The 143,873-nt window shown below is 48.7% G+C and overlaps 1 protein-coding gene across 6 annotated transcripts; it reads right to left on the bottom strand.

Annotated features, from left to right (window-relative positions):
* Positions 1-3,178: 3,178 nt before the first annotated feature.
* Positions 3,179-71,102, bottom strand: NFASC (neurofascin). 6 transcript variants are annotated; one of them, XM_063115331.1, is made up of 30 exons: positions 71,012-71,102; positions 65,023-65,040; positions 64,106-64,211; positions 62,263-62,459; positions 61,725-61,847; positions 58,798-58,968; positions 48,263-48,374; positions 47,642-47,826; positions 46,213-46,344; positions 43,560-43,703; positions 42,764-42,875; positions 42,229-42,395; positions 41,613-41,760; positions 40,275-40,399; positions 39,344-39,388; positions 37,957-38,058; positions 37,461-37,658; positions 36,535-36,605; positions 34,734-34,956; positions 32,725-32,840; positions 30,757-30,961; positions 29,458-29,580; positions 28,213-28,386; positions 25,835-25,849; positions 20,100-20,330; positions 16,436-16,552; positions 14,995-15,147; positions 9,029-9,160; positions 6,732-6,801; positions 3,179-3,410 (listed from the first exon to the last, which is right to left on the bottom strand). In XM_063115331.1, exons 1-30 carry the CDS (start codon positions 71,100-71,102, stop codon positions 3,179-3,181), a joined length of 4,038 nt encoding a protein of 1,345 aa, XP_062971401.1. The 6 variants fall into 6 exon arrangements, with proteins under 6 accessions (XP_062971401.1, XP_062971402.1, XP_062971403.1 ...); XM_063115332.1 differs by lacking the exons at positions 30,757-30,961; positions 32,725-32,840; XM_063115333.1 differs by lacking the exons at positions 14,995-15,147; positions 16,436-16,552; positions 20,100-20,330; positions 65,023-65,040 and adding an exon at positions 54,398-54,448.
* Between the last annotated feature and the right edge of the window lie 72,771 nt (positions 71,103-143,873).

Genomic DNA, 143,873 nt, shown 5'->3' on the forward strand with positions numbered 1-143,873 from the left:
AGATGGACCAAGTTCTCCCTTGGAATCCTCTCCCTTCGAGCTTGGAGCCATCAGCGGCTTAAGCAATGGAGGACAGAATGCTCCCAACTCAATAGCCATTGTGTCCCAAGACTCAGTTCCAGAACTGTCGGCCCCAGGAGGGGAAGGGACCACACTGACTCACCACAGTATCCAGGGCTCAGGCCTTAACTCAGACTACATGTTCAAAAAGTATCTGAGGAATGAACGAATGCATGGACCAATAAGAACATGGGAAGCCACAGCTGTCACGGCTGAGCACACAGGTGGGAATGGAGCCCAGTGAATGAAACATCCAGAGTGAGTCACTGCTAGAGGACCTGCATCTCTTCTCTCCCAGCCGGACAGGCTGAAGCACCAAGGTAGTCCCCACTCCTGGCATCATTGTTGGTATGTTCTGGGGTGGCTGCTTGAGAGACCCAGCTGCAGGGAGTGCTGGGCAATATGCTTTCCTGCTGAGCTAGGGTGAACTCTGGCATGGAGCCCATGGAAAACGGACTCTCCTCTTCCTGGAAAGGACTGCCTCCTTGACCCTGCAATCCACACACGTCAGAGTTTGATCTCTCTGAGCACCTGCTTTCTTTGCTTGCGGAAAACTTGGTTCTTCAGCCCTAGATTTGCTCCTGCCTGGAGGGCTGTGATCACGTGGTGGTGGCAGACGGCCCTCGGCACCCACAGAACGACAGTCCGAGAGAGGGGGCTAACTGCGTTCACTTCACATACAAGGAAGGATGGTACAGAACCTGGCAGAACACTGGACTATGGTGCAAAGACAGGCTGAGGACTCACCTCTTCCCAAGACGCTTAAGAAAGAAGCCCTTCTCAGTTTGTGTGGCAGACTTTCCAGAGGCAGGGAGATGGTACATCTAACCTTCCTGCCCTAAGAGCTTCTCTTCAGTGCAATGGGTTTGCTAACATAGACAGTGCCTGAGAACTGACAGCTCTGCTCAGATCCAAAGTGTTTTTTGGAAAGGCTGGTCCTTCACTTCAGCTCAGAGGCACGCTCTCTGACACTCCCTTCAGGGGCAGCGGGTCTAGGCTGCAGGAATGCCCAGCTGTCTCCAAGCGGATGTTGGAGGAAAGCCAGGGGAGGAGACCCCTGAGCTCACTGCCCAGCCTTCTATTTACCCTGTCCCCTTTCATCATGAGAGAACTGCCCCCCAGGCTTCTAGGCAGCACACCTGGCAGCAGCTTGAGCCAAAGGACCATTACACACTATCAGGTTCAAACAACATTATTGGCTCAGCTCTGGGCCACGATTTCTTACCTGCAGACAATGTGTATATGTCTACGGGTTTGACCTTCAGCTGAATGATTATTAAGTGATGCAAGCATTGCTAATACCTGTGTGGCTTAAACATGTGGCAAATGATGCTTTAATAAAGTCTCTGAAGGACACTGGTCCTGCCCAGGCTCCCTGACCAGCAGCTGGAGGCTCAGATCAGAGGGAGTTCCTGGGGCAGGTGATCCATTCCTGACAGCCGGCTTCACCCTCTTCACACTGACGCATGCTGCAGAAAAAGCTAAGGGGTTACTCCCAGGCTCAAGATTTCTCTCTCTCTCTGTCTCTGAGGCTAGGTACCTTTGGTTTCAAAAATGGATTAGGTGGGGAGGGTGAAGGCAGCACCTTCGGCCTGAGAACTGCATGACTGTGAGTGTCTCCATTTGGGGCAACAGGGTGAGGGCACATGTTGAGTGGCTGCTTCTGGTCCCGACAGGACACTTGCATAGGCCACTCTGTTTTTCTCGAGACAGATGTCGCTGGAGGCTTCACGGCTTGCAGGGTGGGGGTGGAGGGGGTGGGGAACTTGAGGGACAGATCAGAGCTGCATAAGGCATATGAAGAGCATTGAGTCCCTCCAACCACCAAGCAGGGGCATCACAGCACTGTCAGTACGATACCACCTCAGGGTCCCCTGATATGTATATATCCTAATGAAAGGACAGACCAGCTCAGTCTTGGGGCAGAAGGTCCCCATCCACACACCACGTCAAACACGAGTCTCAACGTCATACAGAAATGACTTGAGGAGATGGTATCTGCTAGAGATAAAAGGGGAGCAGTGCTTTACACCCCCAAACACACCAGCAAAGCTTCTGCAGCACAGGGCTCCTTCTCCTCGAGGGTAGCAGCATAGACTCCAACCAGGTGGGCAGGTGCCCTCTAGCCTGGACATAGTGGGTATGGTCCTCTCTCCTACATCCTGGGTTTCACTGATGGGAAGAAGTCCAAACCCAGCCTTTTTCTTCTCTCTAGAGGTGAGCACAGTTCCCCAGGGAGCAGACACTTGATTTTCTTCTGCTTGAGGTACACGGTCACTGGAGTTGAAGTCCTTTCCACCAGTGCCCACTCCTGTTCCTCAGACTTCTGAGTCAGTGCAGCTCATGTCTTGGAGACTCCGGAGGAAGGGGCTGGGTAAGAACGAGGAGCAAGAGGTAAACTTGCCTCCCAACTAAACCAGAGAGAAGCAAGGAGGTCTTCTCACCCTCTTCCTGCCAAAAATACTGTCATTTTCCAGAAAGCCAAGTCCAGTTCAGCAACTGACAAGGCCCAGGTGGACGGGTCGGGAGCAAGGGGAGACATATGGCGAGAAAGGCATCCTTCAGAAATACCGGCCCAGCGGCGGCTCAAATCCTGCAACTTTTCTACATGTTCTGTTACAGGGCAATCCTTTTTGCCTATGTTTGCATTTCCTGGGGGAGAATCCACCTATTCTTTCTTTTCCAGGGACATTTCTTCAAAAGGAAAAGAAAATGGAGACATTGGGTCTGGAGGGGGAAATGTACAAAATAAAAATAAAGACAATAATAAGTACCATAACCAACAGAAATGGGGGAGCATGTGTGCCAAGGTCAAGGGTGTGGTGTGGCGGAAAGCTCAGGGTGGCTGGGAGTCGGGGCAAGTCACTGGGTCCCCTCCAGTGAACTTAGCTGTGGCTCTAGCTGTCTCACACTGGTGGTGCCCAGAGGTGTAGGGGGTCATCGGGAGGGGGCTTGTGGGTGGCTGGGTGGTCACTGGTCCTCACAGCCTGGCAGACCGCCATATTGTACCCTTGTCCCTGAAGGTGGCGGTGGCTTTGTGGTAGGTCTGCAGTGGCTTTGTCTCCCCCTTTCCCCTCCTCCCACTTGCAAAGTAGTGGCTGTGCCCGGGTGGGCTCCGTTAGGCCAGAGAATAGATGGCATTGACGGGTGATGTGGCCTCCGAGCTTTCGTTGCCCTCTGTTTCCTCCTTGTCCTTTTTGACTGTGTACTGGCCGATGAAGGAGCCGTCTTCATTGAACTGCCCCTCGCCTCCCTCGCCATAGTCCACCAGGCTGTCGTCGCTCTCCTGCTGCTTGATGGTGCCGTCCAGAGATGTCTGGCTGCCCTGCAGGGGCTTGTTGTCCTCATCACTGGCCAGAGAGAGAAAGAGAATCAGGGCCTGGCATGGCCCAGTGCAGCCCAAACAAACCCAGGCGGGGCAGATGGGGCAGCCAGCCCCTTGCCAAGCACATGCCTGCACCTCTCAGAGAGGTCAGAGATCCCCCAGGCTGGCCCCTATCCCCCTGCCATCCAGCCAGTTCTGCAGAAGGGAAACTGAGGCCTAGAGAAGACAAGCGTCTTCTCCAAGGTGAGATGGCAACTCAGTGCAGAGCAGGGACTGGAGCCCACACATCTGAAGTCCTGGTGCAGGGTCCTTCCCGTGAGAGCAGGCCACTGTCTGTGGTGGGAGCAGACAGAGGACGGCCACCCCACGGAGAGGTGGAGCACTGCTTGTGAGACCACACAGGGTGGGGAGTTCTTGTCCTGAGTGTGTCACTGTGTGATTTTGTGATGCAGGTCTTAGTCTGTCCATCAAGAGGGATTGGATCAGCTTTGACCTTCTGTGATCTGTGGATCTGCAGGAAAAGGCCCCACCCTTCACAAAAAGCAAAGGAACAAACCTCTTCCCTGCCTTAGTGTTGTTTCTCTTAGCTATCTGGTTTATCTGCAAACAGATACTGTCACGTTGGGCCCAGTAGTAAGAGAGGAGTAAGAGAGCGTGCTGCGCTGCGGGCAGCAGGAGGGAGTGGCATATTGATAAGCGCATGAGGCCAGCAAGGCTCAGAGGAACCTTCCCAGCTCTTCAGAGTCCCTCAGGCCCTGGCCTTAAGCCCCTCCTGTGCAGGGACAGCAAGAGGCAGGTGGGTAAAGTGGACTCTGCCCACTGGGAACAGACACCCAGTCAGGATGTCTGCTTGCTCCTGAGGAAGCAAGGGACGGCTGGCTGAGCCGGCGTCTGCTTAGACACTGCGTCCTTCCCCACCTGCAAAACCCTCTCTGCCCTTTAGGCTCAGAGGGGGGACCAGGTGCTGCTGGCTGCACTTCTGAGGTGAGATGAGCCCCCAGGCAGGAAATAGCCGGGGACCAGCAGTGGGAGCCTGGGTCCCAGCAGGTGGAGCCACAGCAGTGCCAGGTGGTCTGAGCACACACACACCGCACCTCCCCCGCTCCCAGCCCACACTCAGTCCTTTCTGGGCGTGGGGAAAACAGCCGGCTGCGTGGCCATTACAGCGGGCAGCATTCTTGCTTCTAATAGCAGTGTCAGGCAAAGACAGCCATCAGGGGAAGGTGGTGGGCCAGAGCCGGAGCTAAGTGATACGAGATGGAAAGCTATTAGCCCACTCCCCGCCATGCGCTGAGTGAATGCAGCCCCATTAACACTGCCTAACTGTGTTTGCTGATGGCAGTGCTGTGGGAGAGACAGGCTGGAGCGAGGAAGTAGGTCTCCAGGGCTGCGTTGAGTTTGTGCAGGAAGTGGAACTCGCTCTTTATGAATTGGCAGATTCTAACCATCAGGCTCCTCACCCCACTCGACAGTCTTTTTCAGGTGCACCCCTTCCCCAGGGCCCTCTACTCCACCCTCATGCAGAAGCATGAGAATTGTGCTCTGGGATTTGTGAGAATTCCTGCCCTGGTTCCAGGCAGGTAAGCTGAATGCAACCACTGGACAGAGGCGGTCCAGCCAGGGTGAGAGGCAGGGGATAGGTCTTTAGGGTGTCAGGGTCTTGAAGGGAAATGGATCTAGGTCTGGAAAGAACAGACCTCTTCTAAGTGCTGCTTGAAAGAAAGAAGAATGAGTAGGGATGGCCCTGGTCTAGCTACTTGTTGGCCTAGTTCCAAGAAAACTTCAAGGTCCAGGTGGACAGACATAAGACAGAAAAGCAGAGAGAGCCCCCATCGGAAAAGAGGCCCAGCAACTCAGCCCCAGAATGGAATAAGGTTAACAGAACTCCTCCTTGCCCCCAGGCCACAGAAACTTAGTATTAATTTCAGCCTTTTCCCAGTTTAGGGCTCTTGGACGCATCCAAGTGGGGGCTCTAGAATGAATGCTGCAGAGATGTGTGTGGGGGGGGTGTGAGGGTGTGTGAGTGTGCGGCCCCCTGTGTGTCGGAGCATGTTCCCGTACATATATATACCCAGCCTCAGTGTCTGGAGGGTGGGGGGAGGCAAGCTTTGGTGTATGGGCAGGAGAGGTGCACAAAACAGCAGCTTCTCCCAGCGTAGGCTGCCTGGCCCTGTGTTGGAGCAGGGCCTCACCTCTCTTCTCCGGCTGCACTGAGGGTCTCAGGGAGAGAAAGCCCCATGGCTTTTGGAACTAAAAACCAGGAAATGGCTCTCAGCCCATGGGGAAGCTGGGCCCTGCCAGGGGAGCTGAGGACAGGGAGGTAAGAAGGGGAGGGGCCACTTGTGCTCGCCCTTCTGGGAGACTCATGGGGGATGTTGGGACTGGATGGACAGTCATGGTCCCTAAGCTGCCAGACAGGCTCCTGTGTGGGTAGTGGCTCCACCATCCATTGATCTGATCCTGTTTGCGAGGCTGCTGACGGGCAGAGTGGCAGAGGCCCAGACAGGATAATGAGAGGTTGCAGGAGATCAGGGGTGACCTGGGTTCAGACAGTAACTGGGTGGGGGTAGGGAAGGAAGGCTCTGATCAGACATTTCCTCCCACCCCACTTGATTTGGGAGTGAGACTCCACGATCCACCCTGCATCACTCCTGAGCTCAAGATATACTTGACATCAAAATGGACAGGTAACAGTTTTGCAAAGCCCAGAGACAAAGCCCCATGCAGACCTGAGAGGGAGCATGGGTGTAAAACAGCAGCACTAGCTGGAAGTCCGGCCCCTGGTCCTTCCTGCTCTGCCACTAGCTCACTGGGTGGAGAGTGCACTCTTGGGCAAGCCACTTCCCAGTCTGGACCTTACTTCTCCCATCTGGGACACAGAGTGCTGGACCAGACACCTCTCCAAGTCCTATTCCAATCTAGAGCCCAGAGATATGCCAGGTTCATGGGGAAAAGGCCTAGAATCAATCTTCCCCCTGGGTCATTCTCTTCAGGGTTAGGGGTGGGGTGCAGGCAGAGAGGAATCCTGAGTGCTCACCTCATTTCACAGCAAGAGGGGCCCAGGGCTCATTTTCAGAGTAAAAGGTGGAAAGATACAAACAAGGAACTCAATACACTTGAGTTGTGCAGCTGAATGAATGAAATGCTATTCGTGGGATGAATGTGAGTGTTGGGCAGTGCCTCTCAGGGGTGCAGCCTCCTCTGGCACTGTCAGAACAAGCAGCCTCTCCGAGCAAACCCGACAGCAAGGACATCCAGGCAGTGGCCTCACAGTCATGCTGAGCTGCTCCGAGGTGAGGGGGCTGCCTCCCTGGGGTACCCGACAGGGGAAAAGGAGATCACGCACCTATAGTCAAATGAGCCATCCTCTTCTTTGGGGTCTTCGGGGCCAAGGGGAACATCCTTCTTTTCTCGTACTTGGTCAATAAGAGAAGCAAAGACACAGACACGAGGTTAAGAAGTATGCCCCCACTCCCTAGCTCTCTTGAGTGCAGAGCCAGAGGACAGCGCCCGGGACTTGAAGACAGTCTCCCTCTTAATAAGGTGCCTTCGCTGCCTCCCTTGTTCTTGCAGCCTGCGCTCAATCAGGTGCCAAGTGATTCTGCCGCCTCCTCCCCTCAGGAGTCTTTTTACATCTCCTCTGACAACTGAAATCTTCTCCCACCCAGCCCCCTGATCTCTGCATGAAGTCTTCCCCGAACACATGTGCTCCTTTCCTTTGCCAAAGCCAATCCCCCATCGTTTGTCCCTTTCTTATTCTGCTCTGTATTGTAATTATTTGTGCCAGTGTCTTATGCCCGTAACAGAATGCTGGTTGTTTCCTCCAGGGTGGGGGGCTGGCGTTTCTTCAAAGCTCCCAGCAGAGTGCCCAGGGCAGAGGGGACACTCCACACAAACAACTATGGGATGGAAAGCGTGCTCACATCTGCGACCTCCCTTCTTAGTGTGCCTCTTCTCCCACGCCTCCTCTGTGATGTGTGAACATCCAGCCAAGGCCCTGTCTTGTTGTGCAGTGGTTGTGTCTTCTGTCCAGCTGCAGTGTCCTTCAGGAGAGGTTATCTTTCCCTCTGGTATCCCTAGCAGCCAGCACAGAGGCTGGCATACAGCAGGTACTTCCATGAAGGACTCTATGTATCCTTTTTCTGATACAAGGCAGGATAATCACTGCCTCTTTAGGTGAGGGAAACTGAGGACTTGAGAGGTGGAGAATGTGTCACACAACTAGTTAGTAACTGAATAAAGCCTAGAGCCAGGCCTCACGGCTCCTGGTTCACTCATCTTTTAATGTACCAGGGGCTTACTGTGTAGCTGCGGGGAAAGAATTTAGCTTTGAAGAACTTTCTGGAATGGGACGCTTTCTGCATGGGCAAAGGAAGGCTCAGAGTTTATCTGATGAGTTCCTCAGGTATTCCAGTTCCACCTGGGATGCGGGATGACTTGGTGAGGCCACCCAAGTCATGATGTAACACAGAACACCAGCCTTCTCCCTAACTCTTTCTCTCTTACAGAAGAAAAACCATCCCCACACAGCAAAACAAAGTGCAAGAAAACATCACTCACTAGTAAAAAATTATAATTGCTGCCCTCACTTAAGTAGGGGCATAACTCTTCAGAATCCTAGGGTCTGCAGGTACTTAGGCAGGATACAATACAAAACAAATAGAATAGAATCTCCTCCCCCTTTTATTTCCTTTGTGTTGAGTTTTAGGGGGGTCCTGGAGAGGACCTCTTCATAGAGATGGGGAGAAGGAAGCATTTGGGGAACATGGGGTGTGTCTGGTGATGGGGCTTTGGGGGGCAGGGTGCAATTTCATTCTGCAGTCCAGCAGGATTTGCACTCTCAGGGTCATCAATTATCCTGTCTCCTGTTACCCTACCCATCCCATCACAGACAGATGGCTCTCTTGGCCCCGCCATTTGAAAAACAATCAATATTTCCAGAAGCAAGAACGTCAGAGGTCCTTGTCCTTGACCTTGGTCTGTCTGGGCTGGAGGATCTTGAGGCCTCCAGAAAAAAAAATGCCCCTTTGGGACTCTGGGTAATCTGTGGGGGTCCCTATCAGTGCAACCCATCCCTCGGCCTCCCACCCCTCCCCCTCACATAGGGGCTGACCCTCTGATAGAGGCATCTGCGACTGCACCCTCGTCCTAGAGGCATCTGCGACTGCACCCTCGTCCTAGAGGCATCTGCAACTGCACCCTCGTCCGGCTGAGTGCTGGTCCCGGTAGCCTCTCCCAGGGTGTGTGCCTCTGCCCAGACTCCTCCCCTCCCCATGGTTAGAGAAAATGCTTCTCTTCCTGCCTCCTTTCCTGGGACACAGGAACCTAATGAGATTCAGGCTGAAAAAAACCAATTTACTGAGCAGATGGATGGTGAGTCAAAGGGAGGGAAGGCCATTCTTAATAGGAGCCGCGGTTCCTTCCAGCCCTCTCTGGAGCTGCCTGGACCCTGCCATCCGCCCACCTCGGGCGAACTTAATTAACTTGAGCATGTGCTGGCAGGTCCCGGATACACAGAACAGGCAAGAGGGCTGCATTTCCAAGCTCGGCCGGGCCTGGGTGCACTGAGAGGACAGAGCTCCCAAACCTCATGGGAAAACTCGCCTGCCCTGCTGCCAAGCCCACCCCTCTGTCACTGCTCACCTGGGTACTTGCCACCACGACTCCTCTTGATGAAACAGACAATGAGCAGGATCAGCACCAGGAGGGCGATGGCGCACATGAGCCCGATAAACCAGCCCTGGGTGGCGATGTCCGCTTGGTTGTTGGTGTAAGCTGGCAGGGAGGGTCGGAAGCAAACCCGTGAATGATTTCATGGGGAGGGGTAAGGAGGCAGATGGGAGGGGAGGGCTTGACCTACATCACCTGGATGTTTCTCCTGATACCTAGCGCTAACACCTAACTACCCTCTGGCCCGAACTGTCCCGCAGAAGGGACAAAAAGAATGTAATTAAAGAGCCAAGGTCAAAAGAAAAGAGGCAAAGGAAATGGAACAGGAAGCATATAAGAAGCAGATGGCTGAACAGGTCCTTTAGGAAGGAGAAAGTTTCCTAAGGATGAGGCATGACATGCTTGTACACCAGAGAGCTGGCCACAGCCTAGAGGATGGCCAGGGATTGGCCATGGAAGTACGATTCCCCACGAATGGGCCCAGGGTGAAGAAAGAGGACTGTGCATGCCACCCATCAGGGAGTGGATGGAACACCCTCACAGGCCTACACAGGTGCAGGGTGCATCCTGGCCCACTGGAGTGGCTCCGAAGCCAGCCCTGGCAGTGGGTCCTGGGCCGGGGGAGGTCCAGGAGGCCCCGTGCCTCTTCATGTCTTCCCAGATGGATTGTGTACTCCCGACAGCAAAGACAATCTGATGTTGGTACCCCCAGATGAGCCAGCAGCAATATTAGGATGGGGGCCGTGCCTTCTATTCACTCTGTGCCACTTCCGGATGACTTTTGCACAGGGAGACCACCCTGGTGGTCTGTGACAAGCTGGCTTGCCTCCCCGTGACAGCGAGTCTCTCTTTGTCCCTGCCTGGTGTGTGTGGAGACCTGTCTCAACATGGGCAGATCCCTCCCTGATGTGAGGGGCACACAGGTGGGCCTAAAGAACGGGAGCTCAGGGGTCAGCTGACGGTGTCCTTGACGCTCCAATCGGGTTTGGGAGGGGGTGTGGTCAGCAGCCACTTGCCCTTCTCTTTCCTATGGATTGGACAACAAAAGCGACACCTCCTGTTGTGGAAAATGAGACTCAGAGGGGAAGTATCAGAGGAATGGAACACACCCAAAGCAACCCTGGAGCCAGCCCAGGCCAAGGAAGCCTTGGGAGAACCAGACAACCACAGGAGGCCAAGAGCCTCTAGAGCCCAAGCCAGGAACTGAGCCTTCTCCCAGGGGGAGCACAAGGAAGGGCGCGGGAGACCCCACAGCCCTTGTGCTCCAGCATCTTCATCACGTGCCATTTCATGGGGCAGGTATCTGGGTGCATCTTACTCATTGCTCTCCTTGGGGGCAGAAACTGTTTTTATAGTCTTCCTGGTGCCCAGCTGAGGGCACTGCACCAAGAAAGTTCTCAAAAAATGGTGAAGAGTAGCAAACGAATGCTTCAGTGCTCTCTGTGCTCCTGCTGCCCAGGCAGCTGTTGGCTGAAAAGCAGTTAGTCCCAGTTAGCACACAGCTTGTGATTACCCTGGTCTATGTATGCTGCAGGGGGATGTCCCATCCCTGCCTCCACTCCTCCTTCTGGCGGGCCATTCTCTACCATGTCAGAGTGATCTTTCCAAAACCTCAAGTAGAATCAAAGCACTTCCTTGCTTCAACCCCTCCAAAGCTTCTCATTGCTACTGGAGAAAACTCTACATTCCTTATCCTGACCTGTTGGGCTCCATCAGAGCTGGCCCTGGCACCTCTTTAGTCCTACTGCCCACCACTGTCTCCTTACCCTCTAGGCTCCAGCCATGCTGGCCAGTCTCATTCCTGCCTCAGGGCCTTTGCACCTGCTGCTTTTTTTCCAGATGGCTGCCTAGGCAAATATCACCTCTTCAGCAAGGCCTTCTCAGACCTTCCCAACTAAAGCAAAAGCCCCCTCCCCTCCCCTCCCACTCTCTATCGGAGGGCTCTAATTTATCTTTTTCATAACACTTGTAACCATTTGATAAATTACTACTACTAATAATTTACACTAATAAGCACTTTCTATGGGCCAGGCGCTACATTAAGTACTTCCTCACACATTATCTAATTTGATCCTCACCATGACCCCATAAAATAGGTTTTCATTTTTATCACTATTTTACGGGGTGCTCCACAGTCTTTCCCTCCACATGTCTTTCCCTTCCTCCCCAATAGAGCCTGGACTGCCACTCTGGCTTGCCACCTTTCCACATTCTACCCCTCCTGCCCAAACCTCTCATTGCTCTAACTCACACCATCTCTGAACTCTGATTCACTCCCATCTACTCCAAGCAACATGACACTTAGTTCTTCCATTTCCTGGGTCCTGGTTTCCAATTATACTATTAAAGTCTTGAGAAGAGGGGATCTTTCTGAGTCCCCTCATACTTAGCACAGTGCTGGTCCCATAACAAGTAGTCAGTGACTACTTTTCGATTAATGGATCAATTTAATCCTAATATAATAGGTTTAACCTGGGATTCAGTTTATCGACTGGATATCAGTGAGGGGTGACGTGGCCCTCGGTTGGCCCATGGCCCACACCTGGGCAGTGGGATAAAAATTGCTTCCACTTGTGTTTGGACAGCAGCACCACCTTTTGCAAAGAAGTTGGTTTGCACGTCTGCAGTAACCAAATTGCACCACTGTCTTCCTGGTGCTTGTCATGATACAGTGTGACAGCTATCTCTGCAGACTCCCTTTCTCTTGGTAAAAAAGTCATGATTCCAGGGAAGAGCCGGCACATTGGCAATTCAGAAAGTAAATGTAGCTTTCCCTTCCTGACAGCACCAGGTGAAGTTCAAATGTTACTTTCTGTCCATTCAGAAAAGGTCAAAGAATTTCCTGTGGCTTTTGGACAGAAGGCTGTTTAAAACCAAGCAGGATCTTGGGTAAGGTAGGCTCAATCACACCCCACCAAAATAATTTAGTTTCTCAAGAACCAAAAGAAATTTAGGACACATGATCTCACTTATAATGTGTCCCCACGGCTTGGACTCTGAGAGGAAAGCATTTCAGCAAGGCTCCAGGAGTTACACTTAGCTGCCAACGACATACTCAGTCGATCTGTTAAACTTGTTTCAAGATTCCTGATGGACCCAGGAATATCAGCATTCAAAGACTGGGTGCATTTACACTCACTGCCTTCGGCTGGAACCAGCAGGGAGCTCATTGGGCCCACAGGCCTGGCCAACACAGGCCCAGCCACCTCTTACTCTGGACTAGAAGCCATGTGTGTGCCTTCCACACCAGACCCTACAACCCCGCTCAGGAACAGGCAAGTCACCTGTAAAGCAGGCACTTCCAATGACTCCTAATCCTAATTGGGAGGCACTTGGTTTGGCCATGGAAGAGAGGCCAGTCACTCAAAGTCTGCAGAAGAATTATATTCTAGGAATAGGAACAGATGAACAAAAATAACAGGGATGGATTTTCTTCAAAAACAGTCTGGCTGGGCTGCTCTCACGTAAGCACCATTTCACACCTCTCCATACCCACCTCGTCCCGTCCTGGGTTGACCGAAGAGATGTTTCTCCCAAACACAGCAGAAGCTGACTACAGTTAGGTCCCTGAATGTCTCGCCTCCCCACTTTCCTGAGGTCTGTGCAGGGTCACTTGTCAGCATCCACCACACTGCTGCCTTCCCCATCCTTCCGCCTTCTCCATCCTGCCCACCCGTATGGAAGGGCCAATGGGCCTCTTGGAGTCCAGTGTTATGAGCTGGTAGCCCCTCAGGTCTCTTTGGCTTCAATAGCTTCAAGGAGGTGATTAACTATCCATTGGGATCTTTCTGGTGAGGGTCAGAGAGCCTGTTAGCATTCCCAGTGGTTTCCTTCCATTTCCTTCCTGAACCACTGTAGCATATTTGAGTCTGTGGACTAAAGTGATGGCCTGTGGTTGCCTAAATGACCAGTGGTTGGGGCCCAGAGATGTTCACAAATTCTTGCTTTCGTGAAACACAGTGATCTGGGGGGATCATGTGGATTTGGCTCTGGAGTTCACTTACAGGAAAGAGTGTGTATCTTCCAAAGATATGGATGTACACTCACAGACTTCAGAAAGTGAAAATATTTTCTTTCCCTGTGTGATTTGCACTTAGTAATTTGCAGCTGGCCTGGGAGGGAAGTGAACGATATGTAGTCAGAGCTAGGGTCATAAGCTGGCCCACTCCAGCATGCACTGCGAGGAGTCTGGTAAGACTGGTCCCTTGAATTGCTCTGAAAACAAGTTATCAGGATGAGCCTCTCCAGACCAAGCACAAAAAAAGAAATGAGTATTTAAGTCAGCGTGCAAAAGCATATGTCAATTGTTGTTTTCTACAGGGTGAGTAGAATACCTTGGAGCAGTTAGGACATCCCTGAGGACAGGGACTGATTCATCTTTTTCTCTCTGGCTCTCTCTCCTCAGCCCTTACCTGCAGCCCCGGGGCTTAGCACCCAGAGAAGTCAAACTCTGAAAGTGGCTATGCTGGCTTCTGCGGCATTCTCTAGGATGGGACTCTATCCTCAAATATCATCTTTGCTTCTTGCACCTGTGCTGGACTCAAGTTTGTAATGAGGCAAGATCAAATGCACATACTGGTGAGTGACAGCTTGGGACTCCTACTGGGTGAGACAGGGTCCAGCCACCTGCTCTGTGCAGTCGGCTGTCCAGTTCCCTTGCCTGGCTCCCCTCCTAACAGGACATCCTGCCTGAGTTGGCCTGGCTAGCCTCAAGCGGGCGACCAGACTCTCAGACTCCCTAAGCCTGGATGGCATGGAAATGTCAGGACAGGAGGAGACACAGGGAGGAGGACAGGACACCAGACCAGGAGGGACCAGACTAGAAGGGGTGGTGGGTGAGACACTGATACAGATGGGCAGTGACTCCCAAGATGCATGCTGCCGGGACCAGCCTCACCAGGCCAGGCACAGAAAGAGTAACGAGTATTTAAGTCAACATTCAGAAGTTCATATAAATCATGGTGGCTTCCCCCCTTATCCTGTGTGTCTAATAACCTGCATCTGATTAGGACATCCGTAGGGGCAGGGATTGACCCTTTTCTCTCTGAATCTCTTACCCCACCCTTACCCTCAGCTCCAGGGCTTAGCATACAGGCCACTTGGCTGCCCACCTGTCTGATTTTAAAGCTATACACAAACACTCAGACAAGCAGGTGCCCTCACAGTCTCGATGGCCAGCCACCCCTACCAGCAGAGAGACTTCTGAACCTCATAACCTTTACTGAGCCCCAGCTGGCCTGTTCGTTTGGCACAATGAAGATGATTCTCCATCCAGACCTGGAGCCCCTGTAGAGCCAGAACTACTCCAGTACCGGACAGCATCTTCCCGTCTCCCAGCATGACAAAAAGTCACCTACTGTTAGGCCAAGACAAACTTGGGACAAAAATTAATCAAAACAAAGTCCCAAACAAGCTGTATCACCTACTTTGGAATTTTTAATAACAGATGACGGTGGCAAGGCAGTAACATATGCACCGATCCTTGGTTTGGTTCCTGGGGAGATTTATGGGTCAGAACTCTGGGATGGCCCTGTCCCTAATCCCACATGGACGAAACAAGCCCCTGTGTACTCTACAGCAGCCCCCAGACCCACACAGAGCAACCAAGTCTGCACATACACTGAGCCCCTTTGTTTCCGGCATAGCCAGGGGCCGAGCACTCTCTGTCCTCATTACACATCCTTTGTATCCTTCTGATCCCCACTCAGCCCTACAGGGTCAGGATCGCGGTTTCCTCTGCACTGTGCATGCACGTTTGCTCCTCTTGGCTTCCTGGGAGCCTTAGTCAGACGTCTAATAAGAGCTGAGACACGCCATGCAAGGTGGGGAATGGGTGGGGATGAGTCTTCTATCCAAGGAGAAGAGACAAGCAGGAAGCTGAGAATGAGAAAGAAATGCCCCATGCTTGTAGGGGATGGCAAGGCCAGATCCCCTCTCACCTGTACTGGTCATAAAGGTGATGACGGTACTGCTGATGCCCTCGTTGTCCCGGGAATAAACCCGCAACGTGTATGTCATCCCGGGATAGAGGTCTGTCAGCTGTATGGGCTGGGCCTGGGCCTTAACGGGGACAGTTTTTTTCGTATGGTTGCCTGGGGAACAGAAACCTCAGTCAGCCTAGAGCCAGGCACCAGGAGCAGGAGAGACAGTGCTTAGGTTCCTGGTCACCTGTCGAAGGTAGAAAGGGTGGGGGATGGGGCCAGGGGACCGCGGGTCCAGTCCAGCACGCAGACCAGGAGGTTACCAGGCAGCTCCCCCATGCCCGTCCATGCAGTGCTAATTCCCTTAAACAATGACTTTCCAACTGAGGACACCACCCCCTCTCCTAAAGTTCTCTTTCCTCACCATGGTCTTAGCGCTGAACATATTATGACCTACTTAAACTCTCAGCATGTCAGCTGCCTCTCGGTTGCCCTGGAAGTGGTTAACTTCCCATGTGGGATCTTTCTGGTGAGGGTCAGAAAGCTAGTTAGCATCCCTCATGGGGACTGGAGATGAGGCCTCTCGTTTCTTGCCATGTGGTGAATCACACATCAGGAAAAGTGTGTGCCTGTGTCTGGGCTGTAGGGGAAGGGGGTGGAAGGAAGCTGAAAAAGTGTGGACCAAACTGGGGATTCCAGATTCTGTGGATGTGAACCCCTCCTCCAACCACAGAGAACTAAGAGTTTGCTTTGCTTTTGGCTAAGAGACCTACGGGTAGGCTAGCCCAGGTGGATTTTCTGGCTGGGTTGGTTGGCTTAATTGTTTACAGCACATGCTAAAAAGGCCAGGATTGTGAATTTGACCCTGCAGGAACAGGGGCCTTCACTCAGAGGAGAAGGTAGATATCGTGACTACACCCTGCAGACTAACCAATCTGTAACCTTGGTCCCAAGATCTGGTAAACAGTGAACAGCTCAGCTCAAGCCACCAGCTCTCTGAAACAAATGCATCTGTTCTGTGTCTCTGACTGTGGCCCAGTGGCATTCCTCTGTGAGCAAAGCACAGTTGAAGCCCAAGACTGTGAACTGACCCAGCTTGTCTAGTGGAGACATCAGCAAATAGGGAGTCTGAATTAAGGAGATTAATGCAGAGGTGAGAGTTGGCTCTGCTGGGGCCATTCAGAACCCAGCGTGAGCAGGAAATGGGTTAAGGGCCCAGGTCATCTGCAGCACATGCAACCCTCAACCTTCTCTAATAGCTTCAGAAGCCCCCTTCCTTCTTCCAGAGCCTGCTCCTCCCACCTTGCCGCCGCCACTGAGCACGTATCGATTTCATTAAGCCATAATTAAGCCAGGCTAAAAGGTCTCTCTGAGCCTGGGGGAGTTCACAGGATTTCTTTAATGGCATCTAACACTGCCCACTGCTGCCGCCACCACCACCCCACATAGCAATGCTTACTGTCGATGTACTCAACCACAAAGTCAGTTCCTGGCCCGAAATTGTGCTTCCAGGTGATGTTGGCCCATTTACTGTTGGGGAGCACTGTGACGTTCCATATGGACTGTTCGTCAGGGGCTGGTGGACGGGTTAGAAGAGGAGTTAGTGATGAGGAGGGAGGCAGCACCAGAGACACGGACAGACAGACGCGCGCACACACACACGTGCATGCACACGCACACACACGGTCAGCTAGGAAAGGGTAGAGTCAGAACGGTTGTGCACAGGGTCCAACAGAGCTCCAAGCTGCAGACTTGGTGGCCAGGCCAGAGGTCGCCGTCCAGGGACGAGCAGGTGTAGTCGGGAGAACTTGTATGTAAGAGGGCGCTGAGGGTGTCTGTGTGTCCACACAGGTGGAGTTAGCAATGGAAGAGTAGGTTTTGATCCATGCCATTTGAGGTTCTAACCTGGGCTTATTCCCTTTTTAGATCCCTTGTCATAAATTTGAATAGCACAGGGAAAGGGGCCAGGAAAAAGTCCCTGTGGCCAGGATACAGATGGGGGCGGGAGGGGAGGAGAATGTGCCAGCCTCTTTTCCTTTAACCACGGAAGTTCTACAGGAAGGAGAGAGGTTATCTTTAAAAGCCGAATGAGTCTGGCTGCTTAGGTCAGTTGGTTAGCACATGGTGTTATAACACCAAGGTCAAGGGTTCGGATCCCCACACTGGCCAGCTGCACCCCCCACAGCACCCCGCAAAAAAAAAAAAAGAAAAAAAAGACCAAGCAAGAGTCATGTTGAGATTTGCAGGAAGAGCAGGACCAAAATGGGAAAACCTTAATGGGCTCCTGGAGCTGGAGGAGAATGGTAATCCTGGTCTGAAGAGCTCCTGGCATTGCTCTTGGTCAGCGAAAGCCTGGATGACGTGTAAAACAGCCTCAGAGTGTCTAAGGTGACTTGGGGCCTAGAATCCCAGGGTCCCAAGTAGAGACAGTATAAACTCTTCCTCTCCCTCTCATGAGCTAGGTGGGACCAAGAGAAGATAACTCCTTGACAACCAACCCACCCTCTGGTCCAGACATCAGAAGAATCCTGTTCTGTTTGGCCTCTCAGCACCACAGAGTTTGTGAGGCTTGATCCCCACACAACACAGAGGACATTAATTATCTAATTCCTACGAGCTGGGAGATACTCTATCAAAGCCGTGGTGCTGTCTGAAACCATGGCCTGTATACAGGGGAATGGCACTAATCTTCAAATGTAATCATTTTTCAAGAGTCCCAGTAGTCTGATTACCCCATTTCCCAGCAAAGATTTAATAGTGGAGTAGTAGCATGAAGCACTGTATTTCAAAGACTTTACAAGTGTAGCTCCTGTATATTTTATTAGCATGCAAGGGGGTACTGTCACCAACTCACTTGTCAAAAATAAATGAATAGACTACACTGGTGGTGCATTTATTATCTATTTGACAAGTGACTGAGTCTGCAGGGCTGGGGGAGTGATAAAAGATCTCCTGGTTTTCACTTCAAAGAAGTGCCTACTCCACTACAGTCTTGTCAGGTGCTGATTGCCCCAGGTGAATAGGCTTCATGTTAGGAGGGGCCAGGACAGACATTCCACATGGGGTGGGCGCTCTCTAGGGGGCGGGCAGAAAGTAGGCTTCTTTACTCATCTGTCAGATGCTTCAATTGTACTTTCTGTTTTAAGTGACCCCAAATCCCAGCTCCTTGGAATTTCATGGCTCTTGCCAATGGGAAAGAATTATGATTAGCCATGATTTGAGTTTCAAATCATGATTTGGGGACTCGAGTTTCTTCTTCCTAGCTCTGGGCCCTGTAAATAGCTAGAGAATTTGTTTAAACAATTTGGCCATCCACACAAGATTGATTCAAATTTGGCTGTCTTAAAGGGAATGGATATTGGGCACTTTTAGAAAAAGTCAAGTGATGGGAAACCAAAATGACTTAGATTTGGGTGCTGGAGGAAGACATTGCCATAGAGGTCAAGATGACAACCAGTGATGAACTGGAAAGTTCAAAAAGAAGGACCAAGAAGATGAGCTGTCAGTGACTATAAAAATAAAAAGGGTAAGTGAGGGAAGCACGGATTGTTCCACTGACTCCTGGAATGCAAGGACTAAGGAGTATCCTTGAAATCTGAGAAAAAGACAAGTAGAGGGCAAATAAAAAGGCCTATTTCAATCTGAAAAAAGTAAACTTATCAAACATTTGGTCCTAAGATGTAAGACATAACAAAGATGAAAATTCATTAAAAAAATCGTGCATGGCAGCGCCATTCTGCTGCGTTAAGAGAAATGAGGATGTTTGAGGGGTGTCCCCAAGCTCTAGATAAGATCAGGGACATGGCTGAGGACTCCGGACTGTTTCAGAGACAGATGAAACTTGGAGTGTGAGAGTCCATGGGGCCAGTCCCTTGTGGCAGCAAGGCCAGTCTTTGCAGAAGGCCGGTAACTCTGCTCTGCTGGGGAGCGAGATCCCCTCCCTTTCTTCATTCTTTGTGCATCTTTTCTGTGAAGTCAAAGCACTCTTAGGACACAAAGCCCCACTTTAAGGAAAAACATGCCTCACTGTGGCCCAGAGAATGCCAATCACCAAACCACTGGGGGCAGCTTCTAATAGCCTAGTAGGTTTCTCCTCAGCCCACTTTTTTCCTAAAGTGCATGTTATTTAAATTCTAGATACTGCACCTACAGTTCTAGGGCTGCTGGAGGAGAGTTCTGTGTGCTTCCTGCCAGCCTTGCCAGCCGCCTCACACTTATTTTACAGGTGGTCTGTGGGCTCAGGAAGCTAGAGACCCTTCCCTCGATGGTAATAAGACTGTTTGATGCTCAATGCTTAGAAGTATCTCTGCATTCCCCAGGGGTCTCCTCATGTGGAAGGATGGAGCTTTCTGGCCTGGCTGCATGAAGTAGGAGCAGCACATTCTCCCAGCTAAGCAGGTCAGCCCTGGACCAATTCTTACCAGGGGCGCTGAGAATGGCTGTGATTCCCTCTCCACGCATGCATATGGGGACATGGGCAACATGAGTGGGAAGAGCCACAGAGCATCTTTGGGCATTACGGGACTCCTTGGCAATACTGTTTCCTGGAAGCTCTGACTTTTTAAAAGTCTGGTAAGTGTTCCTTGGGTGACGAGGGGCAAGGATGGAGCGGGGGTCTGGGAACAGAGTTGCCTGGCATGGCCAGCCACTCCCCACTCCTCAGCCTCTGTCCTGCAAGGCTGGATACAGACACGGCTGGAGCAGGAAGCTCTCTTAGGCCGGTTGTAGAGTTCAGGTCCTTTTCTCCTCAGACGCCCTCCCTTCCAGAGTGCTCAGCCCTGAGCTGACTGCTCAGTACGGATTTGGAGGCAGCCCTACCACGTGGGACCTGGGGGTCCTGCCTGAGAAGCTTGGCCCTCTGTTAAAGAACAAGCAAGTATGTGACGCTAGGATGAGGAGGACCACCCAAGGAGCATGTGTGCGTGGGGGGCGGGGGGGCTCGGGGCCTCTAGGCTACCAGACTGAGAGTCCAGTCATGGGTGTTTCCAAAGCAGAAACAAAGGGAGTTGTTGGTTAACACCACTGCAGACCCCACCACTATCTGGGGAACCTGTGGGATCGTCTCTTGAGACTGGGGGGAGGTGGGCCAGGAGGGGATGGGGAGCACGGGCAATGCGCAGTACCAGATTCGTATATCTTAGTCCTGGAGGTGGTGGTGGGAGGACTCTCCGTGGTGGTGGTGGCGGCAGTGGTTGTAGTAGTTGTGGCGACGGTGGTGGTGGCGATGGTGGTAGGTGCGACAGTTGGGATGATTGGGACTGTTGTGGCTTCGGTGGTGGCTGCAATGGCAGTAGCATCAGTACTGCTCACAGCGCCCGTCGCACCCACGGTAGTCGGGGGCAGTGTGGGAGGAGCTGAGAGGGAAATGTAAAACAGCCGAGTCTGCTTGGTTTGGCTGTGCCCAGCCCGGACACACGGCCCCCGCGTGCACGGCAGGCAGCCCGGTGAGGAGGTCAAGCCCAGTAATCAGAAGCCTCTCCAAGGATAATGGACTGGATCAGATGGATCACAGGAAAGTAAACACAACCATGGGAAAGGAAGAGAATGAAGCCCGTGTGTGTTTCATTTTCTTCTCATGGTCTGTGTGGCTCAAAGCACCCGCATGCACCCAGCCACGGGCGAGGATGAGGATGAAGAGGGAACGCACACTGAATCGCTCAGACCCAGGGACTGCATGGAATCCTGGGCCAAGCACCACCCAGACAAGCCCAAGTGGCACCAGCTGGGTCCAGCCCTGGAGCCCCAGCCTCAGGGGTGGGCAGGTGGCTAGGCCCTGTCCTGCAGCGCCACAGGGCAGCCTACCATTCCCAACTATTCTCTCCAAAATCAGCCTTTGTCACACCTGTCTGAGTTCAAATAGCCACCCAGAACCAATGACAGAGAGATAACAACCCCCACTCTGTGACGTGGCCTTGCAAGTCTGTGGCTCGCCCTGCCTGCTCCGAGTCTTACTTTTCTTGTTTCTTCCCCGTGCCTCTCATCCCTCTCCTTTTTCTGCCCAATCATGGCCCTTCCTGCAATTACCCCAATCCATCCTGAATTCTAAAACTGCCTTCTAAGAAATTTGGGGTCCAGGCACCCCAAGTCCTTTCTGTTCATATTAGAACATGGGAAGGGCACTAATGGAACCAGTGTGGCCTGTGCTCGGTAGCACTGTCTTCTCAGCACAGAAATCCCAGCTGTGAATGAAACACATGCTGGGCTTCTTTCTTGCTTAAATTTTCATCTGGGGCACAGGGTGGTTCATATCTGGGCTACCCCTCTCACGTCCCCCATCTCCCATACAAAGCTACCCTTTGACATCAGTCAGCCCTGGGAGGGCTAAGACTACATATGTGACAACTTTTGCACAGGTCCTCTTTCCTTCTGTAGAAGGGTCATGGAAGCTAACAAAGGGCTACCCTACCCTTGCCCCGCAGTTCCAGTATTTGCTAAAGCTCAGAGTGTGAGAATGATGGGGAAAATTGGAGAGACACAGAGCTACCTCTCCTCCTTGCAATTCACTTCCAATGATCTGACCACAGTTTGCTTTCTAGTGTTGATGCTAATGGGACAGTAGGCAGGGACCTTAAGACATAAGCAGGTAACTCTGTAACTCCCAAGGAACAGTGACATCCAACCGTGATTCAAATCTACAGAAGTTCAGGAAAATTATATCCCCAGCCTGCCAAGCCCTGCCCCTCACCCACTGCCTCCAGAAGGAGGCTAGGAAAGCCAGAGACAGAATTGCCTTCTTGACCAGAGTCCAACCAACAAAAGCCCTTTCATTCCTCTGGGCTGCCAATATTACAAGTCCCCTGTGGAAAAGGAGGGAATGTTCCTGGGGTTCCAGCCGCTTCCCTACTTGTAAGATCAGAGGTATACTGGGCCCTGAGGGTGCTGACCAAGAAGTCACACTGGGCAGCTGACTATGCCCCATACATTCCAGAGATTCCTGGACAAGTTCAAAGCTGACAGTGCTATATTCTCCAAACCCCAGTAAACTTAAAGACATCAGGAAGGCATGGGGGGTGGGGGTGGGGAGGACAGATATCCCTCTCATATTCTTTATTTAGGGATGTATTCAGTCCAAGGTAGCCCAAGGCCTGGAATGTAATTTCAGTACTATAAATACTCAGCATGAGGGAACTTACACATCCCATCCACTAAGACAGACAGACAGACAGACGCACATACACATGGAAAAGCCCAAGAGACCCACGAGGCAAAGGTCAGCTTTCTCCTAGGCCTGATCTCTGTAGCTCCCGTGGCCACGGACACACATGGGTACTTCCTGCTGCTCTGTGCTGCTGGAACCTGGAGAGGCTATTCTGTCAAATCTGGACAGGATTGCTCTGATTGAGTTCCCTATCAATAGTATATTTTCTAATAATTTCTGGCAAATGAAATGTTCACAGTGCCCCCTTTCCCATGACTACTTAAAAGCCATCAGTAGAAAACACTCTCTTTCAACTTGAATCACTCCATGCAGTGCAGTGCAGGGACCCAGGCTTCCCTTCCTACAGGTAGTGGTTACATTCCCCAGCCTCCAAATCCAAGTCACCTTCCGCAAAGCTATACAGTTCTCACGGGGCCCGTGGCCCTTAGCCCTTGCACAAGCAGAGACACACACACTCACACCCACAGCCAGGCCCCCATCTTCCCAGGGCATTCCGGTGAGCATCCCTAGGGACAGAGATGCTGAGAGAGGCCAGTTAGAGTGTGTTTCTCACCCAGCCCCACTGGTCGGAGACAAGCATAGGAAATGACTCTGAGGACCCTTCCACACCATCACGTCCCTTCCTCTGATGGTCACTTCTGCCAAGTGTGGCAGGAAGAAAGTGTTTCTCTCTGATGATGGCTACCTAGATGCTTTCTCTCTGAGACAATAGTCTCAGGATATTAGGGCGAGGGAGCAGGAGGTGAGAGGAGTCACTTCCCAGGTGGGCTCCCCAGGCACCCGCCATCAGAGTTACATGGAGGATACCACCTCAGCTGGCAAATCAATGCTCTGACCCACTCATTAGCTGTGTCTATTGTCCTAAGGCTGGACATGACCAACAATGAGATGGGGGTGGGCAGAGGCAAGAAGAAAAGGCTCTGAGGGAAAGCACAGAGCAGTCAGGTGAGTGAGTCGTCAGAGGGCGAGTACAGGTGGGGAAGAGAAGATTTTCACAGGGAAAACCATCCACTACTCGGGTCAAAGGAGATTCAGATGATGTCAACCCCTGGGGCTGAGTTGGGGGAGAGTAGAGAAGGGCAGTAAAGCCCAGGAGTGAGGCTTGTAAACAGAGTGGACCTCAGGCTAGGCAGACACACTCCTGGGCTAGGATGTCATGTCTAGCCACAACAGGAATTATGGGTTTGGGAACAATCCTGGTCCGTGGTCGGTGAAGACCACCAGCCTGGCAGCTGAGAGGAGGGGGCAGGGACCCTCCATTACCTAAGGGTGATCTAGGGTGGGCTCGGGCTGGAAGCACATGGCCCCTACCAGAAGGCAGTGTCGACCTCACGGGCTGCCTGATGTACACTTGGAAGGGCACCCCAGCCACAGCCGAGGGTTTGCCACCAGAGATTCAGGGAGCACCATGTAGGAGGATGAGAAAACTGAAGAGATAACACACCACATTCACCTTTCTGTCCCCACAACCTGCCATGGAGCTGGGCACCTATCAGGAGATCTGAGCTGAGGGGTCAAAGATGAGGACAGCAGTCTCCAGACATTCCAAGGTGGAAGGTTCAGTCCAAAAATGTCCACATGGTGCATTTCTATCCTGGCCAAATCACAGATTGTCAGACAGATGGGTAGCAATCCTAAGAGATGGCTGGTACAGGTGGACGAGAGGGATTATCTTCACTAGGTGAGACACGGACAGCTCAGTTTGGGGAAAAAGTGCCCAGGTTTGGAGAGGATGAGAGGGGAAGAGAGCAGGAGCTGGATGCTGGGCCCATGTTAAAAATGTGGAACCTGAGCCCCGTAGCTTGGCACCTGCAGGTTGTGCAGAAGGCTCTGACGCCTTTAAAGCTGAGGACAGCTGACACTATCAGCATATCTCATTTGCAAAAAAGCACAGTCTGCCTCTGCTGCCATGTCACACGGAAGCTGGAGCCTAGGAAACGATTGACTGATGGACAGAGAGCCTGAGTGCATTCTGCGTTACATTGTGAGTTTGGATATGTTCTAAATGGGAAGTAGGCAGTGGGGTGTTTGGAACGAAGCCTCTCATCCCCCTCACAATTGCCACTCACAAGAGGGGCAGCACAGACCGGCACAGATGCCCACTGTACAAGGCAGACTCCCCACTGCCAGACCCACCTGGCTTGGGTCTCAGGGTGCCAGAATGGGGGAGGTGGATGGGGAGCTGCTTTAGCAATGAGCTTCTAGCTGATTCGCCTGGTGCTCTCCCTGAGACCCTCTTCTGTCTTCACTAGGCCCGCACAGACCACCCTGAGTACTTGCTACAACAGTCACAGGAGGGACTCATGTAAATGTGGGTCAGGAAGTCAGGAAAAACCCCAGTGTGGCAAGGATGGTTCTCTCCCTGGTCCCCAGGCCCAGAACAACCTCTCTGCCTCACATCCCAGCAGAGGGGGGTTCAGACCCTGGGGAGGCACTGGGCCTGGCTGGCCTGGGTTGTCTGGGGCAGGGGTGGTGGAGAGGCCTGTGGGAGGGAAGGAGGATGGCAGCTTGCCACTGCAGACCTGCTGGCAAAACACACGCACACTGAAGGAGGCAGGGCGCGCAACAGAAACAGAATTAACCTAGAGTGGGGGTGGGAGACAAATGAGCGAAGATGGGAGCAAAGCAGATTGGGTAAGGTGGCAGCCTCGTCGCGATGCCTTGCCTGGATCTCTATTCTCACCCAGCTGCCCAGAGTGGAAGGAGGCTCTGGTGGACCCTCGCTCATGGCCTTTGCTCTGCAGGGTTAGCCCTGTTCTTATGTCCCACCTGATGCCATTCAGACTCAGAGGAAGGCTGGAAAAGATACCCTGGGCACCCCTTGCGTGGGGTCCCCCACCTAGTTTCTCCAGCTTGGGGGCAAACCCTCTGTGGTGAAGAGTCCTTTGACGGCCCTCAAATGCATGACATGAGGACTAGAGAGGAGAAACTTAGATATCAGGTCATTTCCTAAGCCAGGACCTTGCCTGCCCAGCTCCCTGCTTCTGCTACAGATCTACCTCCAAGACCCCCACAGTGGAGACTGTCCTTAACCCTAACAACTTTGAGAAGCTGAAATTCTGAGGAGTGAGGGGATAATCATCCCATGGCACCCAACTGAGACTCCAGGTCCTGGAGCACCTGGTCCTACCCAAGGACATGCTGGCTCGTTCTCACTGAGCAGAAGCCACAGTCGCTGGCAGAGCTGGTGTCGGGCCCCCATGCAGCATGCAAGGCCAGCATGCACAGTGCGGTCACCCTTTCAGGGGGTGGTAGCCTGACCCGGAGCCAAGAGCCGGCTGCTCCACTCCCACTACAGCATCCTTTTAGGGCCACAGCTGGCCGCCCAAAGGCTGTGGACACGCTCTTTGGGCTCTGAGATGTCAAGCCTAGCAAGGGCTCAGTGGTTCATGGGAAGTAATCACTCAGCGCAAGCAAAAACTGCAGCTCCAGCGAGCGGGGCTGGCGCCTGTGTGTGGGGCCTCTTCTAAGCCACCCTCCTTCTCAGCAGGGGCCGAGAACAAGTGAAGGGGGAGAATGTGCTGGAACTCCTCTGGTCCCATGCTCCACACACATCCTGACAATCTGGCTTCCCAACCACTGAAAGGGTGAGTTGGAGCATGCTTCAGCCGGGACTCTCCCTCCGTCTCCGCCCTGGTGGGTGAGCTCCACCTGCACTGCCCCACACCATGCCCATTACCTCCGCAGCTGGTACAGTACCTGCGGTTGGAGTAGCTTCAGAACACAGCGCCCAAGATGGCCAGAGAGAGGGAGAAAGGACAAGAGAGGGAAGAGAAAACAGAGCATAGGTGAAACCACAGGACAAGCAGGCATAGAAGGTTCCAGCTCAAACCTGACTCAGACGGTGTGGCCAGGTGCTGGCTGCTGCCCTGAGGATGCCAACTGGCATTCAGGGGTCACAGTCAACTCTACTGGGGTCAGGGGTGTTCCTACAGAAATCTTTCTACCTGGGTCTTGGAGACCTTTCTGTACATTGTTTCTACCTCTACTCAAGGACTGGTCATCTAACAGGAGGCAGCACGAACAGTCCACTCAGAGCCCTACATTCCCAGTTCTTTCCTCAAGGGCATGTCCTGCCCTGGCTGGGTTGGGATGATCTTTATGAAGTTGGCTGGGTGACCCTCCAAGATGCCAGGAATTGAGGGCATAAGGTATAGATGTAGGTGGTATAGGAGGAGGACTCCAACCCTAGTCAAAAGGATGGTTCCTGTGTCTTAGGGGGAAGATGCCATATACTGCTGGGATAGTTCAGGAGAGGGGGCGCATGTTTGGCTGAAACTTCCCCCATGCTGTCTCAGCCTTGGAAGGCACAGGACTTTTGAAGGACTGGAGCCCTGAAGTCCGTCATGGCATTTGGCAGCCCCAATTCTTTCGCACCAGCGGTACTTTATGAAATTAGAAACCCAAGCGTGGATTGAGAGCCCTCAAAGGAATTCCTGAATTTTTTGCAAATCCCTAGGTTGAGAAGAAAGTCTCTCTTTGACCTCTTGTCCCCTGGGGCTGTAGAATGTTCTCTGTGGTGGTCACTGGGGTTGGACAATGGGGCTTTATCTGTTCTGTATTGGGAGGGAGAAGAGGTTCTCCTCATATATCTCCTTTCAGAACTGAGTAATCAGAAAAGTGCATGATGGCCTGGCCCGGCCTTTGATAACAGGCACACATCCGCCATTTACCCAAAGTCCCCTGACCCTAATAACTTCCCGAGTGCTGAGGGGGTTGGGAACACCAGGAGCGGGGGGTTGGGAACACCAGGAGCGGGAGCTTGTGGTGTGACTTGCTCCTGTTTTACAAGACCAGAGAGGGACGTGGATAAGACTGCCAGCCTTTCCCAGCTTCTGCCGGCCCCTCTCCCCAGCCTCAGTGCTGGCCAGGGAGGGTGGGCTGTGGGGCGGTGCGGGGCAGCTTACGAAGCTGCATTGGGCGCCTGGGTGAGGCAGCAGGGTCTGGCAGCCCCAGCAAAGGGAACATTGCATCCCTCCTGGGATGGGGGTGGGGGAGGTGCTCAGGAGACCCCACTGGGGCCACGATCAGGCCACAGGACCTGAGCCTCCTGCGGAAAGCACTAGAAAACTCATCAGCCTCAAGGACGCCTACTCACATCACATCTTGGAGTCTTCCCCTGCAGAACTAATCCCCCTCCTCTGCCCGGCCACTGCACTCCCTTCACTTAGACATATGATTAGATATTCTTGGGGTGTCTCCTGCTGGACAGTGCGAGCTTATTAGCTTTGTATCTCATTTTTAGCACAGTGCTCGGCATTCACATTGCGGGTACTCAAGAAACGGCTGTCGAGTGGACCACTGTACCTCTGGAGAGTCTCGAGCAGTTCCCGCTGAAGCCAGCGCGTGTGCGGGTGAGCCTGGAGCCCCCTCTAGTGGAGAGCTCAGGCAGGGGCAGTGCCAGTGAGGGACGCCAGGCTGCTGCAAGGTGCCAGGACCCAGGGGATGAATTTGCTCATTCTCTGTGAAGCTGGCTCGGCAAAGGGTGTTTCCCAATTCCCCCTCCTCTCCATAGCCTGCCACCCCATCCAATTCAGGCTGTCAGGAGGGACCACATTCCCTGCTCTCCTCGTGATCCTGGCAAGCAGCTTCAATCATAGCTGTTTCCTCTACAGCCTTAGCCCCACATGACCTTGGGAAAAGAAGGGTTGTCCCCAGAGCTCTCACGGGGCACTCTCAATAATATTCCTGCCTGCCTCAATAGGCCGACACTTCCACTGTTCTTTGGAGCTCGTTAGCATATTTACTTCCAACATGATTTCCCTGATCTTCTCCCAACTTGTGCTCTTGTCCTTGTTCCTCTACAGAAAGGAAAGGTGACAGATGTTAAGTAGCTGAGCGAGTCAAGCAGGGACCCAGGCCTGCCTGCGACAGCCTTGGGAGACCTGAGTCTCCCGGATGTAACAGCAGCACCTACCTCTCCGCACGTAAGATGGCTCTCTCCCGCTGAGGGCTTGAGGGCTGGCAGCCTCACTCCCTCTCCATCCCAGGAGGCCAGGTCCAGCTCTCTGTGTGTTTCTCTGGGCATCTGAATTAGCTGGGCCCTTTCACCCCAGGGGCTGCCACCAGTTACCTACCTTCATTGGGGGGTGCCGGTGACTCCTCTGTGACTGCTTCCCCAGAGCCCACCTGTGTCCTGGCGCTGAGGGTAAAGCGGTAGCGTGACACAGGGTCTGCTCTCTGCATCGTGAACTTGGTCTGATTGGGAGAGAAGTTCTCCACTATCTGCTTTCCTACTTTGGTTCCATTAACTGGGGAGAGACAGGTAAGTGGAATTGAACTTCAGCAGTGTTTACCGCAATGGGTTATATAATCTGCAGCTGGAAAGAGAACGCCTTCTTGACTTTGTCGGAAAGGGAAACGGTGGCACCTGCCTGGTGATCTTCAAGGCTTGGTTCACAGCCAGAGCGCTAGGCAAGGACTCCCTCTCAGCTCTGTGATTATACCGCAGGGCTAATACTTCTCCACTGATCCCATTGTTTCTAGCTCACAGCAAAGATTCAGTTTATAATTCCCAAGCCCTTTCAACAAGGACAAAACTCTTGAATTTCTTTTTTCCTTTCAAACAGAACTAGGGCAAAACCTAGGGTTTTTCATTATTACTGCCTCCTTCATAAAGGGTCTATTCAGTATACCTCAAAGAGCGAAGGGTCAGGTCAAGAGATGATTCAGAACAGCATACAAGCACCGGGTTGGCAATTAAAATTGTTAACAACACAAAAACTGACCTTTTCAGCTTCCCAGTGAGGTACCGCACGCACCTACTTTAGAAGGCTTAAAGCTTTTCAAATGTAATGACACTCCTGTCCCTGCATGGTGATGCTGAGGTCTTGAGGTGAGATCTTCCTAAGCTAGGCTCCTGACCTGAGTCACACCACAGTTACTTGGCAACTCTACATACAGCTGCCTTATCATAAATGACACCTTGTTAAGGTGTCTCCTGACTGTCTATGGACTCCCGTGTTTATACTGTCTGCCCCATCAGATGGAACTGCCACTGGGTGAGGAACTGTCTCTCCTAGACTTGTAGGTATTGAAAACTATAAGATCCCTAAAGGCCGGGGTTGTCTCCCTCATGGAGGAGTTCCCTTGGTCCCGCCCGTCAGACTACAAGCTCCCTGCAGGCGGCAGTGTGTCAGGAGAGAAGGGATCGGGTCTCACCTGCCTCCCCTAACCCTATGGGGAACTTTTCCCTTAGCCTCTCCATCCCTCCACAATGCCCTCCGCACCCATCAGCTTTCCACCTCGACTCCTTAGGAAAAGTGGTAAGAACGGGGTTTTGACTCCCAGATTATCTAAGAGAAAGAGAAGGCAGAACGTACAGGCCACGTATTTGAGAGTGTATCCGATCAGGATCCCATTGGGGTGTTCCGGGTGATCCCACTCCAGGTTGACTGTCTCCAGGTTGGGCTGCCGGACTCGGAGACGCCTGGGGGCACTGGGTACTTGGGGAAGGAGGAGAGAGCAGGGGTGATGAGAGGGAGAGGTGGGGGCCGGGGAGGATGAGGAAAACACAAAAAACAAAGCACAAGTATGAAGGCATTGACCTCTGGGCAAACCCCGTGCTGGATGCTGCTGAACCAGAACCTGGGAGAACGTGAGGGGCAAGAGCTCACTGCCCGTCCAGGACGTCATTTTCCCCAGCATTGAGGACAAGCCTGGCTCAGACTGTGCTGTTTAAACGGGGAAGAAGTAAATCCCGTTGTCCTTTAGAAATTACCCTGGATTCAGCACACATTAGGCTCTGATCCTGCAAAGATACCTCCAAACTGGGCAGAGCCATTCCTAGGCAGGGACCACTTCTAGCTGTTTTGTACAGAGGCTGCAGTTCCCCGTCCTCAGACAAGGATCTTCACCACTGGGTCTGGGCAGCAGCCCAGGCTTCTGAGCTGAGAATGCTGGGTTCAGGGGTGAGAGGAAAGAAACCAGGATGGTTGACCTGGAAAGGCTGGGCAGGGCAGGAGTGATGGGGAGGGACTGACGATGGAAACCAAACCCAGGAGGAGGGAGAGACAGGAATAAAGAAAACAAGAGGGAAGAACAAAGGAGAGAAGAAAGGAGGAAGGGAAGAAGAGAAATGGGGAAAATAACATTAAGAAGGGAGGGAGGAGAAGCAGAAGAGGGTAAAGCAGATCAAAGAGGATGGGCAAGACCACAGAGATGAACCGGGAACTCTGCAGGCATCTGCACCCCCAGGACTGGATCGACCACACACCTGCAGAAGGCAGGGGCCACACCTGGGCATCCTCTGCAGAGCCACCCCTCCCCCCACGCACACATCGACTATCTCAGTGAACTCTGCTGGGTAACGCAGGACAAGAACCGTGACGGTCTTAGGTGCAGGTAAACAAATCAGATGGCTCCAGGTGGTCAGGATGAGATTATGTCAGCCGACTGCATAGGTCTTCTCTTGAGATACAACCTCCTGTCCGGCCAGGTCACGGTGGTGATGGAGCCTCTGCAGGAATTGCGGGAGCCACTTGGCTTGCAGGTCATCTGCTCCTTGAGGCCTCGAGGTCGCCTTGTGCCGTCCATGCTGAGCCATGCCGGAGCTGCTCCAGGCCCTCTGGTGTGTGCCACCCTTGTCCTGCCCACCCTGCAGAGCTGCGGGCCAGACCTACCTCCTTCCGGGGTGGTGAACTCCTTGGTTTCACTGCGAGGCCCATCGCCTCTCCCATTGACCACAACCATCTCCAGCTTGTAGTTGCTGTAGGGGAAGAGGCGGGACACCACGCCACGGAGGCGGTCACCAGGGAAGCTGGCTTGCTGTCTCTTCTGAGACACCCACAGGTTCTTCAGCAAGCTGCTCTCCCTCCAGTAGTAGGCCTTCGGGACAGAGGCAGGCTGGTGAGTGGTCAGGCAGGCAGAGCTGGGTTAGTTGTTAGTGGTGGCAGTAGTGACTGGTCTTCCCTGTGCTTGCTTCAGGCTCCAAGTACCAAATGACATCATCAGTCCCACACAGGGCTGGGGGAGCAGCCTTAGAGTCCCCATTCATTAGCCTCTGGTGAATATGAATTTATGTCAAACAAGAAATAGGGATTTTGGTTTCATCATTTTCTGAGCCATGCCACCTCTGGGGACATGCAAGTTGGCTAAACTTACATCTAAGCTGTTCCATCATGAGACTTATATCCAAGGTGGGTAACAGGTTGCTCAGGGAGTCCGTGCCATGACCACAAATACAAGCCAAGGGTCCCAGCCTGGAAAGCTCCACTCTGTGCTCAAAGACCACATCCCATTGAGTTAGATTAGTATGGTTTAGATTGGCAGCTGACAGGAGTTGGAAAGTAGCAGGTTACCCCCAGAAGTCTGAATATGAGAAAGGGTTGATTTAATCCTTTGAAGTCAAATGGTTTCTTTTCTGTTTGAAGACCTTTAGGAATGAGATAGACACATGTCCAAGTGACAGTCACATGTCCAGTCAGTGAGACGCCAGGCTGTGTGGTGGCAGAGCTGGGATGGGACAGGATGGCTATGGAAGGTGGTGGTGTCACAGGGCACAGTGCATGAGTTTGCAACGTGAGGTCTGATTAGCAGTGGGTAAGAAGCCACAGGTCAGGCTGTGACACCAGCGTCACCCAGGCCACCCATGGCAAGGTAAGGAAGAGTCCAGACTTGGAGGGGACCTGATGGGAGCTTTAGCCAGAAAAATCTTCAAGCAAGTAGGTTAAGGGTGCAAGTCAACTGCTGGGGAACAGCTCATTCAAGTGTACACCTCATCTTGCCTCCCTTTCCCCACTGGCCAAATTCATTTCCCAAGAAGAGACTGGCCCCCTCATTCTGCCCCCAACTGTCCTTCAGCCAACTATCGATGACTTCTTACAACACACAACTTGCATTAACCACAGTGACAGCCTCCCTCACTTCTCAGCCAACTTTTAACAGAGCTACTCATAAAAGGGAGAGTCCTGGATGTCCTGGTGTTCTCTCCCTTCTTTCCATCGCAGCTCACCCTTTCAACAGGGGAGAGGACTGAGCAGAAACTGCTCATGGGCAGGGAGGGCCAGGAGAAGCCACGGGCCTTGATAATCCTGGGCTGGGTAATCTGAAGTTGGCTGCGACAACAGGGAGGGCGTCTGCACCCTTTCAGTGGCTTTGCCTGTTAGTTGTAGCTTTATGAACCAGACCAGGTGAGGCAAGCAGCCCAGCAGGGACCATCGGGAGAGGTGGGGGAGCAGTTCAGTGGCGCTGCAACACGTGCTGCCACGCACTCGTATCACAAACACCGTGAACTGTGCGATGCCAACCCAGCCCCCCCCCCTTTCCCATGATTTTTTGAGCAGAATCTCTCAGCATATCTGTTGCAGGACATGTCAGGGAATATACGAGGGGTCTTCCTAAAGTTCATGGAATGATTCATAGTATCTTTTAATTCCATTTGTCCATGAACTTTTTGAAGTACCCTTACATATTTTTTTCTGGGAATATTTTTGAACAGCTAACCCTAGGCATCATCTTCTTGAATCAACTCTGGATCCAATAAATATCTCTAGGACCCCTTCCAAATATCTCATTCCCCGCATCTGCTACTCTCTTGCCCTGGTTAGTGAGCTGGGTGGTTAGGCAGAGTCAAGAGCAGGCTGGCTCACTCGGTACTCTCTGAGCTGGCCCTGGACCGTGTCGGGGTAGACGCGGTTCCACTGAAGGCTGATGGCTGTGCTGTTCGTGACTCGGACTTTAACTTCAGTGGGTGCAGTCCTGGGATCTGCAACGTGTTGGGACAGAGAACTGGTTATGCAGGCAGGGCTGGCCCCTGGACTCTAGGGTCCCCTCTGACTTGTTCTCTGCTGGCCTGTACCTCCACTCCACTCTGGACACTGGGTACTCCATGCGGGCAGGGGCTATATCTCCTCCATCAGACAATCTGGAGGAGTGGGGGAAGGCTTGGGACAAAAGGGCGGGAGGGACTCCATTTAGAGGGCAGTTATTTGCTACCATCTTGTGCTGGGTAGTTCCTACCTGCCCCTCCATTCCATTCTCTACCCTTCCCCACTCTGCTCCGTGTCCTGGGAGGCTGCCCCCTCTGCACTATATCTGCTGGCCTCCGGATGGTTTTGGCCAATGAGAGGTGCCAACAGATCCCAGGGCTTCCTCTTTGCTGGGCTGCAGGTTGACAGTGCTACACTCTTCTCTCTGAGGCCACGGCTCCTGAGGGTGGCCCCAGAGGGTTGTGATGACTCACCGGGGCTCTGCCCCATCGAGGCTCAGAGTGGGGTAGTTGCTTCTGGCTGTTGCTAGCCCTCAGGAGGTCACCACGTCTTGCTGTTTTCTCACTAACCCTGTTCACACATCATAAACATCTGTGTCCTGCTAAGACCTGGCAGAAACAGTACCCACAGGTTGAAGATGTGCTAACTTAGTTCAGGAAGGGATTCTGACCCTGCAACTACCTGGAAAGGGAAGGCCACTCCCTCCCCATCGCTGATTCTTGCCCCCTTTTCTCGACTCTGCTGTAAAAGCAGTTCTGCCCCATCCCCTCTAATCCATCAGAGCACACGCTGCAGGGGCAGACGGAAACCATGGGCGGTCCATGAAGTCCATGACCAGAGGCTCCCCTTCCACACTTACCACCCAGAAGTCACCACTGGGCTCCTGTCCAGAAATGTCTGCCACCATGGAGTTAAGGAGTGGGATGGACAGTGGGCCTGCTGACCCCTCTGCTTATCTCCCACACAGGTCCAGTCCACAGTCATCTCCAGGAACACGGGCCCAGGCTCAGCCCTTGCTTCTTACCATCTCACCATTATGAGCACCACTGGCCCCGCCCTTGACCCTAGCACTGCCCCTTCTGAGTCCACCCCTCCCTTCCTTCTGCTCACCCCCTCCACCTACATGATCTCCTCTTAGACCAGACCCACAGCCAATATGGCCTGGCTCGCCAGGAGGGCACTCCACCGACCCTCCTGCTTTGCTTAGCAGACGGTGGGGTGGATGTGCCAGGGACGGAGAAGCCACCAGCATCTGGGAAGCCAGGCACATACTTCCACATATATGTCCTGATTCTTGTTGATTCACCCAGTGCCAGATTCCAAAGAACTTCTCTTTTTATGCTCAATTCCAAGAGCTTGGAGCAGCACCAGGAATGCTGGCAGGTGGCTGGTCTGGGACATTCCGGTCTGGTGCCCTGCAGACCTTCTACACCCCTCAAGGTTTCCCCTGGGGAGACCGTGGGAGGAGTCTGGCCTGTGACCCTGCCTCCTGTGGAGCTGCGTTCTAATTATAGCTCTTTGGGATGGGTAGTCTTGAAGTCTTTCTTGGCACCAGCATGGCTTAGCAGTAGGTTGTCTGCCTGGGGGATCCAAAGACCTGGGCTCTATGTTCAAGCCTGATGTTTACTATTACGCAGTACTGGCAAGGGTTTTCCTTTCGGGGCCTCAGTTTTCACATCCGTGAAGTGAGAGTACTGGACTTGGTGATGACATGCAGTGATTCTAACTAGTGTTCTGATGATAATATGTCCACTCCTGACGTTGTCAGGTACCAGTCTGCTCTCAGTCACCGTAGGGGATTTCTCTTTCCTGGGGACTTATTGTCCTCCCACAACACACCCAAGGTTCCTAGCCATGAGAGTCCTGGGACGATGGGGGAGGGTACTCACAATCTTCTCCGGAGTAACCAATGACAGTGTCTGGCTCAGGGCCCTTCCCAAAGTCGTTTTCAGCCTGGACTCGGATCTCATAGGGCACATAGACAGGGGTCTGAGTCACCACATAGCGAGAGCCCCACACCGTGACGTTGTTCCAGGCCTCCCGAGTCTCTCTCCGCCGCCACTTGACAATGTAGCGCAGGTTGGGGCCAAAGGCAGAGGTGGCATTCATGGGCTGGGCAGGGACAGACAGGGTGGAGAGGGTGCAGATGAGCAGCTGGACCTGCCCACGGCTCACCCACACTCTCTGTGGCAGGCACCCCTCCCAGATCTGCCCAGCACCGGCCAGCCGCCACGCAGGGTCGGGGACAGCACATCTCCCCCTCCCCTGCTGAGTCCCCCCAAAGCCCAGAGTTATATGGGCTCAAAGAGCATGTAGATTTTCTGTGATAAAGGCTTCAACCAATGCCTAGTTACTTTGACTCTGAGAGCCATCACGTTTGCAGGTGCAAAGGGAGGGAGAGTTTTATTTTCAACAGAACTCCTTCCTATGACAGCAGTAACAATAAAACAAAATACAGACAATAATATGATCTTCTCCAAAGTCAGAAAGGGATCAGTTCTGGTTTAACCACAACCTGCCTCCTGCAGATGAACTCAAAATTCCAGAACTGACTTAAGTTCTACAGGCTCCCTGTGTGTCTGTCCTGACCTTCCCAGCAGATCAGGGTTCTTTCAAGGTGGGTATAATGCTGTTCTTTATTCTCTAAGGATCTGCTCCAGGAATCAGTCCTCTGGGTGCCTGCCAGGCAGATCCATAGACCAAAACCCAACTCGCAAGATCCTGAAGATACGGCCCCAGTGTCTTGAATCTGGGCTCAGCCCAGTTGCGGTTGCTCTGCGTTGACCAAGGCTGCCACGAGACCAGGCCCTCAGAAAAACAGGCAGAGTCATGATTCCAAACACGGGGTCTCTCCATTTCCATTACTTGTGGCAGCAGCTTGCAAATACTAGTATTTCAGTGGCTGTATCTGCATCTCTCAGACTTGTAAGCGGTTTGGGGAAAAAAAGTCATTTGAGATCACATATCCCAATTATGGTTTGGAAAATGTACTCAGTGAGCCAAGAAGAAAATGGAACTTTAAAATCCTGGCCTGGAGGGGTCTCTTGAGTCACCTAGTTCGATCCTTGACTGGACTGAACTTGCATGAACTTCTCTCAGATGCTGGTCTCTCTCCCACTCCCAACATTCTCCAGTGAAAGGACCCTGCACACACCAAAGCTCGGTACTAGCCAAGGTCTTTCCTAAAATCTAACCTAAATCTCTCCTTCTTCAAAAGAAGTCTGTTTCACTTTGTTGGCATTCTCTATGATTTTGGCTAGACTGGCATTCTATGGAACTTGGTCACCTCTGCTTCTGTCTCCTCTCTTAAACCTTGCTCTTAAGGGCCAGCCCGTGGCTCACTTGGGAGAGTGTGGTGCTGATAACACCAAGGCCATGGGTTCGGATCCCTATATAGGGATGGCCGGTTAGCTCATTGGCTGAGCGTGGTGCTGACAAGCGTTTAAGATCCCCTTACCGGTCATCTTTAAAAAAACAAACCAAAAAACCCCTTGCTCTTAGACATTTGCCCTGTTTGGTTTCTGGAGGCCCAACTCAGAACAAAGCCTGGTTTCTCAGAGAAGAAAACCTGCCTGTTAGTCTAACCACATTGTAGCCTCAGGGTCTCAGAGTTGCAAAGGGAAAGGGCTCCCAGGTGCATGCTGCCAGGTAAGCAGGCCCATCAGGGCTGGGACTGGGAGGGGCTCTTACCGTCCATGTGATCTCCATGTTATTCTTTCTGGTCCCCTCTCCTTTAACGTCACTGGGATTGGACTCAGGGCCTGCAACCCAAATGGATGCAATGTTCAAGTCCAGTGTGTGCCTTCCTAGGGCACTGCATGCAACCCACCTCCCTCCCACCCGACTAGTTACTCTGTGTGTGGTCTCTTTTCAGTGTTGGTCTTCTCAGCATCTGTATATATACTCCAGCTCGTATGCCACTGAATTCACTCTGCCTTTTCCTCATGTGTATGATGTGCCTTCCTAGCTAAGATTTAAACCCCCAAAGCAAGGATAATTTCTTTTTCATTTTAATCCCTTACCAGACAGTATTTATCATGAGGCTTTACACACTGTGGGTGATCAATAAGCCAACTCAATGTGGACTATCTCCTCAGGGATTATCTACTAAAAGTGTTTCACCAGACTGGCTTATCCCTGGCATTTAGCATTTTTTGGGAGCATGTCCATCCTCTATGACCTGGTGTGATTTCAGAAATCTAAACATTACCCAAATATGTTAGGCAAAGAAATTTAATATAACACCAGGTTCTATATTTTCTGCTGCACATCTTTGCCATAGCTCTCCCCTTTAAAGCAATAGTGAAGAATTATTAATAATATCAGTAATAATAAAAATGGCAGTTAACATTTACTGTGTGCTTACTACATGCCAGGCATCATCGTAAGTACCTGACATATGTTTTCAAATGCAGTCCTAACAACAGCCCCACAAGGTGGGACTTATTATTATTAAAAGGTGCAATTATTATTATTCTGTTTCACAGATGAGGAAGCCGAGCCTTGGAGAAGTTAAGTAACTTGCCCAAGTTCACATGGCTGGGAACGGGGGGAACTCCGTTTGAATTCAGGGCGCCTGGTTCCAGAGCCTTCTCTGGCAGCCGTCGAGTACTCACGTGATCCACTCGTTCGGTAGCGCTCAGACGGGAGGCTGGGGTGGCTGCTCCCAACTTCGTTGACAGCAATGACCCGGAACTGGTAGTTGACATAGGGGGACAGCTGGAGGACAGCTGAGTTGACACTGCCTGGGAACTTAGAGTGGTCATGCCAGACCCCTGGTTGAAACTGGTCCTCTTCAAACTGGACGACGAAGTCTGAGAAGGCAAGGAAGACAGAGCTGTCTCAGGAGCCGAGTCACAGCATTCCCCGTTAAAGAGCATGCTGTGACTCGTTGGCCCCTGTCCATCTCCATATCTCCCCTGGATAGACAGAAGCACAGGGGAAATTCTTCCCAAAACACAGAAAGGGAAACCAAGGCCTCTGTGCATTCTGAGAATAGCCCAGACACACACCACGTGAGCCAGAGCGGGGAGCAGAAACCAGGTGGGACCTCAGTTCGAGGCCGATACTGTCCCTCTTCAGTGGCTTGGGAGCGCAAGGCCCTGTGCTGACCTGTGATGGGGCTGTTGTTATCGTCTCCTGGGATCCAGGTCAGCCTCACGCTCCTCTCGGCCAGGTCGGTGAGCTCCAGGTCCCGGGGTCGGTCTGGCCGTCCTGGCAGCACAGAGAGGACACCATGCAGGACTCCTGACTTAGAGCTGGCCTGTCATTGTACTGGCCACACAACTAGACAGGCCCCTGATGAGCTGAGGGCTTCACTACCAGCAGGATCCAACCCCAGCCTGCCCTGGAGGGTCAGCACAGGAACCACCCCCTTCCCTCAGTGGGCTGAGGAAGAACAAAGACCCCAAATTCCACCACCCCCAAAAGATTGTCAAAGGGTGTGAAGCAAAGAAATAAAGAGGATCATGCAGGGCACAGAGAGAATTGGGGCCAACCCACTGCATTTCTGCAGGTGTTCTTAGAATGCAAGCCTTTGGAAAATGCTACCCTTCTCATTAGACCCATGATCACGGCATTTAGAAAAGCTGATGAGGAAGATGGGATTTTGCCACATTTTCTCATCATAACTATCTTCTCAGTGTGCCAAGGCTCTGAGGGGACAGGAGCTCAAGAAGGGGTTTGGAGTGCTGAGCAGGACAGACAGGTTAAGAGAACTGGGAGGGGACAAAGAAAGTATACCAGGCCAAGTGAGAAGATAGAGACTTAGTCTAGAAATTTCAGTAATGAAGAGCAGGACAGAGGACCCCTGACAGGCTTCCAAACAGCGGGAGGGCAGCATCTTTCAAGGGGTCCAATCTCACTGGGATTTCTTTAGTGGTTTTAAGTGCCATCCTGGCCTGGGAATAAAGAAAGCCATCTGGCCACTGACTGACAGGGGTAGGCAAGATTTTTCCCTGTCCTGGCTCCCTGAACCAGTTAATTCCATATCTCAGCTGGTTTCTGGAAGGACCTAGAAGGGGAGTCACAGGAGCCCACATAGCTGCATGTGCACACATGTGCGTGTAGACTGTAAACAGACACACAGAAGCAGATGTGGAGAGGCTGGGATACAGTGTGCCTACAGATCGCTTGAAGGGAGTGGGCTTCCCTGATGAGACCTTGGCCACTTCTGAGGCCAAGCTGTGGAAGGAGAACCAGCCACTGCAAGGGAGTACTGAGTGTGGCCAGGGTAAGGGACAGAGTGAAACAGCAGCCAAGGACTTCCGAGCTCAACCTGCAAAAGGAGCAGGAAGCCCAGAGCAGGGTTGTGACATCGGCCCAGGGAGGTGGGCATGGGCACCTGGAAGGTCACATGAGGCAGGGAGTGGCAACGGTAGTCCATGGGCCTAGCCTACACACCATACGCCCTTCCTGAAGCAACTTCCTTCTCCTGGACTACACCACCTAGCTGCTTAGAGAAGATGCTGGTGAGGGCCCTATGATTAGTATAAATTACCTTTGGGCAGGGCAGCCAAATGGTTAGTCGGAGTGATCTGATCAGCTGCAAAGGTAAGACAGGTTATCAAGGTTAGCAGGTTATCCAGGGTTAAAGGTGTTCTGGAAGGATGGGAACAACTTGAACAGCTGTCCCCAGCCTGAGGGGTTCCAGGCACAGCTTCACTGTCCCTTCCATGGAGAACCCACTACCCCTGAAGAGGCCGTCTTATGTTTTCTCCATGGCTGGGGAAGAACCTGTTTCCTTCCCGTTCCAGTACAACCACTGTGCCTGGGCAACTGTGCCTCTCCACTGCAGAAGGGAGAGTACACCAATACTGATGGCAGTAGGGCACCCAGGGAGAGGACAGAGGTGATGAGTGGACCATAGGGGATCTGCTTCTCGGGGAGGGAGAGGCCACCTTCCCTTTGGTTTGGGATGGCTTAGTATTTACAGTTTGGCCTTGATGCAAGGACAGGAACAGACGGCACCATCCTGCTCAGTGCAGAGAACACTGTGAAATGCCACCAAAAACCAGGAACAGGGTGGGACAGGGAGGAAGGTGAAGCTTGCTGGAAGCACAAACACAGAACTCAGTCTTGCTTTAATGATGGGCTGTTTTAAATCAACTTAGTGGTATAGAGTTAGCTGTAAAGGAGGTAAAAATGATCACAACAAGAAATCCCTCTCCACTTTCCCTGTATCATTCAGGCTCCCTTCAGTTGAGATGTGGGGGCCTTAATGATTGCACTCAGGAGGTAAGCTGTCCAGCACAGCTTGTTCTGAAAGTGGCAGCTTCCTAACCCCGAGATCAAAAGGCAACAGATCCCCATGCCTGGCTGACCGCTGACTGCAGGCACTGCCCTTGGAACCGACTGTGGCCCGCTGCTTCTCTGGCTGCCGGGGAGGCAGGGCAGGGGAGGTCAGGGCCAGCGTGAGCAGTGGCAGTTACCTAACACGGTGAGGTAGGCCTTGGCCAAGTCTTGGTCCAGCTCGGTGCTGGCGACGCACGTGTAACTGCCCTGGTCCCGCTCTGCCACTCCAAAGATGGTCAGGGAGTCCTCTTCCTTCTTCATCCTACAAAGATGCCGCAGAGGGATTGGGAGGGGGCTGGGTAGAGTGCTGGGCACTGCCCGCTGCTCTTTCCCTGGAGGGGGGTCATGATCAGGAGGAAGAGGGAAGCAGCAGCAGCTGAGCTGGGAAGCCACGGCTCCCCCAGGAGATAGGAGGCTCCATCTCAATGCTTTGAGACAGATGAGACTTCGTGGTCACCTGGGGCGCTTATGGTACTTGATGGAGGGGAAAAAGAAATTGGGCAGAGCTCATATGGTCCCTAACTATGGTCACTTCCTTCAAGTTGCATACTTGCGTCTGTCTCTGTGCCTTTACTGGGCTGTGTCCCCCTCCCAAATTAGGGCGCCGTTAGGCCCACTACCAAAAGCAAGATAGGTATCCCTGCTCCTCCCGTACTTGTAGCTGTGTTTATCTTCAGCTCAGGCTTGGCTCCTCTGCACCTGGGCTCAGGCCGGCCTGCTCCCGGCCTCCTCTGAACTGTCTCCCACAGAGGAAGGACACCAGAGCAGGATGGGACTATTAGGCTGTCAGCACCAGCTGAGTGTTGGAATGCCGTGCCTGTCCGCAGGGTACACCCCCTGCAAAAACTCAGATGATGGCTGGAAACAGCTGGTACTATGTCTAACCACAGGGCCGGGAAATGGAAGAGGACAGAGCAAGGAGAGCCCTGGGGAAGGAAGTTTGGACCAGTGCAGTCTCAACTCTGCCCACACATGAGAAACCCCCAGGGGGACTTTTAAACACTGTCTCTGCTGGAGTCCTATCCCTACACCAGTGAAATCAGAATCTGGGGTGGGAGGAGAGGCAGGAGTAGGTATAGAGTAAAGCGTCCCGGGGCTGAAAACCACCACTAACTACAGAGGAAATCGTCGGTGCGGGCCAACCCTGCCCTCTCCTGGAGAACAGGAGTACTGCAAACAGGGCCGAAAGGATGGAGTCAGTGTGGCAGAGGCAGAAAAGCGGAGGAGACAGGGAGGGATAAAAAGAGGGGCAGGGGAATGAGAAGAGTGAGGGGAGGGAGGGAGAAGGGTGCAGGACAGGGGTCTCCCTTGAGGTGGGAGGGTTACTGTGGCCATCACCCCATCCTCAGTAGCTCCATGGTGACACACATGACACAGGTTACCTGTCACTGGGCTCTTCAGTGCATCACCAAGAGCAAGGAAAACAAACTGCCCCTCACACTAGCACCAGGAGGAGAGAAGTAAGGAACGGAAACCTGTTTCCTATGTAGAGCGGCTCATCGTCCTTCAGCCAGGAGACAGTGAGCTTCAGGGACGCGTCGTGCTTCACCCGACACTCCAGCTGCACTGTGGTGCCCCTTTTGGCAACCTGGTCCTCAGGCATCCGGAAGATCCTGGTGGGGTCTGTAGAGAAGCCCAGGGAGTGCATCACTGGCCCACTCTCTGGCCACCACCCCCACGTGGCCACACGGTGGGCCACGCCTGACCTTTAGGCCTTGGACCGACCATGGAAGGTGGCAGAAACAGTACGAAGTTATATGAGTGGATGGGAAGTCCTGGTGTGGGTAATCCCAAATAGTAAATGATCCCCCCAACCCTCTCTGTCTGGCTCAGGAATATGCAATGTAATTTCTGCGGAGGTGGTGGGAAGCTGGTGTCGGTAGTAGCAGGTTTCCCTTCTTATTCCTGGTAATAAACTATTATTAGCACCTGGCTCAGCTGGAAGGTCATGCAAAACACACACTGAGGAGCCCTACTTGGGATTAAACATTAAATGTGCTGCATTTTCAAAAGGAATTATCATGCACGGATAACTGCAAGCATGGCTTCCTTCCCCACCTTGAACTCCTACCTACGAACCCTTTCCTTTACCTTTGACCTCCAGGCGGACTTGGTTTTCAGCTTTGCCCAGGATGTTCGTGGCAACACAGGTATAGATGCCTTGGTCCTCTTTGCGGATCGTCTTAATTTCCAGACTGCCGTTCTCATAGACATGGTAGTTTCCACCATCCAGGTTGCTCCCTTGTCCATTCTTAAACCTCACAACAGAGCAGCAGAACACACAGCATACTGAGAAAGGATTGGCCCAAGGGAGCAGGGCAGCAACCAGTGGAGAGAGACCATGGGGGCAGTGGAGAAAGCCCCCTGCTAGCAGTTTGGAGTCCTGAGCCTTGTACAGTCTGCCTCCAACCACTAGGTGGCCCTGGCAAGTCTCTGCCCCTCTCCAGGCCTCGATTTCCCTTTCTGTACAATAAGGGGGTTGACCCAGATGATCTGCCAAGTTCCTCCCAGCATCAACCCTTTAAGGTTCCCAGGGCTTGCTGAATACCTAGTATGGACCAGATGGGAATGAGGAAGGTGAGACAGATGTCTTCTACTGGGGAAGGTCTGGTCTCCTGGAACTTACCATCGGAGCGTGGGGATGGGAGACCCAAAGAATGGGCAGTCCAGCCGTGTCCGGTTGTAGAGGATCACCCTAATGAGCTGGTTCCGGGGTGACAGCATCCGAGGTGGCACATCTGAAATTCCCAGAGAACCGACGTTGGGTGTGGTGCCTAACCCTTCCATTTCCTCCCCCTCTGTCTCATCTCTACATGCTTTCTCCTTACAGCAGCTTTCTAAGCATCGAGAAACTTTCCCCTACCAACTGTCCCTCCTTCAAGAAGCCTTGAAGGATTAGGTGAGGAAGGAGTAAGTTTATCCATCAGCCCTCAACCTACCTTATATCCAATCCAGCATCTGCAATGGGTTTCCCCAAATTACCCAGCAGGTTCTGTAGCTACCCCTCCGCAGCCCTAAGACATCTTCTAGCTAACCCGTCCTACCACCCTCTCCTTGCTCAGGGAGTACAGCAAACATACTCAGCACCATTTCCCACCATGAGATCCAAGTGTGAACCCAGCGAGAGTCAACATGGATATACCAAGGAGTTGAGACAGCCACCCTCTCCCATCAGGGAAAGGAGGGGCTAAGATTGACTTCTCTTATGGGATAAACTGCTCATCCAGATATGTGGATTTTAAGTTCTCCATCCTCCCCACAAATCTCATCTTTGATCTCCAAGCTTCCCCCATGCTACCACCCTCTTACCCTGCCCAGAAAGCTAATCTCCAGAGAAGAGTGTGCCCCAGGACATAACCAAGCCCCAGGGAGACTGTGCCATGGGTGAGCAGAGAAGGGCCGAGATGCAAGGATGCGCTCACCCAGCACACTGACGAAGGCATTGGCTAGCAGGTAGCCGTGCTCGTTGGAAGTGTTGCACTGGTACACGGCCCTGCTGCTGATCTGGGTGTCTCGGAAGATGATGGTGTCCCCGGCTACCTCACGGTTTGGGTTGGGTGGTGCCGCTACAGATATGAGAGAAATGATCCTTGTGAGAAATGGGGGAGGGCAAGGTGAAGGGCACTTCGGGCTTTGGCCAGGGCTCCCAGCAAAGCTGGGGAAGAAGCAGCCCTGGGTGGGTCCCACAAGACCTGGCCGGCTCTGGCCACACCACTGCAGAGCTGTGACCTTGGGCCCCTCACCAAACCTACTGGAGTTTATTTCTCAATCTGTCTAGTGGGAATATGAATTCCTGCTTGACCTACATAACAGCTCGGCAGGTGTGGTTCAGAGTATAAGCTTTGGAAACAGAAAAGGGTTTGAATTCTAAACACATCACCCTCCAGCATTATTCAATCCCTGTAAGCTTCAGTTTCCTTGCCTCATGGGGTTTTTGTGATGATAAACCAAGATTTCATGCATGTACAAAGTGATTAGCAGCAGGTCCAGCCATATAGTTTATCGCTGTTACTATCATTTTAACCTAATGTGCATGTACTAAAATTGTCTTGAAAAGGGTAAAGCAATATACAAATGGATGGGAACTACCACCCTTTCATCCTCTGAGCAGAACATTCTCCGAACCGTTACAAAGTTAAACCCATAAGCCAATGCCTGTTGAAAACTTGAGAGTCCTTATATTTGCCAAAGCTCCCTATTCTTCCCATGAAATGTATTCTAAAGTGGGAGAGAACGTTCTTCCCACAGGTCTCCTGGTACTGCTTGCCTGGGAGGCAGAGAGCAGAGACTGGGGACTGGCTGGGGGTATTGGTCCCGTCCTCACATCACTCTGGGGTCTGGAGCAAATCAATAAACCTTTTTGGGCTTCATTTCCTTCATCTGTAAGATAGGGAAGAATCCCTCCCATCTTTTCTAGCAAAGTAAAGGACCGTCACTCTTCTTATCTTTAACCACTAGAAGGTGACTTTCCTCCATGAGATTTCTGGATGTGGCTTGCAGAGTCCATGAACTCACTCAGGATCACTCAGACCCACTAGGGAAGTCAGTGGATGAGGAGGCAGGAGTCTGGCCCTGTGGGCGCCACTCCACAGACAGCGAGTCGGAGCCTGGAACTGGGGAATCAGCAGAAGCAAATGGAGACAAGGTCAGCATTCTCATCCATCCCTGGGTCCCCACTCAGCAAAAAGGTACCCAGGGAGGTCATGCCAGCAACCTCATGCCTCCTGGCCCAGCATCTCCCATGGAACCAAGTTTCCTCCTCATCACTCCCCTTACATGCTCCCTGGGGACAGTGACGAGTGAGCTTTCCAGGGCCAAGGCTCAGCTGCAATTCCTGGGCTGCATGTACTCAATGGTACTGGGAAGTTCAGTACCGATGCCTGCCTTACCCCTATGTGCTACTAGGACAGCGAGAACTGCAGAGGGCAGGCAGTGTCCGCACTTCCGTTTGTGGCCGGGGGGATGCTATTTACTGGGCTGACCACAGGTTCAGCGTGAGCTGGCACAGGTGCACTGCGGTCTCACAGCAGCCCTGAGCGTCGCCACTTACGAGCCATGGGATCCTGGGTAATTCAGTGCACCCATCAGGAGTGCTGTCTCGCCTTCAATGTTGAGACTAAAGAGCACCTAGCACTATGCCGGGTACACAGTAAATGTCTAAAAAGATGAGCTCTAGCGCTCCCCTCCACCTGTCTCCCCTGCCTCTCCACCTGCTTCTAACAGTGCTGCTTTTAGGTTATATTCTGCGTTCCATCTATTTTTTGCCCCATTTGGTTGATATCACTGCTTACGTTTTCTCTGACCCCTTAGAGAAAGTAATGACAGGACATTTAAAAAAGTAAATGCAACCAGAGAGAATGTGATATGAAAATTTGACCAAGACCACCAGAGGGAAGGGCCCTGGAGTCACCTCCTCCATCCATCCGGGCAGGATGAAATCTTCCCAAAGTCTGTGCCTGCTTTCTAATTACAGCTGTGCCTCTCTGCTCTCATGGGGAAGTCCTTCCTCATATCCAACTATAATCTTGCACATGGTCACATAACCCCGCCTCTCATTTCGCCCTCAGCAGACAGTGGGTCTTGGGTAACGAGCACCAACGGGTTACCGAGCTCTCCTGTCCCTTCCTAGCCCCAGCCGTCACTCAGAGCCCACACCCTCAGCAGACAGTGGGACTTGGATAACGAGCACCAACGGGTTACCGAGCTCTCCTGTCCCTTCCTAGCCCCAGCCGTCACTCAGAGCCCACACCCTCGGAGACGTGGTTAGGCCCCAGGCCTGAACTGCACTCTGTAGTTGTTACCAGGCACACAGAAGAGACTTAAGAAAAACCCGAGAGCAGAAATATCCTAAACATGGGAACGTAAACACAGGGCTCTGGCCTCGGTTCTCACACAAAGATGAGGAAGGGTTCCTGCCACTTGAGGTGTCCGGAGAAACGGGCTGCTGAGAAGCAACGGGCCACAGGTGACTCTTTCCCTCACCTTCTAGTACAACCCAGCCTGGCCCAGTGATGAGGATCTGACTGTTGGCAGGAGAGAGAGGACAGTCGGGTGGGACAGTAGCTCGTTACTTACACTGCAAAGGTTCCCCGTTCACCATCCACTGGACAGTGGGTTTGGGGTTCCCATTGGCTCTACACACCAGTCTCCCATCCTCACCAGGAGCCAGGATGAGGTTCTTGGGTTCATCCAACCAGTAGGGAGCAGCTGGAAGACAAGGCAGGCACAGGTGGAGGAGTTAGGTGGCCCGGGGCAGGCCGAGGCGCCACGCAGGCTCCGTCTGGGAAGGTGGGAGCTGCTGAGCCCCAGCGCCAGCCTCCCCACCTGCCCCAGAGCTCATCCTCAAGGGGATGACTCGGTCCAGCCGTGCCTGGCCGGCCTGGCTGCACGATGTTGACCTGTATATTTCCAGTTTACAGAACAATCGTACTAAATAGGCTGCTTAGTAGAATCCCCTGAAGAGCTTTTTAAAAACATGGATGCTAGGGCCCGTATCAGACCTACTAAATCAGAATCCCCAGGGTAGGCCTGGGCAGCTAATGCTTTTAGAGGTTGCAGGCTTTATGATGTGCACCTAAGGATTGAACCCATGGCCAGAGAAGGTAGTAAAGTGGCACTGGGTTGGTCCCTCTGGATTTCTGCTGTTGCAAGATCAGACTCTTTGAGAAAGGCCTATATATTCACTCCTTTAGGTGCTGAACTTTGGTTAGAGAGTTCTTAGCTGGCCACCCCTTTCAGTTGTTTGGACAATTCTGTGAATATGTGGATATGTGGGTTTTTCTGACTAGAGGGTCTTTTGGATCAGATTCTCAAAGACCTTGATAGCTCCCCAAAAAGGTTAAGAACCTCCTAGTTTGTGTGGTGCTGAAACCAGGATCACAAAATCAATCAACTGTGTGCTAAGAAAGTTCTCGTACTCTGCTTTCAGTCCTCATCATCCCAGTCATGACACCCCAGGCTGAGAAGTGACTTGTATAGCCCACCACCCACGGCTGGGACCCAGAAAGACATCTGCTCTGTTGCCTCAGTAGCTCAGGTGGGCCACCTCTGCTTTTGGGGGAGGAAAGTGATTAAGAAAAAAAATTTTGTTGGCTATGATGACTGCCCATTTTTAAAAAGAAGCACAGTACCATGCACGGACACAGACAGCACAGGGCCAAGACAACACGTCACGAACGGGAATGCAAAATGAATGAAAGAAAAGCCTTTGGGTGTGATCCCGATGGGCCGTGAGAGAAAATCCACCTGCTGAGGGAGCCCCAGCACCAAGGAGCATTGGATGATGGTCAGAGTGGATCTCTTTCCCTTACTCTCCCCCCGACATGTGTGTGCACACATGCTCATGTCCAGGGGTGACACCATCCATGGCAGGTCACTACTGCCACTAAACACTGTGTTGGAAGTTTCCCCCACTCACTCTGTCCTCAACCACCCTCAGAGGGAAGAGTGGTCATGGTATTTAGGGTTGGCAAAATAATCATAATGAGAAATACATACAACGTACCCTTTACTCTCACCGAGATCGTGTGCCGGATGCTGCCCATCTTGTTGGAGGCCAGGCAGAAATACTCCCCAGAGTCCTCCTCGGAGACATTGGTGATACGCAGAGCCTTATTAAAGTTCTCAAACTTGGCCTTGTCAGATGGGAGGTCCCCACCTTTCTTGTACCATGCAATGTCTGGTGTTGGGCTAGGAGAGGCACCAAGCAGGAAACAAAGGACTTATCACTAAATGTGGCCCTTTTCTTCTATACAGCTTGGGACACCCCAGTGTCCTAAAAGTGTACTTGGCTCAGGAGGATGCACGTCCTCAAAGAGGTAGGTGGTCTTTCCTATACTGAAGAGGACACTCAGCCACAGAGAGCCTGAGGGACTTAGCCAAGGTGCCACGAGATTCTAATGCACAGACAGGACACCTAACCACCTCCTTTTCCCATTATCTAAAACTGAGATGCCCAGGATGGGATGGATGTGACTATGTTGCAAGGTCCTGCTCATTAGGGCTGTTTGCTTCTCTCTTTGCTGTGCTGCTGGTTTTCCCCAAACGTGGCAAGAACAGAACCGGGACAGGCTCCCATCCCTATCCTCCTGGAGGGTGGCCGGAGGGGGGTGCACACTGTACATACACCCCAGAGGCGATGCACTCCAGCAGAAGATCCATGCCACGAAGCACCATCTGGCTGCTCGAGGTGCCCTGGGGATACATGAAGCTGGGTGTTCTCTCTGCAACTCCTCGGGCTGAAACAGGATAGAACAAGCTTCCATGAGCCTCCTGCCCAGAGGGCTGACCCTGCCAGGCCAAAGCTGTCAGGCTAGAGAGAAATGTCATCACACCCCCTGCCAGACCCTCCCAGCTGAAACCACCCCAAGGACCGGGGTGTCATTAAGAGAGATGTGTTAGGAAGCTCGGGTGCCTCAGCCCCACCCGCACATGTGTGTGAGCAGCTCTAAGATCTGGAAAGATCTGCCAAGAGAAGGCTGGCATCCCTCAAAGTTCAGGAGACCTCCTCTTCCCTGGAGCAGGGGAGGAGGCTGTCTAAGCAGTGAGAGGTCTATTCCCTGAGCAGCATCCTGTGTTGGGATCTCAGAGGCCACTGTGGTGGCCTCCAGGGCAGGACAGGCCATCTCCACAGCAGTTCTTCCTCCCCAGACAGGAATGTGGAAGAAAGAGAATGCAGGTATTGGGGCCACAGGACAGACAGCTTGCTCTTTGGGACCCTGAAGACAAGGAGCTGGGATGAAATCACAAAGCCCCACATAAACTGTCAGAGACGCAGGGAGAGTTATTAATGGTTTAGCAAAGACATGGAGAGAATTAATGAGCAGAGATGACAGGAAATCACTCTGGGGCCGAGACCATTCTGCTTCTCACTAATGACTCTGGAAGGGGGCTAGGGGGGAGGGTGTTAACTGCATGTGAGATACTGGGGGAGGGGTGAGAGGGAATGGCAGCCAAGTTGGAGGGGGTGATCTACAATTCAACGAGGCTGGAGCAGCCACGGGTCTGAGATCGATGAAATCCATGCGGGTTTTAAAGGCCAGGTGGCTCACAGAGATTGACATTTTCAGGATGGCTATTTCCCTGCCATGACAATCTGTGGACACACACAGCAGAGTGGACCTCCCTTACCGGAGCCTCCCCCATCCCATAGCTCTTTGCACAGCTCCATGGAAATGAATAAGAAGGGAGAAGAGCAAGAATTTTCCAGTGAGGAACCCCAAGGCAGAAGGGAAACTGGAGAAGGCACCCCCTGCCCAAGGTGTATGATTGTAAAGAAGAAGAGTTAAAAATATAAGCTGAGCCTGCCCATGGGATTAATGGGTCTTCGATTCAGCTGGACAATGAGACGTGGAGGGAAGGCGGAGCGGCCAGGAGCTGGGAGCCCTCGGAGATGCCTCGAGTGAGAACAAAGGCCCCTGTCCCAGGGTGTAATTGGCGCTGGCAGGGAGAGGACAGAGTGGTGGGGAACTCTATCTCTGTGTCACTGGTGTTCCCTGAAGGAGCATGCTGGTTGGGCTGGTGCCCGGCTGGACCAGTGGGGCTCCTGTCCTAGGGGTTCTCAGACTCTCTCCATTGGCCACTGGGGAGGAGCATTTCATAGAGTTTGCTTCTACTTTATCTTTTTGTCAGGGGAAGAAAGGATGAAACATGGACAGAGGTCATTGGGCTGGTGGCACAATACATGACACGTAGCAAGTGCTCAGGAAATGGTTGTGGGATGAATGAATTAAAGGGGGAGAAGAGAACAAAAAAGAAGGCCACAGTTTACCCCACATGTTATTTCTCCTTCTGTAGATGTCCTCATCTGTCCCAAAAGCACACACATGTATAACAGTGGCTATTGAAGGGGTTAATCCATTATGTGGTTAATTGGTTACCATCTATACCTATAGCTCTTATATCATCCAGCTCTTAATACCAAGGAAGCCTGACACCAACAGCAGCTTCCTCCCACCCATTGTCACAGAATCACCAAAACAGTCAAGACCGTGCAAGGTCAAGGGTACTATAAGGAGATTTTAGGGCAGGAGGCTCTGGTGTCGGGTTGGTAAATCTGTCAAGAGCTGGGAAACTGGGATTCTGTGGAAGAGATCCCAGCTCAGTCGTCATCCTTCAATGCAGGGGAAAAAATCCGCAGAAACCAATCTGTGACCCTGTGGACATTTAATTCACACCATAGCATGTACCACCACAAGCACACACAACCAGCAAAGCAATAAGGACAGGAAGGAAGAAAAATTAGCACAGAGTCCCGCTGTGGGTGCCTTGACATGCTGTAGCTGTGACTATAAAAAGATTATAGCAATACTGCATTTGTAGGATGTGGGCTAGCAACCATAGAATTATCCCAAAGAAGGAGAAGCTACCGGGAAATAAGCCAAAGTTCAAAAAAAGAGGAACGAACATCCTAAAAGTCAGAGGTAATAATCAGGGTCACCATCTGGTGAGCATTTATTACGGGCCGAGCACTGTGCTAGCTGCTCTATCTATATCACATGTTTAATCCTTGCAACAAACCTGGGGGGTTGTACCCCATTTTCAGCAGAGGAAACTGAGGCTCAGTGAAGTCAACAGGCACAAGCTAGTTATATTTTGGACTCTGGACCATTCCGCACTGAAACTCTACACCTACCCTACATCGTCTGAAGATGGAGACCCCGCTTGTCCCTACTTCTGACTGTTAACTTTGGGAATATATTTCTTACTCAAACCAAAGAAAACGAAAATCCAAGCACGGGTTACAGAGGTAAAGGAGAAAGATACTTTTGTCTTAGTGAGCTGCTCTGGTGAAAGTCTTCCACGATGTTTTACTATTCTCTCCCTCTCAGCTAAGATGCCATCTTTCCTCAGTGGCGATTAAATAAACTCAGATCCAAGCTGGAGGAAAAGAAGCTGGGGAGAGAATTAAGAGGCTCCAAAGGCATCCCAGCTGGATCCTTCAGGGCACAGAAAGCTTGAAGCAGAGCCAGGGGGACACACAGGATCATGAAGGAACAAGAAAGCTTGTCCCCAAAGGGAGACTCTGAAGAAATGTGATCAATTGCAGCATATAAATTTATGTGAAAATTTAGGAAGGATAATCCAGCTGCTGGCTTTGGATCCACTGTTCCTGAGGGAGGGTACCCCATTTCCTTCCCTGCAGAAGTAGGTACAGGAAGAATCTCTGAGACAAAGGTAGTTACTCTCTGACACTCTAAATGGTGGAAAATGACAGTCTCTCCTTGGATGTCATAGGACGCCCTCTTTACCGCGGAGGCAGGGATCCCTGAGAGCCTATACACCCTGATGATGTTTCTGTTACTCTCCCTGACCTGCAGGGTGGGCTCTGAGCTAATACCTGACCGAACTCAGAATCCAGATGCTGAAGCTCAAGTCTGTGTGGATTCAGGAAGAGCTTCCCACACGGGCCCACGTGACCTCCAGCCCAAGGACAGCCAATGCTCTCCTACTCTCAAGCTGTGGCTCAGAGTGCACTCCTGGGTTCCCAGGGGAATGTGGTCAGCCAGGGAGTATCAGGAGATGACACCGCCTCAACCACACTGTTTAAAGGTCGAATGGAAAATGCCTCTTGATCGTCTCCTGCTGGAGAAAAGGTCAAGATTGACGCACCCCTCCGTCAAGTACTGTGTGTTAGCAGAACAGGAGAATTCAATGAATCAGGTGTACCTAAGGACCTTTGACAAAAACAGCTTTTAGGAGCAGCCAGATCCTACATCCAGACCACTTTGCTGCTTTTGATTCTCAGAATTGAGAACCAGAGACACAGGGGCTGGATTCCTGGCATCTCATCTACCTCTCTGGCTCTAGGAATGGCTGATCAAACCCCAGAAGATAAGAAAAGCTCTCTGTCTAGCAACATTTGATATCTTTCACTGCCAGGAAATTTTGTCTGTAAGTCTAACCCAAATCCCTCGCACAGTCGTTGGAGCTTTTCTCTTACCCAGTTCTCAGTATAGCTGAGGATCTGAACAGCTTTCGTTTCTCTAGTCTGCCCTATAACATCTCCCTCTGTAGTACTTCCTTCCTATAATCGTGCCTGCCTTTCCCTCCTCGGCTTCTCTTCAAGTTCTCTGTGTCCTTAATTTCAGCAGCACAGATGAACTATACACGAAACAGTTAATACCGAACCATTCTCTTTAAAACCATTAATGGGTAACATTTATTAAGCATTGATAATGCGTCCAACGCCATACTAGGAACCATATGCACATTATCCTGTTTAATCTTCGCAACAATCCTATGAGGCAGGTAATATATCCATTTGGCAGATGAGGAAATTAAAGTTCTGAGACACTAAATGACTTGTCTAATATGGCATGTCTTGGAGCCTGGATTTAATTCAAGGCAGTTGACCACAGAGTACACACTCTTAACTACCTGGTCGAGACCAAGTGACAGGCTACAATCTCAGACCAGCTTCCCCTCTCACTCAGCAGGTCAGAAGATACCAACTCACTGTAGAAATCAACAGAACAAACTACAAGTATGAGGTGGCCCTACTGCTACAGAAGAGACATGCTGTATTTCAAAGCCAGAGAAATGCACTAGGCAATTTTCATTGATGGTCGTCTCTCTCTGTCCAGCTTCTTCCACTCAGGAAGAAACTTCTTCTTTCCTTTTAATTTTCTCTTTCTTTCTAGAAGCACCAGCCTAGCTGTTCTTTGTTCAACATGTGCCTCATTTTGGTTTTATATCCTTCCCAGTAGCTTCAGACTTAGGTCAGTCCTGTCCTACCTCGGATTGAGGACAAGGGGCCAATCTCCATGCAAGCTCTTGTGAGTTTTGCCTGATTTCATAGTCTGGGATGGTTCTCAGAATTCCTAGTCGTTTTCTTGTAATAACATCGACCACTGGTCAAAACCTGGTTTAAGTGGCTGGAAACACTCAAACTTATTCCATTGATAAGATACTCTATGCATATGTTCCCCTGCATAGTTTATCTTACATAAAGTGAGGAGCTTGGACCAGATGGTCTCTATGGGACCGTCTGGCTGTGATATACTCTGGCTTTCAGAATACTCCCTATAATAGATTACCTGGAATCCAATTTAGAAAAAGTCACATTCCCCACCAGTGCTCTGGGGCTCTCGACACAACAGTGGTTGGTCCCATTATCTTGAAAACAAACAATGCCCAGAATCCAACAAAGGCCCCCTACTTCCTCAGGCAGTAAATCTTTTTGGCAGAATCTCAGTGTGGTTCTAGCTGCTTGGTGCCAAGTCAGAGCCTTTGCCTCTCTCCTGGATCTCACTCCTTCATCCCATCCCCCACTCCAGATGCTGATCATTGTTTATATTAGCACATCATAGTACAGACACATCCTATCTATCTGAGCCCACAATGACCCCCTTGGGGACCTGCAGCCTCAGCTTCCGAGGCATAACTGATGATGGGGGCCAGCTGCCTCGCCAGAGTCAGCAAATGATGATTCCTCTGGCTGCTCAGGGAAAACAAGACATTCCTGAGCCATGGTAAGGGGTAAAACTCAGGTATGGAAATAGCCAACGACCCTCTTAATCAGACTGAACAGCCAGCTGTGTGATGAGTGAGAATATGCCTCACTGTCATAGCTCCACGGGCTGCAGCGTGGACTGGTGGGCACTGCATTTGCATGCACTAGGAGAGGAGAGGCCAGGTGAGAGAGTACAATAAATGGTCCAACTTCATTATACTAGCCTTGAAAGAGAACTCAGAGCTGGAACCTTACTCCTGTTTGCCAGATGGATTTTAAGGAGACATGGGACCTAGCTGTGAAATGGTACCCCCTGTAACTAAGGCTAGACTACAAAGCTGGCAGTTCATATGCAGACACTTAAGAGGTACCTAGACACATGCTACGAAGCTTTCTGTGTTCTTCAAACTACCAACAGGACCCAGACTTCCTGTTTCCTCCACACTGAAGGAACTCACCTATTCTCAGATATTCTTCATCCATCCACCACTGACACCTAAGCTTCTACTAAAATCTCCAGGAAGCTCTTTTGATGTCCTACCCTGGTGTGAACAACTTGCCAAGAATCTAGCAACTTGAGTCTTGCACATAACAGGAGACCACGCCACCACATGGGCCACCTCAAACTCCCACACTGGCCACCTTCCTCCTGGCAGACAGCATTCTGGAGGTGTCACCTTGGCACCCTGGCCTGGCCAGCTGTCAGTCCTGCCACCCAGCAGGAGTTAATGACACGGGATCAGTCGAGTTAGGCAAACTGGGGTTAGGACAGGCAAGGTTACTCCCAAGGTTACCGCCACGACTCACCACTGTACATGTCAGGGTGGTTTCTTAAGGACGAGTCATTATAGGGGTGGTCTGCAATAAACAAAAGAGGGTGAGCAAACAGGAGGCTGTGGAGAGGTCATGGAGGCACAAACGGGGGGAGCAAACCAGGAATGCAAAGCCACGGAAACAACCAAGGAGAGCACCAGTGGTCTTTTGCAAAGGAAAGACATGGTGTGTTGGGAAAGGAAATACGCTTGGTAAAGAACGAGCAACACAAAACAGCCCAAAAAAGGAAAACGAAGGTTAAATCCTGCAAAAGAAGGCAACAGTAAAATAAGTTTCTTTTTAAATTAAAGAAATTAGGCTTGAACTTTAATTGCTTGGTCCTACTGTATTTTCGCACAAACGAGACCAGGATTACTGGTGTCCTGTAGCGGTCTTTTGAACAACTCCTCATCCAAGTCCTCAGTTCCCAGGACTCTGGATCAGGCCAGCTAAGGAGAAAGGCGTGTTAGTGAGCCCTGGGGAAAGAGCCAAGTCCCACCTGAGCAGACGCTAGGCTGAAGGAGGTGAGAGGTAAATGGGAGGAGAACACAGTCATCGACAGAGTGGGACAGAGGGACCCTCGGCAGCGCCCAGCAACAAGCAGCCCTCTAATGTGACCAGGCGGGCATCACTATGGTCTCTGAGATGTCTCTGTTGGCAGAAAGGCCGCCTCATGAGGAGGCTGTGGTCCAGTGAGGAGGGGCGAGCTTGGCCGAGGTTCAGATTTTAGGATAGGAAAGGGAGCTTGGGACAGGAGAAAGTGTGAGCTGTGAGTTCTACACTTGGGGCCAGGCACGGCCTGCTGACTACTTGGAAGTGCAAAGCTGTCTAGACTGTGCTGGGCTGAAGACATTCTTAAGGAGCAAGATCAGTGGTTTCAGTCCCGATGTTAGGTAATTAAAATCTCCGGGCACTGCATCCCTCATAAGAAAGACACTTTGAGGGCCGGCCCGTGGCTCACTTGGGAGAGTGTGGTGTTGACAACACCAAGGCCACGGGTTTGGATCCTATATAGGGATGGCTGGTTTGCTCACTTGGGAGAGCGTGGTGCTGACAACACCAAGTCGAGGGTTAAGATCCCCTTACTGGTCATCTTTAAAAAAAAAAAAAAAAAGACACTTTGGAACAGGACACATAATCATACTAAAGTCCTTAAGTAGCTTCTCATTCTCCACCACCAGCCCCTTCCAGCTAGGGGTTCAGTTTTGACAGTACCAGCAGGGGCTGGGGGCTGGTGCAGCTGACTGGAAGCCAAGCAGACAGCCCTGAGAAGCCCAGAACACAGTCCAACTGCCAGAGGGAGGACAGGTGCTGTGCCAAGACATTTGCATATGTGAAGACAGATCAAATCCCCTCACAACTAATCACAAGAGGGTGTACGAGTTCTTTCCTGGAACTGGCACTGCACTTCACCCCAGATCTACTCAGCACCGGTAGGGGGAGTTCCATTACTCAGTTATCTCTTAAGATGGGGTCTGCTGTCAAAGAGCCAGCCTGCTTGGGAAGTCGGCACAGGTGTATCTGGAGCATTAGACGGCACGGATCAACAACGGAATGAGGTGGCCCGGGGTGGGGTGGGGCTGCAGCTGGTCTGGGGAGGGGACATTTACTCCTCTTCTGGGGGAGGACAGTGGCATGTGCAGATGAAAGGGCCCTTATTTCATGCTCTTATGACACCTCACTTTTCAGAGAAGTGACCCCCACTCAGAACTGATCTCAGTTTGTGGATTCTGGAGCATGAATGAGAGATTGGGGGAGACATTCTGACTCCTCTGAGAATGTGCCTTAGACGTGAGCAGGACACAGGGTGGCGCCCCCATCGTCCACCTCAGGGACACCCTCCTTCCTCACCACAGCTGCCTCTTAGTGCAGCACCCATTCGGGCACAGGCACAGTGGGCCGGGTACATCTTTCTTAGCCTGATTTCACTGTTTACCTTTGACTGAGTCCCAAAACAGACTTTAGAAATGATTTTAGATTGCTCAGTATTTTGTATTATATACCTTTCTCCTCTTCCTTTAATATAGGAAATAAAAAATTGGGTGTGATGAAATTTATTTCTTCCCAAATGGGCAAACTGTGATAGGAGCAGCCGGTGAGAACAGGGCCTTTGAAGCTATCCCTGCTTGACTGTTTGGTCTCCCACCCCCGGACCTGGTTCTGCAGGCACAAGAGAAAGCCTGTGTCCTTTCCACACAGGACGGCAGAGAGAGCACAACTGTGCTATTCTAAGCAACCGTGCCCAATTGTGGGCTGGCTCCGATGCCTGGCACTTGCTCCAGCCAAAGCTGCCCCTCAGAGAACTGCAGGAAGCTGACGGGGCTCTGTTCCAATCACGCAGAGGGCTTGTTGTCATTCAGAGGAAAGAGTCTTCAGCGGAATAGGAGACCCAGAAACGAAGCAGAAAAATCCCTTACATTCTCTGGTGGGGAAAAGAATGTTTCTGGAAAGCCCAGCTTTTGAATGCTGTTTAAATCTCTAACTGCTTAGTTCTGTAGAGGAGGACTCTTCACCACTTCGGTCTCTAAGCCTCTGTTCCACCCTGTGTGACAGTGATGGCCTCTGCCCAGGATGGCAGAAGGTCACCTGACTCAGCTTCAAAAGTCCTGGGCAGGGGGAGAGGGGTCCAGTGATGATGCTGAAGGCTACCCAGGGTAAGCTCTGTGAGCATCTTGCTCCTGAAATTCCTGCTCCACCCCCTGGCTGGTGTTGCCAGCCCTGTCCTGGTTCCTGAGGCCACTCTGAGGTCCTGGGCAGACCACACTGTCCTCCCCAGCTCAGCCAGCTGGCAGGCAGTCACCTCGACATGCACTGAGGACACACTGCAGACAAATGAACTTTTTTTCTCCAGGGGGCCTCCCTGTGCCTGGGTCAGGAATAAGAATGCCAGGGGGGTGGGGGGCAGGGGGGGGAAGAAGCAGAGGGAAGCTGGGTAGCCCTGCCAGGAACACACGGGGCTTGCAGCCCTGTCGGGGATCACTTTCCAGGCAGCTCAACACCCACTCAGAACAGTGTGAGGGGACCCTGCAGAGGCAGGAGGGAGGCGATTAGAGGAGGGTAGAATGGAGCTGAAAGAAAGAAGAACAGAGAGAGAGAAAGGAAGAAAGCAAGGGGGGGAAATAGAGAGGAAGGAAGTGATAAAGAAAAAGGAAGAAAATGAAAAGAGTAAGGAAAAAAAGGAGAAAAAGACATGAGAAGGGAACAGAAAAGGAAGCTGCTTCCTGTGGATCCTCCCGTGCCCTGGTGGACACAGAGCGTGGGGCTGTGTCGGTGCCCAGGACCACCTGTCCCACCAGCAGCAGGCACTGATGAGGAAAGAAGGGAACACTAGGGCTCGGGACCTCCACCTGTCCTGAATGAAGAGTGAGCTCCCCCGAGCCTCTCCGCCGCTGCACCCTCCCGGGGGGCACCGTCAGCCACCTCCATGTGGGCTCCGGGAAGCCAGGGTTCAGCCTCTTTTCTCTGACTTGTGGAAGCTGCCAGCACCATGGGGTGCTCTGTGCTTGACCTCTCCCACAGTCCCCACTGTCCACAGCAATCAAAACAACATTCACAGCATGAGTCAGACAAATTCAGGTTTCTTTTGGGGGGCATGTTACAAACCCATGGTGTAAACCGACATGGACAACTTTCAATGTCCCGAGCAGGCTGAGGATGGGGCAGGAAAAGCTCCAGGTGGGCTTGTCCCTGCTGAGAAGCACGTTTCTGCCTAAGCTTCTCTCTCTCTGCAAGGGCCACCAGTGCCATAATGGGTCAGGAAATGCTGGCTGGCTTTTGTACCAGCCAAACAAAATCAGAGAATAAAAACTAAAACAAATAAAACTAAAACATAAATCTGCAACTTACAAAAATGGTGACTCCATATGGTTTGGCATATACATGGTGCAGAATCAAATAAAATTTATCTTGGTATACCCACTAATTTAGATATTTTGTGCTATGGCTTTCTTCTAGAATAAATATAACCAAGCAATACTAGAAATAAAAGCAATAATCAAACTGAGTGCATAAGAGGGATAACAGAAGCCCACTTCAAGCAGTGGTTCTCAACTCTGGTGTGCATCTGAATCACCTGGAGACTGACAGAGGACAAAGAGGTCCAGGGCTGTCGAGATACAATAGGGCTGGGCCTTGGTAGGTTTGCCAAGTCCCCAGGTGATTCTGATTCCCACCAAAGTTCAAGAAGCACTGAGAGGAAGACCAAGTTGGACTCAAGACTTCAGAATCCAGAGATGTTGTTTAAGGGCAGCTGAAGTGGCTCAGGCACAATGAGCTGGAAGGCTTTTCAGGTCAGCCTCAGGGACAAGTCCCCTGGGACTCAGGTACCCAGGGCTGCTTGGGCTCAGTGGGCTGCCTCCCCTGGCCCCCAGCCCCGGGCAGGGGCCTGCACTTACTGGTGAGGACCTTGAGGGTGAAAGGATTCTTCTGCTGGATGGTGTGGGTGAAGTGGAAACGGGCATTGCAGCTGTAGTCGGTCTGCATGTCCTGCAGCATCACGTTAGAGAAATACAGGTCTCCATTGTGGCCCTGGGAGACACGTTTGTCTTGGGCGATGGGCTCCATGGCTATAAGGAAGCAAAGGTATGGTGGGGGGTTAGCAGAGATGATGACAGTAATCACCATCATCACAGTTCTGGCGACTGAGCACTTTCAGAGGGTCGGGCGGGGGCCAGGAGCTTGACATTATTTGGTATAATCCTCTTGACTCCGAGGCAGGGCTTATTCTCATTTTACAGACAGAAACACAGAGGATTTAACATGTTCCGGGTTGCAAAGACAGTGAGAGGAAAGCAGGGTTTTACATTCGGACCCGTCTGCCCACCATACTCATGTTCTGTGACCACACTGACCACACTTTTCTATCTCCTGTTCATGCCACAAAAGATCTGACTGACACCGAGGCCGGAGGGAGGGAACACAAGCCTTCAGATGCTCCCCAGATTGGGATTCAAATTCTCATCCTAGCAGAGGGAACACTCAGAGGGCAGGGAGCACGACTTGTTATCTTTATGACCCAGCACCCACCCTAGGACCCGGCACCTGGTGGGCAGTCAACAGACTGCTAAATTAAATGGAACTAAACCTGGTTTTGCTGTATTTAATCAAAAGTTAGCCATCATCAATGATGAGATGCCCCTCCCCCTTTTTTTTACTTCTAAGAAAAAAGCATTAATTATTATAATTGTAAGATGCATACCATCAATTTTAGGGACTTCCAATTTTAGAGGTGTTAAAATATGAAAATGTGTGCTTTTTGGAATTAATGTCATCACAGGAGTGGCTGAAAGTGCTGACTATATTACCCATATATTTTTTAAGCACTGCATCTGATATAAACTCCAAAGACCAGGCTTCCAGGGTGTTAGGTTTGTAAAAATATACTTACAAAGCTGGCCACATAGAACTCTCTCCTTCCTATTCCCAGTTGTTTTTTAAGTCACCATTTCTTAAGTACAAGGTTAATGATGCCAACTTTCCCATGATGGGCTGGTCAGCTCTTCAAATCATCCCTCAAAGATTTACTGTAGGCCTACTATGTGCCAGGTACTGAACCAGGGGCTGGTGAAAGAGAGATGAAGACAGATAGTTCCTGCCCTCAAAGAGCCTCCAGTCTAGCAGAAGAGACAGCAGATAAGTAAGTAATCACGATGCGGTGTGGCGAGTGGAGCACACCAGCAAGAAGGAGACGAACTGCAGAGAAGGGCCCGATACGCCCAGGGGTCCTGAGCCGAGCCTTGAAGGCTGCACATCTCATATCACGTGGAAAGGACAGGGGGGCTCAGAGTAGGAAGGGTGTGTGCTGAAGGCGAAGAGCACGTGGCCTGTCCAGGGCTGGGAGGAGGGCTGGAGAGGCAGAGGGACCAGATCGGGAAGGGGGCTGCGTGCCAGGGAAAAGTCTGGATGTTTTTCGAGATGAGGAAGGAGCCCATGAAGGGCTCTAAGCATGGAAATAAAACTATCAGATCAAGTTTTCGGAAAGGCCGGGGAGAATGGTTAGGGGTCACTGTAGCCACCCATGGAGAGACCGACGGTGACTTCCACTGGGGAGATGTCAGTGAGGATGGAAGGAGGAGTTTATGAGTCCTAGTCGGGAGGTAGCATGGACACAATTTGGTGACAAATGTGATGTGGGAAGTGAGAGAGGACAGTCTGAACTGTGAACTAACAAACTAACCCCCAGCCTGTGGCGGGCGGCCTTCCCCGCAAATCTGCACGGAGACGAGGGAAAAGAGAGACGGCTGAGCCCCGAGCCGCCCACGCCCACAGGCCGGCTCACGGCGAGCCTCGTCGACAGGGCGGCCTCCCTTGGAAGCAGGCTGGATAGAACAGAGATAGGCATATGGGTAGGGAGGGAGGTGGACAGCCAGAGTGATAGACAGATAGATCAACAGGGAAGGGACGGATGGAAGGAGCCAGGACGGTGCACAAGAGTCAGCAGCCTTAGTCACCTCCAGAATGCCCTCCCCACTTTTATTTTAATTGAAAATAGGGCAAGAAACTGAGGCCCAGAGAGGTTGAATGAGCCTCAGTCCAAAACTGAGCCAGAACAATCTCTGAATGATGTCACTCTGTCCCCCTGCTGCAGACACCCAAGGTCCCCATCAGTTCTTCATCAAAGGTTTCATTCCCCCATTCACCCTTCTGTCCCAGAAGAAGAGCGAATCAGAGTGACTCCAGACCGAGCAGACTGAAGGAGCAGGCTTGGAATCAATGGCCTTCAACCGGCCTGTTGAAAAAACACGACTCTCCTCTCCCTCATTCCTTCCTCTCTTGCCCTTCACCATCTTCATCATCACAGACACTACCAAGCACTTACTGTGTGTCTGGCTGTTCTAAGCACTTTGGATGTATTGGCTCATTTATCCTTATAATAATCCTGCTACGTAAGTACAATTATGAGCTCTGTTTTTCCCAAAACAAGAAACTGAGGCTCAGAGAAGTTAAGCAACTTGCTCAAGATCACACAGCTAACAGCAGCTGGGCTAGGAAACGAGCCCAAGCAACCTGTCTCTGCAGAGCTGTGTTCTCAGCCCCGTGGCTGTTGGAGAGAAACCTGTTTCTTCCCATGTTTTCAATTAAATAAAAGTGGGGGGCATTCTGAAGGTGACTAGAGGACTGCTGTCTCTTGTGTATCTCCCTGCTTACCTGTCTGCCTCCTCTCCCCCTCCTGCCATCCCTCCCTTCCCTATCTGTATCTACTCTGTATCTCCCTCTCCCAAGTCAAGGTCTTCTAGGTTTGGGCAAACCCCTCCCCATTTAACACATCCACCCCACTCCCTACAGTCAAAACATAAATAAAACACCAGGCCGCAAGACTTACAGCTGCTCATCCAGAAGATGACTGGGGACGGAAGTCCAGGTGGGGGGTTGCACTGGAGTGTCAAGGGGGCACCTTCTTGAACCACCACAGGGTCTAGGTTTTCCTTGGGCCACAGGGGAGACTCTGGGGAGAACAGGCAGAGGAGGATGAAATGAGGATGATAGCTGGGACCAGGGCTAGGGCCAGGAGCAGGCTCAGAGGCCAGCATGCAAGGACGGAAAAGAGAAGGGACAACCAGAGGATGAGGGAGGCAAGAGGGACAGGGCCCGCAAGCCTAAGTGAGGGGCTGCCCTTGAGAGGCGGGAGAAGAGAGGCTTTCTGTCCTCCCTCCTATGCCCAGAGTGGCCGGTGAAGTTGTTGCAGACTTTGGTCTGGAAGCTTCCTTTGCAGGAAATCTTTCTGAGCTGGGGGAGATACATGGAGAGCACCAAGGCACCTACAGGCCAGGGGCAGGGGTGGTCCTTCCAGAATGGCCTTCCACACCCCTCCCCCGCCTGCCCAGGAACAGGGCATCTCGGCCCTGCCCCATGCTACTCACTAGACACCTGCAGGCGGATCCTATTGGACAGGGCTGTGCCAAATTTGTTGCGGGCGAAGCACTGGTATTCCCCCTCATATTCCTCCGGCCGCCCACCACTGCGGAAGTCGATCACCAGGGTCCCTGACCTCCTCCTCATGGACACCCGGGGGTCCTTGGCGATGTTGAAGAACCTGCTGTTGCGAGTCCAGTGGAAGCTGTGGACAACGGGGGACAGAGTGACCAAGACTAACGGGGTGGGTCTGGGCTCCAGGCGAAGCTTCCCACTTCCAGTCTTGTCCCCACACCTCCATACCAATGGGCCCCAGCCTCAGCTGAGCAGCAGAACCATCTGTAGAGCTCGATAAAACACTAAGGCCCAGGTCCCACCCCTACAAGTCCCCAGGCCAGGGGCTGCCACCAATATTTTCACCCAGCCAAGGCTGGGAGTCCTGGATCTGAGTGGTAGAAACTCAAGTAGCTACTGGGGGATTATGTTCTATAGATACATGATGGAGAAGGCAGTGATTCTGATTTTCAGAATCCAGGGTTAGCCTCTCTTTCCACCCCAGGACATTCTCGACCTCCTACTAGGAACGCCAACTCAAGTCACATTTCACCCAACCCAAAGGCATTAGAGAGTAAGCTCTGCTCCTCCTAACCCCTTCATTTTATAATCCACTCTAAAGCCAAAGTGAAATGGCTTAGGTTATCTGTGCCCCTTCTCAGTGAGTGTGGATTTTAAAGCAGTGGCCACCCACTGTAGCCCAGGAGGGGCAGCTTTCGCAGAGAAAGCAGCTTAATAGAACTGAGCCCTGGGTGAAGAGCTCTGGACACCCCTCTGCCTCTCCTGGGAGGCTGTGTGTGTCTGCTACAACCAGCTGCCCGTGATATAATTGGTAAAAGAAGCAGGAGAAAGTCATTGTCCCTGCAAAGGAACCAAGGGGGAAGGACCAAATCTCAGAAGCAAGGTCACCGGTGCACTGACTGACCCTTCAGGGTGACTCCCTCCTGGTTCCTGGGCTCATGTTCTGCATTAGAATGTTTCATGCAAACCCGGGGAACCAGATTAAGGCTGCCGCACACCTGATGGCCTTTGCTCTGTTGACAGACACACCCTAGATGGGGTCCTGTCATGTCTGGGTCTGAATCTTTTATGAGACTCCTGAAAAGGCCAGTCTGTGGGTGCTACATTGAAGAAGGGGGACAGATAACATCTGCCATATCTCCCTCCAATGCTTATCATTTGATAGAAGGAAATCTGACCATGGAGTTCAGAGGCCTGGGTTTAAATCTGGGTTCCACCCCTTTCAAGCCGGGTGACCTTGGCAAAGTCTCTGCACCTCTGTTTCACTTCCCATTCATAAGGACATCGGTCCTTCCCCAGAGGGCAGTTAGGTGGTGGAACACGACAACGTGAGTAGCAGCATCTCATGCGGAGCCTGGACAGAGCCAGCTTTTGACTCATGTCTGCTGACATCTCACTCGATCCTGACGAGCACACATGCAGAGCAAGCTCAGAATGGAAGACTCGCGTTAGCCGGGAAGAGGAACCTCCTAAAAGCTAAACATGGGTGGATGCCGGGAACAAGAGACAGTGGAAAGAATGTTCTACTGAAAGTCAGGAAACTCGATATCTAGTTCTGGATTTTTGGTGGGAACTTAAACAAGACAGTTAAATTTTCTGGTCCCAGTTTTCTTATCAACTAAATCTCCTATTTACCTAAATTGTACCTTCTACCTAACAGGTGCCTAATGGCTGTTTTTTGAGTGCATACGTTTAATTTCTCATTTGCCTTAAGTATCGTCAGGCCAAGGCAAGGGGTCCAAGTGCTCTCTTTCCACGCCCTTTCCCTCCACTCACCTGGGGGCAGGATTCCCCTTTGCTTCACACTCAATCAGGATGTTATCGCGGGGGTCCACGATGTGGTCCTTCACTGACTGCTTGGTGATGGTCGGGGGCTGGGTCACTGCAACGGTGCATAGGGGGGGCGGTCAGGGCTGCCTGGCTTGGAGAATGGCTGAAATTAAGTTTCAGGAGCCACACGGGCAAGCAGGCAGTGAACAGTGTCCCGTTCCAGAGACCCAGCTCCTTCAGTGGGGCCGCAGGAAAGGGACTGGGTGTCCGAGCCTCCTAAGCATAGGAATGCCTTTAAGAAGACCCCACAGTGTCCCTCTGAGAAACTGAAGGCCAGGCTTTTGTTTCACCCGTTCTTATATCCCAACGCTCAGTACAATGCACACGGCACAGTAGTTCTTTGTGTTTGTTGAATGAATAAAGGCACAAAAAGCAGCCACATTTCTAGAACTTAGGGGCCATGGTGCTCCTGAGCCCTGGAGGCTCAGCAGACCAGCACACTGTGGTGGGGCTAGAGCTGATAGAGGCTTTGATCCCAGAGAAATTCCCAGGACTTTGTCTGCAGGCCAAGGAGCCAGAGCCTCTCACTCTAGGGCATGAGCTCCATGTCTGTCTACACTGGGGTCCCATGCCAGCCACTGGAGGATGGGGAGCAGCAGCAGCTGTGGTGCACCCCAGCTTCAGTCCAAAGACCCTCTCCTTACCACCTGCTCCTCTGCCTCCCAGCAATCCAATGGTCTGGGTAAGCCTCTTCCCTTCCCCTGTGGTAAGGGACCTCACTACAGGGCTCTGGTGTTGAGCAGAGGTCCCAGCAGACACGGCAGAGAGGCCACTAATTCCCAGGTGTCTCCTCACCTGGCCTCCCCGCTCCTTCCTCCCTCCCACCTCCCAGAGGCAGAGTGCAGAGAGGCCGGGGCACTTACGCTCATTCTGAATGCTTGCTGTTAGTTCCAATGGGGTAGCATTGTGAGAGGGAGAAAGAAGAACATCGTTATCGCACACACGACTAACCGCCCAGCTGTCCTCACGCCCCGGCACGCAGGGAGACAGGTGAGGTGGCCTTGAGGATGGCACTGTACACGGGACTCCTCCTCCCAGCTGCAAAGCTCAGGGGAGGAGCCCAGCAGGGCTGGGGAAAAGACCCAGAGAGTGCTTTGAAAACAGGTGACACCTCCCCAGGGAGACTGAAACTACACAGTGGAGAAGACAGACCAGCTTCTGATCAAAGGAAGGTGTCGCCAGGGAAGTCACATGTCAAAAAGTGACACTGCTCCTTGAAAGAGGCTCTGAAGATGCTGCCTGTCATCTGGTGCCATTGAGGGAGGTGGGCTGCTTGGCCAAGAGGGCAAGGAGAGGGGGGCTGAGGGTAAGACTGGGGTGGCAGGGATGGAGAAGATCTGAGCCGTGGCTACAAGGCAAAGCCCCAAGGCCTCACTGCTCCCGCCACACCTTCCTCCCTTTCACTCACGAAAGCACCTTCTCTCCTCACCATCTCCTCCTTTCCCATCCTTTGGAAAACTCTAGGGACAGATGAATTATTGTTGCCGTATTCATGGCAGAAGTACACGCCCTACTGAAATTCTGCTTCTGACTCCGAGTTTCTGGGGGTGAAGCAGAGCCTGCAGCTCCTTGCCGTGCTTTTCAGGTGGCTCAGACCTCCTCCAGCCCTTACTGGAATGTGCACGTGCTGTGTACAGCTGCGCTCCCAGACTGGTGTGTGTGTGTGTTTGGAGGCCGGGCTTCTCAAACTTTAACAAGCTTATGAACCACTGGGGTCTGGTTAAAATGCAGGGTGGGGCCTGGGATTCTGCATTTCTGACGAGCACCCAGGTGATGTCGATGCTGCTGGTCTGTGGACCACACTTTGGATAGCAAGGATTACATGGTATTCTCTTTGTGGGGAGAAGGTCTTGGGTAAAATTTGTCTGCAACTTAAAAAAAAAAAAAAAAAAACTTTTCCTTATGATTGTATCAGAAAGTAACATGACCTTCTCGTTTCATGCTGGGGTGAATGTCAGATGTCTACTGGCATTGCGGGCTTTTTTTTTTTTTTTTTTAACTGGTAAGGGGACTGCAACCCTCGGCACAGTGTGGTCAGCACCACGCTCAGCCAGTGAGCGCACCGGCCATCCCTACATAGGATCCGAACCCGCAGCCTCAGCGCTCCCAGAACCGCACTCTCCTGAGTGAGCCACGGGGCCGGCCCGCGGGCTGACTTTTTCAGAGTGAATGCTTCTGGGGGGCAGGGGGTGCTGGCATCAGTGGAACCATGGTGACCTTGAAGGCTCGGACCTGACTAGAGTCAGACGTGGAAGAGGAGATCGGGGCTCAGACAGGACATCCTGGAAAGCCAGAGTTAAGCCAGGACAAGTCACAGAAGGAGAGGGAAGAGTGACATCAGAGGAGGGCACAGCACGGCAGGAATGAGCCCTACCAGACACACTGTCAGTAAATGACAGTCTTGGGTGAGACCTATGAGAAGGTTCAAAATAATTCTTTCAAATGGGCCAGGGCTGTGTGGCCCGCTGGAGCACTGAAAAGACTCTGTGCTTTACCATCTGCCAGGGCTGCCTGGGCAGGAGACAAAAAGGAATGAAAAGTCCAGGGGAAAAGAAAACTCTAGTTTCTGGACACACGCTCCGTGGGGCTCCCAACAGAGCCATTTTTACCCACGTATGATTTTCCCGCCAGGGGCCCAAGAAAAGTCATTCTGGAGAGACTGAAAGCCACTGGGGTTGGCATGGGAGGGGGAGGTGGCAAGGAGGGGCCACCCTCAGGAGAGGTGGCGCTGACACTTGAGCCCACTCCTTTTGAGCACCAGCCCAGACCTGGTCTTCATTTCAAGACCCAGTTGACGTTTCTCAGGTCCTCACATACAGGTGAGGGCTCTGGCCTTATCCTGGATGGGAAACCTGATAAAGGATCTGCTCTGCCCACCTAGGCAGAAGCCTCTCTTTTATAAAACCAATGACTGGTTCAATGGAAAGAGCCCTAGACACTGTCCAGAGAATCTCAAATCCAAGGAAGGGAAGTCACTTGGTTAAGATCACACAGGTTTGCTGCAGAGCTAGAATCAAAGCTAGCTCTCCCAATGCCCGGTCCAGAGCTCTTTTCACAAATCCATCCTTGGCCAGAGAAGCAAGTTAGCCAGGTGGAGCCTCGGCACTCTGTTCTCCTTGACATTTTGAACGAGGGTAAGAGGGGAGATCCCGGGGAGTAGACTCTCCAGGCAGCTAGAGCTAGCTGGATGCTGTCCCCAGCCCCACACTGACCACGGGAATCTGGCCAGGCTCCCCTTGAGAATCTACCAGCCTAAAGGGGTAATGACATTTGCAGCCACCACTGTGTTACCAAGGAATCTACTACAGGGACAGAACCAACCCAGAAGACAAACTGCCACAGGGAGAAGACAGCGGGGACAGCCTGTCTAGGAACAAGGACAAACAAGCTCCTACCCAGTGTCACACCACCTGCCCTTCTCTCCTTCTATGGAACTTGCTGTATGATGATGTCAAGTGGAGAATGAATTTGTTCTTTTGGCTTCCAAAGAGGAGGAGAAACCTTCCAGCCAAGCTCTGCAGGGGTGAGGCAGAGGCCTGCTGGGTCTGCAAGTCCTCTTTGTTCACGTGCCTCTTTTCTCTCCCTGGCTCTGATGTCTACAACCTCGGGCGCCCAGCCCTTGCAGGACAGAGTGTGAGTGTGTGTGAGTGTGTGTGTTGAGGCCATCCTGCAGCACTATTTGGGATGAAGGTGGGGAGGAAGTGTCTCTCCCATTCCACTGCCCTCCTCTGTGGGTTCCTAGGGGAAAATGCTGAGTTGCCTTGATGCAGGGAGGGGAACAGAGGGGCAAGCTTCCAGCAGCCTCACTTTTTGGCAAACCCACTCTGGTTGATGAGGTGACACTTTGCTTTTTTCAAAGGTCATGCTGTTCTCCTTCGGGCTGGGGAGCGAGGGAGGTAGGGGTGCGTGTGACTCAGCTGGCAAAGCAGCAGGACCTGGAGGCTGGACACATAAATGGGGGATTGTGTAGCAGCCCAGGGCTCTGTTCCAGGAAGCCGGTGGCACCCAAGCTCCTCAGAACAGAAGCAATGCCCCTACCCTGGAGGCACAGGCTTGAGCCCCCTCACTCCTCCCAACTGACAGGGAAAGTTAAGAATGCCTGATCTTTCCACAGCCAAAGGTGAGATGGAAGGTGGGCTCAGCTAATGTCATCCTGGACCCAGTAGGAGGGAGAACCTGGCTGAAGAGAACATCTTCCCAGGGCAACTAGATCTTCTCTGAAGACAACATGCCTTTCTGTTGTCTTGTGTGCAGCTTCTATAGACTCATTTTGGACATGTTGCTACGGCCACTGTGCCTGTAGCCACCAGGGAGGTGCAATATATAGAGGGCATGTTTCCGGCAGCCTTAGCGCCCTGCTCTGACACAGCCTAGGTCCCCTGGAATGGTGTCACAGAAGGACTCACCTCTCCAGCAGAGAGGCACTGTGGTCATATCCTGGCTCTGCTGCTTACCTGTTGCTGTGGCTTGATTGAATTGTGTCCCCCAAATTTCATACATTGGAAGCTTAATCTCCACTGTAACTATTGATGGTGAGAAATCCTATAATGGTAATTAAAAGGTGGGGCCTTGAGGATGTGATTAGATTGTAGGACCATGCCTTATAGGACCATGCCATAGTGAATGGATTAGTAATGGTAGCTGGGGGTGTGGTTCCTGGGGGCTTTAAAAGAGCCAGGAGAGGTTAGTCTCTCTCTGCTCTACCATTTTCTGCCATGTGAGACCCCTGGGTCACTGTCACCACCATCAAGCCATCGCCAGAAGTATTCTCTGGACTTGGACTTCCCAGCCTCAGAAACTGTAAGCAATAAATTTTTTCTTTATAAAACACCCGGTTCCAGGTGTTTTCTTTATAAGCAACAGAAACAGACTAATACACTTATCTTCTACCTTGCAAGCTGGGATAATAGCTGCTTCGTGCAACAGCTATGAGAATCATGTGATGAGACACACACAGCCCTTAGCTCCCTGCCTGGCACATGGTGGCTGTGATTCCAGTGAGTTCCAAGAAGAAGGACTCGAAGGAGGCAGGTCGATGACACAGGGTGGAGCATGTCTAGTGCCAAATTTGGGGGTCAAAAGACCTGGGTTCTTTTCTGACTCCATCACCCATTTGCTGTTTGGCCCTGAGCAGGCCCTGAATCTCCATGAGCACCACACAGAAGGGGGACCTCCCAGGACCCCCTCAGGGATACTGGGGTGCGGAGATATGGTAGGGAGTCAGGGCATTTGGTTCTCTGCCCTGTGGGTGGTACTTTGGAGAGACTGACTGGGTTATCTGCCAAGTCTCCATCTCTGGTTAGAAACCCAGATTCTTAACACAGACACCACAGCCATCTATTTATAGGTTTACCTTGCAAGAACCCCTCACCCACTCACCCCCAGGATCAGTGGCAGGTGAGTAAATGAGGAGAAGCAGCAGGAGAGAAACGAGCCTTCACCGCTTTCTTGATAACTCAATTTCCTCTGCACCCTATCTCCTCCCCAGGGACATGGCCTTATCATGCTCCTTATTAGACTGTCTGCTGGGGACTGTTAATGAGAAACTCTTCTTGAGCCAGCTGTGCAGGCGGTCGCCATGGGAACAGTCCTTTCACAACTCTCCTTTCCTCCCCATGTGCACACACTCACGCAGTGTGCACACACACACATGCACACGTGCACACCCAAGCACACACACTTGGGGATACTGGGAGGGCAGCAGGGGCCTTGCCCATCTTGCTTCTGGGTCCAGCTTACAGTTACTACTGGCCTGTCATCTGGAAGTGCCCACTTCTTTGGGGCAGCGATTCTTGGTAAAGTGGGATAAGAGGAAGACTGAGATACTTGCAATTCCTCTCCAAACTAGGCCAACTCCAGGACCAAGGGTCTGGCTTTGAAGTTCTCAGCGGGGACTTCTTGGAGGCTGTATTACTTTCCCACACCCTCCCCAGACACCTGTCAACTAGAGAGAGCCCAAGTCAACGTTGGCATCACGTGGGTCCCATCTATTCCTTGAAGCAGGGAAAAGGGGTCAGAGGTGGTGTGCCCACTTTTTAGCACTGGGATGCTAAGTCATCTGGCAGAAGTGTCAGAATTGTGGCAGGTGGCATATACCAAAGGCAGGGCCAAGGAGCATGGCTGCCAATCAGCCGGCCATTAATTAACGCAGCAGCAGATGCGGCTGGTGGAGAGATGGCTGTTGGACCGGCATGTTATGCCCCTACTTATGATTCTGATGGTCAAACAAGGCCCCTGCCACAAGAAACAGAACGACAGGGGATTACTGTGGGAAAGTTGAAAACAAACAGAAGGAATCCATGTCTGGTTCTCTCACGGTGGCATCATAGTGGGGTTCTATCTTGATATCTCATTTAGCCACATCTTTGGCAAAGATAATTCCTTCCCCAACCCTCTCCAAGCCATCCTCCTCCTGACTACTCCAGCCACGATGGCCTGAGGGGTCCAGTTCTAGATATATCAGACACCAGAAAAGCAAATAAGAACAGTCCACCACATCTGACCCCCAAAACTCTGCTTTTAGGGGCAAGTGAAGACCAAAGAGGGCTGTGGGAGGTGAGTGGAGAGACGAACTCCAAGTTCCAAACTCTGCCACGTCTGGTCCCACCAAGCAGGCTCTAGGAGGCCTAAGCACCAGTTCGGCCACAGCCCCGAGAGGCCAGCCCTACTATTACAGTCCCAGATAAATGTGATCCCATGTCAACTTGGAGAGAAACCCAGCTCTGAATCCCAGAATCCACTTTATGCTTCTCCTCCTTTCCTTTAATGGTCTTAACTCTCCCCTGACCTCCCCTCCTCTCCAATGCCTCTGCCCCAGATCAGGAGAACAAGAGAGGACGGCGCAGGACTCACGGTCCATAGGAATCTCGATGGCCGCACCAAGATTGAGGAGGCAGAGGAGGAAGGCTGCGTGGACCCAGGGCGGCAGCTGCTGCCTGGCCATCCTCAGCACCAGGCCCCGCTCCCTGCTCCCCAGCCCGTAGGGTCTTGCCGCCTCCAGCTGCTCTAACTGGACCTCCTGCGCAGAGCTCAGCTGTGGAAAGAAACACAACAACAAGTGAGTTTTTCTTGAATGTGTGGTTTGCTCTCATAATCCTACAGGAACTTGAAGGACTCAAGGGTCCCCTTGGTCATAGAACAGGGGATAGCCTAACCTCCCAGGGTCTCTTAACCTCAGCACTATTGATATTTGGGACTGAACAATTCTTGGTTTGGGGAACTGTCCTGGGCATTATAGGATGTTTGGCAGCATTCCAGACCTCCACCCACTAGACGCCAGTAAAGCCCACCTCTGCCCCCATTGAGAACATCCCTAGACATTGCCAAGTGTCCACAGAGGGCAAACCCACCCCCAGGTGAGAACCACTGTTATAGTGGAGGGCAAATCTGCACAGAACAGCCATGAAAACAAACATGCCCATTGGCCCAGCATCCAGAAGATGCCATGCACTAAATTGGTAAGAAATATGCCAATCCCACAGCCTCTCTGAACCACATGTGCTGAGTGTGCCTGGGGCTGAGTGTGTTTGGACTAGGGGCACAGAGACAAGATCACGGTGTTGTCCTTTAATCCCAGGGCTCAGGGGGCAGGGTGACATTGGCAGCACGGAGGATCATGGGTAAGACAGGTGAAAACTTGGCCATCCAAAAGACTCTTTTTTTTTTGACGATTTCTGCAAATATTTTGTGCAGCTAAGGTGTGGTGGTCCCTCAGATTTTCCCTTTAATGGCAGTGATGAGACACTGACCCAGGGGAAATGGGCTTCAGGTGGCCAGTAGAATGAGCAACATTTACGACAGCCCAGTGTTCACATTCTCAAGCACAAGGCATCATTGTAGGGCTTATTGAGGTAAGGGTTAAAAACAGCTAAGGAGCCTAAAATGGATCCTGAAGAGACTAACCCTTCTTTCTCGCCTTCTGAGAGGGAAGAGCAGAGATGGCCTATGGCTGAGGCACAAACACGGAGCTTTAAGATTGCCTGAGGCTCTGAAACATGGTATGAAGACTGGCCCAGTTTGCTGTTCTACCGTGAGGCCAAGTCAAAGAGGAAGGCAGCAGGTGGCTTCTCCAGAATTCCCCCAGCTTTTTTGGATCAATCGCTACCTGTCAAATGGACGCACAGTCCTCCTGCTCCTATTTTATTTGGAAGCAACCTGAATCCCACTCTCACTGTACACACCCACCATCTCCCACCCATCCTGATTGAGGGTGCAGGGGACAGGGGCAGGACAAGATTGCCTAGGAGACAAGGCCATCCTTCTGGAGCCCTGGAGCAAAAAGCAGGTCACTGATCATTGCAAGAGGAAGAGGTACGTGCCCTGTGCCAGGATGTGGGGCAAGCTAAAGGACTCAGATTCACATTTCAGCAGTTCCTTTCCTGGAAGCTGGGCTCAGCATCAGCCCCCAACCTCGTGTGTATTTCTGAACTCCATCCACTCGCCTCCCTTTCCACTGCCACCACTTTGGTCTTGATCACCATCACTCAGGCGGGAGATACTGCAACAGCTCCCTAAGTGGCCTCTCTGCTTCCACTCTTGCCCTCTGATTCATTCTTCACCCATGACCAGAGTTGTTATTTCTAAAGAGCAAATGTAAATACGCCATTCCCTTAGTCCAGCTCTCAGCAGCTCACTGCCGCCTGAGAGTTAAAGCAATGCCCTTGACATGGCCCAGAGGCCCTGCCTAACATGTCCCATGCAGTGTCCCCTCCCAGCCCCCTCCCTGTGTGTTGTGTCCAGCCAACACTGCTCTTCTACCAGGTCTCTGAGAGCATCATGCCCTGACTGAATTTTGCACGGGTTAACCTCAACACAGAGAGAGCACGCTTGGAGTCTGCTCTCTTTTGCTAGGGTTTGCCAAGCATGACTTATGTGTCCACTATTTGTGTTCCTGTACACCCCTTACTCCCACCATCACGGCACTTTTCACTGTGTATTCATTTCAAAAGTCACTCGTCTGTCTCTATAAGGGAAGGTGCCCCGTCTTGTTTATTGTTCTATTCATAGAAGCTATCATAGTACCTAAAACACAGAAGGCCCTCAAAAATATGTGATGGATGGATATATGCATGGATGAAAAATGAACAAATGAATGACTGAATGAAAGAAATAAGAGGCCACTTGGATTGCGTGTTTAAGTCGTGTTTCCCCAGAAAACCACCAGGTGGTGCAGGAGAGCACATGCTGTGGACCTGGGAGGCACACTGTGAAGCCTACCAATTAGTGGAGGAAAAACCCTGCTCTACACAGGTGTTGCATTCTGGCCAGGAAACCAACCAGCTGGAAGAGGGTTAAGAGAGCAGAAAATCTCCCAGGGAGGGGCCCTTTGGGTAGAAGGCATCACAGGAGGTCGTTAGTTCTTCTTCCTCTAAGTCAGTCCTCACTATCCCAGAAAGAGCCTGCTAAAGCCTCTCCTTGGTTTACACATCTCCAAAGACCAGACTCAAATTACCCAGCTGAAAACTTAGAGCTGAGGGAACTTGCACTTGAGGAAGGCTCCGCATCCCTTCAGCAGGGGCAGTGGGAATGGCTCCAGTCTTGGCCCCATGACCGCCATGTTTTGTTCAGGAGTGGCCAAGCAGGAAGAAGTGATGGGAAGAATCTTGATGGAAGTAGGAAGCCAGAGCTATTCATTAACCAGAAACACATTGGCAGAAAAAATGCCCAATTGTCTGGGACATTTTAAACTCACAATTGAACAACACAGTAGAAAAAGAACATAGAGATAATCACATTTAGCTGTTTGACAATTTTTTCCCCCTTTACTCTCTGAAACCCAATTTTTCCAACAAAATCTTAAATGAGGAAGAGAATTTAAAGATTATTTAATCCCCTTACTTTTCAGATGAGCCCAGGGGAGGGGAAGTGACTTGCTCACGGTCACCCAGCTGGTTAGTGGCAAAGCCGGGAAGAGAACCCAGTCTCTTGACTCCTAGCCCAGGGCTTTTTCATCCAATTTCCCCATCTCTCAATATACAGGAAAGTTCCAGAGTAAAGCTGCTATTTTAAAAAGAAATGTATAGTTTGTCAGTTCCTCAAAAAGCTAAGCATAAAATTACCATATAACCCCACAATTCTACTCCTAGGTATATGCCCAAAGGATTAAAAACAGGTACAAGTACATGTACACACACGTTCATAGCAACATCATTCACAATAGCCAAAGGGTGGAAACAGCCCACGTGTCCATCAACAGATGAATGGATAAACAAATTTCAGCATATACGTGCCATGGAATATTATTCAGCCGCAGAAAGAAATGAAATACATGCAACATTGTGGATGAACCTGAAGAGCCCATACAAGAAAGGTCACATATTGAATGACCCCATATATAAATGTCACATAAGAAATGTCCAGAATAGGTAAATACATAAAGACAGAACACAGACTGGGGGTGACCAGAGGCAGAGGGGAAGGGGGAACAGGGAGTAAATGCCTAATGGGTACGGGGTGTCCTTTTGAGATGATATACATGTTTTGGACCTAGATCAAGAGAGTGGTTACAGACATGATGAAGGTATTAAATGCCACCGAATTGTGCACTTTAAAGTTTTTTTTTTAATGTTATGTGAGTTTCACCTCAATAAAAAGGAAAGGCATAATATTGGCTTCTATATTATGCTCAAAAGATGAAAGAGCAGAGGATAAAGAGGGCGGTTATTTGACATGGGCCAATAAGTAAAGACCCTGGGTTCCCCAGGCCGAGTTCTCTTAGCATGGAAGATGGAGGCAGGGTTTGCAACCCTTCCCATACATTCTGAGGACGTTTCCATGCGAGTCCCACAAAGGGGAGAATCTGTTGTGTACCTGAGTGGGGGGGAGATTTAATGCTAAGCTCTAAGAACCCAGTGCAGAGTGTGGGCAGGGCTGCACGGCCTGTGGCACCCACGTCAGCAAGGCTTACAGTTCTCCCACCCTGATAACCAGGGAGAGAGGGGCACGGGCAGGAGCTACTTACCTATGGCAATTAAGTTCACATTCCCAACTCAACTTAGCAATTGCACAAGCTTGTTCTGTGGCCTGGCCATGTCATCTCTCATGTTCCTCTCCCATCCTTTCAACAACACAAGAGGTTACTGCTTAATGGCAGAGAAGTGTGACATCCACATTGGGGATGTGGATGGCTCTAGTGAGGCTATCCTGGGGAGGATGAGGAAAATCCCACATTCTATGAGGAAAGAGGAGGAGAGAAGGCCTGTTGAGGCTGAGGAAGATGGGGCCATGATGACTGTTGTTGGGAAAATAGAATAGTTTGGTCAGGGCCCTCATTGGGTGTGGTTTTAGCACATCCTTTGTAAGCAAATTGTGTGTGTGTGTGTGTGTGTGTGTGTGTGTGTGTGTGTGTGTGTGTGTGTGTGTGTGGAGTTAGTGCGCATGTGTGCCAATGTATCTTTTTAGTTTTGTTGCTATTCTTGTGTTCTTCAGGGAGAGTGAGAGAGAGAGAGAGAGAGAGGAGATGAGTTTTAGTGAAGTAGGTGGGTGGGAGTTGGCCTCAAGCGTCTGCCCCACACAGCCATGCTTTCCAACCTATTGCTCCAAGGACCTTTTGGCCGGTTACCTAGCTCACAGACCTGCGTGTAAGGGGTCTGCTGACCCAGCCTGGCATATGAAGGGTTTGTGACCCAGCCTGTGAATGGGCTTGAGGGGTCTGGGAGCTCCAGAACCACCTAGCTTGACAATCAGCCCAGTCGGTGCAGGATTACCAGCAGGTAAAAGAGCCCAACAACTGGCATAGTCGAGCTTTACAACTGGCGTCACGAACAGGATTAAGAGCTAGACAACTGTCTTCAAATGCAGAAGAACGCACAGAATTTTCTGTTTAGTTCCTCAGAGGCAAAAGTCAGACCAAATAGGAGGAAGTTCCAGAGAGGCAAGTGCTTCCCCGAGATGTAGGGAACAGTTGTCTAATAATACAAATCCCACGATGCCACTCATGAATATTAAACGCACTACAAATACAATATGTATGAAGGATCTTTTTATATCTAATCAAATAGGTAAGAGGGATTGTAAGGATATAAAATACATTGGGGGCTACTGCAGAGAGGAGGAAAAGAACAAAAACAAAACCAGAAGAGAACTCTTGCGTGGATGCGTGGGAGATGACGAACTGGGGAACATGATTAATTTAGTTCTTATCTATTTAAGGTCCCCCAATCCCCTATACACACACACGCATGCATGCATGCACACACATGCACACACATACACACACGTGCGCAGAAAGAAAAGAGAGAGAAAAAGAGAATAGAGCCACTGGAACATGAAATGTCCTGCCATGCTAAGTACTGTTTTGTGAAGAATCCAAGTGGCATTTGGTCAGACGTGTTACTGACAATGTTTCTACACAGGAAGGAAATTGGAAGCTTTTCAAAATTACCTGGGCACTATTTAAACATGCAGATTCCTGGGCCCTCAAACTTCTAAGACAGGGGCCAAATCAGGTTGTAGATTTTTTTTTTCCCTAACTTTTTGAATTTGAATGCCCTTAGAACCTCTGCCATCACACATATGGATGGTCCGCACCCTTGGGCAACCTGCCTGCACTTAAGGCCTTTAAACTGCAGGACTTGTGACAGATTCAGAGGCAAAATGTCTAAGATGGGGTGTATGCGAGTTCAGTAATGATAAGCCACCAGGGAAGACCACTGGATGTGTCAGCCTTTTGGTCTGGTTTGAGAGCAGTGGCTATTCAGACAGACCTGCTGGGTTTGAATCCTCTCCCTACTTACAAGGTGGGGGGCGCCTTGGGCAAAAAGTGAACCTTCAGAGCTTTGCATTTATCACCTGAAAAACGTGGATAATAATAGCACCTATTCCAGAGGGCTGCTGTGAGGATTTATTACATAATTCCTGTAGAAAGTAAAGCATGGGGCACCAAATAAACGCTCAGTAAGTGTTTGCTGCTGCCACCGAGCAGGATCCGAGCTCACAGAGATGAAATAAGCATCCTGGCTACCTTCATGACACCGTCAGTATTAGTACTAAGTAGTTATAACAATTATCCGTCCAGGATCACAGCCTGCTTTTCTATTTTTCCTCTTTTTCTGGGTCCTGGTTTGCTTTCTTTCCCCATATTGGGGGGGCCCCGGGTGTTGATTCCACAAGCTGTCCCTGGCAGACAGACGAGATGCCCGTGGCTCCCACAAGCTGTCGCCACTGGGAGTTCCCACATTCCCGAAGTCCTGTTCTGGGCAGGCTGTGCCAGCGGTCACAACACATCTGAAGTGACGGGAGACAAGTCTGGCAGCACTGGGACACAGCTCAGTGGGCAGCTCTTCCTCTCCTGGAGCAGAAGCCGCCTCAGCCTTTTGGGCTGCAGTCAGTGGGCATTCGTTCACTTAACAGAGCCGGTGGCAGGCATCATTCTAGAGAATACATGTGTGGTAATAAGCGTGTATTCACGGAGCTCTCATGGGGCTTGCATTCCAGCAGGGAAGACGGAAAATAAATGCTGACCAAAAAATCAGGTAGCAATAAGTGCAATGAAGAAAAACACAGTCAACCTGCACCTAGATGTTTATAGCAACTTTACTGACAAAACTCAGAAGTACGCAGGACGTCCTTCAGTAAGCACATGGACAAATAAGCTGTGGTGCATCCAGACAACAGAATACTGTTCAGCACTGAAAAGAAATGAGCCATCAAGCCATGAAGAGATGCGGAGGAGACTTAAATACATACGACTCAGTGAAAGAAGCCAGTCTGAGAAGGTTACGTACTGGATGATCACAACTACATGACGTTCTGGAAAAGGGAAAACTATGGAGACAGTAAAAAGCTCAGTGGTTGCCACAGGTGGAGGGAGGGATGAACGCGCAGAGCACAGAGGGTTTTTAGGCAGTGAAACTACTCTTTATGATACTTTAATGGTGGGTACCTGTCATTAAACATTTGCTCAACCCCACAGAACGTGCACCACCAGGAGTGAACCCTACTGTAAACTGCAGACTTTGGATGATGATGTGTCAGTGTTGGTTCATCCATGGCAACAAATGTGCCAGTCTGGTGTGGGATATTGACAATGGGGGAGGCTGTGTATGCGTGGGGGCAGGGGGTATATGGGAGCTCTCTGTGTCTTCTGCTCAATTTTGCTGTGAACCTAAAACTGCTCTAAAAAATAAAATCTATTTTTAAAAACGAAGAAAGAAACCATATAGGGAGATGTAACAAAGGAAGTGAGTGATCAAGGAGGGCTTCTGTGAGAAGTTGACATCTGACCAAGACCTGAATGCCAAGAAGGAGCCACCCTTGCAAAGATGGGTCAGAAAAGCATCCTGTGCAGAGAGAACTGCCCGTGCAAAGGCCCTGTGGCAGGAATCATATTGGCGCATGTGAGGAACTGAAAGAAACCAGTGTGGCTGGAGCTTGGAGGCCACACGGAGAAGGACAGAACAAGCCACAGTCAGAGAGGGAGACGAGGGTGTGCCCACGGAGAGTGTCCCCCTGCTCTGAGAGTGAAGCCCTGGGGTGCGATTGCTCAGACTATGCCTCCTCTACCCTCATTCCACTAGCCCTCTCCCAGATTCCAGATCCACAGGTGCCCCTGGGCAGGGGGTGGAAGATGGGGGTGGGGAGATAGCATGCAACATGGAGCCTGCACATGCGTGACTAAAGGGTGATTTCATGGTCTCCAAGCCTCCCTGGGATTCGAGGGCTGTTTCTGGGTTAGAATCACCAGGATCTGATGACTGGTAGTGGATGTGAGAAGATGACATCAAGGCTTCTAGGTTGGGGAAATTGACTAGGATGATGCTAATGATTGACATCAAGCATACAGAAGTGGGCGTATGTCTGGTAGTTGTTGGGTGCAAGGAGATCATGAGCTTGGAACCAAATATGTTCGGTTTGAAATGCCTAAGAGCCAGGAATAAAACAGCTCTCTGCAGGTACTCCGAGGCTACACTCCTCGATTAATGCCTAGCAGTACACCAACAGATTAGTGCTACTGAGGCCACATGCCAGCAATTAGTTCTTGGAATAAACGAATCAAATGACTAGAATAGTACTATAAGAACCAACTAAGGAGTACGTTCACACATCACTGCTACAGGAAATTGTGGGGGAAGACAGAGATAATAAAAGCTCAACAGAGCCGATGCAAAACTCAGCCATTCTGCATTAGATTTCTTAAAAATGCAGTAGGGCTTATTACCATAGCTGCCTAGAGCAGCCTGTGGAGGAATCAGAAAGAGGAGCCAAAACAAGAGGAAACAGAGGCGCATCAAGTTAAGGAGTGGGCACGCAGGTGGGTACATCAGAGTTCTGGAAAGGGCTCGGGTTTATCCCACGCTGGGCTGGAGGGTTCCATGTGAACAGGCAGTCTGGAGCTAAGGTCTTGGATGCAAGGTATTTCTCAAGAAATTTGTTCCTAATACAAACCCATAATGTTTGCAAATAGCTTATACTTAAAAATATATCAGAGTAGCGCAGGTTATCACTATCTTAACCACGTTCTCACTCACTTTCTGGTTTGTTTTTTTTTTCCCGTGAAGAATGGAGAGAGAGCCAGTGTGTCCTGCTTGTGACTAGCCTCATATTTGTCTTGACATAAAAAGTAGTTAAGAAGCCTGAGGGATAAAATCCACATTGTCAGCACAGCACTGGAGCCCCCATGTGACCTGGCTCCTGCCCCCTGTGTGGCCTCTACAACCACACCATCTGCTCCTGTGTGTCCCCAGTCCAGCCCCCAGGCCTCAGACCACTGACCACACAGGCCATGAGCTTTCTGCACCTGCCTCCACCTTTGATCCCACTTTGCTGAGACCAGAAATGCTACTTCCTTCTCTCCAGAGTAAATTCCCTTCTTTGTCAAGGCCCTACCACGACGCTGTCCCTGCTTTCCCACTGAAAATAGGTGGCAATTTCCCTCGCGCTCCCCAGCGTGCCCCACGTGCTATTCCAGAGCTCATTTCCTCCTGCCCGGTGGGTTTAGTTGTTCCTATGGCCATCTCCCACATCAGGCTCTGAACTTCTTGAGCTCAGAGTCCATGTCTTGTCTCCCTCTGTAGTGGGACAGTACAGTAACTACTCTTGGGATGAGTGAACAGCCTTCTTATCAGATTCCTATAGCCTCCTTCCTATTACTGGGAGATTATCCCATCAACGTATCAGTATATCACATATCCTTGGTTGATATATGATAAATCTGGTGTTACTGGATAAGCCTGAGTAATAAAAATGACAGCAGTAACTTAATAATAATACCATTCAGAATCCTCTGAAACAGAGCCTGTCCCTGTTCAGCAGACCCACATCTTTTTTCTGAAATCCTTCCCCCATTGCCTCTCAGAGTTTTCTGTCTCACCTCAGTCAGGGCCACCCTCAATGTCATCCTATCTTCTCCACCCCACAGACTCTCAGAATCTAGAGGTTCGGATGCTCCAGACACCAGCCTCAGAACTGCCATCACCTCCACCCCAAGTCCCCCCCCCACCCTCATCTTGAGGCTCCGGCTTAGCTGCACTGGGCTCTGAAGTCTACCAGCACGAGAAGGATTGAGCTGGGCACAGTTGGCGGCCCCCACCCCCCGCATCCCCTCCTGCCCTCTGATCCCACTGTCACCCTCCTTCCATCTCTCATGCCAAGGAGGAAGGATGTAACAGATGGCGACCCAAGCACGTGCCACCCCTTCCAGCTAACAGGCATCTGAAGGCCAGGGCGGGGGGTTTCCTAGGAAACTCAAAATGCCACCTATTGATGATCACCAGCCTGTCCCAAGGAGACAGAACACCAAGCAAGGAGGAGAAAGCCGGGGGTACCTTTGGAAGGAGACAAGATTAGAAGGGAAAGCAGCAGGGCTTCCACTCCTCAGAGAGCACGTCACAGCATTACATTTCACCATATCTCCCTCTTGACCCCAAAGGAAATGGCCCTGTGTCTCAGCATTTTCTAAGAAAGTCAGTCTGCTCACACAATCGTCCCACCTTCCCCTTTTGAAGGGACAATAACTACACCAAAATCTTTGGGGCAAAAGAACTTGGCAGCCAAGGAAAGCACTCACCAACCTGCTTCAAGACCTCTGCCTCTCCCCACACCCAGGGGGAGGACCCTGCTTCCTTGCTGGTGTGGGGTCGACTAGTCGTCTTCTAGGATTTTCCAATAGCCAAGGAAATCTTGTAGAAGGGATTCGATTCCCCCCCTTCCCCCTCCTCCCTTCCCAGGGTTGGGGGGGTCTCCATCTGCTCGGTGGCTGTGTTTCACACTTGGCTCCCTTTCGTTGTCAGGGGAAGAGATCTGGGGGAGTGAGGGAGGTGTTTAACCACTGACAGCACCCAGCAGGCCGGACCCTCCTCTCCCTGCCTCTGCGAAGTTCACAGGGCTCATGGGGAGTGGGGGACATGGTATCAGGTGGTCCTGATTCCTTCCTGGGGAGGGGGCGGAGGGGGACACCTGCGTTTAGGATTAGGGACTTGGCTGAAAAACAGCTGTTTCCTGCTCAACACCCAGAACTGATCTATAGGTTGAAACCTGAACCACTAGGCTATTTATTAAGTCAGAGGAGCGGGAGCGGCTGGGAAAGAAGAAATAGGGAAGAGACCACCATGAAGAACTAGTGACTAGTGTTCACACCCGCCTCTCTAGGAATAAAAAGCACTTTACAGGGCACCATGTTATTCATAAGCCACCAGCAGGACCAGAGCCCCAGAAGAAGTCTGCAGCCACCAGAAAAGTGCAGCCACTTCTAGGGCGGCAGGTGCCCACATCTCAGTGCCATGCCATAACTGGTTGGGTCATTAAGCCAAACAGCTCAGACACAGAGACTTCTGCCTTCTTGTCATAACCACCACGTGTGGGTCTACCAAAAACCACCATCCGCTTATAGCAGACCTTTAGATTGTTTTTATTTTTTCCCCATATTACAACACTGTAGAGAATGTCCCTGTACATATATCCCTCTACATGGAGGCAGTGGGGTCACTGCCTCACGCCGTTTCTGTGACCCAAGGCCAACAGGAGCCTGGCACATCCCAGCCTAGCATAGCAAGGAAGCCCAGAGTATACAGGTGGCCTCGGTCCACAGTCTGGCCTTGCTGACAGCCCACCACACAGGCCACAGTCACTGGGTACACTGGGAGGGACACAGCCCGCAGATGCTACACCAGCCAGCTTTCTAAGGTCCTTCGGGGTCTGTGCATCTTCTCCTCATCATTGCTTACTCGTTCCACCTCCGAGGCACAAGCTAGGAAACACACATGGAATGGAAAGACTCTCAGATGTAGCCCGCATAGCCTCCCGCTTAGCTCCCCTGACCCACTGTGGGAGTCAGGTGAGGTTTGTGCATTACTCGTCAATGTCCATTCTTCAGGTTCCACTCACCAGCCCTGCTAACGATTAACTGAGCTCTGACCAGTCTCCTTCCATATAAGATCAGCGGGTAAAACTGGTGGTAAAGGAAATAGGAGTTGCCATGGTAAAGAGCCTGCTAGAGAGTACTGCCAGCCTCTGCCTGCCACACTGGCACCAACCACGTCTGCCTGAGAGGAAGAGCAGGAAACAACCCTCCCCCCCCAGGAGTTCTGCCACCAGCAGCAAGGAGGAAAAAGAGCCCCATGTCTCTACAATTCCAGAACTAGCTTCTCACTTGCCTGGCTCCCTGTCTTCTACCCTCAGGGAGAAAGTTTTCACAGCAATTACACACATCTTTCTTCACAGCTGGAGAGAGGCTTGTGAAATTCCCCAACCCACTCTCTAAGTGGGAGGAGAAGGCACCCCAGGTATCAGACATTGGTGGCAGCAGCTGTCTCCCCAGGGTGCTGGCTTTAAAGGGGCATGACTCAGAGGAAGGCTGGAGAGGGGAGTAATAACAGTCCTGTGGGTTTGTCCCCAAGGGTGAGGACCCAAGATTTGGGTAGGGTAAGAAGGATCGTCTCAGGCTGGAGAGAAGACAGCAACGAAAGGTAGAAGACCAGAAAGGGAGCCTTGGAATTAATAGTAGAGGACCTAGTGCTCCTTAAAAGGTTAAGCCATGTGACCCAGTAGTAATTCTATCTGATGAGTGGATAAACAGATGTGGTGTATCTGTATGACAATATACTACTCAGCCATAAAAAGGGATGAAGTTCTGACATATGCTATAACACGGAAGAACCATGAAAACATTATGCTAAGTAAAAAATAGCCACAAAATATCACATATCGTGTGAGTCCATTTATATGAAATGTCTACAATAGACAAATCTACAGAGGCAGAAAGTAGATTAGTGGTTGCTTAGGGCTGGGGGTGGAGGTGAGAAAGAGTGACTGCTAACGGTACGGAGCTTTTAGGAGGGTGGGGAATGGTGATAAAAAATGTTCCGAAATTAATTGTGAGGGTGGTTGCCCAACGCTGACTATACTAAAAATCATTGGGGTGTATACTTTATATAGGAAAATTGTATGGTATGCAAATTATCTCAATAAAGCTGTTATTAAAATACTAATAAGAAAAAAAGAGTTACATAAGGACTTGGAAGGCTTTATTAGAAAAAAAAATTGTGATATTTCAAAAAGGAAAGTGATTGATTAAATTTATAAATGCAGTTTCAAATGGTCAAAGGAATTAGATTAATTAAGTTTATTAATGGAACAAACAAGTGATTGCTAAAATTTATGAGCTTTTTGAAGAGAATTATAAAATTTATCCATTGAAATTAAAAGTTTAAGGAAGAACTAGGTTTGGAGATTTATAACTTTAACACATTGAGTATTGGTTAAATTAAAAAAAAAAAAAAAAAAAAAGGCCAAGGGCTAAGTTCTTGTGTGCCACCTCGAACAAGACACAAATTGTCCAGTCTCCATCTCCATAGCAAATTACAAAATTCTGTACAGACGGGAGGTGGAAGAACTGAGACCCCCCCCTGCAACTCCCCCCCACCCCAGCTACTCTTATTCCAAATATTGGCTTCCTTACCCCAGGCACTGCCCAATGGGTCCCCAGGCTTCTTGAGTGGGGTGTCCATGTGGAGTCCACACCACTGTTCATCCGAGGACCTATCATCTGGACACATCTGCTCATGACATCATTTGCATTAAGCTGCTTATTCCATCCTCAATTTGGGGGATTCCAAGCCTAGTTTCAACAGACCAGGGTTCTAAAGCCATTTGAAAGCCATAAGCTGAGCTCAAGGAGGGAAAAAAAGACGGGCAAAACTACAGGAGAAACTTGGGGTGTGGAAAAGAGAGATGACCTTCAGCCCCTTAACCAGATTATGGGCTTCTTGAGGACAAGGTAGGCATCCTCTGCTTTTTCCCTGGCTCTTCACAGAAGTGAGTGTCAGCTCAAAGCAGACAGGGCTGGGCTGCTTAAATACTGGTGAATCACGAACTAGCTAGCAAACCATGCAGACCAGGAGAAACACACAGACACAATTCAGAGACCGAGCTTCAAGAGGAAGCAACGTATAATCCCTCTGCCACATGGAAAGAACATGAACTTGGAGCCACATGCTCCTGTGTTTCAATCCCACCTCGGCCATTTACCTGCTACGCAGTCTCCAGCAGTTTGTTCTCTCTCAGAGGCTCAGTTTTCTCCTCTTTAAGAGTGGGATGAATACATTTACTTATTATATATTTGCTGTTGACAATTATTAAATGAATTAATGAGCTAATGTATATATACAGCATCTAACCCAAGGGTTGGCAAATATGTGGCATTCAAAAACCAGTGGTCCTTTCTCCCTTCCCCCAGGTTACAGCTGGTGTACTGCTTTGCTACATGGCTTTGGACAAGCTGGGCTTTCAAATCTGCTTTGTAGATCTACAAAGCAGACAATGCCTGTGCAGATGATCATACACCAGCTCTATGGCCAACGAATTATTACTTACTCTTATAGCCAGGCTCCTGCAAGATCCCAGACCAGCCAAAACACCTCTGGGCTTCCCTCTCTCCTGCCTCTGTCATAGTCTCCTGAACCAAAGCACTCCACATCCCTTACCCATGCCAGCTACTTCCACCAATACCCCACGACCTGTGATGTCACTGCTCGTGGCTGACATACAGTTGGAGTCAGCCCTAGAGAGAGAGCTGGGTCAGTTATTCTGAAGTGACTTCTACTCTGCTGTCAATTTTGGTTTAGCTGCTGATAGTCCAAGGATAGCACATCCCTGGTTGCATTTATAAAATTCCTGTCTGACATGGTAAGTGGGGCACACATGGGGAGGAAAAGACTAAGACAGCAGGAGGGAGCAGCATCTGTTCCCTCCTGCCACCCTCCTGCAGCCTTCTGCATTTACATCCAATACAGACATCGGTCTGGATCCAACTGCCATCCTGGCAGGCTTCTTCAGGCTGGAGGAGATGTGAAAATACAGGAGGCCTGGAGGAGGGGAGGCGGAGCAAGAAGCGGGAGGCAGCAGACAGGGTAAGGTTTTTCCTGAGTTATAAGATGCACCATTTGTCTGGGTGTCTGTTTGCAAAATGCTGACAGCTACGCACGCTTACTCCAAAGACACTGTTGGCTCTGGTGGTGTCTTAAGTCCTGGAAGGGCTGCCCTTTGCTGTAGTCTGTGATCCTCTCATTAGAAACAGAAACTCGGAGGGTGACATGCTGTCTCAAACCTAACGCCCAGCCTCTGGTAGAAAGGTGGGCTTGGGGGGTAGCAGAGAAGGCATTACTTCAGCAGAAAGGAAGTAGACAGCATAAGCTGTGATGGGGAATAGCTCTAACTGATGCCACCCATGTCCCCCCGCCCACCCCTGCAGATCTCAGTGGCCACAGGAAAAGGTGGCTAAGCAAGGGCACTGCCTCGGTGGCCTGGAATCGGTGCTGGGGCAGGCAGTGGGGAAGCAAAACAGTTCCTGGTGAAGCTCCATGGCCTGTCCCCATCAACCCACAGCTCTGTGTCCTGAGCCTACAGTGTCTGTGGTGGCCTGCTGTGATGTTTCTGGAGATAGGAGGCTCAGCTTCTCACTGACAGGCTGAGGGGCTTAGGAGTGTGAATGCAATGAACCAAATGGATCATTTGGGAAACTGAAGGCCTGGGAAGCTGGGTGGTTTCTCTCCTTGTGTCAGAGGGCAGGTGTCTGCTCCCAGTGACCTGAGCTGACAATGAGCTGAAGAACTGGGAGTGGGGGGGAGAGGTGATGAAGCCTAAGTGTGGGAAGGTGTCTCTTGGGTGGAGAAGGGGTGAGGCACAGGCTCAGGAGCGGATGCCTGGGGCACTCCAGACAGCAGTGGCCTCGGAACAAAGGGAGAAGAGCCAGAGAGAAGGGCAGAGAAACGGAGGACTTGCTCCTTAGGAGGCTTCTGAGCTGAAACCACAAAATCAGATTCACATCTGGAACCTGGCCGGATGCTCAGAAACAGCTATGCAGTGTTTCAGTGACATTTGGAATAAATCACTCTAAAAACACACTCCAGCCCCAAACCCAAAATGGCCAACTGTGCAGGTCCCACAGCTGGACTGCTGGGATTCAAATCCAGACACCAGCACTTTCTTAGATGGAGGCATTGAGAGAGTTCCTGAGCCTCTGTATACTTCTACTCTGCTGTCAGTAAAATGTGGGTAATAATGGGCCTGCCTCACACGGCTGCTGTGAGGGGAATGGATGGACCTGCACGTCGAGTGCAGAGCACAGTGCCTGGCACGTGGGGAATACTCAGACATCGACTGTTACAATGGTGACTGTCATCACCAGCCAAAGATGCCAGATCAACTCCCTTCTCCCAGACTGCTCGTTCCCTCCACAGCTGTATGTCCCTGCTGGAGTGTCTTCTCTGCACTCTTCTTTTTCTTCTTTTAGGTTCCTCTGTGTGTCTGAAAGTCCTTTGGCAGGTGTTCCTCCTTCATGATGTGTGGGTGCCTGAGACCGAAAGAGGCACTGGGATGTCACAGCAAGAAAAACAGCCCACAATCCGGGGCATCGAAGTTCTAGTAGGAGCTCTTTTGCTAATTAGTTTTGTGAACCTTTGGTGAATTAACTTATCAGAGCCTCAGTTTATTCATCCATCAAATGGGAATCATGATATTGGCCTTGTTCATATCACAGGCTTGTCGTGAAAGTCAAATAACTCAATCAATGTAAATGGACGTATTATAAACAGGATAAAGCTCAGAGCCAATATTCAGGACTGCTGGTTAGACTGGAAGTGTCCAGAGGCACACGCTGGAACGAGCTTACTCTGGTCAGGCAGGATGCAGCAGGGCGCGACCATGCCTGCTAGATCTGCTGCTGGGCAGTGATGTTGCTATCATCAGAGAAGGGAGGCCCTGGCTTCCCCAGGCAGGAATTGGGTTAGGCTAGAGTGTATGTGCCCAGGGAGGGCTGCGGAGGGGATTTGGAGGGGATAGGGATAGAAAGTAGGGAGGGCGCATGAAAAACTGCCAAGAGAGGGGGGATGGTGACACAAAGCTGGCCTAACTCCCTCACTCTGTCACAAACCTGAAGATCTGTTCCCGTGCAGTTTTACATTATTGTGTGCTGATTTAAATAAACCAGTCAACCGCTTTGTGATCAGAGTCTTCCACATATAGTAAAAGAAAAGTATGGTGTGCCTCACCCCACCCCATACACACACCATCAGTCAGTACATTCAAGTTCAATACTTCATAACAACGACAGGGTGAAAAAGTCCCTGTGGTCAGATGAATTTCCCAGGTGGCCCCTAAAACCTGACACTGTTCTGAGGCAAGCTGCAGCCCTAAAAAGGGTCTACACGAAAACTACCTTGATAAAACATGTACGTGAAAAGTGCTGTTAATAGGAAAAGTAATGATAATAATAGCCTTCATTTACCAAACACCTACTATATACCAGGTACCGTGCAGGGCTCCTTATATGTTTGGTCTTCAATTTAATCTTTACAACAAGATGTCCATTATTATCCCCATTGTATAGTGGGAACTAAAGCCTAGAACTGATAAAAAAAACTTTCCGGAGGTCACAAAGCAAGTGGAGCTGGATTTCTATCAGGTCTGTCCAGATCCCAAATCCATGTCATCAGCATGCTCTGCTTCCACCTTTCAGCCCCCTTCATTCTTCCCCACAGCCCCATCTCCAACTCTTTCTGGGAAGGAAGAAGACACCTGGAGAGGGAACTAGAGCAAGAAAGACAAACTACAACGAGGCAGAGAAGCCCAAAGAATAACGGGACCGTTCTCTGCTCAGGCCTCCAGGTCAGCAGCCCCCAGGCAGCCAGCCTGTGATCCACGGCCAGGTACTCCTGTCATAATTGCAGCTCTCACTTCTTGTGTGCCCTCCCCAGCCACCGTGCTTGGGAGTTAAACAGGAGCTGCTGGTAGCTGCAGGAAATCTGAACCCCAGAAAGGGACAATGCAGACCCAGACACAGGGGGTGGCTTCAGTGCTGTGAGCCTCAGCCGCTCACTGCTCCCTGGACAGCTGTCCATCTGCCAGGGCCCGATGCCCCTCCCTGAGGCGGGGTTCTTAGACTGCCCCCCATATGCCAGGGCTGTCACTCAGGAGGCTCCCAGGTTGTGGAGGCCCCGGCTAATGGGGGATGCAGGCCAGACAAAGCTGCTTCCCATTTTTTAAATTAAGGTGGACAGTCGGGACAATGGCCTGACTGCACCTGCTAGGGAAGGAGGGGCAAATGCTTCCCCAGCACCAGCCTCCTTGCAGGGAGAGCCTTGAGATGCAGCTCCGTGGCTGGCTCTGAGCTTCTATCTCTGGAGAGAAGGAAGGAGATGACCCCTCAGAAGATTCTTGGGGCCAGGCAAAGAGCCTTTTCTCATCAAAGAGAAGGGGCAGGAGACAAGAATTCCACCCTCCCCCAACTCACACCCCAGGCCCAAGACCCACTCACCTTCTCTGCCTCATTCAGCCTCCTCCTTGCAGCACCAAAGGAGGCTCCGTTCCAGGCTGCAGAAGGAAGGAAAACTCCAGCGTCCCAAATTGCACATAAGTCAATCAACCTGTCTCAAAGCAAGCACAAAGGAGAACCCCAGGGTTATACTAGGAAGGAAAAAAAAAAAAAGGCTTTGTGATTTGCAGCTTGTTCATTCACTGGGGAAATTACATCTTTGTTCATGTCCATTTGTAAAGTATTGCACAGCATAACGACATCTTTGTTCAAAGAAGTCAAAGCACTCTGCAAGAAAAGAGATTCTGCAAGGTGCTTACACATATTGGACTTTGGGGAGGGGGTGACTGTCTCTCTCATTCATAAAATCATTTCTTAGTGCCCTGACAACATAGTCTAATTGCTGATTCCCTGTTCACTTAAAAGAGCTAAACCATATCTTGAAGAATCTCTCCTACACCCAAGGGAGAATTTACCCATAATTATCTTATTAATTTCTTAGCTTCCATAGAACTACTATGTTTTTCTTGCCTACCTACAGATAAGTAAATTGAGTTCACCATAAATAAATCTATAACACATTGAAGAGAGATCTAATTTTAGGGTCAGGAGACATGGATTTTAAGCTCTAGTTTTCCATATCATCTAGGATGGGTCGCTTCTTTATGTGTGTCTCAGTTTCTTCATCTGTAAAATGGGGAGAAGATCCCATAGAGTCAGACCACTGGGCCACTAGTTAGCATTTGAGGCGTTCAAGTCCCAGTTCCAGTTCTTTTGAGCAATCATTTAATCTTTGTCAGTAGAGATAATATATCTCATTTAATCATTTGTTTTAATGTTAAAATGTGTCTTCAGGAAACATAAAAATCCACCCTTATAGAGGGGAATGTGCCAATATCTATTAAAATAAATATGCATTTAATCTTTGACTCAGCAATCCTAGTTCCTAGAACTTACTCTAAATATATCCTATATGCCCATGTTGTGCTCTCCAGGATTCTTAAGTGAATTGATAGGAAAAAGTGTTTAATATGCTACCATTTATTTAAGAAAGAGAGAGAAATGCAAAAATGTATTATGTACGTGCTTATATTTTTAAAAAGACAATAACAGGATAAGGCATAAAACACATTTAAAAAGACCTATAGGGAGGAGGGGGATAGAAGGTGAACTTTGAGTACACCTTGTTGTGTGGCTTTGTAATATATAAATATTTGACTATTATAAAACCCAATTAAAAATTTTAAAAGAAAGCCCTAAAAATGAAAATAAAATGAAGCAAATGAACCTATGAGTTCTGCTGGGTGGCATACACAGAAATTAAAACTGGTAATTTGATTGTATATCACTATAGGGATATACTCCGAAGATAAAAAGAACTGTCCTGTCCAGTCCCCCCACTCAAAAAAAAATACCCTAAGTTGTTTTCAATAATTACATTATTGATGGTACTATGATATTATTATTACTATTATTATTATTATTATTACTGTTATTCTGAGACTTGTATATGTTCATTGTGGGTTAAATCAAATGAATGATAATATTGATGTTGCTGAGAAGATCTTCTGGTTAAAGGAGATACAAATGTAAGACTGATGAGATGATGTAAGAATTCTGTAGTCCTGATTGTGAGCTGGAAGTGTCAGTATGAACTCCACGTTTTCTTAAGAGAAAGAAAATGGTGAATGTGCCAGGCACGCACACACACGCACATCTCCTAGCTCTGTTCACTGTAAGGCCTAGAAACAATGACCATCCTATTAGGAACTAGTACCCCTGGCAATCAGATTATGAACTCGAAATGCCATTCCCACCAAAGGAGTAGGCTTCCTTGGCAAAATGGCTGAGTCCAAATTTGATGCAGCAAATAGACAAGATGAGCCCAGAACATCTTAATTTAAAAAAAAAAAGTGTCAAGGACTACTAGGGTCATGCCCAAAGGACTCAGAAGCCAAGCAGAAAAAGTTTTCTATCGTCAAGTGGAGCATCGATAAGGATAACAATAGATTGAAATATAACAACTGTGTTGAAATCTATGAATTCCTAGTAATATTTAAAAACAATCCTAAATAACCCATTAGTCACCTTTGGCTGATGTTAGGGAAATACCTTATTATTTTGAAAACTAGTTAACAAAAGAAAAGAAAGGTGGAAGTGGGTAGGGGTCTAGCTAAAACAAGATTGGCCTTGTATCGAAAATTGTTGAATAAGGTGATGGATAGATCGATTTCATTACATTATTCTTTCCTTGGAAAACATTTTCAAAAATAAAAAAAAATTCAAATGATAGAACAGGTCAAGAAACAGAAAAACATTAGAATGTTAATTCTTGAAACTCTTCTGAACCATAGTCATGTAATCCTTATAATAATCTAGCATGACTGATGATATAGATATTATTATCTCCATTTTACACCTGAGAAATAGGTATAAAGGATCCACTGAGTCGAGATTCAAACCCACATGTTCTAACCCAAAGGCCCATGATTCCACAGTTGCCTCTTCAACATCCTCATGTGTATACTTGAATTAATAACACTTTCCTTGCATATATGAGGGTATCAGAGGGCTTCAATGAGATAATGTATAGGAAAATATTTGGAAAACAAATCTTTGTACAAACATTTTACTGCCATTTGAAAACTGGAGAGCAGATCTACTCTATGGGATTGCTGTGAGGATCTAATAAGAGCTGTGCTTTGCAGATAGATGGACATACATACAGACAGACAGAGAATCCTTAAAGATGTGTAAGATTATAATCACCACTGATGTTTTTAATCATCATTCATAGGACTTTGGTGTCAAATGAGAAGTGAGACTTAGAATCCAGGGAATAGGAAGGTTCCAGGAAGGACACCCAATACTCCGGGGAGGGGTAGGGACTAAGAACACACCTAATATCCTGCAGGCTGCAAGCAGAATGGCTCTGGGTCACAGAAGACCATAGCCAGCTCACTGGGCGCCTCAGGCACTGCCCCCAGATTCCAGGTCAGGCAAGGCATCCAGGCAGCAGACATGTGCTGGGTTCCTCTGAATGACGTAGGGACAGGAGGTGGGCACAGAAAGTGCGGAAGATGCTCTCCAGAAACAAGAAGAGGACCAAACTTGTCGGACTGAGACGGGATTTCTGGGGTTGCTAACCAGATCTAAAACTGCTCTCTCTTTCTCTCTCTCTCTCTCGCTCTCTCTCTCTCTCTCTCTCTCTCTCTCTCTCAATATCTGCCTGGGGATTCTTTGCAGATCTCTCCTCAGCAAATGTTTAATTCAATCCCTATCAAAATCCCAGCAAGATTTTTAGTAGCTATAGACAAGATTATTCAAAAATCTATATGGAAAGAGAAAAGAACTAGAATAACTAAAACAATTTTGAAAAAGAAGAAAAACATGGGAAGAATCAGTCTACCAGGTTTAAAGAATTATTTTATAGCTACAGTGACTAAAACTATGTGATTGGTGAAGGAAGAGAACAAAGATCAACAGAACATAACAGAGAACCCCAAAACAGATCCACACGAATATACGCAACTATTTTTTTGACGAAATTGCAAAAGCAATTCAATGGAGAAAGGATAGTATTTTCTCAACAAATAGTGCTGGAACAATTGAAACAGATGACCCCCCCCCAAAAAAAGAAAAATACAAGAAAAAAAAAAGAATCTTAACCTAAGTCTTTATACAGAAATTAGCTCAAAAAAGATGGTAGATTTAAAATGTAAAACTATAAAACTTGTAGAATAAAAACAGAAGAAAATCTTTGAGCTCAAGGGCTAGGCAAACAGTTCTTAGTCTGTGACACCAAAAGCATGATCCACAAAAGGAAAAATTGATAAGCCGGACTTCATCAAAATTAAACCTTTCTCTGTGAAAGATGAAGAATGGGAGAAACCACACATATGACAAAGAACTATTTCTAGAATATACCAGGAACTCTGAAAACTCAACAGTAAAGACATAAACAATCCAACTAGAACATGGGCAAGAGACACAAAAAGACATTTCACTGAAGTAGATATACTGAGGGCAAATAAGTCCATGAAAAGGTGTTCAGTTTCATGAGCAATCAGGGGAAATCCAAAATTGAGGGAAAAAATCAAAAATTAAAAAAAAAAAAAAACAACACCACAACCCAGTGAGACATTATTACAAACCTACCGGGACGGCTAAATAAAAAAAATAGTGACACCACCAAATGCTGACGAGGATGCGGAGAAATTAGATCACTCATACACTGCTGGGAGAAATGTAAAACAGTACGATCAGTCTAAAATATAGTTTGGCTGTTTCTTTAAAAAACAAAAACCAAAAAGCATGCAGCTATCATATGACGCAGCAAGTGCACATGTAGGTATTTATCCTGGAGAAATAAAGACTCATGTTCACGTGAAAACCTGTACATGACTGTTTATAGCAGCTTTATTCATAGCAACCAAAAACTGGAGACAATCAGGTAGGCGCGTGGTTAAAGAAACGGTGGTATGTTCATTCCATGGAATGCTCCTCGGCAATAAAAAGGAATGAACTACCGAAACATGCAACAACTCAGATGCTCCAGAGAATTATGCTGAGTGAAAAAGCCAATCCCAAAAGGTTGCACACTGTGAGATTCTATTGATATAACATTCTGGAAATGACAAAATTATCAAAATAGAGAACAAATTAGTGGTTGCTAGGAGTTAGGGAAGGGTGGTGGTGGAAGTGGGTGTGGCTAGAAAAGGGCAACACGAGGGATCTTTGTGGTGATGAGAATGTTTTATATCTCGATGGTGCAATGTCAATATCTGCGTCGTGATAGCGTACTATAGTTTTCCAAGATATTACCATTAGGAGAACCTGGGCAAGGTACCTGTGTTATTTGGTACAACTGCATGTGAGTCTATAATCATCTCTAAATAAAAAGTTTAATTAAAAATAGTTTTCAGTTGATTCTATTTGTATTCTGTGTATTTAACTATATCATCTATAAATAATTATAATATCTCTTCCTTTCCAAGTTTTATACCTCATTCCTTTCTCTTGGCAGAATCAATTTAATGTCAGTCAATGCAAAAACAAATCAGGAAGAAAAATCTGTTACCACATAAAGTAATACAAACTGGATGAAAATTTTTAAAAATATATATTCGCATTATGGGCTAGCATGAATTATAGATTCTAAAAACTAAAACATTTTCCCAGGTGTATCTAAAAGGTATTTCTCATCAGAATAAAGTGCCCAATGCTCAGAGCATTGTGAGTGCTTGGTAATGGCATCTCCAAGAAAGCAGACTCATTAACCTTCCTTGTTAACGTGTTTCACTAAGTGGACCTCACATTCCAAATGTGCAAAAAAAAATCAGCTAAAATAGGACACTGTCACTTCAGGTCCTGCATTCTGAAGCCCTTAGTAAGAGGAGAAAGAGGTCCTATAAATGCAAGAACATTGGTGATTTTCTCTGGAAAGCTCGAGAGATGTGAGCACTCTTGTCAAAATTAGACCAGTCCAAACAGAACAGTAAACAACATGGAGAACCAATAGCTTCACAACGTGCCAGGGTGATTGCTGGTGACACTGGGAAACCCAGCACCAAGTGTGTTCCTGGAGCTACGCCTGCCACAGAGGGGGAGAAATGAGTAGTAGAGGGGGAGAAATGACTAGTACAGGCCAGGGGAGGCCCAGATGGCTATTTGAAAGACACTGCTAAGAGAATAAAAAGACAAATCCCAGGCAGGAAGAAAATTTTAAAAAAATATTTGAAAATCTGATAAGGGGTGTGTCCCAGAATAGATTTAGAATTCTCAACTAAATAATGAAAACAAGCAACCTAATAAAAGATAAGCAAGAGATCTAAACGGACACTTTACCAAAGAAGATATATGTATGGCAAATAAGCACACAAAAAGATGCTCAGCATTAGCCATCAGGGAAATGCCAAATTAAAACCATGATGAGATACATTATACACCTGTTAGAATAGCTAAACAACAACAAAAACAAACAAACCAAGAAAACCCTCATAATATCAAGTCCTGGTGAGGACGTGGAGCAACTGGAACATGCACACATTGCTGGTGGGAATAAAAAATGGAACATCCACTTGGGAAAGCAGTTTGGCAGTTTCTTAGAAAATAACACACATAGTTACCTTATGACCCAGCAATCCCCCTCCTGATATTTACCCAGGGGAAATGAAAATATATGTCCACAGAAAAGCCTACGTGTGAATATAGCAGGTTTATTTATAATTGCCCCAAGCTGGAAACGAGCCAAATGCCTGTCAGCAGGTGAGGGAATAAATGAACTGTGGTACATAGTACAATGGAACATTACTCGGTAATAAAAAGGAATGATCTACTGATACATGCAGCATAATGTACCGCAAATGCATTGTGTTAAAGTAAAAGAAGCCAGTCTCAAAAGGCTACACTGTATGATTTCACTTATGTGACGTTCTAGAAAATGCAAATTCTAGGGACATAATAAAGATGAGTGGTTGCCAGGGGCTGGAACTGAGGGGAGAAGATTAACCAGAACAGGGTACGTGACAACTTTTTGGAATGATGGAAATATAACTGTATATGTTTGACAAAATTCATAGGACTATACACCTAACGAAGGTGAATTTCATTCTGTGTAAGTTATAAGAATAAACCTTACTTGGAGGGGAAAAAAAAAAGCCTTAATGTATATAAAAAGTCAAGTTAAAACCTAGAAGAAGACATTGAATATACACACACCTGACAAAGGGTTACTATCAAGAACATATAAAGAACTTCTATAAATTAATAAAAGGATAAACAATCCAGTAGAAACATAGGCAGGAGACAAAAGGAATACGTCTGGCTAATAAACACATTGGTGATCTGCGGAATGCAAATCAAGACCGTAATGAGAAACCAATTTACACTCATTAAGTTGGCAAAAATCACTAAGTCTGATGATACCAAGTGTTGAAAGAGGATGAAGAGCCACAGGATTTCTTATATATTGATAAGGGTACAACCACTTTGGAAAAAGTTTTATATCTCCTCCTAAAGCTGAACATTTAGAACCCAGGATTCAGCAAAAAAGGCAGCAGGAATGAGGGCGAGTTAACAACAGACATTCACTCCTGCATTAACCACCCCTTTTAATACTCATGATGTTCCTATAAGAAAGACAACACTAACCTGACTGACTAACATTAGAGACCTGACGCCCAGTGATGTTAAATAACTCGTCCTAGCGTTTCTCAACTGGTAAATGGTTGCTGTCCCCAAAGCCCACACTCCTTTAACGCCATGCTGAAACCTAGTTCACGGCAATACAGCAAAATTTCAACTAGTACTTTGTGAAAGGCCCTGCGGAAGATATAAAGATGAACAAACCACACAGAGATTTCTTTAAAAAGTTCCCTTTGTGATTATCTCAGAAAACTGTTATTATTCCCAAGGGAAAAGAGGTGTCAAAACCATACTGACAATACTTAGTTTACATATTCAGTATGTCTTTCTTTAAAAATATAGCATCAATCAAAGACAAATTTATACTGGGTAACATAACCTGGCCAGAGAAATGTTTTGATTTATGAAATATCTCTCTCTAAGGAAGCTAAAGCAGATAAGCCATAGCAACTGGATCCCCTGCCCTGTGACTAGGACCTGGAAGAAATGATCCATTGACAGATGAGCTCCTGCTTCAGATGGAACAGTCTTGGGAAAGATCACAGCCTGATGGAGAGGAGGGGCTGGGGGCAGCACACTACAAAGGCCAAGCCACAACCCTGCCTCTTTGGAGGATGCTTCGATTCCCAACTGGACCTCAATGCCTTCCTCCATAGGACAAGCTAACAAGTGAAAATGGGGACCCAAGGCAGGCAAGTCATTGTTCAGAGATACAAGGCAACTGGAGTCACTTCTATCCCTCCCTTCTTTTCTTGCTCATGCAACCAAATAAATCATTTTTAAGTACTCGGGGTAGAGTATCAAGTTTGGTCAAAACATGTGAGAGAACTTGGGAATCTGCTAGTCAAATGAGCTCAAAGTCTCTCTGAAATAGAGACACAAACCTGGTATTCAAAGTCATCATCAATATGATGGGACATGGTATTCTCAACTCCTCCTATATGGTTGGCTAAACACAGAACTCTGGCTAAATCCAACTCTCCACCTACTCTGTGCCAGCACATGTGCAGCTGGACATGGCTGGGGAAATGCATACCTCCATGCTGTGGGGACCCACTTTAAATTCATGCTCTTGAATCTTCGGCGGGTCCCTAATAGCATCTGAAAATCATATGCATCTCCCCCTCCTCAGCTCTCCCAGATGGCAATTCATACCTTCCCCTTTTTCCCTAAACTCCCAACATCTCCTTCCCTCTTCTTTTCACTCTGTTTTAATTTTTATTATGGAAGTAGGAAAAGCATAATGAATCAACCACGTGCACATCAGCCAGCTTCCACAATCATCGACTCAAGGCCAACTGCACATCATCTGCACTCCCCATCCTGCCACTGTGTTATTTTGAAGCAAATTCCTGTCATTGTCTGAGTTCATCTGTAGATATTTCAGCATCTGTGTCTAAAACACATCTTCCCTTTTATAAAACATAGCCTCATTAACATTACCACACCTCCAAAATTAACAACTTTAATATCAAATATCTATTCAGTGTTCAAATTCCAAATTCTCATAAATGTCTTTTTTTTTTTTTTTTGGTGGCTGGCTGGTACAGGGATGAACACTGGACCTTGGTGTTATCAGTACCATATTCTAACCAACTGAGCCCCCCCCTTTTTTGCTATTTATTTGAATCAAAACCCAAATAAGGTCCACACGTTAGCTGATATGTGTATTATGCCTCTTTAATTCTCTTTTTTCCTTTATACTATATTTCATAAAGAAAGTGGACTTTCCACTTCTTTGACTCCTGGATGAGGCCCTATTTATTCTTTGACTGAAAAAAGAGAAGCCATCAAAACAGAACCTCCAGGGGTGCCACCTGCTTGCCTCTGTTCATACCCACCCGCCTTCTCTCTGTAACTGAGGGTGGGCTGTCTGCGCTCCAGGTCCCATCCCCTCTCGCGACAATTCTCCCGCAGTTCTTCCCTTTCTCCTGCCTCATCAAGTCTTCCTTCTTTACTGGATCTTTCCCAGCAGCTTCAAACATGCTGTGATTTACCCCAACCTGCAGAGCCTCCCTTGCCCTACACTCCCCTCAGGCTACTGCCCTGTTCTCTTCCCTTTACAAGAAAACTCTTTGCAAGAGCTACCCACATTTACAACCTCTAATTTCTCTCTAAAAACCCAAATCCATTCCAATCAAGATTTCCCCCCCACGACTCAACCCAAACTGGTTTTATCAAGGTCACCAATGACCTCAATGTGCTCAGTCCAGTGGTAATAAATTCCTAGCGCTCATCTTTCCTGGTCTGCTACTGTGTGATCACTCCCTTCCCTCAGCATCTGGAAAAACCATGGTCTCCTGGCTTCCTCCTTCCTCATGCTGTTCCTTCTCAATGCCCCATGCCGGTTCCTCCTCTTCTCCCCAACTTCCAACACAGAAGTGCCCCAGGCTCCACCCGAGGATGTTTCTCTTTTCTCCTCACACTGTGCTTTGGTAATCTCACCTAGTTTCATAGTATTAAACTTCACCTCTATGCTGAAAACTCTGAAGTTTTAAATCTCTAGCCCAGACCTCACCCCTGAACTTGAAACCCACAAATCCCACTTCCCACTTGACATCTCCAGTTGTCTTCCCAGAGGCATGTCAGAGCTACGAAGTCTACAGCTCAGCTTCTGCCCTTACCTTCGCCCCGCCCCACCATGCACACAGCCTTTCCCGTTTCAGTTAATGACAACTCTTCTTCCAGGTAGTCATGACAAACCCTGAGAGCACTCTTTGACTCCTCTCTCTCCTTACACTTGAGCCATCAGCAGACCCTACTGCCTCTGCCTTTAGGAGGAATCTGCTCTCTCTCACTCCCTCTTCTGCTACTCTCCTGGTCCATGCCACCCTTCTTGCCTGGGGTCTTATTTTTCTCCCTCAGATCTTTGTTCTAGGGTCCCCTTCTCAATGATGAATTTCCTGGTCACCCTATCTGAAATTGCAAACCATCTCCCCGCAACACTCCCTTTACCTGCTTTATTTTATAACTACTTAGCACTTTCCACCACCTAATGTACCACATACTTTACTTATTTTCCTTGCTTATTGTCTGTCTTCCCCATTAAAATTCAACCTCCTTGAAAGACAGGGATTTTATCTGTTTTGTTTACTGCCATATCCCAACATCTAGAATAGTGCTCAGCCTATAGAAGGTGGTGCAAAAATATTTGTTGAATAAACAAATACATTTATAAACATGCAACTATAATAAAAAGTGTTTCCTTCATTTGAGCTTCCCCGATCCCTTTGAAGCTCCCAGCACTTAGGGTCTGAAATGTAGCACTTAATATTATGTATTATTGTCACCATTCTCAGGTCTTATTTCTCCCAGTTGTCTCTGAGTTCTCTGAACTTGAGATCTGGTTTTCCATTTATATTGTATGCCCCTCAGCCCAAGCACAGTATTGATCATGAATTAGCTGTTCCTACTACTCAGGCTGTCAAACAGAATATATATCTTGGCTAACATTAACCTCATATTTTCATAAACTTTTTGTTTTCATGTCTGATCCCTTTTACAATATTACCAACACCACAACCACTTGAGTAGGTGAAGGAAGAGTGTCCATTTCCCCTTCAAGAAACAACATTGGTGGGGCTGGCCAGGTAGCTCAGTTGGTTAGAGTGCGGTGCTATAAGGGTTTAGATCTCTGTACCTGCCAGCCATAAAACAAACAAGCAAGCAAATAAAAAACAAAAACAAAAAAACCCCAAACAACAAAAAAATTGGCTATTAAATGCTTTAAAAATTTCAAAGCATTTCAACATATTCACTATCATTGACCATCATAACCACACAGTGTGATAGGAATCATCGTTCCCATTTTACAGATAAGAAAACTGAAGCACAAATGATTTTTTACAAATCCTTAACTTGAGGGAAAATAGAATGCCCTTACTCAAGGTCATACAACTAGGAGTCGTAGAGCCAGGAGTTGAACCTGAGTCTCCTGATTTTCAGTTATATGAACTTTCCTCCCTGCCACGCTTTCTTAGTTTAACACTAATGGGAACATGTAGGAGAACTTGCTCAAGGTGCCATTGAAGTCATTTGTGGGACAAAAGCAAGAACCTCCCAATTAATCCAACATTCCCTTCAGTAGACCTCAAGTTCTCCTTTTTCTTGCCCTGACATCAGCTGTCACTGTTGGCAGGGGAGGTGTTGAAAAGGAAGGGCAAGGAGACAGAAGGAGTCTATTTCTGCCAAGGCCAGACAAACACACCGTATGCTAGACAGTGCTCCGGAACCTCAGCTGGAAGGCACAGCTGCTCTCCAGAGGCAGGTGCTGGCAAACGTGTCTGTCGCTCACTGGTGCCACCAGCCTTGGCCGTGCAGTGGAGTTTGAGCTGGGAGCAAAGCCGAGGTTTGGATGAGGGAAAAGGGAAGGGATGGCTGAGTGTTGCCCAGCTACCTGACTCAGTCTCAGGAGCTCTCCTTCTCTCTTGCCAGAGCAATAAATAGCAACCTAAAATAAACCCTGGGTGGAGAAAACCAACTTACTTAAGAGGAGCACATTCTGGGACATGACTGTCTTCACTGGCTTCTAATGCTGCAGATGCAGTGAGCACTGACTGCTTTTGCAGCTGGCCAGAAAAAGGCAAGAAGAAGCAAACTGTCACGTTCCAACGTCCTCGGATGGCAGTGGGGAGCCCGGAGTACTGCGACTTTTTTTTTAATCGTTGGGTAACTTTGATACTTGTGCAGTTATTTATTCCATAATAAATAAGATGTCTGCTTCCATCTCTCCCAGCAGCCTGGGAGATCCCCTTGGCAGGTCTGTTTCTTCCCTACAGTGTGAACTCTGTGAGAACAAAAGTTGTGCCTCCCTCATCTGAGGGTGGAGGCTGTGCTTCTGCTATTAGACTGGGAGCTCCTCAAGGTTAAAGGTCTTACCCTCCAATAGCTTAGAACCCCCTGAGCCCCAGGGCTCCTATCTCTGCTTTAAACCTCCTACAACACCAAGGTCTGCTTCTCCCCTGCAGTGCTGGGTTGGCCAATTTGACCTCTTAGAAATAAGAGAACCACACAGGACCTGGTGAGTCTCCTGGGAGGAGATCCTCTGAGCTGCTGCCAATGTCCAGATCTCACATGTCTGGACGGAGGTGTGGAGGACACAAGACTGCAGTTAGTCTCTCTGTTCCATACCCACCTTCCCCTGCCTTCTGGCCCAGTGAACACTGCTGCCCACACCAGGAGCAGATAAAGAGAAAGGATACCAGGGCTCACTCAGCCCAGCAACCCTAGATTAATCATAGAGCACTTTGCCCTTGCAATTCATTCATTCTTCCTCTTACAGTTTAATAGGAAAAACAAAAAGGTTCTTCCTGGGAAAAAAGTCTATTTATTCAGATAACAGAATTATATACACAACTTATCTCCTTTTAAACCATATCTCCTAAAAAAACTTGGAAAAAAAAAATCTGTGCTCAAATGGAACTTATATCTCCTCTTAGTTCATGGGTTTTATTACTTTATTTCAAGTTTAATCATTGTGTTTTATTTAAGCCATTTCATTATAAGATTCTTCAAATCCTACATAATACAGAGATGTATTAAAATTACATCATGTGTATATTTCATCTTCTTAATGACCTTAGTGCAGTGATTCAGAAAATGGGCTTTGGAATTAGAGACTTGGATATAAGTCCCAGCTCTTATTCATTTACCAGTGAGTCACTAGCTGTGTGACTTTAGTCAAATTACTCAACCTATTTGAGCTTTGGTTTCCTCGTCACTCCATTCTCCACTTCACTGGATCTAATTTCTGTACCGTGGTTTGAGGCCTTCCCCCAGCTGTCCCTGCCTGCCCCTCTGCTATCACACTGGACTTCACAGTTCCAGCCTGCCCACAGGCTGCTCCCACTGCTGGAACTCACTCCACCTCACCCTCCCCCTGTCATCTTTCCTGGCCCCTACCCATTTATCATATCTCAGCTTAAAAGTCACTTCCTGCCTTGCTCGCCTAGATCCCAGTCTGCTCACCAGTGCTTCCCAAACTTCAATGTATACACAAATAAATCACCCTGTGACCTTGCTAAAATGCAGCAGGTTCTGATCCAGCACATCTAGATGGGTCCCTACCTTCGGTATTTTCAACAAGCTCCAGGTGATCTGATGTTGCTAGAAGCAGCACCCTTAAGAATGACAAGGCACCCTAGCACACCTACGTTTACTCATTTAATGTTATCTGTCTTTCCTACCAGACTCAAGCCCCCAGCAGTGCTTTGCCCTATCCCAGCCCTTAGCACAGTGCACAAATGAGAAGCATTCAAGAAATGTTGGATGATTAAACTGAGCAGTATCTATAATGTCTCTGGCTTGGTTTCTGATCAGAGTGTAAAAGGGATCTAATGAATCCTTCTGTTAATAATAATATTATTCTTATGTGCTGCTTATAGCTTCATATAGGTAAGAACCATGTCTTTACTTCTTTTCTACCCCCTGGCAGTTTCTAGAATGATCCTGGAAACAAAACCAAGGCCTGGAAAGCGTTTGTTGAGTGGATGACTAAAGGGTCCATGGGGCTTTATGAGTATACAACATACACAGAATGGCAGAATTAATTCATCACAAGCCTTTCACATAAACCCAAACCCTCCCTCTACCAATTCCTACTTGTGGTTAAGAGCACAAATAGCAGAGACCGAAGAGCTACTGAGCAGTCTTCGGAGCAAACAAACAAGTGACAGCTCAGGAAGGAGGGTTATTGTTTTAAAAATTATTTCCTTAGTCCTCAAAGAACTAGAACAAAGCTTGATTGTGCTGGCTGCCTCCCCTGCAAGAATTCACATTCTAGACCCATCTAAATGCCAGCCTAAATGCTACTCAGAACACAATTACTAAAGCCAACGAGCAGCAGCCACAGGCGGGGGCTGCAGTGTACCCCTCCCACCAATTGTGTACCGCTTCAGGCAATGCACCTCAGTTCTCTGCTTTCAGCTTTTCTGATTACCCCACCCCTGCCTCCCCTCCTCCATACTGTTCCTTTCGGCCTACTCCATGCTCTCTCTTCCAGGCCAGAGTGTGGGCAGAGCAGTTCACGGTTCAGAAGCTTCTAAACAAAATAATCTCAAGGAAACCAATAGACTGAGCTACAGCCAGGCATCTATCCCATTTGCAGAACCAATTCCCTTCATTCTCAACTGCCTACAGATTTGGGAAGAAAGTCAAAACCTGGACAAGCCTCCAAAGACCGAAGATCCTGTACCTCCAAAAAAGCGAGTATGGGGTTAGAAGAGTCATTTACATAAAGGGGGGTTGGAAATATCATTGTCAGATTCAAATGTAGGGTCTTAAGGATTTAAAAGATGAGGAAGTCTGTGAGTACTGCTTTGAAAAAATAACATTGAAAAGTAATGCGGTATTGAAGTAAAGCCTCAGGCTAAAGTATCAGAGATATTACCAGGAAGTAAACATCTAAAAGCCAAATGAAGAGTTCAGGTGGTCCAGTTTATAGGCAATGATTCCTGGAGATCACATCTTAAGGCCCATCTTTGTAAGATGTAATCCTGACTGTCCACTGTCATGGTTGCTCCAGCCACATTCTGTGTCATCAGCAAAACTTAGGGAGTGAATGAATAAAGGCAGCAGGAATGGCTGCACATCCTCTACTAAGCAGTATTGAAAGGGCAGAGCTGAGTGACATTAAGGGGACAGACATATTCAGCCAGAGTCCTATGATGCATGACAGCCAACATGCCCCAGGAGTTCAGTGGAGGAAGAGATTGCAGGGGCTTATAGGGAAGGGTGGGTGCTGGCAGGACATGGGACAGGGCTGCAGGGTAAGGTGTTCATTTAGATCTTGAAAGCTTGAGGAAGGCACAGAAGGAAGGTAAGTCAGCAGGGAAAGGTATAGGTCATTTGATACCAGGTTGTGGTTTGAGCAGTATCTCAAGGCTGGTCTTACGGGCAGGGAGGATACCAGGTTAGATGGAGAGGAAAGTTTGTGTAGAAGAGTAGTGGGAGAGGAACTGGGAAGAACGTGGAAGACTGAACGCTGGGCTAGAGGATTTTAGTTTTTTAAACCATCCAAGTAACATGATGCATCCTTACAGTAAAAGGATGCAGGTAGTACAGATGAAGGTAAACCCCTCAACGCTCTCTTCTCTCACCTGATTCCCCTCTAGAGGCAACACTGTTATTAGATAGGTACATATGCTTCTGTCAGGCTAGACACCTTATGTAACAGGCAATGGGGACTCTCTGGAACTTTCTGAGCTGGGAACTGTGCCCAAGTCGAGAATAATCAGCAGGGGTGAGCAGGTGCCTCCTGAGAATGAAGTAATGCAAGACACGAGATAGAAGAGAGTGAGTGGTGTAGGAAGAAAAAAGACAGTAAGCAAATTAGCTCGATGATGACATTGAGAATGACTGATGGAAACTGAGACCGGAAGAGACAGGTTAAAGATAGAAAGAGAAGAGGTGGTAAAATATTGGAAAGGGAGGAGCTGAAGGGGAGACCAGAAGTGCAGAGGGAAGCCTGCATCACAAACAGAACACAGACGATGGGAACAGAATTTTCTAAGTCAGGGTAAGCACCAAACAAGATGGTGAAGGAACCGGCTACAACACTGGTTTAGAACTGAGCACAGCCTAGAGAGCTGATTCCGTATCCCCAGTAGGAAAGAATCCCAAGCAGTAACAGGCCAGCAAGAGGTGGTAGGAAGGACCTACTCAGTATCTTAAAATCTGAGCTGCTATCTGCCTCAGTGGTGAAATAACTCTTCTTAATACATAGTAAGCACCCAATACAGTTTTAATTGAATGTTTTCAAACCTAAATTACAAGGATCTCCCCCATCTCCATGGGCATGGATTCCCCTCTTCTTCCCTAGTTTATGAGGCTCCAGTTTTTTTCTGGAGGTGTCACACTCAGAGACGGTAGATCTTTCCCCAGCTCCAAGGTATGAGCCATGATTTGGCTAAGCCAAGTGTGGTTAATACCATTTCTCTTTTCTAGTAATTGGTTTGGGATTGGGCATAAGGCCAAGTTAGCCAACGAAGTCTGAAGAAATCATCTGGGGAAACTTCTAACAAAGATTTTTTATCTCTTTCAAGGATACAGCAGAGGCCTGACATTTCATTCCTACCAGGAACTTGGCTATTTTAGGGCATGGTGATTGGAATTATGGCATCCATCTTATAACTATGAGGTAATAGATCTGGGGACTAAGAGTTGACAAACTAAAGATCCCAAAATGGAAAGACAAGAAGACCCTGGGTCTTTTACAACCTAATTCCTACCCCCCCCGACCCCACCTACCTTCATATTGCTTGTTATGAGAGGTAATTAATGTCCTTTTACTTAAACCTCTGTCATCTGGGCATTCTGTTAACAGTCATCTAAAGGCAGGCAACTGGGAATTGGTGAGATAACCTGTACCAGCTTTTACTAAGACCCTGAAATGCATAACTGGACAACAAAACTCTTGCTGTATACTGGACTTAGCGAACAAGAGGAAGAAAAAGGGGAGAAGCTGGACAGAGTGGGGAAAAGCCTAAAACTGCCTGAGCAGCCCAGGAAGTAGTAAAGCACAATTCAGCTCAGTGCAGCGCAGTACAATGCAACTTAATCTAATTCAACAAGCACTAATTGTGCATGGTGTATGTGGAAATTAGATAAACACATGGCCCACTATGGAATCTCTCCTCCTCCTTTTCTTTAGCAATTATAGATTGAATAGTAGGCCCTGTGCTAGATCATTTCTTGGTCTTCTTCAAAGGCTCTGCCTTCTTTTCCCAGCACTTCAAACGTGAGTATTTCCCAAGGTCATGTTCTCAGCAATCTTCTCTTAGTCTCCACAATCCCCCTAAAGAATCTTATCTCCTCCACCAGTGGCTTCAATCACCTCCTACTCAATACTGACTTCTCACGTCCCTCCTTCTCTCCCACAATAATACACATTTTCGGCTGCTCACTAACCATCTCTACTTGAATTTCCCATAGGGACCTTAAAAACAACACATTTAAAACCAGATCCATGACCCTCTCTACTAAATCTCCCACTCTTTCTCCTTACAGTCATATTATCAGTGAATAACACCATCATCTAGCAGGTTCACCAGCTGGACATAAGAACCAGACTCTACTCTCTCCAAGCCTCCCACACATCCAACCCCCATCTATTTGGGCTCCTAAGCATCTATTTACTCTGTCCCTTATATTCTTGCTTCCTCCTGATGCTTTAGTTCAAGTCTCAACGGGATCACTACAAAACCTGATAATTGTTTTGCTGATGCCTAACAATATTCATCCTTGAATTTCTGCAAGATGTACAGTACACTGTTGCTTTGCTGTAGCCATGATGCTGCAGATTTCCTTAGGATCTTGGAGCATTTATGTCAAAGGCTGGGTCAGTGTGCTTCAGCACAGCCCAGTGGCTGTCCAATAGAAATATGATAACACAAGCCACAAATGTAATTAAAAACTTTCTAATAGTCACATTTAAAAAGTAAAAAGAAACAGGTGAAATTAATTTTAATAATATATTTTATTTAAGCCAATATTCAAAACATCATCACTTCAATATGTAATCAATATATAAAAATTATTAATGAGATAGTTTACTTTAGCCATAGTTACTAAGTCTTCAAAATCCAGTATGTAGTTTATTTATAGCACATCTTAATTCAGGCCAGCCACACTTTGAGGGCTCAATAGCCACATGTGGCTAGTGGCTACCATATAGGACAGCACAGCCTGCTTTCTAGGGACTCCAGGCCAAAGGGCCAAGTAACCTAGGGCCCTGTCAAGGAAGAGAGCTCTATGTCCTACCCTCAAATACAACTTTAGGCACCTTATGTCTAGCCACTTCAAAAGAGACTCAAATTCCTGGCTCTCCATTAAAGTAAAACTTTCTCTGCCCATCCCACTCTCCTTGGCCCAGAAGGCCTGGCCCACTATGAGGGCACTAGACCACTGGGAGAGCATCAGACTACACATGCCACCATCACACCTTCCACCATCCCCCTTGGGAAAGTGCACCCCTGATTTCCAAGGACGCAGGCATCATTCTTCTCAAGTCCCTTTACTTAAGCTACTCATTATTATTATTTTTTGTTGTTGTTGATATAAGCCACTAACTTTTAGGGTGGTTTGCTATACACAGCAATATACAACTGAAATAACATTTAACATGTATGTGGCAAAAATATGTAAATAGGTGGGCAAATGACATATACAGGCATTTCACAGAAGAAAACATAAGAACAGATATACAATATCATTAGCAGACAGGACCACAGAAATTAAGATCACAAGTCACCATTCCATAATCGATCTGGCTAAAGTTAAAAAGTCTGACAACACTAAGCACATGGATGTAAATCAGTAATATCTCTTATACATAGCTGGTGGCAGGAGTGTACAGCCACTCTAGAAAACAGTTTGAGATCATCTTGTAATACATCAGCATGCCCTATAACTAACTCAGGAATTCCATTCCTATGACCCTACTCACATACAGAAATACTTTTCCTTTTTTAAAAAAAAAATTTTATTTTGTCGATATACAATGTGGTTGATTATTGTGCCCATTACGGAAACCTCCCTCCCTCCTCCCTCTCCCCCCTTCCTCCCAACAATGTCCTTTCTGTTTGCTTGTCGTATCAACTTCAAGGAATTGCAATTGTTATGTCTTCTTCCCCCCTGTTTTTGTTTGTGTATTTATTTATTTATTTTTAGCCCCCACAAATAAGTGAGAACATGTGGTATTTCTCTTTCTGTGCCTGACTCGTTTCACTTAATATAATTCTCTCTAGGTCCATCAATGTCATTGCAAATGGCAGTATTTCATTCTTTCTTATAGCAGAGTAGTATTCCATTGTGTAGATATACCACATTTTCTGTATCCACTCATCCAATGATGGACATTTGGGCTGGTTCCAACTCTTGGCTATTGTAAAGAGTGCTGTGATGAACTGGGGAACAGGTATACCTTCGACTTGATGATTTCCTTTCCTCTGGGTATATTCCCAGCAGTGGGATAGCTGGGTCGTATGGCAGATCTATCTGCAATTGTTTGAGGAACCTCCATACCATTTTCCATAGAGGCTGCACCATTTTGCAGCCCCACCAACAATGTATGAGAGTTCCTTTTCCTCCACAACCTCGCCAGCATTTATCGTTCAGTCTTGGATTTTAGCCATCCTAACTGGGGTGAGATGGTATCTCAGTGTGGTTTTGATTTGCATTTCCCGGATGCTGAGTGATGTTGAGCATTTTTTCATATGTCTGTTGGCCATTTGGATATCTTCCTTAGAGAAATGCCTACTTAGTTCTTTTGCCTATTTTTTAATTGGGTTGCGTGTTTTTTTCTTGTAAAGTTGTTTGAGTTCCTGGTATATTCTGGATATTAACCCTTTGTCAGACGTGTATTTTGCAAATATTTTCTCCCACTCTGTTGGTTGTCTTTTTACTCTGTTAATTGTTTCTTTTGCTGTGTAGAAGCTTTTTAGTTTGATATAATCCCATTTGTTTATTTTTCCTTTGGTTGCCCGTGCTTTTGGGGTCATATTCATGAAGTCTGTGTCCAGTCCTACTTCCTGAAGTGTTTCTCCTATGTTTTCTTTAAGAAGTTTTATTGTTTCAGGGTGTATACTTAATTCTTTAATCCATTTTGAGTTGACTTTAGTGTATGGTGAAAGGTATGGGTCTAGTTTCATTCTTCTGCATATTGATATCCAATTCTCCCAGCACCATTTGCTGAAGATGCAGTCTCTTCCCCAGTGTATAGGCTTGGTGCCTTTGTCAAAGATCGGATGGCTGTAGGTGTGTGGGTTGATTTCTGGATTCTCTATTCTATTCCATTGATCAGTGTGTCTTTTTCTATGCCAGTATCATACTGTTTTGGTTATTATAGCTTTGTAGTATAGTTTAAAGTCAGGGAGTGTTATGCCTCCAGCTTTATTTTTTTTTTTGCTCAGCATTGCTTTGGCTATGCGTGGTCTTTTGTTATTCCATATAAATGTCTGGACAGTTCTTTCCATTTCTGAGAAAAATGTCATTGGAATCTTGATGGGGATTGCATTGAATTTGTATATCACTTTGGGTAGTATGGACATTTTCACTATGTTGATTCTTCCAATCCAAGAGCATGGGATATCTTTCCATCTTCTTGTATCCTCTCTAATTTCTCTCAGCAGTGGTTTGTAGTTCTCATTATAGAGATTTTTCACATCCTTGGTTAACTCAATTCCTAAGTATTTTATTTTCTTGGTGGCTATTGTAAATGGGCAAGTTTTCTTGATTTCTCTTTCTGCATGTTCACTATTGGAGAATAGAAATGCTACTGATTTTTGTGTGTTGATTTTGTATCCTGCTACTTTGCTGAAATCAGTTATCAACTCCAAGAGTTTTTTTGTAGAGGCTTTAGGCTGTTCAATATATAGGATCATGTCATCTGCAAACAGGGACAGTTTGACTTCATCTTTTCCAATCTGGATGCCCTTTATTTCCTTCTCTTCTCTGATTGCTCTGGCTAGTACTTCCAACACTATGTTGAATAGGAGTGGTGAAAGTGGGCATCCTTGTCTAGTTCCTGTTCTTAAAGGAATAGCTTTCAGTTTTTCCCCATTCAGGATGATATTGGCAGTGGGTTTATCATATATGGCTTTAATTATGTTGAGATAATTTCCATCTATACCTAACTTATAGAGGGTCTTTGTCATGAATGAATGTTGAATTTTATCAAATGCTTTTTCAGCATCTATAGAGATGACCATATGGTCCTTGTGTTTGATTTTATTAATATGATGTATCACATTTATTGATTTGTGTATGTTGAATCAACCTTGCATCCCTGGGATGAATCCCACTTGATCGTGGTGTGTAATTTTGTGTATGTGTTGCTGTATTCTGTTTGCTAGTATTTTAGTGAGGATTTTTGCATCTATATTCATCAAGGATATTGGCCTGCAGTTTTCTTGTTTGGTTATATCTTTACCTGGTTTTGGTATCAGGATGATGTTTGCTTCATAGAATGAGTTTGGGAGATTTGCGTCTGTTTCAATCTTTTGGAATAGTTTGTAAAGAATCGGTGTCAATTCCTCTTTGAATGTTTGGTAAAATTCTGCTGTGAATCCATCTGGTCCTTGGCTTTTCTTTATTGGGAGCCTTCTGATAACAGCTTCAATCTCCTTTATTGTTATTGGTCTGATCAGATTTTCTATGTCTTCATGGCTCAGTTTTGGGAGCTTGTGTGTGTCCAGAAATTTATCCATTTCCTCCAGATTTTCAAATTTGTTGGCATATAGTTGTTTATAGTAGTCTTGAATGATTCCTTGTATTTCAGATGAATCAGTTGTAATATCACCTTTTTCATTTCTAATTTTTGTTGTTTGAATCTTCTCTCTTCTTTTTTTTGTTAGCCATGCTAATGGTTTGTCAATTTTATTTATCTTTTCAAAAAACCAACTTTTTGATTCATTGATCTTTTGTATTGTTTTTTGGGTTTCAATTTCATTCAGTTCTGCTCTGATCTTAATGATTTATTTCTGTCTGCTAACTTTAGGTTTGGATTGTTCTTGTTTTTCTAGTTCCTTAAGGTGAAGTGTTAGGTTGTTCACTTGCCATCTTTCCATTCTTCTAAAGTGAGCATTTAATGCGATAAATTTCCCCCTTAGTACTGCTTTTGCAGTATCCCACAGGTTTTGGTATGATGTATCATTATTTTCATTAGTTTCAATAAATGTTTTGATTTCCTGCTTGATTTCTTCTTGGACCCATATGTCATTAAGTAGAATGCTGTTTAATTGCCATGTGTTTGTATAGTTTCCAGAATTTCGTTTGTTATTGATTTCTAATTTTAATCCATTGTGGTCTGAGAAAATACATGTGATAATTCCAATTTTTTTGAATTTGTTGAGACTTGACTTGTGACCTAATATGTGATCTATCCTGGAGAATGATCCATGTGCTGATGAGAAGAATGAATATTCTGAGGTTGTTGGATGGAATGTTCTGTAGATATCTGCCAAGTCCAATTGGTCTAGAGTATTGTTTAGATCTTGTGTTTCTCTGCTGATTCTTTGCCTAGATGATCTGTCTAATATTGACAGTGGAGTGTTCAGGTCCCCTGCTATTATGGTATTAGTGTCTATTTCCTTCTTTAGGTCTAATAGAGTTTGTTTTATAAATCTGGCTGCTCCAACATTGGGTGCATACATATTTATGATTGTTATGTCTTCTTGATGGATCAATCCTTTTATTATTACGTAGTGTCCCTCATTGTCTCTTTTTATGGTTTTTAGTTTAAAGTCTATTTTATCAGATATAAGAATAGCTACTCCAGCTCATTTTTCTTTTCTGTTTGCATGGTAAATCTTTTTCCATCCTTTCACTCTTAATCTATGAGAGTCTTTATGGGTGAGGTGTGTCTCTTGAAGGCAGCATATAGTTGGGTCCTCCTTTTTAATCCAGTCAGCCAGTCTGTGTCTTTTGATTGGGGAATTTAAGCCTTTTACATTAAGAGTTGTTATTGAAAAGTGTTGATTTATTCCTAGCATTTTATTGATTACTGTTTGGTTGTCTTAGGTGTCTTTTGTTCCTTACTTTCCGATTTACTGTTTGCTTTCTGTGTTTGTTGGTTCCTTGGGTTGTAGATAGCCTTTTGTTTGTTTGTTTTCTCTTCATGAATGCCATTTTTATTATACTAGTGGGTTTTGATTTTTCTTGGGTTTTTATGGCAGTGGTAGTTATTTTTCAGGAACCAAACCCAGTACTCTCTTGAGAATTTCTTGTAAGGGTGGTCGTGTGGTGGTGAACTCCTGCAGTTTTTGTTTGTCTGAGAAATATACTATTTGCCCTTCATTTCGGAAGGATAGCCTTGCAGGATAGAGTATTCTTCGATGGCTATCTCTGTCTTTTAGTATTTTGAATATATCATCCCATTCCTTTCTGGCTTTTAGGGTTTGTGATGAAAAGTCTGATGTTAGTCTGATTGGGGCGCCCTTATAGGTGATTTGATGTTTCTCTCTTGCAGCTTTTAAGATTCTCTCTTTGTCTTTGAGTTTTGCCAATTTGACTATAAGATGTCTTGGAGAAGACCTTTTTGGGTTGAATACATTTGGAGATCTTTGAGCTTCCTGGATCTGAAGATCTGTGACTTTTCCTATACCTGGGAAGTTTTCTGCCACTATCTTGTTGAATATGTTTTCAATGCAATCTCCTTTTTCTTCCCCTTCTGGAATACACATGACTCAGATATTTGAGTGCTTAAGATTGTCTGATATCTCTCTCAGATTTTCTTCAATGCCTTTGATTCTTTTTTCTTTTCTTTTCTTTTTGTCTGCCTGTGTTATTTCAAACAGCCCATCTTCAAGTTCAGAGGTTCTCTCTTCAACTTCCGCAAGCCTGCTGGTTAAACTCTCTGTTGTGTTTTTTATTTTGCTGAATGAATTCTTCAGTTTGGCAAGCTCTGCTACATTCTTTTTCAGGGCATTGATTTCCTTGTACATTTCTTCTTTCAGGTCCTGTATACTTTTCCTCGTTTCATCATGATGTCTAGCTGAGTTTTCCTGTATCTCATTCAGTTTCCTTAGAATTATCACTCGAAATTCCTTGTCAGACATTTCAAGGGCTTCTTGTTCTATAGGATCTATAGCTTGAGAGTTATTACCCTTTGGTGGTGCACTTTCTTGATTTTTCATATTTCTGGTATCTTTTCTTTGATCTTTATTCATTGTGGCAGGGGGTTTCACAGTCCACAGGTTTGACACTATTGACTAACTAAGATGTTGCTGTGGTTGCCAATTTGGTATGGCTACCTCAGTGACTGCTCAGTTGGCCACTAGTGCCTTGTGTGTGTGGTTGCCTCGGGTCTTGGGCCTCTCCGGGGAGACACCTCTCTGGTCAGCATGCACACGGCCAGGCTGCTGGGTCATGGGGTGGTACCACAGGGTGTGTGGTCTCTGCGGAGCTTCCACCTCCCCTGCTGGACGTCTCCCTGCTCTGTGTGCACTGGGCCGGGCTGGGGATAGAGCCAGGTGGCGGCAGTGAAGCCTATCTGCTGGATCGTGCGGCGGCCACATCTCAGGGCATGTGGTCTCCGCAGAGCTTCCACCTCCCCCACTAGACATCTCCCTATTCTGTACACACTTGATGTTATGTTTTTATAGTTGTAAATCGGTTGATCTGTGGGAGGGAGTGATACTGGGGACCATCTATTCCGCCATCTTGACCGGAAGTCTTTACAGAAATACTGCCGCACTTGGCCCGATGGCTGCCTCGACCCGTCCTCCTCACGACAAAGGCCCGGCTGCTCACAGACATGACCGCCGGGGGAGGGCAACTCAGATGGATGGCACAGGGACAGCCCTGCAGCGCCCGGCTCCAAGCTCCTCCTCCTCATCATAACCTCCCACCGCCATCCAGTCCATAGCCACTGCCTTGAGCCTGCCTGAGCCCTACTTAAGCTACTTAAAATGCTTCCCTTCTCCCCCTCCTGTTCTCTCTTCACACCTACTTTAGGAGCAAGAACTTGAGTTTCACATGTTCACCTTACCTATAAAACGATGGGGTTGGTTGCCTTAAGGCCTGCCTAGGTTTCCATGGACAGTAGTCTAGTTTCCTCAGTCATACCAGGAGCTCTGTGAAGGCACACACCAGGTCTCACACAACTCCCAGCACACGCACATGCTCCGCAAACAATACCTGAATGAATGGTGGAGGAAGGGACGGATGTTACCAAGGAGGCATCTCCCAGCCTCCACCTCAGGGGATTTAAAAGGATGAATACCTCTTCCCATAGGTTTTACACCAGGCAAGTCAACCAGTGTGCCTGTGTGCTCTGCCTCACTCTACTTAGATGGTAGGAGGCCAGCTCTCAGAGTGGGAAGGCCCACAAATAACTTTCTGGTCTCATTTGATGACTCTGTTACAGCCTCGAGGAAACAAACATCCTCTAAGTTTTGCACACAGAGCAGCAGGAAAGGGAAGTCAGCTGCTGGAGGGGAATTACCCTTTTAGGCAGCAGCGTAATGCTGAGATAAGGTGGGTCTGGTTACAATTAGCAGCCAAGCATTGACGTTAATAGATTCTACAAATTTGTCCTCTGAAGACCCATGACAGTTCCCAGCTGCCAGTTAAATATCACCAATTACCACCCAGTACATTTGCCTTCCCTGATTGTTCCTGGGATCTGGGATCTCTTAGAAGCCTCCATTTCAACCTGAGGAAAGGAAACAAGAACATACATTGGCTGCCAAATGTCTGGACTGTCTCCTTCGGGGTAAAATGACCTGGAAGAAGACAAACACAAAGCCTTGGGTCTGAGAAGACATTTGCCAATGTGTAGAGGCAACGTGGGTGCAAGTGAATTATAAACCATAAAACTCCATCAAGAAAGGCAGCATTACCTGCTGATTCAAAATGAAATAACATGACACTATTCTGAGCCGACAGACATTCTGTGGCTTAACTACCACATCTGCTTTACCTTTCCTCTCTGTTAACCAGGACAATGGAGCACTTGTACTAGACCAAAAGAATAATTTCAGATGACCTCAATAATGGACATCATGCTGCTTTAGAAACATTACATTTTTTAAAGCAACCTATCTCCTCAGTTGACTGCTCCTGGGAAGGGTGGAAGGTTGATGCTGGTATAAGCCTTTGGGAGTTCTACACTTGGTTGCTATTGGTTTAACTTCATTGATAGAAAGATTTTGTAAATCACCCACAAAGAGAATGCTGTATAGTCTTAATTTTCCTTAAGCTTAAAAAAATAATTTGGTTTTGAAGTTTCACGTATCCCCTGGAGTCAACTAAAGAGACATTTGGGTTTTTACAGACTTGGGCTGGGGCCTTGAGATGACAAATCCAGAGCCTAGTCCTTCTTCCCCTTCAGCCCCCAACACTCTGCTGACTCCTGAAGTCACTGTCCAAGCTCCCACAGGACCCACATCCAGACTGGAGTGGATCCCAAGGAAGACACATGCTCCAACCCTCAAGCTAGCACTCATTTGGAAGCAGAAGGCACTAGGCTTCCCAACTGCTCCCTCTAATTCCAGGGAAGCACAAAATTCCCTAGAGCTGGTATACACCAGAGACTGTTGGGTTGTGGTAAAAACCAATCTGCATAATTGATTATTTCTTGCAAAATGCCCAGACCCAGCACCCTGCCTGACAGCATATTCATTCACTAAGTCTACAAATATTTCTTAATCTCTATTACATGTAAAGTCTTCCCACCCCACCACCTGCATGCTGCCTCCCCAGATTACAATCCTACTCCATCTAGAGAACTGAAGGTGTGGTGTTTTAAACAAAGTTTGTGAGAGGCCATCGTTTTGGACTAGCCTCCTGTAGGAGGCCCAAACCAGAACAAACCAGAATGGAGTCACTGTGCTAAGTACCACATAATCAAACTGAACTTTGAAGTGGGTGAATTTGCCAAAAAACAGGAGATTAGAGTCAACCTGAGTTGGCGTAATAAGGAAGGCTCCTCTGTTTCAACCCTATAAGGACATTAGCTTTGAAACAACCAATCCACTTTTTATTCTGTTTCTGCTTCCTTCAGCCCTTCTGCCTACAAAGCCAACCCCCTCTGCACAGCTCATGGGAACACTCATTGTATTTTAAAGAATGAGGTGTTGCCTGATACTAGAATCACAAATAAAAGCCAATTATATCTTTAAACTAAATTTATTATAATTTTGCCTTTTGAAAGGTATGACAAGGTTGGACCTATTGGTTCCAGACTTCATTCTGCACTGCAGTTAGAGTGTTTGGGGGCTGGCTAGATTTGGTGGGCAGGAATACAAACAGATAAATGCCCAAAGGCAAAGAAAGAGACAAATATGAATGGAGACTGGTGACAGGAGAGTCAGAAGAGAGCCAAGGGGTAGAAGAAAAAAAAAACCCAAGAGACCATCTGCAGCCTCTGGTAGTGGAACTGTGAATAACAGGGTCACATTATCGCAAGGCCTCAGGGCAGCTGATTCACCTCCAAACATTAATACCAGATGGGTAAGAGCCAGGGGCTGTTCAGGGTCTGTTTACACACTAATTTGTTAACAGCAGATCCATATTTCCAGCCTCAAACTCCCAGAATCAGGCCAAAGTTCATCAAAAAATTAAACATAGAATTACAATATGATCCAGCAATCCCATTTATGGGTATATATCCAAAGGATTAAAAGCAGAGGCTTGGAGAGATATTTGTACATCCATATTCATTACAGAATTAATTATAATAGTCAAAAGGTGGAAATAAACAAAATGTGGTATACATGTACAAAGGACTATTACACAGCCTCAAAAAGGAAGGACATTCTGACACATTCTACAACTTGCACGAACCTTGAAGATACTATGCTGAGCTGTATAAGCCAGTCACAAAAGGAAATGCTGTACGATTCCAGTCACGTGAGGTACCTAGAATAGTCAGATTCACAGAGACAGAAGCAGAATGAAGGAACGGAGAGTAAACACACCCTGCTGTTTAAGGGCAGAGTTTCAGTTTGGGAAGATGAGAAAGTTCTGGAGATGAATGGAGGCAATGTGAGTGTAAATGTGCACAACAATGTGGATGCACCAGTGCCACAAAACTGTGCACTTGAAATAGCCAAAATGGTAAATTTTATATCACGTATATTTTACCACGATTTTACCAAAAGAAAATCAAACACAAGCTCTTCCTGTGGTGAAATAAAAATCATGACACAGTTGTACCAAAGGGGATAAAAACAGGCCAGATTACTTGACATCAAGAAGGTCCTGCAAAATCATAAAAACCTACAGTTCATGTTAACTCATCTCCAAGCAAGAAATGATAATTTTAGAAGCACTTGAATGAGCATAAGGAATCCCTGGGTTCTAATCCTAGCTTTGTTACTAACCAGTTATACAACACTAGGCAAGGGAGTCACTTCTCCCTTGGCCTTAGTTTACTGATCTGTACAAGGGGTTGAATTTGATGACCAAAGCCCCTTTCATGTAGGCCAGGGGCTCTCAAAAACTGGTTCCAGAGCAGCACCTGGGAACATATTAAAAATGCAAAATATTGAGCCCCACTCCAGACTCACTGAATCAGAAACTGCGTGGGCCCTGCAATTCGGGTTTGAACAAACTGCGATATGTTTGAGGACCACTGAGACAGGACATTTTATGTTTCTATAACTAATAACGATCTGGGTAAGCCATGTTTTTAAGAAAATAAAAAGCACAAATCTCCAAATACATAAAACAAATTCATGAGCAAATGAATAGGAATAAAGAGGATAATTACTTTTTTAAAAATGAGGCATAAATATAGTAGAAAATTAATTTTTAAAAAGTCATAATTAATATATCCAAATGAGTGCTGTCCTGAAAAGTTACAACAGCCTACCACCTGTTGTTCTAATGATGCAGTTCTTGCTCAAAACATTTCTGAAATTTTATTTGGAGCCAACTGCTGAGTCAGTTTAGAAGCTGAACGAAATCAGCCTCATTTGTTTGGAGCTAAAAGTCTCTTCATTCAGCTCTATCCTAGACTTCTGTCCTCATTAGGCTGCTGCCAGAATCAAATTCCCTCTAAAAGGAAGAACACTGCTCATCACTGAGGATGTTCAAAGAACGTGCTGCAGGCTCAAAGCCAGTTCCCAAAGCATTGCTCGAACATGTTTCAGATAATGACAGAATTAAATGTCTGACATTGCAGAGTGCCCCTTTGGAAAGGGGCAGGATGGCTGCATCAAAACTCAACTCGCCCTTCAGTGGGAGTGGAGCTGCCTCACCATTTCACAGATGAAGCAACTGAGGCCAGAGGGGCTGACGAATTTGTCTAAGGTTATGGAACTCACAGGTGGAACCAGAAATTGCCTTTCCTAAAGAATCCTGACTAAGATAACTATCTTTGGACCAGGAGGTGGGGACAGGACAAGTGGAAGGCCCCAGCCTCCAGGCTGTGATGTCAAATCAGTAGACAAGGCTCCCGCCCAGCCACTTTCTTTATAAAACAAAAGACTCTTTTGAATTTACTGAATATTTTGGCACCAGCTCTGGTCAATTCTTTCTCCTTCAGTGGGTTGAAAAATATTTCTAGCATCCCACAGAGTCCAATGAGAGCAAAGAGGGTGGAAGATTCTTTCTCTCTCCAGCCATGCAGGTTTTCTGGTCTTGAGGAAGGAGGAATCCACTGGACAGTGCCCCCTCGCCAGCCACCCAGCAAAGGGTAGGGTGAAGGTGAAGGGTCTGTCCTGGGGCCAGTGGTCACTCAGAATTCCTGCCTGGCCCCTAGGCTGGAGCAATCCTTTCTGGCTCCACACTGTGTTTTTCTAAGGTGTTCACTTTGGGGGTGAAGGAGGAGATACTAAAAGGGGAATGTTATTTTGAATATATATCAAGTCTTTTTCCCTCATCTACTCTCAGCTCCTCAAAGGGCCTTCAAAGTCATCTTCTTCACTTTATGGGTCTCTCCCCAACACTCTTATCACCCGAAACTCTCATCTGTAGATTTATATGTAGGTTTTGCACCATCCTCTCCTTCCTGTGTAACTCTCTCTGGTCAGACCACGTGCTCAATGGCCGAGGTAGGGACTTCTGTTCCTCTTCTGCAGCAGCCAGCAGAGCGCTGGGCATGGCGCAGGCACTCAGCCTCACACGATGTGATGAAGCCATTCTTGTTCCCATGCATACCTACTGTGCACTGGGCTCTACGGATACGTATTATTCCAGTTAATCCTCATAACAGTACTGTGTTCCAGGTGCTATTAACTCCACTTTTCAAATGGTAGCTTGAAAAAGTCAAGTAAGTAGCCTCTTCAAGGTCAAGGGGAGGGGCTCAGGTGCAAATCTAGGTCTCCTGGACTCCAAAAGCAGAACTCTTAACACCAAGACATCATTCACTCCCAAAATTAAGGAGTTGGAAGACCACCCTCAACTAATCTCCTACTTCAGGCATCTGTCGACCTCAGATCCAGGCAGCTCACCTCGTTTCCTAACCTCCAGGGACAGGGGCAGAAGGAAAGGACCTCAAAATCCAGGGGGTGATTTTAGGAACCACCAACCAGATCACTGACCCTTGAAGAGCCAGGGGGTGGTGGGAAAGGAAACTGGCAGATAGAGAAGGGGTAGAGCTCTGAGTGGCACAGACCTCCTTCGTCCTCAGGCCTGGCTGCCTTCCCATACCAGGCTGCTCTGCACACAGACATTACCCTCAGGCCTGGAAGACCCTGAAACCCAGTCCTGCCTGAAGGCCAATGCCTCCCGCCACCCCTAAAAGCACTCAAGGCCCTCACAAGGTGAGGAAACCATATCATAGCCATGTGTCCAAGGAGAATGACTGTCACTCCAGAGAGTGGGATGCATTTATTTCAACCTCCCAAACTTGACCTTAATGCTTCTGAGTGAGATGCAGAGGGCAAAACCTAGGTGCTGAGGCATTGGTGCCCATATCTCATTGCCCACCAGGTTCTCTGTCCTAACCAGGAGATGGCAGAGAGGGCACAGAGCTAGGCATCAGGACACCCACGTTCAGTTCCCAGCTCTGCCAGTAACTCTCTGGGCCTCAGACACCTTGTCCCTTCAACAAGGAAGTCACTATGTGGTTTGTAAAGGGGCTTCCTGGCTGCTCAGATCTGTACATCTGTGACCAGGCTATCAAAGCCACCTTGCCATACACATGCTGCTGGCACCAGCCAGGCTGCAGACAGTGGAGAGCTGATGCGGGAGACAGGACTGTATTGTGGACCACTCCCTGGGAATCTCATGCTGCTTCCCCTCAGCCACAGGCAAGCTCTGACACTCTTCCAAGGAAAATGCTGACCTCTGGGCTGGTTGGTTCCCAGTTAAACAAAGAACTGCAAGCTGGTGAGCCAGGGACCGTCTTCCCGAGGGCTGGGTCATCTTCCACCTGCCAGCTGACTCCTGTGCACACATGCTCCATGCCCCAGCTGCACAGGCCACAGGAGGGGGCCAGTGATCCCTGGAGGGGCCATCATGCCAACATGACTTCAATGAGACATAAGCATTGGGGAATGGGCCAGAAAGCAGTTTATGGGTCATTGCTCTAGTGCAGTCCTAGCCCTGCATAATTGTCACTCAAATTCTGGCTTCCAGGGCATAAAGTGCCCTCAACTTAACTGCTTCATCTTGTTCTATCCGAGTTCAGACTCCACTTCAGCTAGGAGACACGCTCCCCCAGGGCCCACAAAGGCTTGCCCCACATGGCTTCTCAGCATTTATACTAACCAGGTCCTTGAGGCAAGGAACCCAACACTCTCTCCTTAACACAAGAGGACAGAGTGTTGGGTGCCTTGCAAGAGGAGAGAGTGTTGGAGGGGTCTTAACACAAGAGGAGAGAGTGTTGGATGTCATAGTTTCTTGTGTTTTTATGTTTCTTGTGTCCCTGCATTGGTGTCTGTGCATCTGGTGGAAAAATTACCTCTTCCAAACTTTACGGAGTGACTTTTGTAGAGAAATTCCTTTACCTGCAGATGGGTCTTAGTGTGTGCCATTTTGGAAGGATGTGGTGAGTCTGGTTTTACATAGATACAGTGATATAGACTCTGAGCAGTTTCTTCAGCTGTGATCAGCATCAGTGATATCTGTGGGTGCCTCAGTGACCCAGGCTGTAGAAGTTTGTGACAGTGACAGTAGTGGTATAGGTCATTAGGTCTTTGGTGGCACAGGTGCTTTGGGGATTCTCCTATTCTCATTTTCCCCGCAGTGGAAGACTTAACCAAGGGGATTCCTCTTGATGTCAGGTCTGTGACAACCTACAAGCAGCTGCAGCAGTGCTGTGTTCCAGGTGCAGGTGCTTGGAGTAACTGTGGAACTGGGGTCCTAGGATCGGGCTGTCATGAATCTATTGTGGCACCTAGATCTGGAGGTGCAGGTTTACCTTCTGTGGCAGAGTTGGATGTAGAGTGCCCATCGAGCCAGGATCTGTGGATCTAAGGTACCACCTGGGTCTTAACACAAGAGGGGAGGTATTGAGTGCCTTGCATCAAGGGCCTGGTTAGAGCACAGCCCTGTAACACCAAGGTCAAGGGTTTGGTTCTCTGTACCAGCCACCTGCCAAAATAATAAAATAAGACCCACCCCTTCCTTTTACCTAAGATCTGCTTTCCAGTCCTCCACAGACCACCTCCAATGCATCCTACCTCAGGCCTTTATGTAACATGAATTGCAACAGCTACACAGGTGCTTCCCAAACTTGACTAATCATCTTCCAAAGGAAAAAATATCTGCCAAACTCCCATGAGCTTATCTGAGAACCCCCAAGGTCTATATATCCCAGTCTTAAGAAACCAAAATCCACTTTTATGAAAAATGTCTTTCAATTGCAAATTAGAATTGCAAATGAGAAGTTTTGTCTTTATAACTGGAAAAATAACATAAAACACATTGTAAACATCATTCCAGAATTTGATGAGAAGCATCGGGCTTCAGAGTTCATCACTCACTCTTCGAATGCCTACTGTGTGCCTCATCTGTGCCAGGCAATGCTCTTGGCCACGGGGTTCAGAGTGAGCAAGACCTGCCCCAGCACTCCTGGAGCTTCCTGCCCAGTGGGGGTGATGGGCAATGAAACAGTAAGTGAATAAGTAACATGCAGGAGTGGGAAGTGCTGCAAAGAGGCACAAAGCAGGGAAAGAGAAGGAAGGAGTGTTGGAAAGAGGAGGAGTGGTTTTACACAGGGAAATGACATCAAAGCAGAGTCCAGAATAAAATAGTGAAGGAGTGAGCAGGGGTGGGAGGTGATGGGGAAAACAGCTCAAGGAAAGGCCCCAGGCTGGAGCCAGCTGGCACACCGAGCAATAGCCCAGTGAGGTGGAGTGGAGGGAGCTTGGGGGACAAGTGGCAGTAAATGAGAATAGAGGATGGGAAGGACCAGGTCATACAGCACCTTCATACCACGGGAAGCATAGAGGGAGGCCACTGGAGGGCTTGAAATGTTAAAGAAAACATTACTCAGTGATACTTGGGCAAGTGGGAATTCATAGCCAAGGAGCAGACTGGGGGTCAGTGGATAGAAAATTACTGAGAGAATTATAGCACGGGTCAGGGGGATCCTGGCTAAACCCACCTAAAAGGATTCTTGCTGGAGACAGGCCAAGATGATTAGACATCACCTGAGGGCTGGTGGAGGAAGAGGAACCTGACCAGACATGGAGGGTGGTCAGATATCCAGGCTGGAGGTTTCTTGCTAAATCGACTTAGCAGAATTTTTGCTAAAACTGAATTTTATAAGAGATTGACAAGCCTAGGAGCAGGTTCAGGAGCCTAACTAAAGTTTGGTCAAGCAAAGAATCTTTGTCAGAAACAAGGAAGCTATGGGTTTTCACTCTGTCTTCGTCTACTATCTTGTGTCCTTCAGGTTCTACTGGTTGTACCCGACTGGGAGCTCTCTAAGGGCAGGGGCTGTGTCTCCCCGCTTATACCAGGAGCTCCCTGATGGCACCAACCATGTCTCCCCTACCTTTGATACCAGCCTCCAGGACAAGACCCCACTCGCAGGAAGTCTAAACTGGGCAGTGCCTCCTGCCCAGAATGAGCTCCTGAGGCTGGGGAGCTATTCGCATTACCTGGGGAAGGCTCCAAAACAGAAAAAAAGAGGAGAGACTATGTGTCTATCACCAACTGACAGGTGTCTCTACCCTGAACTGTGCCCTCTCTGCCACTTAATGCCCAGTGGCTCTTCATGTGACCCACCTCAGGTGCCACACCCCCAGGGGTTGCTCAATAGAGGCATGGGCTGCTCAACCTGGGGTCCCCGAGGCCAGGGCTGGGGCTATGACTCAGACAAGGCCGGTCTCTGTCCCCAATGCTGAGGCACCATCCTGAGGAACACACCGAATCCAGACCTGCATCACTGCCTCCACTTGCAACTTCCCCTGGGGAGCCTCAGTTGCCCGTATCCATAGCAACCAGCATTTGTGAGTTGCAGACCCAGGAGGGAGGGCAGGAGGCCTATTGTACTCGGTGCTGGCTCATTCTGAGAGGAGACACCATTTCTCTGGCTGCTTTGGGAAGCTTGCAATTCCTGAAAGTGACGCCCTCATCCACTTTCATCTGTTTCCCCTCTCAGTCAGCAGTGTGCAAAGGGACAGGACGCATCATTCAAACACAGGACTTTCTCTTGGGTTCTCTGAAAAGCAGATCCTGCACAAAATCCTGCTTTTAAAATACCTGGGAACTCAGGGTGGGTACAACTAGGAAAAAAACCAAAACCAAAGTCACGCAGCTGGAAGGAACGTGAGAGATTCCATTCCTCTGCGTCCGAGCCAGGTAAAGCCTCACCCCATCTCACAGTGAAAAACTCAAGACTTTATTTAAAAAATAGACTAAAAATTAAAATGGGAGAAATTAAGATAAAAAAATAAAATGCTAACAATAAACACTCCTTTTCTCTCCGTTCCTTAGAGATCCCAGACATTCCTGGGTCTCTCATTTCAGTGTTTCACATCCCTCTTAGGACAGGCAGAGCTGGCTATGTTTAACCCCGCAGGTTATGGCTTGGACATGGGCAAGGATGACGGGCTGCCTGGGATGAGTGGAAAGAGGCTCATAGGTCTTCTTTCAAAATAAATCACTTATCCCCCTGCTACTGAGATACCAGCTGAGTCTGTTTTTCAACTTTAGAAAATACGTTCACAGTCACAAAGGAGGCTCCGTGCAGAAACTGGGCATGCCAGGCCGGCTTCACCCCAAAAATGAAAGGAAGGGCACCAACTGCTCCAGCAACCGGGTGCCCACTCACGAGACCCCAAAGCCGTCTGATCACCGGGCAAGGGCAAACCAGACCAGAAGCTGCCCCTTCTTTATACTTAACTAACACTACCTCTTTTATTCCCACAACTCTTCTCCCTTGAAAGATGCTTAAATCTTCTTTTAAATAAAAACAGAACAAACAAATAAACCCAACTGGATTCTCTCCTCTCTGTCCCCTTCTGCAGTATCTTTCTCACGTTCCAGTCTCCACTCTTTCCTTCTTTCAAAAGAGCTGCCTTGTTTTGAAATAACAATAAATCCCACAGTCTGCTACAATGTCAAGAGAAAAATGTATCATTTGGCTACCCCCAAATCCTATGAGAAAGCGGGGATTTTGACGGGGATTTTACATAACCACTTCCTGCAGCCTAAGACACCGTCCCCTGTCACCTCTACTCTCTCCACCCCCAGGCCTCCCCTCCCTGATCCTCATTCTGCAGAGACACTGGCAGCTCCAATGCCATGTGCTCCTGCCAGCTGCATGGGGGACAGTGAGTCCCCCTGAGCCCCTGTTTCCTGATCGGTAAAATGGAGATAATTGTGCCCATCTTACAGATTGTGGGGCAAAGGAGGTGTAAAGGAGACAATGTACAAATGTACGCAAAGTACTTTGACACACAACAAACATCAGTTGTTATTAGTTTTATTATTTCTGTGGACCACAGACTTTTCAAGAGCAGATATGAACTTGTCCTATTTGCATTCTCAGCACTTAGTCAGTGGCTGATACACTACAGATATTTTAATTTAAAAAATAAAAATGTCTGTTAAATTCAGCTGAAGAGGCCACAGGCTGGTTTTGCACTGGTCTGTCCTTGCTTCTGCCCTGAGACCAGCTTGGCTCAGCCTGTTCCCCTAAGGGAAGGTTATCCTCACATAACCTTCTCTCCTTCCACAGAAGCATCTCCTATAAAATCAAACTGTAGGGAGAAAATGCTCTAAGAAAGGAAAGCCCCTCTGCCTACCACCAGGTCTGGCCTGACCTCTCAAAAGATTTGTCCCCCCTCCCCCTGCCTCCTGGAAGATGTTCGGTAATCAGATGAATAATGAACCATCAGAGGGGATTCCAGCCTTCTGAGTGGCAATTAACACTCTTCCAGCTGGGGAAGATTGAGCTCCACGATGGCCAGATCTGCCGATCCCCCGTCCCTCTTCCAGAAAACACCAACTGCTGCCGCATGAATTGGGAGAACCCCACAGATCAAAGAGAAGAGTGTGATAGATGAAATGATACATGACACGACAGATGAAACGAGATCGCCCGTCGCTGCTGAAGCTGCGTGATGGGCACGTGGGGACTCATTACACTATTCCTCCACTTTTGTATGTTATTGAAAAACCAAAACAAAACCTTAATTATAATTCCATATTTTACCAGAACTAGGGCAAGGAGGCCTAAAGGGTTTTTCTTTGCAAATCATACTCCAAGGCCTGGATTTCCATTGTAAAAGAAAAGGTCCTGGAAATTTCTGGCTCATTTGCATTTTAAGGACCAGGGAGTTATTTAGGGGGTGCGGAGAAAGAGCGCTGGCCTCTGTGAGCCTGGGCAAGGCACTGAACCTCTCTGAGACTCTCCGCAATTTCTTTACCCTTAAAACACAGGTTATGGCCCTTCCTTACAAGGCTGCTATATAAAAGAAGGTGAAGCTTATAGTACTCTGGTAACACCTCGGACCAGCACATTTAGTTTCTTTTCTTTCCTTGATGAAACAGATGTTCTATTGTATTCTCATATTAAGAGGCTTAATGGAAGTGAACTCCAGAAGTGAACTGGTGTCCAAGAGTAACTAAGACACACTGAAAAGAAAGCTTCTAGAGAAAGGAACTCAAAACTCCATTGCCTGGGAAACCCAAGTATCCAGTACTCATCAAAGACTGACATATTTGAAATTCATTACTTGCCACAAGCACTAAGTTAGTTAGAGGAGACAGGGCAGCAGGTGAGGGCAGAAATGCATGCCACTCCAGGGCCTTGGGCAACAGCAGGTTTAAGCAGGAGGAGTTGCTAGGAAGAGCTTCTGAGCATTTAAATACCATAATAACTCCAACAGATATTTGTATACCAATGTTCATAATAGCAGCGTTATTCACAATAGCCAAAAGGTGGAAACAACCCAAATGTCCATCAACAGATGAAAGGATAAACAAAGTGTGGTATATACATATAATAGATTATTCAGCCTTAAAATAGCAATTAAATTCTGACACTTGCTGCTATGTCATGAACCCTGAAAACATTATGCTAAGTGAAATAAGCCAGATACAAAAAAACAAATATTGTTTGATTTCTACTACAGAGAGAGAAAGTAGAATGGTGGTTACCAGGGGCTGGAAGAGGGGACACTGGGGACTTAGTGTTTAATGGGCACGGTTTCAGTTAGGAAAGATGAAAAAGTTCCGGCGGTGGTTAGTGGTGATAGTTGTATAACAATGGGAATGTTCTTAATGCAATTAAACTGTACACTCAAAAATGGTTAAAATGGTAAATTGTATGTTGCATATATTTTGCCACAATGAAACAATAATAATAATGATAACAGAAGAAGGAAAAGAGAAAAGCACCATAATGGCAGCATGTTGGCTTTAGTTTATATCCCTTTTCCCCAAGAGCTGAAAGCACCCTTAAAATACACCCACTCAGAGAGACGGGTCAAGTGGGTCTCAGAAAGGTTCAACAGACCGCAGCAAATCCTCAGCGCTGAGTCTTTCTCTACCAGGTTACCACCTAGGATCACTGCTGCCAAGTAAGAATCAGTCTTGTCTACTGCCCTGCCTGCTCAAGGAGAGGAAGCTGTAGACTCGAGCACAAGAACAGTATGGTGGTAGCCAGCCCCTGGTCATCAGATGACCAATAAGCTAAGCTCCCTGCTGTGTGTCCTCCAGCACCTCCTTGCTAGGCAGAATGCACACCTCACTGCCTCAACCCTGGAGGCTGGACCTGCCAAGGTGTGAGGAGCTGGTCTCTTGGAGTGCCTGTTAGCTCTAGCACCCCCCAGGACTGCCCTCTGAAGTCAGTCTGGTCAGGAACTCCAGGGTAAATGGCCCCAGGAGAGCACCTTTCACACCCACCTAGATGCTAAGAGTGGCAGTAACAGTAGCAACAAAGGCTGCCTCTCCCCACCACGGGGTTCCCTCCCAGAACCACACGCAATTCACCCCACATGCATTTCACAGTTGTCAGTAATCCTCCACACTGTGAGTCCCTCAGCCACAGGCCAAAATCCCCTGACTCTTTTCTCCCTACTGTTTCCCTAGACTCATTGTGGAAGCACAGGGAAGGGAGGGGTCCTTCTCCTGCCATAAACTCAAAGTATACCATGTTCACAGACAAGGGCAGAGAGTAGGCTGCAGTGTTCAGGGAGGTGCGGAGGTTGCAGAGATGGGCTAGTCTGCTTGCCAGGGCTACACTGATGTGTGTCTCAAATGACTGCTATTCTCCCCTGAGGCTTATGAAACCCTAGCAGTGACACAAAGAGGCCATACTGTATACTGTGTGATTCCATTTACAGGGATATCTAGAACAGATAGAACCAACCTATAGTGACAGAAAGCCTCTCAGTGGTTGCCTGGGGCTGCAGTGTGACGGGGAGGAGTTAGCTGCAAATGGGATGAGGGAATTTTCAGGGGTGATGGAAAAGCATATATTCACCCATTTGTCAAACTCATCTGACTGTACCCTTAAAATGAGTACATTTTATTGAATGTAAATTATACTTCGATACAGTCGATTTTAAAAGTTAAGAGAAAACAAAAACCAACCAAACAAAAAACCCTAAGAAACAGGGCACAAGAGTCACACGCTTCACTAGCAATTCAGGAAGCAGATCTTAAAGGCTCAGGAAGGAAGACAGTACATCCCAAATGCTGTGAATTTGCCAGGCAATTCTGTGCTGAGTCTAGAGGGCTGCAGACCCTTCCTCCCTCCACTTTTCCCCGCCAACCCCAGAATTTCAGAGTCAGGCAAACAAAGACTCTGTCAGACCTCTCCTCAGGCTGATGGAAGTTGGAGTCCCAAATGTTCCCTCAAAAACTAGTTAATAACATCCTGTCTTGTTGGGGATTTGTGGAGGGGAGAACAGAATGGCTGGTACCTACCATTGACTCCACATGGTGTGTGCTGAGGCCCACTACCATGCCACTCTCAACATCTTCCTACAAAGAACCCACAGCAGGGGAGCCGAGAAGGGTGGGGAGGGGGTGGGTTCTGAGAGGAGAGAGAGCCTGGAGATCCCGAGCAGTCATCCCTGTGGATTTGTACAGGCCTTCTGGACAGGCAGCAAACATTTTGCACTGTTCCCTCACTGCCTGTTTTTAGGGAAAAGAAGCACTTTAAGATTCTAATATTGTATTACTCAGGCACCTCCAGACTCCCTAGTCTGTTTTTTTCTCTCCTTCCTCCTACAAAATATAGTCTCCTCTCAGGCATGTGTGATTTCTGGAAGACTGACGGCTTCAGCAGTTTCCCTGCACTCCTGGTCTATCCTGGAGGCTGACACTGAACAGTGCAAGGCTTGGGTCTCCCCTCTTCCCTTCAGCCCTCCCCAGGCCTCTTGGAGAGGCCCATAGCGAGGGGTGGGGAGTTAGGAGGCAGGAACATGAACAGGGGGCTTGAATTTGCTCATAGTCAGAATCCACCTCAAGAGCAATCAAAATTCAGATGTGTCTACATCAACATTCCCCATTCACCCACCTTCTTCCAGAGTCTGGACGATTCTAGGGAAAACAGATAGACTCACACTGAAACCCTGATTCTCTTACTCAATCACTGTGTAACCTTAAGCAAGTCACTTAACCTCTCTGTTTTCCCATCTATAAAATGGGGATTGTGTTATCTGCCTCATCAGGTTAATGAAGGGACTAAAGAAGAACATATATCAGAAGAACAGAGCAGTGACCGGGGGGCAGCCAGAAAATATTATGCTGCCCCCTGCACTCAACCCCCTCATCCTTACTCAGTCCAGAGCAAAGTAGAGCATTACTTCTCCTTTCAAAAGTGATTACAAATGTGGGGCTGTCTCCATCACAGGAGCCTTCCTTTAAATCTCCTATACCAGACAGAGAGTAGGCTGTGTTCACATGGAAATGAAAATGTGAGCCCTTAAGTATTTCTAAATGTCAAGAGAAATTCGCTGTCGGCATGCAAAGTGTACGTGGATCCCTGAGAAGTATCAGCTGAGATGACATTCAGACCAGGCACAAGGCAGAGGCAGGAAGGGGAGAGAGGGCTGGCAGAGAGAGACAGAGAGAAGGATGTGGGGCAGATGCAATCAGGAGCTGGAAGGGCAGAGAGAGGGAGCTGGATGCCGCATGGTGGAGCGAAGCACAGGAACTGGGGGCAGGGCCCTGGAGAGCCTGCCACGGAGCAGAGAGGGGGAGGAAGAGAGCCACGATTCCACTCCAGGCCCCCATGCAGCTGGAGACTGCTGAACTGTGAGGAAGACCCAGGAAGTCAGAAACCTGGCACAAACCAGAGGAGGACTGTCACCCCTAGAGACCAAAAATGGAGCCGAAGGCAGCCCAAAGAGCAGAAGAACTGAAACTTGAGCGTGTGGCCTGGCACTGGCTCCAACAAACTGAAGGGGGTGGCAGCAGGCAGCAGCGAGGAAGGAGACTGCGGGTTATTCAACCTGAGCCATGCCGAGCCGCGCCGCACTGCAAGAGACAGTACATGGTACACGGGGGGATGGCTCCACCGTGCTGGCCTGGACCTCAGCGTGAGAAGCTTTGAGGCTGGGTGGGAGAGAGAGGACAAAGTGGCCACATGGGCCTGGACAGAGGATCTTTCTCCTTCTCACTCCTGTGCTAATGATTTCATGGATTCGTTCATTTATCTTTACAAAATCCAAGAGACAGGTGCTGATAATCTGACACTTGACAGCTGAGGAAACCAGGCAGTCACCCAGCTAGGGGCAGAACTGGGACTGGAACCAGGCAGTCTGGCTCCACCACCCACCTGTCTGACCTCTCCCATGCTACTTCCAGGGTGCTGGCTGCCCACTCCTCTCTGCAGCTCTTCAAGGGAGGAGAGTCAGCCCCCCACCCCCACCCCCAGCACATTCTTCTCTGAGTCTGCTGCCATGGTACAGATCAGGGTGACAGAGGATCACCCTGAGCAGCCCAGCTGGTTCCCAAAGAAGTGCCCCCCTCCCACTCAGATGGCTCACTGATCCCACCAGGGGGCTCTTTTCTCTGGCCTCTTTACTGCCCCAGCGTGGAGAACCCCTAGCAGCTGTCCCTAGCACACGTGAACTAGAGTGGCTTATATCCTAGGTAAAGAACAAAGCATTCCCCAGGCTCTGTCAGCTCCTTATGTGCTCTGTGATGGGAGGCCCAGGAATGGAGGCCCCGGCAGAAGCCAAGGGCTTCTTTCTGGGTGAACAGGCACATCTAACTCAAAGGTGGAAATAAAATGTCCATTAAACCACAGGCTGCTGCAGAGCTCCCCAGGGGTGGTTTCTCTCTCTGGGGCTTCCTCTCTGAGCCTGAGGAATTCTCCAGCCTCCCTGGCCTTTTCCCAGGATCCCAGATCCCGGCCAGGCACTTGGTGTGCTCAGAAGCTGCTGGTTTGTGTTCAATGACAGATGGTCCAGCATCTTTTATGGGCAGGCTGCTGCTGCTCCAGGGTCCAGAAAACAGAGCTGCCAAAATCCCAAGAAAGAAAATCCCTTGAGTGATCACCTATCCAGAGTCCAACCAGCAAGATAGCTCTCTTCTGAAGTGCGAGACGTCTTTCAAAGATCTCTAAGGAGAACATTCCACACAGCCCCCACTCAATGTCCGCAAGCATCTCTTGTCTCTGACCTCAGTCCTGCTAGTGGCCACAAAAATAATACACTTTGTCACCTTCTCCTGGGAGGCAACATGGCAGAAGGGCTCCAAGAGAGCAGTTGTTGGGCCTGGTTCAGACACCGACAGTATGACACTGGGCAACATGCTTACCTTCTCTGGCTCTCAGCTTCCTTGATTCTCAAATGCGGACAGCATGGGTTCTAGGGAAGTTCAGAGAGGACAGGCCATCAGAGCTCGAAGCAGTGCCAGTCAGGGAGCAAAATTTCAGGGAACAGTAGCCGTTGTCATTACGGTTGCTGACGGTGTTGCCGTCACTGGGGAAGGCCATCTTGCCAGCTCCTCCTGGTGCACCATGAGCACATGAGCCTCAGAGAGGGGAGTGCGCAGGGGTGACTCAGCCTGCCTGTCTCTATGAGCAAGGTCCTTGTCTCTGTTCCTGGACCTTCCAGGAACCTCCCACAGCAACTGACAACAGTACAACAGAGCCAGTAGGATCTCCCGGAAAGCCTGGCAGAGGAGGCTGGGTCATTCCTCCCGGCCAGGTGCCCAGCCTGGCTGACTGCAGCTGGGCTGCCACACACAACCCCGCACACCCAACCCCAGCTCTTTCACCAGCTCCCATGCATCCATCTCCACATATAAATCACAAAAACAGTGCTCCCGGGGCATGCAGATGCTTCCTAAAAATAGTCACTCCTTCTTCAGCCCATGGGAGGGGATGGGAAGCTAGCGTCCACAGTGTCTGCAGGAGCTGAGAGTCCAGGAAGGAGCTGCAGTTCTCTGCAGAGCCTCCTCATCACCCTGCTGCACTGAGGCCAGGGGTGCGCTGTGCTCAGGGACTGCGCTGTTCACTCTGTGCACAGGGTTGATGTTCCGAGTCCCTGACACTCTGCCCTGGGGGAGGTCTGGCCTGCTTTTGGGAGGTTGAACCTTTTGGTTTGAGCCAGAGATGCAATGTTCCTCCAATAACCTAGGATCAGTCCATTCTGGCCCTAAGGCAGACTCAGACCTTCCTGGGTTAAATAGGGTCACTGAATCTTCAACCCAAACAGAACTTTAAAGTCACTGGATCTAAACACTGCCTCAGGGAGTGGTGCACCCACAAGGGACAGGATACACTGTCCCTCCAACAGCCTCCTTTTTCCCTCCAACACAAAACCAAACCAGCACACATCTCCTCAGACAGAGCTGTCTTGAGATGAAAGGATTTCCTAACTCAGGGTAGCGCCGGGCTATAACCTCCCTCTAAGGTCAAAGCAAGCATCATCAGCTCCTGACAGAGCCAGGTGACCCAGGCCTGTATGAGCTCTGGCTTCACCCGGACCCAGGTTCAGCACTAAGTAACAGAGAATCAAGGCTCCCCTGAACCAGACCTGCTCTCCAGCCATAGAGGCCAGCTGGGCACACAATGGACTATCCTTACTTCCTCCCGACCAATGGCTTCTGCATTCCTGGCCTGAGATCCAAGGGCACCGAGGCTGAGCCAGACAGCCTCAGGTGGAGGGACAGCACCGGCCTGGGACCGTTCAGCCCTGAGCAAAGGGCTGAAGGAGAGAAACAGAGAAGACTAGCTGCACAGTTAACACAGGCTTTGCAATTAGATCCACAACCCTGAATTCTCCCTCTACCAAAATGCCCTTCAGCATCTCATCTCCCCAGACACCCCTCATTCCTCAGACGGGGGATCCCCTGTCAGGGCTTTGGAGCCTTGTCCCTTGCCTCTCTTCTCCTGGAATGTCAGCTCATTTAGGATATGAGACCATCATCATCACCTCTCTCCCTTCTAGCCTGCCTGCTTCATATTCCAGATTCTAACACAAACCAGTCCATTCCCTGGGCTGGAAAGCCTCTCACAGACCTTGCACACAAACACAATTTCAGCATCATCACGAAACTGTGCAATCCCAACACACACAACTTCAGGGCCACTGAAGGCCAAATTAGAAGGAGGAATGGGGTGGGGACAGGAGGCCAAGAGGGAGCTTACGTCCTACCTCTCTCCTGAAGGAGTCATGGTCTGGCTCATCCAGTGTCTCCTCAGTCTCCCTCCATGGGGACAGGTGGGGATGGAAAGTTAGGCATTTTGTAGGCCCTAGGCCATCCTTGTAGACCGACTTAGGCCTGAGCAAAATCCCAGCTAGACCTCCTTCCCCACGACGCTGTCCTCAGAGCAAACCCAGCAGCCCTGTCCTGGATGTAATCGAAATCATTCCCGGTTTCCCTGCTCCCTGCCACCCCCCACCCCCACTTGCCACCTCCCAAGCCCTCCATGGCATAAACAGGGCTTTATTATCTCAAGCCCACCACGTCCCCTGAGAGTGCCATGAATGGAACTCCACACAATACGCTTGTTTATTAATAACTGCGTGCCCGCTCACCGCTGGGTCTCCTCATGCATAATGGAGGAGTTGTGTAGCCCATGACACAAGCCAAGCTGTGCTCCTCAGGCTCTGGGGGACAGACGGAGAGAGGTACCAGGCTGGGCCAGGCTCCCCAAGGCGGGGGTGGGATGGGGAGAAGATCTCCCAACTAAGATTGGAGACGTCATATTTTGCGGGGGAGCACAGCGTTGCGGGGGTGGCACTGGCCCGCCCTGTATGCATGTTCTGCACGAAACCATCCAGGGGTGGCAGGCAGCTGCGTAGCATTTACTCAATACCCACCCGTCCCACGCAAGGCCATGTGCTGGCCCTGCACAGAACAACGGCTCTCACAACTTCAGCCCATTCGTCCACTTCTGCATGAGGGCCTCATGAAATCATATCCATTCACCCCACAGTCCTGTCATTGGCTGTATTATTTGGGGCAAGTTACTTAGCCTCACTGTGCCTCAGTTTCTTTATTTGCATAATTGGAAAAATAATTGTATCAATCTCAAGTTATAAAGACTCAGTAAACAACAGTGTGATATATATAAGTAAATGCTTAAAAAATGGCTTGTATTCTCAGTACTGTCATAAGCAATGGAATATTATACAGTTATTAAAATGGAGAGATAATATAGGAGAATATTTTAACAATGTAGAAGATTAAGTGAAAAAAGCGGATTATAAAAACAGGATAAGAATGGCTTTCTTTGGGTAGTGAAATTATGGACAATTTGTATTTTTTTCCTTTGAGCATTCATATTTTCTAAAATTTTGGCAAAGAACATGAATTACTTTTGGTTACAAGAAAAAGTATCTGTAGTGGTATGGTGCCAGGGCAGGGTGCAATTCCCCAGCAACATACAGGGCGGCCCTGGGGTAGGGATGCTGCCCTCACTCTGGAACAGGCTCCTCTTGCAAGGCCTCTTTGACACTCGCATCATACTGTTGGCTCTTACTGAGCTTCATGTCAACAACCAGCCCTTGGCCTTGGCTGCCTCCAGCCCCGCATCTTGCCCCCAGCCCGGCCTTTTCACAGAGCATGCTGCTGAGCCATCTCTCTTGCCTACAATGGACATGGGGCTAACAAAATCTGTGAGAGCATGGGAAGGAGGGTAGAAGGTGCCAGGCTTAAGATTCAGAGCTGGAACAGAGGGGCAGCCCAGGTGGGGAGCAGGCTCTTGCCCAGACAGGCAGCCCTCTTCCATATTGGCAGGGTTAATGGAGAGACTGGACTTATCCCACATTGAGGAGGAATAAAAGGAGGTAAAATTCTGAGAAAACTGGGCAGACATCCAGATGAGCCCCCTGCTCTGTAGCCCAGGAATGCGGAGGGGAGACCCAGAAGGTAGCTGCCCCCAGTTCTCCACCCCCCACCCCTTCCCTGTCCACTCGGAGCTCAGCTCAGTGCTGGAGGCCGTTGCCTTGCAGTTCCCTTGGCTTTTCTCCTCATGGAGTCAGCTGTGTGGGCCCATCTCTCAGAGCCACCTGTACACACAGGCCCTTTCTCAACCCAGGGAGCCTGACTCCCCAGCAGGGAGCAGGGAGTGCGGAGGGGCCGGCAGCCAGAAGAGAGGAATGTGGTGGGGGAAGAGAGCTGCTGGGCGGCCTGAATGTGGGTCACGTTTGCAGAGGACAGCTGTGCCAATAGAGTGGCTGTAATAACAGCTGGCGTGCCTGGGGGAGAGCTCCATCATGTCCCAGGCAGGGTGGTCGAACTGTGCTCCCCAGCACTGCCCAGCTCCAGGATCACAGCCCTGCCATCCACAGCTCCCTTCGAAGAGGGCTGGTGTGCCAAGTCCAGCCCACCTGCTCTTCCACCCAAGCACAATCAGCAAGAAAATGCCTTGGGGGACTGTTGACCCTTGTGGCCAAGGGCTGCTTGCAGGGGTTGAGGAGACAGGGTGGGCTGAGCAAGCCAGAGGCCCTCCAACTGTGCTTGTTCACTGACTGTAACTGCTGCGGCTAAGGGCCCAGCCTCATCTCTGGGTGCGTAGAAAGTGAGTTCTACTACAACGGGAAACTTGCAGTCATGAAGCATTTTGTCTGAAGTACTTAACTAGCTGGGTGACCCTGTCAGAGGACTGTAGAAATCCCAGCACTGAGTGGGAGGTGGGATACAGGCACCCCAAGGGCACATCCAGGGCTGAGGGCCCAGGATGACACAGGACTGGAGGCAGCTGTCTGGAAGCACATTGTTCTGAAGGGAGGCTGTGAGGAGCCTGTGAGGAGTCACTGGGCAGCCCTGGCCTGAATCGTACTCACCTGGGCCTGTCTCCGTCTCTGCTGTGGTTTGACTGCCGGGTGGGTCTGTCTGTGGTGAGCATGTGATTGTGAGTCTGTGAATGGCATATACATGTGTGTCTCTGGTGACGGGCTTCAGTCCTTGTGTGTGTATGCCCCAGTGAGAGAGAGAGAGAGAGAGAGAGAGAGAGTGTCTGTGTGTAAGCACCTCAGTGCATATATGTCTCAATGTACATGTGTACCTGGCTGGCTTGGTGGGCATATATATGTGTCTGTCCCAGGGTGTCTGTCTGTCTTGTTGTATGTGTGTGCCTTAGTGTGACAGTATGTGTGGGTGCCTGTCTGTCTTAATGTGCCTACAGGTGTCTCAGTACATGTGTGTGGTGTTGAATGTGTGTCTTCTTGGGTTTACAGATTGGTGTAGTGTGTGTCTGTGTGTGTGTGTGTGTCTGTGTGTATCCAGTGAGTTCTGATATATGGATATGTTTTGATATATGGGTCTCTTAGTCTCCATGTGTGTGTTTGTCCTAGTTCCAGTGTGTGTTTTGGGGTGGGGGACGTGTATCTATCTTGACATGTGTACTGTATTTCTGTGTGGGGGGGGGTACCTGTGTCTATCTTGATATATGTTCTGTATTTCTGTGTGTGTGTGTGTGTGTGTGCGTGCGCGCGCACGTGTGTAAGCAGAAGCTGGAGAGGATGGGACAGGCCCATGGTCCCCCTGTTGTTACCAGAATGCTGTCCAATTAGGAACAGTACCAATGAATGTTGCAAACCTTGCAGTGGCTCCCTGTTTCTGCAGAATAAAATCCAGTTCCCCTAGGCTGACATCTAGGGGCCTCCTTGTCAGCAACTAGTAATCTGACTGTACTTGCATTTTTCCCAATGTCCAGGACAGCCGCCTACACAACTCTGCTTTTACTGTTTCTTTACCTAGAATTCCACACCCCTATCTCTACCTAACAAATCCTACTCATCCTCTAAGGCCCAGTGCCAGTGCCACCTCCTCCAGGAAGCCAATCCTATCCTTCAGCTGGATGTGAACCCTCCTGCCCCTGGCTTCCAAAGCACATTATGTATACCCCTCACTAAGCCTATATACCATTCGCCTTCTATTGCAATGATATGTGCAAATATCTCCTCAGACGATGAATAACTTATAGCCAAGGAGTTCATCCTGTCCTTTGTAGCTTCCAAAGTGCCTAGTCTGATATCTTGGACACAGAGGCCTGCAAAGAACGTTTACTGACTTACATGACTTGAGTTTAGCAATGCAGCAGGCTAAAAATAAAAAGAGCATTTACAGTATTTAGAGCTGGGCAAGTACGAGACATAGGCCTGAGAGTCTCCAGCCCTGGTGTGCTGTAAGGCTAGGAAAACCTTTTACCCTCTCTGGACTCAGGACCCTCTTCAAGGTCAAACAGGACAGCTCTGCCAGCCTCTTCATTCCCATGAAGCATGGTTACCTAAGAGCTGATCTCTCTCAAGGGCTTGGCACAGCTCCAAAACAGCCATCCACGCTGGAATTTATATCCAACTCCTGCGGCCAAAACGGTGTCCAGTTACCAATTTTCCTTTAGCAACCCTTGATCATCCTCTTTGCCCCCACTATGCACATACTCCAAATTCCAAGACTCTCTTGGGTGGGCTGAGGTTTTGCACTGTGAAGATACAGCCTATTCTGCCTCCCTCACCAGCCAGATCTCCAGCCTCCAGAGCTGAGCAAGACCCTGACTGCCACTGAGAGGAAAGGAAGTGAGAAGCTCTCCAAAGCCTGGTGCCAGAGAAAGATCACCTGAACGAAGATGCAGATGCTTACACTGCCCTTCAATGAGACAGCAGTGTTTGACTAATAGCTGTGGGCAGTCTACCAGAAAGCCTGAAATTTTGCAAGAGGATTGACATACCAAATGTTGATAAGGATGTAGTACAAATGGAACTCTCATACACTGCTAACAGAAGAGTAAATTGCCACAATCACTTTGGAAAACTATCTGACAGTATGTACTAAAGCTGAACATACTTATATCCTGTGGCCCAACAGTTCTACCTCTGCGCATTCACCCAATAGAAATCAGCACTTACACCAAGAATGATTATACTCAAATTCATATGAAATTGCAAGATGCCCCAAGTAGACAAAACAATCTTAAAATAGTAGAACAAAGTCAGTCATGTTACATTTCCCAGTTTCAAAACTTACTACAAAGCTACGGTAATCAGATCAGCATGATAGTGGCACAAAGACAGGCATGCAGAACAATGAAATAGAATTGAGAGTCCAGAAATAAGCTCATATTTCTATGGCCAATTGATTTTTGACTACAGTGTCAAGTCCACTCACTTGAAAAAGAACAGTTTCTTCAACAAATGGTGCTGGGACATCTAGATTTCTACATGCAAAAGAATGAAGTTGAACCCCAAACTATATACGTCACACTATATATATAAAAAACTAAGTCAAAATGGATCAATGACCTACATATAAGAGCTAAAACCACAAAACTCTTAGAAGAAAACTAGAGGTATGGGAATGTACATGGGTACAGCTACTGTGGAAAACAGCATGGAAGTTGCTCAGAGAACTAAAAATAGATCTACCTCATGACCCAGCTATCCCACTACTGGGTATATACCCAAAGGAAATGAAATCAATATATCAAAAAGACACCTGCACTCCCATGTTCATTGCAACACTATCCACAATAGCCAAGAGATAGCGTCAACATAAATGCTCATCAATGGATGAATGGATTAAAAAACTGTGGTATAGACACAATGGAATACTACTCAGCTATTAAAAACATGATCTCCTATCATTTGCAGCAACATGGATGGAAATGGAAACCATCATGCTAAGTAAAGTAAGTCAGGCACAGAAAGACAAATATTGCATGATCTCACTCGTACATGAACTCTTAGGAAAAAAAAAGTGGTTCTCATGGAAGTAGAGAGAAGAATAATGGTTACCAGAGGCTGAGCATGGGAGGGTAGAAGGAGAAGGAAAAGTGGTGGATTAATGGGTGCTAAACTATGCTACTTACTCTAAGTGAATCACTGTGCAGTATATGCATATACTGAAACAACACACTGTACCCCACAGTTATGTATAAGTAAATGTTAAAATATTTTGAGTAAAAAAAAAAAAACTAGACATAAATCTTCATGACCTTGGATTTGGCAACAGATTCTTAGATGTAACACCAAAAGCATAAACACAAAAGAAAAAACAGATAAATTGGACTTCATCAAAATTAAAAATTTTTATGTATCAAAGGACATTATCACTAAGGTGAAAAGACAATCAAGACAATGGGAGAAAATATTTGCAAATCATGTATCTGATAAGGGTTTAATATCCAGAATACATAAGGAACTACTAAAACTCAACAACAACAAAGACAAAAACCCAATTTAAAAATGGCAAAGAATTTGAATAGACATTTCTCCAAAGAAGATATACAAATGACCAAGAAGCACATGAAAAGGCACCCAACATCACTAATCATTAGGGTAATGCAAATCAGAACCACAATGAGATAGCATCTCATACCTGCTAAGATGGCTATAATCAATAAAATGGAAAATAACAAGTGTTGACAATGAGGTGGAGAAATAGGACCCCTCCTACAATTGCTGGTGGGAATGTAAAACAGTACAGCCACTTCGGAAAATAATCGGGTAGTTCTTCAAAAAGTTAAACACAGAATTACTGTATGAACGAGCAGTTCCACTCCTAGGTATATAACCAAAAGAACTGAAAATAGGGACTCAAACAGATACTTACACACAATATCCACTGCAACACTATTCACAATAGCTAAAAGGTACAAACAACCCAAGTGTCCTCAACAGATGAGCTGATCAACAAAATGTTGTATACCTATACACTGGAATATTATTCAGCCATACAGAGGAAAGAAATTCTGATACATGCTACAACATCGACGCACCCTGAAAACATTATGCTAAGTGAAATAAGCCAGACACAAAAGGACAGATTGTTGTATGATTCCACATACATGAAATATCCAGAATAGACAAATTCACAGACAGAAAGTAGATGCGAGTTTACTAAGGGCTGAGAGGGACAGGGAACGGGAAGTTATTGCTTAATGGTTAACAGAGTTTCTATTTGGGGTGATGAAAACATTTTGGAAATAGAGATGGCTGCACAACATTGTGAATATACTAAATGCCAACAAATTGTAAACCTAAAAATGATTAAAGCAGAAGTTTTATGCTATATATAAAATTATATTTTATCACAATAAAAAAATTCAACAACAATAACAAAAGCACTGCAGCATCCTTCCCTGCTTTTCTGTTAAATCCATCAATATCTGACCCCAAACAAATGATTGTGGGGATAAATGAGAAAAAGACAGGAAATAATTTTCAAAAGCGCTATTTCCCCGGAGGGTGATATTCTTCAAACCTTGGAATGAGTCACTGTGGTGATAGAGTGGAGGGGGATCTATTCTTGGCTCTGAAATTCCTCTGACCTTGCCATCTTCTTCTCAGGACTGGCTGTAAAATGGGGACAGAGGCACCAGCCTACCATGTGTCTCTGAAATTTTATAAGAACCAGACTAAACTTCTCTGACCCATCACCTTCCTCTAGGCCACTCGCTAGATTTCTTGCTTCCACCCCCTTCCCTGCTGACTTTAGTTTTTTCAACCAGGAGGAAAAACACCACCACCCAATAGGTCAAATATACCCAGCATATTGGCCTAGGTGCTTTGCTCAAAGCCAATTCGCCAGACTTCCAAAGCTGGTTAAAATATTTCACCTTTAAAGGGAAGTCCTGAGTAGACTAGGCTACAGCAAGAGACATGCTATTTTTAAATTTTTAAAACTTAACTCACCATGGTGCCAGTTCACCTGTACTTCTCATCAGTCTCCCTTCTCCCCCTGGCCTCCAAAGATGGAGAACGATAAAAACAGCAATGGTCCCCCTCCTAGCCGGACTCCCTAAGTGCCCTGCTAACCCTTATGAAGATGTGGGTGCTTGTTCAAAGCCTTTGGGCTCCCCGCTGACTCTCCTCTCCAACAGTTGGACAGTACCATTTTGTGCCAACCATCCCACCACACTCTTAGGTTTATTTTAGACTTCATCTCCCTAAACCTCCTAAAATGAAAATATTTCTTTGATTTCTTGGAGGTGTACATAATTCAATAACCACTCACATCAGCTTTTGATTGTATGTCCATAAAGCCTTCTGGCTGATCTTTTAAATGAACACACCAGAATTTATGTGTTTAAATGAGTGCTGTCTCTTTCGAGAAGTCCCCTCGGGAGGCTATCTACATAACCCAACAATGCGTCCACCTGTGCTTAGAACATTTCTGAAGCTTCTCTTTTGGAAGTGCTTTCAAAGCCTGCAGCATGTTCTTCTGATGGGCCCCTGTGGTGGCAAACGCTTATCCATGAGGGTAGATGTGATTTTTTTTTTTCTTAAGTTGAAAGACAGAGCTAAGAATGGGAAAGATGGTGGGTGATGCAGTTGTTTAGTGTCAAAAGCAAAGAATGATTACTATGGAAAGAGCTCTAAAGGCTGTTACTAGGCAGGATGAAAAAGGTTCGAGCCTGGGCTTCATTACGGGAACAAAGATGCAGCCCCCAAATGGTGCAGCTTCGGAGGACAACACATGTGTGGGTGAATGAGATTGGTAATACCACTAAAAGTTAGAAGTCGCTCCATCGTTACCACTAGATTCCCTTGTTGTGTCCACCCACGTCACTGTGTCTTGACCAGGTACCAAGAACTAGAAACTGTCCAAAAGTGGCTGCCAAAGGTCCTGAGCCTGGAGTGGGCACAGCAAGCAGGGTGCCCACTGTCTCAAAAGAAGATAGAGACCAACTGGCACACGGAAAGAGGCAGGCAGTGTCTGGAGGGGCCTCAGTAAGTTAAACAGTGAACGACCCTGTGACCCAGCAATTCCACTCCTGGGCACACACCCAAAAGAATTGAAAACAGGTGCTCAAGAGAACACCTGTACACAAAAATGTTCACAACAACGCTATTCACAATAGCCCAAAGGTAGAAAAAACTCAAATGGGTTGTCAACAGATAAATGGATAGACAAAATGTGATATAACAGACAATGGCATATTATTCATAAAAAGGAATGAAGTACTGATACGTGCTACAACATTGATAAACCCTGAAAACGTTATGCTAAGTGAAAGAAGACAGACACAAAAGGCCACATAGTGTATGATTTTATTTACACCAAATGTCCACAATAGGCAAGTCCATAGAGACAGAACAGATTGGCGGTTGCCAGGGGCTGAGGGGAGACAGAATGCGGAGGGACTGCTTAATTGGTAGAGGGTTTCCTTTTGGGGTGATGAAAGGGTTCTGGAATTGGACAGTGGTGACGGTTATACAACACTGTGATGTACCAGATGCCACTGAATTGCACACTTTAGAGTGGTTAAGATGATGCATTTTATGGTGCATGTATTCTACCAAAATTTAAAAAAGAGAGAGAAGAGAAGAAGACAGAGTCTCCATGCTCAGTTCTGGTAGGACAGCAACAGTACGGGGAGGGCAGCTGGCCTGGCGGCAGCGCTCACAAACAGCAGTATGAAGACCCTGACAAGTGGCAGAGCAGCAGGGTGGCACAGGGGACCCTGACCCACACTCCAGTGACAACGGGCCCACATGCCCTGGCCCGTCACCACACCAAAAATATCGGGCTTGTCATAAATGCTTATTGATGAGGATGAGAGAGAGCCACATGTGGAAAATGACCCCCTGAGAGGACAGGCAGGAACAGTTCCTGAGATAAGCCAGAGGAAGACATTTCCAATACAGCTGTTTCTCTTGTCACCTCTAATCCCTGCCTGGCCATCTGGTTACAGCATCACTACGATCTCCTCTGGGCATCAGGGTGTGAGCCTGTGGGCTGGGGAGGGGGCAGAGAAGGAGCTGCCCTTTCCCTGGAGATAAGGTTCTTCTCTCCACCAGCAGCCACATGTCATGAGGGCAGCCCATGCCACAGTCGTCTGCCGGGCATTCCTCCCTCCCTTCCCGAGTCCCCAGGGATGCTCACAGATGCTCCCTGGGCATATCTGCATCCCCAGCTCCAGGCTTTATCAGGAAATGAACACACCAGGCAGGCAGCTGAGGCTGGCTTCCAACCACCCAGGCCCCTTGGAAGCCTCAAGCTTAGGGGTATGTCTTCTTAATCTGTGCATGAGGATTTACAAGCTGAGAGAAGAGACAAGACCCATAGCAGCAATTACAAGACTAATAACATTAAGTCTTAAATGGTTATTATAGGCCCAGATCCCTTATTAGTTGTGACAGCCAGTGAATCAGGGAACAGTGAATTTTAATGTGCATGAAAAATAACTTAAAAATTTCAATGGTCTTGATCAGTGCAGCTGTTGGATCCAAGACCCAGCCTCTGGGAAATACTGGGAGAAAGATCCAAGAGGAGCCCGCTCCTGACTCAGTCACTGAGGCCTCCTTCAGACCTCTCTTTAATTTATTCCACGACACAGCACAGATACATACTGGGCACCTGCTGTGTGGCACTAAGGATAGAATCCCTGCCTGTGGAGTTATGGCATGGTAGGGGTACAGACTTTCCACTTAGCTGCATGCTCCCGCATCTTCCCATCCACCAGACAGGAGGCCAGGAGGCAGGAATGAAGGACCAACTGCTGTAGCCAACGATGGGCAGTCCCAAGGGGGACTTGCCTGGGGTAAAGCCAGGGAAGGCCCTGCCCAGCTGCCAGGCTTGAGGGGATGTCTCCAAAGCCAGAGCACCTGGCACAGTGAGCGCAGCATGGTTAGAAGTCAACACACTATACTTGTTAGGGGAGGTCACAAGATAGGTTGTAAAAGCTACTGTGAGAAAAAGAAGTGCCCTGTGTCCTTGCACTGAGGCAAGAGGCTGGCAGTTGGAAAGCCAGTGAGAGGACCCCAAGAGGGTCTTTCCAGAAAGAGGACTCAGGTTATGCCCTGGTGGAGAAGGGGCTGCTACAGCTGCTGGGAGCCCCAGAGGCCCTGCACGGAACCAGCGGAGCAGAGTCTGCCCTGGCGCAGGCGGGCTCCACTCCACAAAAAGGCTCCTGAGATGCACAGGAACAACGAGGGCAAGGGAAGCAGCCAAATGGAAAGCAAGGGAGGGGACTCAGAGGTGACTGCCAGGCCGTCCACTCAGAGCCTCCTGTCACCATGACAACGCCCTCCTGCACCATATGCAGGAATAAATTATTGATCATGGACACAGCCTCTCCCACCTCCCCAAAGCCCCCAGTGCCCTCTTTGCTGCCAACGTGACTCTCTTCTCCTCTACCTGTTTTGTGTTTGCCTGAAAAAGCCACTCTGACAGCAGACAGGAGCCCAGAGGAATGACAAGGCCTCCCTCAGCCCTCATTCCTTGCATTGCCATTGTGCACCCTTGCTGTCCCATCCACCTGTTATGGGGTGAATTCTGTGCTTTCCCCCCCCCCCGCCATATGTTGAATTCTTAACCCCTGATACCTCAGAATGTGACTGTATTTGGAGACAGGGCCTTTAAAGAGGTAATTATGGCAAAATGAGGTCTTATGGGTGGGCCCTAATGTGACTGGGATCCTTATAAGAAAAGACTGGAACACTGACAGGCACAGAGGAAAGACCATGTGACGACTCGGGGAGGAGAAGACGACCATCTACAGCCAAGGAGAGGGGCCTCAGAAGAAACTGCCCTCGCCAACACCTTGATCTCAGACTTCCAGGC

This window comes from Cynocephalus volans, chromosome 11, assembly GCF_027409185.1.
Source record: "Cynocephalus volans isolate mCynVol1 chromosome 11, mCynVol1.pri, whole genome shotgun sequence".
In the NCBI taxonomy this organism is placed as follows: Eukaryota; Metazoa; Chordata; class Mammalia; order Dermoptera; family Cynocephalidae; genus Cynocephalus; species Cynocephalus volans.

Bases quoted from the DNA above. Each gene is read 5' to 3' on its own strand.
- NFASC (XM_063115331.1), bottom strand. From the start codon at position 71,102: ATGGCCAGGCAGCAGCTGCCGCCCTGGGTCCACGCAGCCTTCCTCCTC. The intron at 42,396-42,763 runs GTAAGTTCCAGG...CTCTGTTGTGAG, and splicing joins CCCATCCCCACGCTCCGATG to GTTTAAGAATGGACAAGGGA. The intron at 38,059-39,343 runs GTAATTTATACT...CTGTGCTGCCAG, and splicing joins TTTGGCTGCCCTGCCCAAAG to GACGGCCAGACCGACCCCGG.